This window comes from Lepidochelys olivacea (assembly GCF_965140295.1).
Source record: "Lepidochelys olivacea isolate rLepOli2 genome assembly, chromosome: 2".
Lineage (NCBI taxonomy): Eukaryota > Metazoa > Chordata > Testudines > Cheloniidae > Lepidochelys > Lepidochelys olivacea.
The window spans coordinates 190114434-190245423 of NC_140412.1; the positions used below are offsets into that span (position 1 = coordinate 190114434).

General features: G+C 39.7%; 1 protein-coding gene across 2 annotated transcripts; it reads left to right on the forward strand.

Moving 5' to 3' along the window:
• Positions 1 to 12846: 12846 nt before the first annotated feature.
• On the forward strand, positions 12847 to 120704 carry LARS2 (leucyl-tRNA synthetase 2, mitochondrial). 2 transcript variants are annotated; one of them, XM_084621300.1, is made up of 22 exons: positions 12847 to 12943; positions 14855 to 14982; positions 15655 to 15901; positions 19972 to 20100; positions 33896 to 33987; positions 37901 to 37961; positions 53938 to 54027; positions 56917 to 57060; positions 67245 to 67352; positions 71015 to 71174; positions 80460 to 80564; positions 84491 to 84606; positions 85543 to 85826; positions 89305 to 89403; positions 92534 to 92671; positions 94714 to 94817; positions 95880 to 96062; positions 101653 to 101822; positions 102402 to 102479; positions 104542 to 104653; positions 114868 to 114995; positions 119071 to 120704. In XM_084621300.1, exons 3-22 carry the CDS (start codon positions 15677 to 15679, stop codon positions 119248 to 119250), a joined length of 2706 nt encoding a protein of 901 aa, XP_084477426.1. In that variant the 5' UTR covers positions 12847 to 12943; positions 14855 to 14982; positions 15655 to 15676; the 3' UTR covers positions 119251 to 120704. The 2 variants fall into 2 exon arrangements, with proteins under 2 accessions (XP_084477426.1, XP_084477425.1); XM_084621299.1 differs by lacking the exon at positions 14855 to 14982.
• Positions 120705 to 130990: the final 10286 nt, after the last annotated feature.

Consider the following 130990-nt stretch of genomic DNA (forward strand, 5'->3'; position numbering starts at 1 on the left):
CCAGGAGAGCACACTGACAGTGTGATGCATCAGAGAAAGCACTGGGTGTAGCTCTTTTGCAGGAGTAGCCAGTTGCTTATGCCATAAGAATCCTCTCAGAAACTGACTGCAGTATGTCCAAACAGGAAAAGAGCTTCTGGCTGTAGTATTTGGAGTGGACCGATTCCATCAGTACACCTATGGCCACCCAGTAAGAGTGCAATCAGACCCCTAGAGACAATCATGGCAAAGCCCCTTCTTAGTGCTCCAAAGAGATTGCAGCGCATGTTGATGCATCTCAATGCTACCAGGTGGAGATCAGATCCAGCCCAGGATGATTACTGTTGTTAGCTGACACTGTGAGCAAGGCATATGTACCCAGTATCAGCGAGTTGGGGGAAGGGAATCAGGACATTGAATCCATTCACATGCTGCACTATCTCCCGGTTTCAAGAGCAAAGCTGGTAGAACTCAAAGAGGCCACAGAAAAGGGCATCCCATAACAGGCAGTTGAGATCTATACTAGCTATGTGGCCAGAAGACAAGAGCCAACTACCAGTAGGAGCAAAGTCATATTTTTCAAATCAAAGATAAGCTGAGTGTGCAGGATGGAATCATATTTTGAGGACAGAGAGATGTTGTCCCCACCTCATTACATAAGGATGTCATGCAAAAATATGTACTGCAGACTTGGGCATTGACAGCTGACTTAGACGGGCTCCAGAGCGTGTTTACTGAGCGGGAATGAACACACAGCTCTGCTCCTTGATAGAAGGGTGTGACACCAGCCAGTCGTGTGATTACCACCAGCAGAAAGACTCTGTTACCACATGAGCTGTCCACCTGAACATGGGAAAAGGTGAGAGCGGACTTTACCTTCAAGGAAAAGCAGTACTTGATTACAGTGGATGACTAATCAAATTTCTGGGAGGTTGGTGCCCTGTGTGATACACGAAGCAAGTCAGTGATTGGCAAATTGAAGGAACATTTTGTGAGATATGACATTCCGGACACTGTATTCACCAACAACGGACTCCAGTTTGCCCCAGAAAAATTAAAGTAATTTGCATGCAAATGGGAGTTTGACAACCACATCACCTCCCCAGCATACCCACAGAGTAATGGTAAGGTGGAAGCAGGTGTGTAAATAGCTAAGAGACTGTTACACAAGGCTGTTTCTTCTGGTTCAGATTCTTTGTTAACATTTTGGCACCTAGGAACACCCCATTACTGGGGTTCCAAAACAGGCTGGTGCAGGCACTGCTGGGACAAAGGACCAACCCTGCTATCAATGAGGGGAGACCTGTTGTAGCCAGATGGATGGGGACACTGAGGAGAGGAGATGGCCAACAATCAGAGAAAGCAGGTATCGTTAGTGCTGCGGAGTGTTGCTGATGCTACAGCATCGTTACTGCCGCACAGCCTTTGGTTCACACTGTTAGTTATACCGAGGGCTCCAGCAAGGCCTGCAGTACGTACTAGAATACAACAGGTCAACCCTGGAGTCAGGCACTCCTGTGAGGATTCAGCCTTTAGAGAGACGCCAGAGAGAGCGGACTAAAGGAGTGGTGAGGGGTGCAGTGGCACCCAGGTCATTCGAGGTGACTGCAAGAGGGATAAGTGATCCAAAGGAGCAGAAGACACTTATGAGCCAGCGGACACAACACCGAGAGAGAACCTACAGAGAGACAGAGAACCATCCAGAAGCCAACCCCACAGGGATGGAGAAGACTCCACAGAGAGATAGTTTGCTGGCCTCTGAGTCAGGTGACAGGAAGACACACATAGGCCACTTCTGGTGTGGTCATGGTTGAGGAGACCAAACTATCTCAAAGATTATGTAACCAAACCAGCTGAGTCTGTGGTAAAGATGAGACTCCAACTCAGCTGTGTGCTAGCAACCTCTGGCTGAAGGGACATGGGGTGGGGGTCTGAGCATCAATTATTTGTTCCTAATGTTTATATTTAAGATGTTTGTAAAAACAGTAAGATGTATCATGATCAGTGAAACTGGAGTGAGGTGATTTTTATCTAATTTCTCTGTTTGCATGCCATGAAACATAGCCCATCACAGTACTTCTGAGGATCTGGGCCTTAGTGTCTTCCATATTAATCAATAGCAATAGCAAAGTCCTGAGTAGTTATCATGGCACTTCTATTTTACAGGGTCAAAACTCTAGTTGGGGGTAGGGTTTGTGGTTTTTTACATTTATTTTATTAATTCAGTTCCTTTTTTTAAAATAGGAAAAAAGGAAAATACACACACACACACACTTAAATAGTAAAGAGCCTGGGATATTATTGAAAATTATGGAAAATGTTCAGGAAACATGCTACTGGTACATTCCTTCATTTTTGTGAAACTGAGTAGAAGAAATATGTTAGAGTTCCTAGCCAGCAGCTGTGTAGCTCAAAAAGAGAAGTGCATTTTTACGATTTTTCTCAGGTTATGCAAGGCTGCAAAGCTCTGTTTGCTTGACCCCCTTTTCTCTATATGGAAGCAGTGATATAATTCAGTTTCTCTCTGAGTCAGAAGTTTGGTAGTAAATTATTTCACAGGGCCTAATTTTAGGCTTTTTTCTTCAGGATTACACAGAATTTACACTAATTTGTTCATTAACATTTTAATGAACAAATTAGTGTGTGTGTGTATTTTCCTTTTTTCCTGTTTTATGTGCTTTTGTTATATTATGCAGGAAATGAGGTAGCTTCATTTGTTTCTCGGCTAACTTTCCTTTCCATCAGAATCTGCAGGTAGTATGCAGGAGAAGGAGAAATCTTGCTCTAGATACTGTTCTTCTTGGATGGGGAAATTGTGTCAGAGAGGTTAAGTGATTAGCTGAAGCCCCCAAAGGAAGCTTGTATCACAGATGGGATTAGAACTCAGGAATGCCTAGGCCCCTGTTCTTAGACTCCCACAGTGGTAACTGCTGCAGTGGTTATTCATGGGGTTCATTGCTGACAATGGATCTCACTGGAAGAAATTTTAGTTTTGATGCAAAAGAATTAAAATGTTAAGTGGCTGTGGAATAAGTCCTGTAGCATTAAGTGGTGTTGTGCATACCCAGCATTAAATAACAGTTAATATCTTGGATTTTCATGAATTAACATGCACTCAGTAATGTAATTGTCCCTAAGGTTAAAACAGGCTTTCATGAGACGACTGTATTTCCTGTTATCTCTTGAAGTGTTTGTCTCTGAGTTGTCCTCAGTTCACCCATAGATTTAATTTGGGTTTTCAGATGATCTTGGTTAACTTCATTTGACCTTGGCTGCCCTTCCTTTTGTTACAATTTGCAGATAGTTAAATGGGCTAAGATAAGAATTGAACTAATGGATAATAAAGAGGTTTATGCTGTGCGTAGGGACTGAGCTCCCTTTTAAGTCTCTATTGTTGATGTAAGATGTCCTCTATATTCTTGTATATGATACAATAGCTATGTCATTGTATGCCTATACTGAATGTTATTGGCTTGTTCTCAGCTGTACTTAGTTAGAATCACACTGTGTGCAACGCCCAAAGATCGATGGTAGGGGGAAACAGTCCTTGTTCCTTATTTTTACTGTTTTCTTCAAGGTATAGAATAGTGGTTGCCAACTGAAAGTACATGGGCAAGACTTTGCAGCCTTGTATGATTCTAAGAACATCCACCCTGTTCCTCAGCATCTTCCTTCCCACCACAGAGAAGAACTTGGGATTCCAGCTGTGTCTGTGTCAGACACTGAAAGAAGTTTCTCCAGATGGCATTGTTGCATAGTTTGGTGAGAAGTGGAATCTTGGATGCTCCAAATGGAGTCCATTCCTCCAAACACTTTGGGCTGGATTCACAAAGAAATTTAGGCATGGTGACATTCAGCATCACCATGCCTAACTCTTAGGTGCCTAGAACATCACTGGGATTCACAAAGCCTGAATTCATTGCCTAGGCTCCCTGTACAACAAATGGAGAGAAATAGGCTCCTTCAGCCATTTCTACATCACAGATGCACAGCTACAGTTCTGCAGCTGTGCCGCTGTAGTGTAGATGATTCCCACATCTACAGAAAGTTTTTCTTCCATCACTGTAGTTAATCTACCTCTCCAAGAGGTGGTAGTTAATTTGATAGAAGAATCCTTTTATCTACCTACCTAGTCTACCTTGGGAGTTAAGTTGACTTAAATATGTTGCCCAGGGCATGAAATTTTGCACAGCCGTGAGCAATATAGCTAGGTTGATCTAACTTTTAGGTGTAGACCAGGTCATAGAATGGATTCTCAAAAATCAGCGTTGTAGGAAGCACTTCACCTAAGGTAGCCAATGAGAGATGCCAAGCTGAGTGGTTTGTGCTAAGCACCGCCCTTCTCTCAGATACAGATGCTAAGTCACGGCTGCAGGAAGGTGCCTCCCTCTGATTGGGATTCTCAGCTGGAAACCCTCTCTTGGCAGTGGAGGAGGCAAAGGCGCTCCCTCAGATCTCTTAGCCGAGTCTAGTGGTTATCACATTTTTTTTGGTGGCCTTAGAGAGCAACCACCAACTCTTGCTGGTGGCTGCTCTGACAATTTTTCTACCACTTTGGGGGCCACGCCATCCCTGGGAAGGTGGGTTGGGAATTCACCAACTGCCTGTGGAGTCCCAGGTTCCTCTGGCGCTGTGCATACCCGCTCCATGTGTGTCCCGAGGCGTGGCCTGGAGCCTCCGAGGAGGCTCTGTTGTGCAGGGCATGGATCCCTGGCAGCAGGGCATGGATCCCTGGCAGCAGCGCCAGCAAACACCAAGGTGGCGCATCCAGGATTAACAGCTGGGTGAGGCCGGGAGGGGCCAATGATTTGACCCCCCCACAATCTCCATCCAGGACGCTGTCGTGGGTGCGAAATAATCCGCTGGTGGCCGCATTTGAGAAACACTACTCACTTGGGATGTGGGAAACCCCTGGTTTAAGTCCCCCTTCTGCCTGATGAGGCAGAAGGATTTGAACAGGGATCTACTACCTCTCAGAAGAGTGCGCTAACCACAGGGCTATGGGATAGTCAGATGTGGGGTGGGGACTCAGTCTTTTCCATTGAAGGTGTTTCACAGTGAACAAATAATGAAAGAATCATTGGGCAAAACAGGGAAAGAGTTTGTAGCCTGGTAATTAGAGCACTCACGAGGGAGGTAGAAGACTCAGGATCCAGTCACCCTGCTCCAAAGACTTTTTAAATTATATATTCAGCGTGGGAACAGCTTCCACAGGAGAGACTGAGGGAGCCCCACATCAGAACATTCCATAACTGATGGTTAGGGCACTCCCCTGAGAGTGGCAGATCCCAGTTCAAATCCCTTCTCATTGCGGTGAGGGGTGACTTGACCCAGGGGTCTCCCACATCCCAAGTAAGTACCCTAAACACTTGCCTAAAAGTTATGAGCGAGCTTCTCCTCCACCCAACGCCATTTAGTGTAAGCTCAGCTATAGGGGCCCAGCCTGAAAGGCAAACTCTGAGCATGCTTACCAGATTGGGCCCACAAGCGAGTTAGGCAGGTGAATGCCCATCTTTCCCCGTTCATGATCTCTCCAGGGCTTAGGCATCTGGATGCCTGGTGTGGGGCCACAGCAGGAAGGCCCAGTGGCAGAAACAAAGGTGCCTGGGCTCTATGAATCCCAGCGGGGCCTAATTCTGGGATTTAGATGCCTAAAGTGGCAGTTAGGTGCCTAAATCTTTTTGTGAATCTAACCCTTACTACAAAGCAAAGTTCTCATTGTAGTAAGCACCACTCAACGCAGTAAATGTTTGCAGGACTGGGCAATTGTATGTGCAGAATGTTTATCAGGCTATCATCTGAAATTTAGATGATAAAGCAACAAATAATAATACTGCTGTGTTTTGTTTTCATATCTTCCCCTAATAAATTAACAGAAGAGTTGTAATTGTATCTAACGTAAAAGCATATTTGTAGAACCCTGCAAATATCAATTTTTTTGGATCAGATGTGGACACAAATTTTGTATCTGCACATGGCTCTACATATTTGTTTAGCACATAGCTCTTCCATAAGCATTTTAAAGGGCGATTCGATTAGTTCAGTGTTATTCCAGATTATCTCTTGCTATAAGCAAATGAAATATATAAGTAGATTTTCAGAAAGAGAAAAATGATTTTTCCTGCAATGAATGGATTAAAAAGATAAGACAAAAGTCTGTCTAAGTGATTGGCTGTAATCTTGATGACAAGCTTGGAAAAAATATAGGTCAGTATATTTCAGGAAAAATACTTCTAAAAACAGTTTTAAGACATTCATGTGTTTAAAAAACACACCAAAAATTCTGTATAAAAACTGGTTGTGGTTTGACATTTGTAAAATGTTTCTTACAGCTTAGTAGCACACACAACACCCTCTGAGTTAGAGCCAGATTTTCCCACTCTTACTCATTCTGAATAGTACCTTCTCTGTGGGTAATCCTCTTAAAATGAATGGAACTACTCACAGAGTAAGGTTGTACTCAGTGTGAGTGAGGGAGGCAAAATCTGTCTCTCAGTTGCTGCCAATATATTAAGTTGAAAACCAGATAAAGAACCAGAGTCTAATAACTTTACACTGAATAGCACTTTACCTCACAAGTAGTCTCGTTGACTTTGGTGGAGTAAGGTCAATTAAGAGTGTTGGAATCTGGACACAACTAAAGTTACTTTCATTCAGTTTACCTTCCTATTTAATCTAGCCCCTCTTTAAACTAATACATTTGTCCTGCTCTACTCAAAGAGATTATTTCTATGTATTTTTGCCCTTCTATAAGAGCCATTGTCTTCTGATCATTCCCGCATTGGAGGGCTGCTTTTACAAATGATGGGTCCAGTACTGTATATCTTGTTTGCTACTCCTAGTGACTTTGGGCCTCACACTGATAACAATTACTGAGCTTCAATCTAGACAGCTACGTAGAAGATTGTTAACATGAAAGTTCCTTGAAAGTTACACTTTCAAAGCAACTTAAGCAGCGGTGGCCCCTAATGCTGGTTATTTTTCACAAAAAAACCCTAATGTACATCATTTTAAGGTTTGCCTTGATGCTGGTTCCCAATAGTGGAATGTGCCAACTGTTCTCAGACAGCTGATTGATACCTGACAATCTGCAGCTGATTTGAAAATTCACATAGCGACACTGTAACTTATTCATGCAAAGATTTGGGATGGAAAAAGCTGTTGAGAAACTCCAGTTACCATCACTTAAGAAGAGCCAGGCAGAGGCAATGGACTCAGTTTGCTTCTCCTTACACTGTGATAAATCAGGCATAATTCCAATGGACCTTAATGGAATTACATTCATGTAAGAAAGGGTAGAATCAGACCCGTGCTTATTTCATTTTCTGTGGCACAGAGGTTATAATTGAAGTATATTTGATAGATGTACACAGCAAAGCTGAAGGCTTATATCTGGTAAAAATTATTTTTAATGATGTAAGACACCCAGATGTACAAAGAAATAACAGATCACCCAGCTCTAAGCACTGTATTACATAACCAGAAGTTCATTTTACTCCACTTGAACACAAGGGTAAAAAATACAGTCAATGGTTGCCAGCAGCTAAAGGGTGCAATCAACAGAAAAAAGTATTTCTTGTTCCCTGTGCACACCCGTAGTAATTACAAACAATTATTAACTGATTTTTTAGACAACTGGGTAAGATTTTATTTTCCAGCCAGAGATAGAATTAATTATGCTGCTTTTAGATTGTCTTTATGGACTTTTGTGTTTTCCTCATTAGTTCAGTTTTTTAATAAAACAATTACTAGCCCTATTTCTGGGCTATTGCCAGGCAAACACAAAGGAGATGTAGAAACTTTATAAAAATCCAGCTGTGTATTGCATAGTTAGATATATTTTACATATGCTGTGATAGGGCCCATTTGGATTCCTAATAAATATGATGGTAGCTTAGTTGCAGCAGTGCTTGAACTGTCCAGGCCCTGATCCTGCAAATGATTATGCATGTGCATATCTTTATTCAGGTAAGTAACTTACTTCCATGACACTATTCAAGTGTGTAAAGTTAAACACTTGCAGAAATGTTTGTAAGAGTGGGACCTAAAGATTTAGCATGGTTTGGGGACATGGTTAGGGTCCCATTTCCACTGCTAAAAGGAACTATAGTATAACTACCCAGACAAGGTGGTAGTTTAGCTGGGCTCTTAATGCCAGCATGTGTGATGGATTGTGTACATAATGTGTGATTTGTTTTTAAACTGTATTTAAAGCCACTAGTTACTATGGTGATTGGTACTAAGCAAGAAAACATATTTTTCAGTAATTTTCTGAAGACACTTTTTTGCCCCTCCCCTTCTGTCACTGGTGTCACAGTTCAGGGCATATACCCCTATATTCCCGCTCCATGGTCCAGCAAGGTCATCCACTCTAGGCTCCTCACCCATCACCTCTCTTGAGAGGAGACCCTGTCTCTCTCCCTCCTGACCTGGGTTTTTCCAGGTTCCCTGCTGTGAAGCCCTCGGGATAGCCAGGGCTATAAGTCATTTTGTTGTCAACTGCCTTCAGCATGAGGGAGTCTTGCCTGTTCCAGCTAGCTGTTAGCTCACTAACACAACCAGCCTGCCAGCCATTCAACCACTCTCTTCTGAATGACAACAGATACTGGTGGACAATAGATATACCTGAGTCCCTTTAAAATGTCCCCTCTTTGTATCACTGGATACCCGCAGAAATCCCAGATCCTCTGTTCCCAAAGGAACAGTGTAACCCAGTTTACCAGTTTTTCCTTACACCACCGCTCTTCTGTCTCACACACGGCACCTGAGTTTGATTGTAGTAAAAACAAGGGCATTTAAGAAAGTATAAGGTTCAAGAAAGATTCAAATAGATCAAATGAGAGCAATGGAAATAAATGGTTACATACAAAACAAAATAATAAAATGGAAACTTGAGTCTACACTTATTACTAGGTACCTTTCCTATTTCATAAAGTAGATTCTCACCACAAAGTTCAGTCTTTTGCAGCGTTTGGTAGTGCCAGAAGCCAGGACCAAATTTTTCATGAAGCACCTCCTTCTCATCAAGGTACCTACCCCTCTAGTGAATGGATTACGTTTGGGGGAATTCTGCACCAAAAAAAAAAAATTCTGTGCCAAAAAATTAAAAATTCTGCACACAATATTCTAAAATTCTGCATATTTTGTTTGTTACAATAACAGAATATAATCACACCAGTTTCAATTATTTTGGTAATTTATTTCAAAATACCTTTCAGCAAATATGTCTGTAACAATACAGACATTCAGGAAAAGTCTGTAACATACAGATTCAGGAAATGTGTTTTGACAAATAGATTCCGTACTAGGCATATTCATACAGAACTTTGAGTAATAATTCATTTAAACTACAATACAGAAACGTATTTCCCACATCTCTCAGGAGCAGTGCAAAGGTTTGGGGGAATTGGGGTAATGGAGGAGCTGAAGTAGAGGGAAGTAATTGCTGGGAAGAAGCCTGGGTGTGAACTTGAGTGTGTAGGTGGGAGAAGTATGGAACAGAGTTTTTTTGTGGGGAGGGATTGTTAGGGAGCATCCCCCATGCAGATCCTGCCTGACCCCTAACCTCTCTCATTCAGTCTGGCACATCTGCCCCTGTCCCATGTGTTCTTGCACCCCCCCACCCCAGCCACCCGCTCATCTCCATCTGGCCCTGCACCCCCACTCAGCCACCCATCCTCCCTACCCCTGCAGCCCCCACTCAGCCCCTGCCCCAGTGTGTCCCCCCACTAAGCCTTCTGAACCCCAGTCTGTGACCCCCCCTAGCAGCTCCATGCAGACAGTCCCCCCATATTCTGTGCCTCCTGATCTGGCCCCACGGGCAGGGCACTGTGAAGAACACAGCCTTTTCTCTTCCCTATCCACCTCTAGGAGCAGCTGCTCTGTTATGGTACCACAGCAGACCCTGATGGGTGAAAGATGTAATTGCAGCACCTCTCCAGCAGAATATATTTTCTGCAGAGAAAAAAAATTCTGTGCGAGAGATTAATTCTGCATGTGTGCAGTGATGCAGAATTCCCCCAGTGTCTTTCTCCATCCTGTGATATAGTGAATCAGTCTTTTGTCTTTATTCATATACAGGGTGATCCCTTTTTACGTCCAAGTAGTTTCAGTGCTTATGCTTTGTTTTTGATGGTTTTCCATTGACTTTTCTGGGTTTATGAAACAATGGACAGTTGAGTAATATATTATGTAATCAGCTAGCCAGGGCAGGGTGATAATTCCCTCCTGTTTGAATACGCCATCACCAAGACATATGATTCCCTGGTGATTCTCTTTCACTCCAGGACCATAAGGGCATAATTTTCTGTATAGTTACATTATTCCTTAAATATTACTTGTACACACATCTCACAATAAATTACGAGCTTTCAGTAGAGATCTCACATGCTATCCTTTATGGATAAATACCATGAAAGTGGTGTATTGGGTGTAGGAGTTTCTTGTAAGAACAGCAAACCCTTTGCCAGTTGGCACCAATGGGCCTCTATGTCACATCTTCCTACACAATGAGTTCCCCAGCAAGCCAACCTAAGTCGGCCAGCATCTGTACCTTGCTTACAATTTGAAGTAACAATATAATTGTCCACAGCCGTAAGTTACCACACAACCCTTTCTAAGCAAGCACAAAGAAAAGGAGTACTTGTGGCACCTTAGAGACTAACCAATTTATTTGAGCATAAGCTTTCGTGAGCTACAGCTCACTTCATCGGCTGTAGCTCACGAAAGCTTATGCTCAAATAAATTGGTTAGTCTCTAAGGTGCCACAAGTACTCCTTTTCTTTTTGCGAATACAGACTAACACGGCTGTTACTCTGAAACCTAAGCAAGCACATTTATTCCTAAGGTAAAAAGTATTATGGCACTGTTGCCGGCACCCAGTGCTGAGAGGCAAAACAACAGCGGGGTTTGTTACCCGGTGTGCGTCACCCAATAATCACAACAGGGTGGAGAAGCAGAAAAGTTTATTTGCAGCTGCAAACAAGGTACAGGGAGAATAGAATCTCAAATCCTGCACACAGAGCAGGAAGTTACACAGGCTTTTATACATCCTTTCTTCAGCATACTGATCCAATAGCAAGCTGCCCTAAGTATCCATATAGCCAGCCAATACAGTTACCAGCTAGTTCCCTTGTTTTCTGTATCATTTGTTAAACTATACATAAAGCTGCTTTATTCAGCATTGTTCCTAAGGTAAAAAGTATTATGGCACCAACATATTAAAAACAATAAAAGAATATACACCACATACTAATAAGCTTACTAGAGATCAGCCCAGCTCCAATCTTGGGCTCTGGTAGGATTCAGTCCTTCAAACCCTACCAAGGGGTTTTTCTGTGGTCATAAGTTCATAGCAGCTTTTGCTCAGAACAAGGAGTTCTATGTGTATGTTAGCCTTTCCATTATACAGCTGGGGTTTTTGATATCCAGAGACTGAATAATCAGCCAGACAATGGTTCTCTCCTTCAGAAGCTGGGTCAAGAAGTGGAAATTTGCATTTACCTCATCCCAGCTATTTCATAGGAAACCTGCTTCTCTTTGTCTCAAAAATTCATTCTTGTCTGGCACAGTCTTTCAAATAGTCCTTTGATGCTCATAACACTTCCCAGGATTTACTTTGGCCACATAGCTCCTTGAGAGAAGCTGTGTACAATTCCACATTAATACATGAACTTTGCATTTATCCGACAACGGACTCCACAGCTATTTAAACTTAATTCAGTAAGAGCGCCCAAAGCTACTGCAGGAAAGTGCCCTCTCTCTCACAACTAGATTTTGGATTAAAAACATCTAGCCAACTTTGAAAGGGGAAGGCCAATTGATTGCTTTCTACGCTGCTACGTGTTTACACTGCCAGTACAGCGCTGGAGCCTCTGCGCTTCAAGGCTGACGACTCTCGTCAAGGTGGGTTCTTTTTGCAATGCTGCAACTGAGGAGTTTCTTCACTGTAAGTGGCTTGGCAGCGTGTACACCTTGGGAGTTACACCGCAGAAAGCTGCTTTACTGCGCAGTAACTTGCCAGTGTAGACAAGGCCTTTGTGGGTAAAGTTTTGGGTGAAGGCTGAGGCTGGATCTTATTTTATTTAAGCATTCTGCCCCTGCATGGGTAAAAGAGCGCTGGGAGCAGGGCTTTGCTTTCTCCACCGTCCACCTGGGCACTATGAGGCCCCAGCATTTATTTTTAGAAAATAAATACAAGTACAAAATAAGGAGCAGAGGGTTTTTTTAGTAGTTGGGTTTGACCATTAAACACCAAAGGCAGCTGGCTGAGGGCCTGTCTTGTGAGACATTTTTTGTTCCAGTCCCACACCCCAGTGGCCCGTGTGATGCGAGACGAGGGGGTTTCCCCCGGTGGGGAGAACAACAAACACCCCAGGCTCTAGTCGCACGGAGGCAAGCCTGGTTCTGCAGGGGCTCAGCGTCTCTAGAGTTACGCCCACGGAGCGACCTGCCGGCACGGAGCTTCCCGCCCGGGGCAGCCGGTGAGGCGGCTCAGGTGGCAGGTTCCTACGCGGCATTAGCTGGGGGTGGGGCGCGACTGCCCAGCGAGGGCAGCAGCGGGGGCCAGGCAGCAAAACGCACCCCCGGCGCGCCCAGGGGATCAGCGGCCGGCGCACAGCAGGGGGCTCCGAGTCCTGACTGCCGCGTGGCCTTCCCCACGGCTTGGCGCGAGCCTGCACCTGGCGGGGCCCTGCCGCTGGATGCGGTTGGCTGGAGAGGCCACATGGGCACCCAAGCCCCCAGCCCGTGCCGCCTCAGGGCCAGAGGGGACCCCAGAACCCCGCCCCTCCCTCATGGCCCCACCCTGCGGTCCGCCTCCTCTGGGGGGGGCGGGGCGAGCTGCGGGGGTGGGGGCGGTATCTGCGTTGGAGGCGGTAAAAACATGGCGGCGCCCAGTGTGAAAGCGGAAGCCAGCCGGAGCGCGTGAGGGGGGTGCACGCTGGCCGCCGGGGCTCGCGCGCAGGTAACACGATCCTCTCTCTCTCTCACCCGTGCGCACAGGCGTGGCTCGCGACGACCCCCTCTTTCGGCATCGGCATAACGGCCCCGAGTTCATACCGCCCCCACGCGACCTTCCCCGTAACGGCCCCAACCGTCCCTGAGCCCCCAGCTCTCCCCATAATGACTTCCTGGCGAAACCATCGCCCAGCCTGTAGCAACTCCCTGTCTAGCACTGTGCAGCGAGTACTCCTCCTGCACCAAGCAGCCTTTATCCCAACAACTCTTTGCCCAAAGCACCCTCACCCCTAACCTAGACCCCCCCATAAGTACTCCCTCCCCAAAGCAGCTCAGTAGTTTGAGCATTGGCCTGCTAAACCCAGGGTTGTGAGTTCAATCTTTGAGGGAGCCATTTAGGGATCTGGGGCAAAAATTGGGGATTGGTCCTGCTTTGAGCAGGGGGTTGGACTAGATGACCTCCTGAGGTCCCTTCCAACCCTGATATTCTATGATTCTAACCCCAGCACTGCCACCCCAACCTAAAACCTGCATAACTATTCCTTCCTTAACCTAGACCCCCCCCCGATAACTTCCCCCTTCCCCAAAGCATCCTCCAATGTCAGCACTGCCACCCCAACCTAGAACCTCTATAACTATTCCTTTATAAAGCATCTCCTAGCCTAGACCTCCCATAACTATCCTGCAAAGTGTCCTCCTCCCAGAACTCCTACCCCAACCTAGAATCCCCATAACTATACCTCCCCAAAGCATCCCCATCCCAGAACCCCCATCTGTAACCTAGAACCCCCAACCCTACCTTAGAACCCCCTTAACTACCACCCTAAGCATGTCCAAGCCACATCCTAACGCAGAACCTCCTATAACTACTTCCTCTCTAAAGCATACCACAACACTTCCATCACCACTCTGGTGACAAGCACTGCTGTGTAGCTAACTCCTCTCTCCCAAGCTGCTCACTCAGTACAATGTGCTCTCTCACATCAGCGCAGAACACGAAGAGTGGCTTCACAAGGTTTTATCCTTTTTTGTTCAGAATTGAATAAAGAGAAAATGACTTTCAATGATTTATTAATCATTATTATTTGTATAACACTGCAATAAAGTTATTCAGTTGGAGGGAACTTATGTTTTTAGTCCAATGAACGACTTAGAGACCCCACTGTAAGTTAAATCTTTCAGGGTCTTGATTCCATTCCCCACAAATGGTTTGTCTCTTTTGATTGAAGGATTCAACTACACTAGGTTCAGTAAGAGGAAGAAATTTGTGAAGCAGTAATGCTAAAGAAGACCACCCATGGGGATGAGAGGAGAAAATAGTTTGCAATGCAACAGATCAGCAAAATGGCCTATATAGTTTTGAGCTGCATAGTTAGAGACCTCACATCATGGAATGAGGTGGTGGTAATATACCACCTGGCTCTTATATATAGTGCTTTACAAAGGAAGTCAGTATCATTCTATCCATTTTATAGATGGGGAAACTGAGGCATGGGAAGGTGAAATGACATGCCCAAAGTCATCCAGAAGGTCAGGAGAACCCAGATCTCTTGAGTCCAGTGCTCCCTAGCCATTTTCTATATAAAAAAATTAAACTTCTAACTGAAATGTTATACCACTACAACTTTCAAAGGAAGACTTGGTCTAAGGATGGAGAAGAATTGGCATGCTGCAGGGGATATTAGCAGGAGCAATGGGATGAGATTAAAAAGGGAAATTTAGGATAATCTCAGGAAGATCTTCCTGCCAGTGAGGTGCTTTTTTTAAATGTATTTTTTTAAGGCTGTGTAATATTCTCCTAATAGAAGTAGGAAAAGCTGCTAGCACTAGCAACAGTGCTATTGGGAACAATCCTGCATTGTTAGAGAGATGGACTAATAGGTCTTTACCATCTCTGACTTCTTTTTGTGATAACCAGATTGAGACCCCCGAAAGTGTGTGAAGAGAAGTTTCCATAACTTGCCCATTGTTTGAGAGAATTGGGGCTCATCATTATCATCTTTGTCTTGACTTGTTGAACCACATCCGAAACTGAAGAGTTTAATAGTGAGTTTTGCATCTAATCCTGTTCAGGGGAGTAACTAGAGAATGTCAATCTGAAATCTAGTGACCATAGTCCACCCCCTGATTTTTCAGCAGTTACAAACTAATTGACTATATTTGAGATAACTCCCACCTTCCCTCACTCCAAATAGCTATTAAAAAATTTTAATAACCTTTTTCAAATTTCAGAGTAACAGCCGTGTTAGTCTGTATTCGCAAAAAGAAAAGGAGTACTTGTGGCACCTTAGAGACTAACCAATTTAGTGAGCTGTAGCTCACGAAAGCTCATGCTCAAATAAATTGGTTAGTCTCTAAGGTGCCACAAGTACTCCTTTTCTTTTTCAAATTGTGTCAGTTCAAATGTCTGTAATGTCAGGGGGGTTGATATTCATTTTCTGGGAGATTGTAGAATGATTTCATCCCTTTAAGAAATAATCTAATACTGCCAAACTAGTTTCATGTTGGTGCCCCTCCTAGGGCCAGAACCAGTTCTTTAAAGTTAAGTGCTTTAACAACCCACACTAGAAATAGAATGCAAGTACAATCCGAAATAAACAAATATTGTTTAAACTGTGCTTAAAGTATGTTTCATTACAACAGAATTGTCATACACATTTCCACTGTAGTACTCATTGCTTGACCTTAGATTAAAAGTTATGTTTTTGTATTTTTCAGAACAGCCATTGTATCCTAAAAAATGCAGTCTGCTTGGCAGAGATTTGGAGTTTGTTCTTCATGTCTGAAAAGGCAGCTAAATGACTTAATTAAATGGCAAAGGAGATTGATTCCAGGATGGATCAGATCTATTTACAGTGAGACGGGGAAGTGGGAAAGAGACTATGGATTGGAAACAAGAAAGAAAGTTGAGAAGTGGTGGCTTCCAAGAATGAAGGAACAGTTTTGCAAAACTTCAGAAACAGATGTAAGCATTTTGAAAAACTTGAAAAATTAATATTTGATTTTTTTTTCTCAAGGTGAAATATTTTTGAGAGCATCAGTCTGGAGTACTTAATATAGATGTTTTAAACAGTGTTATCCCCTACTTAGCAAAAATATATCCTGTAATGTACTATTTGAAAAAGTTATAATAAGAAAAGTGAATCAGGACACAATATGGTTAACAACAGACAAAATAATTTTTAAACGTATGGCTCCATTTTAATAGTTTTCTTCTAAATAAAATAGTCACTGGCAGTAAAACGAAAATATTTGTTTGGTTTTTTTTTAAATATTACTTTCATGCTAGTAGCAATAAAAACTTTCTGTGGTGCGGTATAGTGGAAGCAATAGCATACCAACAGATAAATACCAATAGACCACTCTCAAAAGAAAACCGGATGTCTTAAAATGACCATTGAGAACACAGCTTTCCTGGTTATGGACAAGGAAATGCAATAAATTTGGTGATTCGTACAACAAATCTCTTTCCCCAACTTCTAAAAAAAATAGTTACTCATTCTATAAGTCTAAATATGTGTATTCAGACTATTCATGTTCAGATTTATTTCAATCATTCTAGGCTTTATGAAGTTAGTTTTTCATCACTTCTAGGATTAGTTTTACAGAGGAGCGGTGAGTGATATCTGTAAAGTAGTAAAGCTAATGAGAATAAGAGGTGATTGTGAACAGAGAGTCGTGTAGCTTGTAATTCACACAATGATCAAAAAAGCCCCTTTAGATTTTTTTTTTTTTGGGGGGTGGGGGGAACTTCTCAGTATCATAAAGATGCCAATAAAGTGGAGGAAAATCTGAGAAAAGCAACAAAAGTAATTACAGGTTTTGGAGAATTTGTATAAGGAAAGATTAAAAACTAAGGCTCGATGCTATAATCCGAGAACATAAGTGTAGGAGTCCTCCCACACAAATGGGACTTTCATTGACTTTAGAGGGACTCTACTGAGGTACAGGAGGTTCATCCATGGTGATCGGATTTCTAGGTTAGGACTTAAATATCTACACACTGGTAAAATGATGACTAAGGCCTTGATTCTTGTAATTCCTACAACGTGCTTAATTTTATATACACAAGTAGTTCTGTTAATTTCACTGGGACTACTCACATACATAAAGGTGTGGGCATGTGCATGTATAAGTGTTGCTGGATTGGGGCTGAAAGGTGACTATGGTAACTGAATGCAACAGTTAGAAGATCGCAAACACTAAGCATATGTCTATGCTTAAAACGCCACAGTAGTGCTTCAGTGTAGACACTTGCTACAGTGAAGGGAGCAATTCTGTTGTCACTGTAGTTAATCCACCTCCCTGAGAGGCAGTAGCTAGGTTGACAGAAGAATTGTCGATCTAGTGCTGTCTACGCCAGGGGTTAGGTCTGCATAGTTGTGTCACTCGGGTGTGGAATTTTCACACCGAGAGATGTAGCTATGTCAATGTAAGTTTTCAGTGTAGAACAGCGCTAAACAGAGAGAGCAATTGCTTAGGGTGGTACTAATACAAGGTAAAATCAAATGAGTTATATTTTAGGCTGACTGTGAGAGAGGTTTTCTTACAAGTAGTATCTATTCTGCCGTGAAATAGTCTCCCAAAGGAAAGGGCGGAAACTTCCATTGTTTGAGATTTTTTTTTTAAACTGGTTTGGACAAAGCATGAAAAAAACTACTGGTAAGAACCAATCCTAGATTTCAGAGTAACAGCCGTGTTAGTCTGTATTCTCAAAAAGAAAAGGAGTACTTGTGGCACCTTAGAGACTAACCAATTTATTTGAGCATGAGCTTTCGTGAGCTACGGTACGCTACCATGGTATGCATCCGATGAAGTGAGCTGTAGCTCACGAAAGCTCATGCTCAGATAAATTGGTTAGTCTCTAAGGTGCCACAAGTACTCCTTTTCTTTTTGCGAATCCTAGATTGTGAGCAGAATGGTTTCGGTGATGTAAAGCTAAGATCCTATTTTCCATAGCTCTGTGATTGGGAAGTACCTGCGGGTCTCACCGATGAGGGAGCCATTTTTAAAGTAAATAATTTTCTTCTGAATTCTTAAAAAAAAATTAACAAAAAATGAAAAAAGCCCTTTGAGGTTGTAAACTTTGTAAGGAATCAGTTTTCAAACGGCAGTTTGGCTTCACTGACCAACTGCTAAATCTGTTGTCCCACTAATGTGGCATGATACATTTATATTTAGGGAAGCTTGTTTTTCTAAAATTGAAAGCATTCCAGAAACAATGAATGTCTTAAAAAAAAAAAATATCCTCCCCACACTGTGAAGATCTTTGAAAAACAGTTTTAGTATATACTCTGTCTCTAATACAATTCCATGTTTCTTTTTCACTCTTATCTATGTTCAGTCACATACCTATAAAATCTCATTCTTCCTTCTCATTTGCTTCTCTTTTTCCCCGTACCTGTCCTTCCTCGGGCAGAAAATAGAAGTCATTATATTGTCACAAAGATAGAGAGGTGACCTGACTTGCATGGAGAAGGAAAATAAGATGAGAATTGCATGTGCGTGCCAGGGAAAGAATTGGTTTAAATGCATACCTTTTTAGTATGAGACCACAATCTAGAAAGCATACATAAATATGCAAAACTCATAGGATTATTTTTTAATATTTTTGTTCCATTCCTGGTGTTAATGTGACATTTAATAAAATCCAGTGTTAAGGTGCTAGTTCTCTACTACCCCAGTAAACCATTTTGATTCTCTTTAGTTTTGCTGTTTACTGGAGAAACAAAAAGGAAAATCTGTAGGGGAAAATATTTTTAGAAGAAAGTGTTTATTAAGTAGGAATACAAAGTAATATTCATAGTACAATAGAACCTCAGAGTTGTGAACATCAGAGTTACAAACTGACCGGTCCACCATACACCTCATTTGGAACTGGAAGTATGCAATTAGGCAGCAGCAGAGACACCCCTACCCCCCCCACCCCAAAGGCAAATGTAGTACAGTACTATGTTAAACATAAACTACTATAAAAAAGGGAAAACAGCGTTTTTCTTCTGCATAGTAAAGTTTCAAAGCTGTATTAAGTCACTGTTAAGTTAAAAACTTTTGAAAGAACAACCATAACATTTTGTTCAGAGTGACAAATATTTCAGACTTATGAACAACCTCATTCCCGAGGTGTTTGTAACTCCGAGATTCTACTCTATTTTTTAAAAGCTATCATAGTATTTTTGTAACACCAGCATGTAAAGAATAATGGACCAGCATGCAAATTGTTGAGCAGTGGATATAATCATCTGTATAGTGACCAAAATAAGATTGTGAACAATTTATAGGGAAGATTAAAGTTACAAATAAAAAATCATAATGATACAAATATTACTTTATTAAAAATTTTAGAATTTAAGTATTTTCACCCACTGTTCACTATTTAGGCTGCCTTTTTGTATTTTTAGCTTTTGCAGAAGGAATATAGCAATCAATTTCACTTTAGTTTGTAGTCAGTTTTTAGTCACCTTATCTTTTCACTTTCTCATGCAGTAGCTCAGTGCTTTAGTAATTGGGTTGTAGACACTCTAGAGGAATGTTCATTTGCTTTTAAAAACTGTTTAAAAAAAAATTAAAACACTTCTGTTACTATAGGTTTGGATTTTTATGAAACCTAAAATCCGGGGCAGTTTTGACTTGACCATTTTAAAATATAGCACAAATTACAATTTTAAATGAACAGCCATATATTCCCCCCCCTTTTGTTATCTTGTAAAATAATCTTTTGTAAAAACAGGTATACACAAAATCCCCGTGAATGTTTGCAGTTAACTTCTGAGATGAAACAGTAGGTTCCAAATTCTCTGTTAATATAAATTGATACAACCCAATTGAAGTTTGGAGACCTGCCAGTTTATAACACCAGCAAACTTAACTTGGATATTTTTGATTCAAACCCTATTTTTGCCCTGCTGTAACATGACTTTGTTTTGCTTAATAGGAGTTTTAGAGACTGTAGCTTATAAAGTGCATATTGATATTTTTTTTTTTCAAAATTAAATGCTAACCTACTTGGGTTTAACTTTTTTTTATTCTTCCTAGAAATCAAGACAAAAGTTCTACGTACTTTCAATGTTCCCATACCCTTCTGGAAAGCTGCACATGGGCCATGTTCGTGTCTATACCATCAGTGACACAATAGCACGGTTCCAGAAAATGAGAGGGATGCAGGTAAGGAAAGATTTGCAATACAGTACAATCCCCGAGTTACGAGCAGCTTGGGAATGAAGGTTGTCCGTAAATCTGAAATGTTCATAACTGAACAAAACATTATGGTTGTTCTTTCAAGAGTTTACAACTGAACAGTGACTTAATACAGCTTTGAAGCTTTACTATGCAGAAGAAAAATGCTGTTTTTTTACCTCTTAATTTAAATGAAACCAGCATAGAAACAGTTTCCTTACCTTGTCAAAATCTTTGTTAAACTTTCCCTGTATTTTTTTTTAGTAATTGATGTTTAACACAGTACTGTACTGTATTTGCTTTTTTGTTGTTGTCTTTGCTGCTGCCTGATTGCGTACTTATGGTTCCAAATGAGGTGTATAGTTGACCGATAAGTTTGTAACTCTAGTCTTCATAACTCTGGGGTTCTACTGTAATTCATAGGCTCAGGAGCACACCCAGTCATATTTATAAATGTATGGCAAGTGCTGTTCAGTTCTTAGCTGCACCCAAAATTTCAGGCCCAGAGAACACACCAATAGAGAACACTACTGTTGCTGACTGTTAAAGTGCTCTTTCAAAGCCTCTGGCAACTACATAGCTCCACACTGGGCTCTATTAATGGCCTTCGTGCCTGGCTGTTCAAACTCAGGAGACAGCTTTCCACCTTCGCCCTTCATCCTTGTGACAGCTTGTACTCCTTTGTCTCTCAGATATTGTGCAGGACACAACAGGGAGCTATAACCATAACAATATTTTTCTCACTGAGATCCAGTCTAGTGAGTAAACACCACCACCATCTCTTCAATCTACCAAAAGTCATTCTGCACTTGCTGAGCTGGTAGTTGAATTTCGGAGCTATCTAGTGGCTGGTGTATGGCTTCATTAGCCAGGGGAGCAAGGGGCAGGCTCGGTCAATATTGGCATTTCAGTATCACCAGTGGTAATTCACCAACTGGGAAAGACTGTTCCCTGCTTGTAGCTCTCTGAACAGTCCTGAGTTCTTAAAAATGTGAGTGTCACATGCATCTTCTCTGATCAGTCCATGTTGATAACACTGAAGTGTGCTAATTGATCCACCAGTGCTTGCATAACCTTAGAAAAATAGTCTTTTTCTGTACTCTGTGTCAGGGTGGGCTGGTGTCAAAATAGGAATATGCATGCTGTCTATTGCCTCACCACAGTTTGGGAACCCCATTGCTGCAAATCCATGCACTATGTCCTGCACGTTGCCAAGTGTCACAGTCTTCAGTAGCAGGAAATGATTCATGGCTCTATTTCCTTGGCAATGGTCCCCACTGTAGATTTTCCAACTCCAAAACGATTTCCCACTGACCAGTAGCAATCTGGAATTGCAAGTTTCCTTAGTGTGATCACGAGTCGCTTCTCCACTGTCAATGCAACTCTCATTCTGGTGTCCTTGTTCTGGAGAGCTGGGGCAAACTCATCACTCAGATCCAGGAATGTGGCCTTTCGCATCTGAAAGTTCTGCAGCCACTGATCATCCCAAACCTGCGTTATGATATGATCCCAGCAGTCAGTGCTCATTTCTCGGGCCCAGAAGCAGTGCTCCATCACCTGCAGCTGCTCCATGAACATCAATAACTTTGAATTGTTTTTTGCTACATCCCTTAACAAACTGTCCTAAAAGAAACCATCAAGTCCCCCATTGTTGTGGTACTTCCTGTGGGTCTGTCCGTACAGAATAATTATGTGTCCTGTATGTGCAGTGTTCATGAGAATAGTGCAGAGCTCTGCAGGCTCCATGCGTCTGTCAGAGATGGTGGACAGCAACAAGTGCCACACGAGTTTGTGGGATTTTTTTTTAAAAACGCATGAAAATTATGGGATACGGATGGCGTTTTGGGATGGAGAAAGTTGTGTGCTGTGCACTTCACCTCCTAGGTCTCAGAAATCCTTGGATGAGTCATTTCTACTCCACAACAGGTGAAAATTTCCCAAAAGGCATTGCACTGGATGGTGGCATGTGGCACTTGAAATATTTACTTATGGTATACTGCACTTTGTATTGACACGAGCACCCCATGTGATTGTACACAGCTCTGATGCAAGCAGCCACAAGTATTCATATGCTTGAGCAATATACAAACTTTGGTGGTAGAAGATGAAGTAACTTGCATCAACCAAAGTTTGTAGTGTAGGCATGGTCTGAGGTTACCTCATTTACATTACAAAAGCTGGTCTTTATTTCTGAGGTTGCCTCACTTCATTGTCTGAGGAGTTCTGAAAGGCTTTCCTCCCAACCAGTTTTCATATGCGATAAAAGTTTCAGGCCTTGCCTTTCAACTTCTTTTTACCTTTAACGTGAGAAAAGACTTTGTGAACTGTATTAGAAGCAGGAGTTGCAGAACACTCTGAATTTCCTGTGGATCTATAAATAGGCATATCTTTTCCTTTGTGTTAACCTGCTTGAACACCTATTTATGACTAATGATGGGCAGCCAAAGAATTCAGCCTTCACATGCCATAACAGACATAAACAGTCTCTCAAATGATTTTCATTGTGTGTCAAATTCAGAGCTGTTGTGTTATGATGAACGTTTACATGAAAAGATAAGTTCTGAAGTCTTTCTGAAGCTACTAGCCTTGCTAATTCCTACAGTGTAGGAATCAATACCTTTACTCTTGAATTTCTCTTTCAGATTAATTTCTGAATCCTTGTCTGTTTTTTCAAGAGGGTGTCTCAGCTTCTAAACTTCTACAGATTTGCTCTGTATGATGATTACAACAGACAAGGGGTTGGGGGTTTTATTACATGTGGAATTTGGAAACCGCAAGAAAAATAGCTTCATTTCCTTACCTGACTGGATTTTACTGAATATGCAGTAAATGAATGACCATTTTTTTAAAATAACAAACCAAAATATATCTTTGAATGTATGAATTGGAAAGATTTTTTTTGTACTTTATACAGTGAGAAAGTAAGTTTGGGTTTTGCAGGACTATACATTCTTAAATTTCTTATTTTCCAGATAGAAATTCATAATTTTGATATTCAAAGCATGTATTATTTTGAAATGTTTTTCTTGGTGCAAATTTTAAAGTTAGAGAGTAATGCCATTTATACTTGGTTGCTTTCCTTAAGAAATGGATAATCTTTGAAACAATGTCACATTTAAGGATTCTGCATAAAGATGTAAAACTATTCTCTTCTGTCTGATCCTGTCAGACAAGTCAGATAGGTCCCACTTGCTCTAACCCAGAATATAAATCAGATGAGTCTCTTTCTTAGGTAATAGGGGACTTGGCGGAGTGCCAGTGTGGTTTACAGTGAGAAATCCTACACCTGGCCATGCTTGGGGAGAAGCTGAGACTGAGATTTATGTTGTTGTTTAACTTCTCAATAAAGGAAAACTCGAAAAAAGGCACTTAGTTTGGACATTATATTGAGTTAAGAGCAGGGTGGGAATGCTGCTTGCTTATATAGGCATTATCTACAGGAGAAAATTTTACTAATTTAGATAAATTGGTTTTATATTGATTTAGCTTAAGTGGACTTAAGTTAGCTCAATATGATGCTTAAATAAGAACGAGTGTCTACACAAGGGAATTACATGTATTTAACTAAATTAGTTACTAAACCAATTTATGTAAATAAATCTGTATAATTTGCTCAGGTAGGTGGTAGGCTGGTATCTCTATGGGGACAGAGTTAAGCAGTTTGGGTACTATTTTGGATAAGTGCGACTTCAGTGTTTCATCTTTCCAGATTTCCAAAGTTTGATTTTTTTTTAATTTAAACGCTAATGTAAACCAGTAATATTTGCCTGAAACCTTAATTTCATCTTAACAAAAATTTGGGGGCGGGGCTTGGTGGGGGAATGTGTATTTGCTGCTCTCTTTCTTTCTCTGTTGCTTTGGGATTTCACTTTATCATAGAGCACCAGGTGGTGCAAATGACGTGTCGCACTTAATATGAACAAGCAAGCAGGAGGGCTTCACTAGCAACAGTCTTGTCCAATTGCAGTATAGTAACACTAGCAACACTAAAAACTAACTTCCATATGTTTTTTCCAAGTATAATGTCATATGAATATATAGTCACATTTGAATATATGGAAGAATGATGTAATAACAAGGCTTTGCTATATTACTTATCAAAAAGTATTTTTGTAATGTATGGAGAGTCATTTGTGAGACCTGCAGAGACAAATCCTCAGCTTGTGTAAACTGGCATAAGCCTATTGAAGTCCATTTTATGTCTCCTGAGCATCTGGCCCACGATCCATCGAGAATGGCTCCACTTATCCACAGTTCTCTCACTGGACTGAATGTAAACCTAAAGCCCTGTCATGCACCTGGAATAGGTTGTTGAATAAATGACTTCTAGTGTAACATATCTGTTTAAAGGACAAGTTGTTTATGTTTTAATTATTGAAGACAAAATTTGAAGACAAAAATCTTAGCGCAAACACCACAAACTATACTGTTTCCAAAAACGTGTACTTAAGTAATAATACTGATGTTTCCCAGGTACAAGTACAGTTAAAACAGATCTTCAGATATGTAGTGTTAATTACAAATCTTGTTACAAAACTTAATTTAAAAATATGCTATGGAAAATCAGTTTGTAGATTTAACTTACAAGAAAAGCACTCCCTAAAAAAACTAACTTCAAACCAAAATAAATCTTAAGTTACTGCTTTATCTTCATGTCTCCCTGAATTTACACATACTCTTATGTAAGTTCAAAGAGAAAAGCTTTGTGGCAACCTATGACATTTTCTTTTCTGTATTTTTTAAAATATTTTTTTCTTTATTTTGAGGGTGATGAGTCCTTTACAAACCCTAGAAATATGCCTGACATTTTTTTCAAAGTCATCCAACCTGCCTCCATTTGAGGAAAAAAATTCTGTTGCACCATGCTATAGTTATTAATGCGATTTAAATCATGGAATAAGCATATCTGCATTTGTCACCATGACAATTTATACTGGTGCACTTCAGTTCTGATCATCATTAGCTTTTACTTCTACTAGCTTCTCCTGAGGGAATGTTGCCCATTTTGTTAAATTGTTAGATGGTTCATGTGTTTCAGATTAAGTTTATAGCACCGTGTATATCTCATGTGAACTGAGTCAAATTTGAATCCAGTTTTCCAAAGGCAGATAACTAAGATGTTAATTAGCTGGCTGACTCGCAAGAAATCGTTGGAGATGCAATTAAACATAAGAACATAAAAGATTAAGGATGTGAGACCTCATTGTGTTGTCTAAGCAGTTTTGGTTGTGTGTGGACATAGCATAAGGCACAGAATAATTTTGCATTTTTTATTTCTTTTGAGAACAAGAATAGAAATAAATTAGAGCATTACATAAGCAGAGTTGTTATGATGATAGAAGTCTGTGGGTTGATTTTTTTTTTAATTGGGCAGTAGATTAGCAGAATGTTAATAGGAAGCACTCTGTTGCAGAGAATTATTGAAATAGTGCTGCTTGCTAGATTGTATATAGTAGTCAAATATTCACAATTTTAATGTTTCCAGTTGTTCCTTGCCTGCCTGACTTTTAGCTGTTACATATCAGTTTCTATTACCTGGTAAATTTAAAAGGCACTTTGGGAACATGCTCAGAAGGCAAGCTTGTTTTTAAAATTTCATTCTCTCCCTAATGTGGAGGTAAACAGAGGAATATAGGATTTGTCGTAACCTACCAGACCACTGGTCCTTCAAATTCTTTATCGCTTAAACAAGACCCTTTGTTTTTGCTTGATGATGTCTTCTCCTTCCAGCTTTAAAATAAATAAAACCAATATATAAAGTTTATTAAATGGGTGTATTTTTTGGCACTCATTGTAGAGTCTGAGCACTTTAAGAAATTTCAGTCTTCATAATGGAATGCAGCACACCATGAAAGAGATATTACAGTTCTGTGACACACTATTCCTTATATAACAAAGACTCCAAAAATGCAAACAAGCTCTTTGTTTCCTTTTAGCAATTAAGCAAAGGTCTTTCAATTGCTTTTCATGCCTTCTCTAGTCAGATTGATAGAGACATAGAGTTGAATATTATCAGAATGTTGTTAATCTTGTATCATGTAGCACTACTTGATCTCACCCAGCAGTCTCGCACATACATGGAATAAGGTGTCTGACAAGGCAGAACATAAAGAGATTGCACAGTTGAAAACCTTCTGAGAGAAGGGGTTTGAGATCTCTCTCAGAGGAATGGAGGGAACTATCTTAAATCTTCCTCTTCCAGTTCTGTAGTCATGTTAACAGGGCCTCTTGGCTAACAATGACAAGTCACTGAGCATCTGACTTCTGTCCATTGTCGTGACAACATGGACCACATCAAGAGACTAGCACAGTTGCTCTGCCATGACCTAATGTTAAGCTTGATTCTTTGGAATCTAAAATCTTTCAAGATATCACTTTCTCTTGGAGTTGGCCCAACTGCACCCTTTTCAGGGATCTTTTCTAGAAAGAAGAGGCTAGAGACTGCGTGGGGTAATAGTCAAGAACACAGTATGAAGTAACCATTTTATTGTTGTAACTTCATGGGCCTCATATAAAATATCAAATGCACATTGCAAAATACAAGTCTCTAAATAGCTGTTGCTTCCTAATAATATGAGTAGTTTTTGGCCACAAGCTTGTTGTGCTTGCCCTTCTCTATATGATCTCACCCGCTGTTTGTTAGGTTAAAACCTCTGCTGAGGGAATGTGGAACAAAAGGAGCAAAGGGGTGTATTTATTTGGTTAAGAGCTTTATTCCGTTCCTGATGATGCTCCCTCAGAACTAACTTATTTCTGTCTCTAAATGTCCTTTCTGCTGACTCTCTCACCATCAGATAAATAAGTGTTAGGCATCCTGAGACTTACAGAGAAGAGCGTGAGCTAGGAGAGGGGTCCGTTATTTGTTTTGTCTTTACCTTGTGGGTAAGGGAACAACTATCATCTGTGCTGAGAAGCCTTGTTAGGATGTCCAAGTGAGCAGAGTTGGTCTGTTGGTTGTATAACCACAAGAAGTAGTGACCTTTGTCTTAAGTCAATGTCAAGTCAAAATATAAGAAAGTGATTGACTTTCTTGCATTTCATTCGTTCATCTGTAATGCTGGGGGAAATAGTGTGTTTTCTGATGGTGCCTGAATCACTGCCTGTACCTAAGGAACTGATTTGCATACACATACGTCTTTTAAACTGTTTTCTTCCTGTCCTTGTTTCTTTGTTTTCCTTGTATTCTTTTCAGTATTATTTGAATTTGGTGTATCTTCTAATATAAAGTAATGTGTGTATTTCATGCATTCTTCCCTGATTTCTACCCTGTATTTCAGTACTATAGAAATCATACTCAGATGAATAGGCATCTTTCTATTGTGCTTTGTCCATGTTAACTTAGTAGACCGTAAGTATAGTATTGAGAGCTGTGTGGGGACTACTGCATTTTGTCTGTAGATTCATATTCCTAAATCTGGTCAGAAGAAACAGACATATTACCCTTTAGACAATTGCATTTCACAAACCTTTCAAATCCATTCTCACTATAGAGGTAGAAGAGACAGTGAACTTGAAATTATTTTCTCTAATATATTGTGTGCGCTACATTAGTCTCTATGGCAACTACATAGATACATCTATTCTGGAGTTAGACTTGTGGATATTTTTAATGTCTATTTAAACTAATGTTCCATTAGGAAATCTCAAATGTAAATATTTCTTCAGTCCTTTAATTTTAGGATCACCTTAGATAGCTGTTAGAGTAAAATATCTTTTGTTGGTGAAATTCTTAAATTGATTTCCTAATTAATAGACATTCCAGATGTTGATTAAAAAAATCTATGTGAGGAGATATCAGTACTGTACCATCTTCAGAAAGGTAAATATTAAATTCCCCCCAAAGTTGATAGACTTATGTAGGAAGACACAGAGTACAGTGATTGCATGTTTGTTATTGTAATGAGAGAGACAAGGTGAGCGAGGTAATATCTATCATTGGACCAACTTCTGTTGGTGAAAAAGACAAGCTTTCAAACTACACAGAGTTCTTCAGTCCGAAAAAGGTAATTGGAATGTCATAGCTAAATACCAGGTGGAGCAGATGGTTAAGTATTAGGAGTAAATACATGTTGAAAGAGACCATTTAAGATGACGTGGGCAATTAGGACAAGCACAGGACAAGGAAGGGTTAGTGGGTTACAGATTGTTGTAATGAGTCATAACACCAGTATATCTGAGTCCATGATTTTTAGAGTCTAGCTGAGTTGTGAATTCAAGTTCCGTGTCTCATCTTTTGAGGGTGTTGTGCAGATTTCCTTTGAGGATGAGGACTGATAGGTCAGATATAGAGTGATTGCTTTATGAATTTCCACTGAATGTATCCGATGAAGTGAGCTGTAGCTCACGAAAGCTTATGCTCAAATAAATTTGTTAGTCTCTAAGGTGCCACAAGTACTCCTTTTCTTTTTGCGAATACAGACTAACACGGCTGCTACTCTGAAACCTGCTTTGTGAAAAGAGTTCGCCCATGGGTAATAGCATGTTTTTGTCTTTTATCATGTTTGTGTGAGTTCATTCGAGAATGTAATGGTTGTCTAGTTTCACGCACATAGTTGTCATTGAGGCATTTGATGAGGCTTATCACATGTTGTGTTAGGTATGTATAGGACCCATGGATCTTGAAAGGTGTGTTGTTGTGAGGGGTATTGATCACTGTAGCAGTAGAGATATATCTGGTGGTTTTGCATCTGTTGTTGTTGCAAGGTCTGCTGCTGCTTTGAGTTGGTCTTCTGTTGGGAGCTTACTTCTGATGATGAGAGTTTGTTTAAAGGCCAAAAAATGGGGTTCAGGAAAGATTTCTTTCAGGATGTGATTCCCATCAAGTACGGCTTGTAATTGTTCAGTGATACCCTGTATGGGTTCCGGTGTGGGGTGGTAGGTGAGGACTAGGTGTGTGTGGTCAGTGGTTTTGTTTTGTTTTCTGTATTAAAGCCTATTCTTCCAGGTGGCTCATTGCATGATGCAATCTACTTTTCTGTTGGAATGTCCTTGTTCAGTGAAGGCAGTTTTAAGTGTGCTGAATTATATATACTGGACTTTCTCCTTGGAGCATATTCTGTGGGATCTGAGTGCTGGGCTTTAGATAACAGGTTTCTTGGTATGTCTAGGATGGTTACTTGATCTGTGGAGATGAATGTGGGGATCTGTAAGTTTCTTGTATATAGTTGTATGTAGGGTTCCATTATTGGAAGCTGATCATGCTGTCCAGGAAGTTGATGCTGGTGTATGGGTACTCTAGAGAAAGTTCGATGAATGGGCGGTGAATGTTGAAGTGGTCAAATCTATGAGGGAGTTTAAATTGTCTGTCCGGAGGATGAAAATGTCATTAATATATCTCAGGTATATCATAGGTTTCCTGGCACATTTTTCCAGAAATTCTTCCCTTAAGGAGGCACATGAACAGGTTAGCATATTTGGGAGCCATCCTACTGCTCATGGCTGTTCTCATGGTTTGGACAAAGTGTTTGTTGTGAAATGTAAAGTTGTTATGGGTGAGGATGAAATGGATGAGTTTAGCGATGTTTGGGGTGGATATCTGAGTGTTCTCCGTTGTCTTGTTGATATATGAGACAGACAGCGATGCAGTCATGGTGAGGTATATTTATTGTAATGGAAATGTAGGGTTATGCTGTGGCTGTTAAGCAGATGTATAAGGAGGGGGTCCATGCTAGCTAGCTCGGCCAAACTGTTTCTGGGGCCACTGAGAAAAACACATGAAAGAACAATGGCTGTGACCCCCTTTTAATAGAATGTTGCACATGCTCCCTCTTCCTGCACTGGTCAGGAACATCACACAGCCGCTCTGAGGAGTCTAGCCAACAGAGGAGCTACATTTTCCTGGTCCTTGCACTTGGGGATCATAAGCAAAGAGTGAAAGAGTCATTGTTCCTGCTCAGCTGCCCTTCCACATCCTTACAGAGCCAGATATAGATTGGCCCTTGAACCCAGAGCAATTATTCAGAAGTGTACTGTAGGCGCATTTCTAGTTGTACAGAAAGATGGAGATTATAATGGGAGGTGGGAGAGAATGGTAGAATAAAATGCTATTTCACCAAATGTAACAGCTCTTTCCATTCCAAATCCCTCAACATTTAAACAACAGTCAGGAAGAACTGATGAGAGGATGCTTACCTTCAGTGTCCCATTTAAAAAAGAAACCCCATTAAAAACCATTTAACAGAATTTTTAGTTAAGCAAAATTTTAATTTAATCTATTTTATATCAGCCATTTTGATTTTTTGAATGGCCCCAGCATGCTTAAAGGGCTGTTGTTATGTGGTGTCGGCCCAAAATGTGTCTCAACATCAAATGATTGTAATCTCAGGGAAGTGGAGAATGTATTTTTGTTTCTGGATATGTTTAAAATAGGGCAGTCAAGCAACTTAAAAAAATTAATCATGCTGATAACAATAGAATACCATTTATTTTAAATGTTTTTGGGTGTTTACTACATTTTCAAATATATTAATTTCAATTACAACACAGAATACAAAGTGTACAATGCTCATTTTATATTTATTTTTGATTACAACTATTTGCACTGTGAAAAACAGAACAAAAAATGTTTCAGTTAACCTCATACAAGTACTGTAGTGCAATCTCTTGATCATGAAAGTTGAACTTACAAATGTAGAATTATGTACAAAAAAGCTGCATTCAAAAATAAAACAATGTAAAACGTTAGAGCCTACAAGTCCACTCAGTCCTACTTCTTGGTGAGCCAATCACTCAGACAAAAAAGGTTGGTTACAATTTTCAGGAGATAACGCCGCCTGCTTCTTGTTTACAGTGTCACTTAAAAGTGAGAACAGGCGTTCGCATGGCACTGTTGTAGATGGCATTGCAAGATATTTACGTGCCAGATGCGCTAAAGATTCATATGTCCCTTCATGCTTCAACCGCCATTTCAGAGTACATGCTTCCATGCTGATGATGGGTTCTGATTGATAATGATCCAAAGCAGTGTGGACTGATGCATGTTCATTTTCATCATCTGAGTCAATGCCACCAGCAGAAGGTTAATTTTCTTTTTTTGGTGGTTTGGGTTCCATAGTTTCCGCATCAGAGTGTTGCTCTTTTCAGATTTCTAAAAGCATGCTCCACACCTCGTCCCTCTCAGATTTTGGACAGCATTTTCAGATTCTTAAACCTTGGGTCGAGTGCTATAGCTATTTTTAGAAATCTCACATCGGTACCTTCTTTGCGTTTTATGAAATCTGCAGTGTGTGTATTCTTAAAATGAGCAACATGTGCTGGGTCATCATCCGAGACTGCAAAAACAATGAAATATTTGCAGAATGCGGGTAAAACAGAGCAGGAGACATACTATTCTCCCCAAAGGAGTACAGTCACAAATTTAATTGATGGATTATTTTTTTAACAAGCATCATCAGCATGGAAGCATGTCTTCTGGAATGGTGGCCAAATCATGAAGGGGCATATGAATGTTTAGCATATCTGGCATGTAAATACCTTGCAACACCAGCTACAAAAGTGCCATGCAAACGCCTGTTCTCACTTTCAGGTGACATTAAAAATAAGAAATAAGCAGCAGTATCTCCCGTAAATGTAAACAAACTTGTTTGTCTTAGCAATTGGCAGAATAAGAATAAGGACTGAGTGGACTTGTAGGCTCTAAAGTTTTACACTGTTTTGTTTTTTGAGTGGAGTTATGTAACCAAAAAAAATCTGCATTTGTAAGTTTACTTTCACGATAAAGAAATTGCACTTCAGTATTTGTATGAGATGAATTGAAAAATACTATTTCTTTTGTTTATCATTTTTACAGTACATATATTATTAATAAAAATAATAATATAAAGTAAGCACTGTGCATTTTGTATTCTGTTTTGTAATTGAAATAAATATTGAAAATGTAGAAAAAAATCCACAAATATTTAATAAATTTCAATTGGTATTCTATTGTTATAAGTGCAATTAATCGTGATTAATTTTTTAATCACAGTTAATTTTTTTTGAGTTAATCGTGTGAGTTAACTGTGATTAATTGACAGCCCTAGTTTAAAAATCTGCTTGGTAACTGGAAAAGCTACAACAAAAAATACACTACCTATTGCTTTGTTAGTGCATTGTTTTTTGTGTAAATCTATACTCTGGAACTCCCTGTGCTAGCTTGAGTCACAGTTAATGAACAAATATTCTTTCCAGAACTGAGCACTTTGCTTCTAATGTCTTTGATGGAGCTGGTGCACCAACAGAGGAATAAAATAGTGCAATATTAGTTTTTAATCAGTGTTTAAAACGCAGAATGTTGGGGAGACAATATCCGTTAAATGTTGATGCTTATATAGAGAGGTGGTACTGCAGGCACTATATAAATATCTAAGGGAGGTGCTTTTTGTTTTTGTTTGTTTTGTATGTTTCAAATGGGAAAGAACCACAGTTGAAGTCAGGAGATCATTTTTTGTTCACGTGTTTGGTGGATTACGTCAAATTAAGCGTAAAAATAACTCAAAATAATAAGAAAAGGAGTGCTTGCACCTCAGAAATTAGTTATTTTTTCCGGGTAAAGGTATTAGCATTTGTCTTCATATTCAGCTTCTGATATTATCATTGCTAGGTTCCTGAGTCACTTCACTAGGCATTTACACTACTGGCTTGTTTGTTTAACTGTTCCTCCTTTTTTTTACAGACTTCTAAAAATAACACAGGGAGATTTTTACATAATGATTATTTTACATAATGATTATTACAGGGAGGTCAAATTTTATGTCTTGTAAACCTTTTAAATACTATTCTTATCATCTGCCGCTGCTAATCTTTTATATGTAATAGGTCATAATTACTGAATTTGGTAACATTTAAAATGGTAAGAAACTCTGTCTCTTTTACAAAGCACCTATCACTGTACTATCTAGACACATTTAACGGCAACATTACTGAGGTGTTAAGTTAAACCATTTTTACACTATTACCATATATTCAGGAAAAGAAAAATGCTGCTTGAATATACTGTGCTGCTGGCTTACTAATCAGTTAGTTATCAGTAGGAAAGCTATGTACAGGTTGCACCACTTTAAATCAATATTTTTGTTTCTGTAGTAAACCTTGGGTTTTGTTTTTTTTTCAGTTGTCATTTAATTGTCATCTTTCTAAAATAATGTGTATAAAAATCTTCAGCCAAAATTCCCAAGATTGTTTTCACAAAATTTACTGAAAACTTTTTAGGGTCTCTGTGTTTTGTTTTGCCTGTATTATTTGGGGCTATTTGAAACTTTTCCCTTCCCCATTTCTCACTTTATCCAATTTTTTTATTTTGGTTTAACAGGCATGTTCCAGTTTGGATCTGACCTAGAGCTATGCAATAGGTTCTCAGATATGGGAATTTGTGTCCAAATGCACTTGTTCTTCATCTTTTCACCCTTTTCTAGCATAAAGATTTGTATTACAACAGCTTCTTCTGACTCGTAATGTCAGTTGCTTTGTGTTTTGGTATAGTTAGAACATTAGACAAATTACAGAGGGTTGATATTATCATTGTTAACCCATTATTGAAATAGTGACCGTGATGCACTATGTGAGTGATCTATAGATTAACTACTCCTACTGCATTCATGCTTCCTATGTCACCAAACAACAGCAGGCAAACATATTTCATATTTCCATTAAAGCTGAACTAGTCCCAGTGGCCCTTTTTGGAGTGACTCAAATCAGGGAAAGCAAATGCTGAAGTGTGAAACAGTTCATTATTTTGAGCCCTGAAGATGTTACTAACTCCATTCCAGAGAGTGACAAAGGATAACATTTTTCATTTTTGTTACAGGTGATAAATCCGATGGGATGGGATGCATTTGGGTTACCTGCAGAAAATGCTGCAATTGAACATGGGCTGCACCCAGCAAACTGGACACACAGGTATTTTTTATTTACTTTATTTATACTGTGATTTTGATAAGTACCTAATGAACTGTAAGTTGGTTAAATTTTAAAAGCGAAAGTATATCACTGTGATTTTATAAATTCAAGATGTGATCTACTCCAGATCGCAAGTTGTAGAAGACATAGTAGTTGCATATTATAAATAGGACCCTACCAAATTCACCATCCATTTTGGTCAATTTCACGGTCATAGGATTTTAAAAATCATAAATTTCATGATTTCACTTATTTAATTCTGAAATTTCACGGTCTTTTAATTGTAGGGGGTCCTGACTCAAAAAAGGAGTTATATGGGGGAGTTGCAAGGTTCCTGTAGGGGGGATTGCAGTACTGCTACCCTTACTTCTTCAGTGCTGCTGGCAGCGGTGCTGCCTTCAGAGGTGGGCAGCTGGAGAGCTGGCCAGGAGCCCAGCTCTAAAGGCAGAGTCACTGCCAGCAGCAGTGCAGAAGCAAGGATGGCATGGTATGGTATTGCCACCCTTGCCTTCTGCACTGCTGTCTACAGAACTTGGTCTTTAGTAAGTAGCTGCCTCTCTCCAGCCACCCAGCTCTGAAGGCAGCGTAGAAGTAAGGGTGACAATACCACAACCCCCCTGCAATCCCTTTTGGGTCAGGACCCCCAATTTGAGAAACGCTAGTCTCCCCCCTGAAATCTGTATAATATGGGGTAAAAGCACACACAAGACCAAATTTCATGGGGAGAGACTATATTTCACGGTCTGTGATGCGTTTTTCATGGCTGTGAATTTGGTAGGGCCCTAATTATAAATGTGACATTTCCCAAACTCTGAAATCAGAGAGAGATAAGAATAAATCCAAACCTGTTTATACTGGAGAAAAGTGTTGGTGTAGAGTACATAACTGAGGGAAGATGAGTTCTCTGGCTGGATTTGCTGACATTTTCACTATCAAATTGGGGTTGGAAGATGATTGGCCCTTTGTTTGGGCCTGACCTTGTGAAGTGACAAGCATCTATATTTCCTACTAAGTTCAGTGGGAGTTATGAATGTTCAGAACCTCTCAAAATTGGGTTCTCCTTCTCCCATTACTTATTGACTGTTAGTTTTAATAATACTGAGCGGAACTTTCTCTGACTAAATCAACATTAATTTTTGTAGATGATATGTCTACAGATCTCCTATCTGCAATTAATTTGTTTACCACCTAGAGGGTATGGTGGACTTGGCCATGTATTCATTTTCTACTTTGACCTATTCCCTTCTCTGAAAACCTCCTCTGCCCTGTACCTTTTCACTTGGACAGATACTGAAATTGTTTAATTCCTTACCCACTAAAATATTAGAGGAGGCAAGGAAGTCAAATTGATTTTGTTAGAAATAACTAATACTATGCATTGGTAATTTATGCTATTTGCCTTATATTTATTGCTTGCATTTTCTTTCTACATTGTCTGGAGGAGAATATAGAAGAAAACAAATTACCATCTAGCAAAACACTAGGAATTGGCTTTTGTTCTTTTTATTCTCCAGAGATGGAACAAACGAAGGCCTTATATGTAATGCATGGCAGACAGTCAATTATGTACTACATAAAGGTAGTTCAGAGGAAATTGTAGACTGCTGAACTCATAGAACCATTGCACATACACTTGGCTTTACTATATCTGTCCAGTGTGTCCCCTCTGGGAAAATGCATATCTATTATTACCGTAGATTACTTATTGTGTTATCTCTGAGGAAGCTGGGCAGTACATTGGTGATCACCATCTTCTTCCCATCCCCTGCGCTAAACCTACTGTAGCCTGAATTCAAAGCAAGGCTGTCTAAGGTACTTACATGGCCCCCATCATGGTAGTATCTGAGTACCCACAATCTTTAATGTACAACACCCCTGTCGAGGTAGGGAAGTTATTATTATCCTCATTTTACAGATGGAGGACAGAGGCACAAAGAGGCTAAGTAATTTGCCCAACATCACTCAGGAAGTTTGTAGTGGATCAGAGAATTGAATCTGGGTCTCTTCTATTTTTGCTGCCCTCTTATTTTTAGATTTGCCTCTTCCCTAATAACCTAGCCTGGGCAGTTTTTTGTTTCTCTTTTCCTTTAAGAGTAAACTGCTAATGAAGCTTTTTGTATTTATGTAGCTGAGTCCATAAATCTCAGAAAAAAATACAGTTAAGCCTCTTGTAATAACATTAATTTGCCCACATTGTGTATACTATCTGTAAGCTATCTATACATTTAAAATAACTGCACATATTTGCATTTATTAGCTCAATGTGAGAGTCCTAGTATTGTTATGGAAGCCTTATCTTTAGCATTTCCTAGTTTATTTCCCCTTTCCCCTTGGGATATCAGGACTAAATAGGCAACTTTAACATTGCACTATCTAGTCTCTTTTTTATTGGTTCAAAAATAGATTTATTGCTTTTTTGACTTCCCTCGCATCATATGCTAATAGTTTCTGTTGACAAAGTAGTCAATCCCATAAATCTCTTTTATACTGAAACATGTGTGCTATTAACTAATATTTAAACACTCTAGGACTGTTATAACAGAACTGTTTTAAAGCAAATTAACAATTCATTGTTGAAACTGCTTACAGTAATACACTGAAACTAAAACCACATTTGTATTTCCTATTGTTTTTATTTGTACTACGTCATAAAACTACTAAATGTAGATAATTAAAAATGAACCTCAGTTAAGTTGTTTACTGTGTGTGTCTCTTTTCCTCTTTTAATAAACACAACAAACTAAGGCCAGGTCTATACTTTTGTATATAGGTCGGTTGTGGTGTAATTTTTTAATGACACTTTTATACTAGCAAATGCCCTGGTGTGACTGTCTCCCAATCCTAGGTGTACCCTAGCCACTGTCCGATCCTTTCTCTTTAACTAAACCAGAGTATTTCCTAACTAAAATAAAAAGTTAAAAATTTCCAAAATGTTAATTCTTACCTTTAATTTCCATAGAAATATAAACATTTATGAACATCCAATTATGTTCCACATTGTTATGCCATGTAGGAGGCGCATATTTGGGAATCCTCCTTCACTTCCCTCTGCCAGGACTGGTGGAGAGCAGTTGTGTTCTGATACTGGTGTGCAGGCCTGTATGCACTGGGGGGAGTGTACTGACCACCATCAAAGGGAGGATATTGTGGTAATTCTCTTCAGTGAAAAGACTTGAGAGCAAATAATGCCAATATTAGTTAAAATTTTAAAGGAATTCCTTTGCAGTTTCTCGCATGCTACCCCTAGTAAATGGGAGGAGCTGCCTGTAAATATCCACAATGCCACTACGTTATCTACCTTCAAATCTCTCCTTAAAATGTGACTGCCATGATGCCTACAAATCACTCAGCAGTGGTAAGGCAGTTGTTAAGAAGATGTCACAACACATTACACTTATCACTGTCGTCTCATTGTTACCTGGTGCTCCCTCTGTCTGTTTCTTGTATTCTCCTGATAGGTCTTGTCTTATATTTTGATTAAGCAATTGGGGGTAGGGACTGTCTTATTGTTAGGTATGTGTACAGTCTGTAGCACTGTGACGCTGGAGGTTCTACTGCAATACATATACTAAATAATAATGGGAAAACATTTTCTCCAAAACTAAAAGTTGTCCTCTTCTCTTCAATTACACTCAAGGTAATGGCAAAAATCAGTGTGTAATATAGGTGGTCATTGAAGGTTGAACCAAAATGCACAGGAAGCCTTTAAAGTGGCCACATAAGAAGGATTTGCCTATTAGACAACTACTTCAGTTGGACTGCATATATAGGATAATGATATTTAGCAGTTCTGTAGTGCCTATCTGGGTCAAAGAGCTTTACAGGCATCTGACAACAAATGTATTACATAATCAAAAATAGTTAGGAATATTTTTAATACTCTTAATTGTTTCATATTTTTCTTCTTTTGCAGTAATATTAAACACATGAGGGAGCAGCTTGATGCACTAGGTCTGTCTTTTAGCTGGGAACGGGTAAGCTTTTTTTCTCCTTAAGTGTATGCTTGTTTTGTTTATGTATGAAAACTATTCAAAATGGAATCGGTGTAATTTTAGGTAAAACAGAAACTGGGTAATACGTGAATCTGGATGGTCACTGCTTCAGACTGTTACACACCATAATTATACTTGAAACAAATTTGGAAAACTTAGTTGCCAAGCTTTTTCCCTTTTGAGATACTCACTGACACCACTCTTTTCTGCATAATGTGGGGGATGAAGGAAACACTCCTTTTCATCATAGAATCATAGAATATCAGGGTTGGAAGGGACCCCAGAAGGTCATCTAGTCCAACCCCCTGCTCAAAGCAGGACCAATTCCCAGTTAAATCATCCCAGCCAGGGCTTTGTCAAGCCTGACCTTAAAAACCTCTAAGGAAGGAGATTCTACCACCTCCCTAGGTAACGCATTCCAGTGTTTCACCACCCTCTTAGTGAAAAAGTTTTTCCTAATATCCAATCTAAACCTCCCCCACTGCAACTTGAGACCATTACTCCTCGTTCTGTCATCTGCTACCATTGAGAACAGTCTAGAGCCATCCTCTTTGGAACCCCCTTTCAGGTAGTTGAAAGCAGCTATCAAATCCCCCCTCATTCTTCTCTTCTGCAGGCTAAACAATCCCAGCTCCCTCAGCCTCTCCTCATAACTCATGTGTTCCAGTCCCCTAATCATTTTTGTTGCCCTTTGCTGGACTCTCTCCAATTTATCCACATCCTTCCTGAAGTGTGGGGCCCAAAACTGGACACAGTACTCCAGATGAGGCCTCACCAATGTCGAATAGAAGGGAACGATCACGTCCCTCGATCTGCTCGCTATGCCCCTACTTATACATCCCAAAATGCCATTGGCCTTCTTGGCAACAAGGGCACACTGCTGACTCATATCCAGCTTCTCGTCCACTGTCACCCCTATGTCCTTTTCCGCAGAACTGCTGCCTAGCCATTCGGTCCCTAGTCTGTAGCTGTGCATTGGGTTCTTCCGTCCTAAGTGCAGGACGCTGCACTTATCCTTATTGAACCTCATCAGATTCCTTTTGGCCCAATCTTCCAATTGGTCTAGGTCCTTCTGTATCCTATCCCTCCCCTCCAGCGTATCTACCACTCCTCCCAGTTTAGTATCATCCGCAAATTTGCTGAGAGTGCAATCCACACCATCCTCCAGATCATTTATGAAGATATTGAATAAAACCGGCCCCAGGACCGACCCTTGGGGCACTCCACTTGATACCGGCTGCCAACTAGACATGGAGCCATTGATCACTAAATCACTTCTAATCACTTCTAATCACATTAATCACTTTTCTTTTAGCATTCATCTCAGTTTTGCATTAGAATAATTTTTCCCTTTGCTTTTTTGCCCATCTACAGTAGAACTTCACAATGCCATAGTTAAGGCATTGTATCAATAGTTCTTTTATAAACCCTATGTTTGTGTGCCCTAAAATATTACCTGTAAGCAGAAATTTGCCATATTTGCACTCCCTCTGTTTTTTTCCCCCTTTTCTGTGGTTGTGGTTATCAGAAAGTAAACAAAAAGTTACTTTTTGAAAAGACACTGCTATCTACATTTTTTAAATGATGTCTTTGGTTTATAACGTAAAGAGTGCTAAGTGAAGTTCCTCCTATGATATGGCACTGTGGAAGAGAAGGATAAAATAGCTAATACATAAATTGGCTCTAAGTCCATGTATGTAAAAAATTGTTAAAGGACTTGTACTACATATTTCAGTAAATGTGTTAAAATTAATCTAAATAATAAACCTAAGTGCTCTTAGGAACCTTTTCTGTTTGTTGGATAAATGGCTTTCCATTTAAATATTTTTCAGATACTAGTTTGTGGTATGAAATTCCTTATAGGAATTAATGTGTGTTTAATTTTTAAAAGTATGTAAAGATATGATAGATCAGAGATGGAAAGGAAAAGTTAGAAAGACATTTTTGCTTATTAACCCTGCCTCTTCTCTCTTGTCTTAGGTGTGTGCATTGGAAATGTACACTATATGATGTATGTATGGCCTTGCACAATATATAAAATGTATGTCCCAATGCACACTTCATAAAGTGTGCATTGAATCAGGCGGGGCTCCTGTGCATTATAAGATATATATTTTCAGATGTGCTTTCTTAATATGCACATATTTATCATGTGCAGGGAGTGAAGAAACTGTTCAAAAATAGTCTCTTTAAATGCTGGATTATTCTGTTGTTTAAGAGACTGTAAAGCACTAGTCTGTATTATCATAGTTGTCTATATCATCATGGGAGAGCGAGTAGGAGGGAAGTGTATTGGAAGCTGGAAGATCTATTTAAAACAGAAGTGCTTGAGAAGCAGCTGTTACCAAGGCTTTTAAGGTAAAGAAAATCAATCAAAAGACTGTGCAATTATGGAGATAAGAATGAAAATTTATTTATTTCTGAAGCACCGTACATAGCAGGGTTATTGCATTTACCAATAGATTGAAGTTATTCACTACCTTTGTATTCTCAGTGGTAAACTTTTGATTATTACTTCAGTATGATTCTGCATAGAAAGGCAGAGGTGTTAACCTTGGGTTTTTACGGCAGGACTATAGCTCTGAAAAGAAAGAGGATTTGTTTTCTGCATGCCAGTATAAGACCTGCCTTCTGTTTTCATTAGCCTTAGAGATAAGGATGCTTGGTTATATGGCTAAAGTCTCAGAATCGTGCCACCGCATGTGGCAATGAGATCACTGTTGCTGTTTTAGTGAGATTACAGTTCCCCTGCATAGCCAAGAAGTTGCTTTGGGAAGAACAGTCTAGGAGAGGAAAGTTCACCCAACACATGATTCATATCTAAATGTTTCCATGCATTTGTAAGCTTTCTCATGTCCGAGAGAGATTTTCTATATATGTAATGAGGAAACTTTTCAAATCATTAAACCTTTGTGGGCCTACTGTAGTGTATCCTAAAGAGTTATTGCAGATGTTCTTACCTCTCCTGAAAGACTGTTCATCTACTATTTAGATCTTTTACATAACTTTAAGACATTGGCTAATAGATAAAACTGGCTATTTCTGGGATGTTGGAAACTGAAATGGGAAGGGTATACGATTGTTGTGAGATAGGGTTGTCAGACTGAGTGAAGTGAGTCCCATCGAATTTTCCTGGTGTGGTCAGTTCGTGAGCTTTGCGCTCACCTTCCTAGGACAGCTTATTTAAATATGTGCCCCCTTGGAAATTGCTGATGCTTCAGAGGTCTCTAAATATTTGTGGCAGGGTCAGTGACACTGGCATAGAGTCTATTTTAAACTTTGCATTGATGGGGTGATTTAAAATGTTTTAGGGACATTTTCTGAAACAGGCTAAAAAGAGTTAATTGAAATTCATAGAGAAGTTGTTACATAGAAGAAAGCAAGCTGGTGAGTTCAGTATTTTGTTTTTACTTAATTTCAGATGGCTCGTCCTTTGCAAATATTTAACTAGGATGTTAATGGCCTGAACAGCTGCTTAGAAATGAAGATACTTACTTATTTAATGGAAAAATCAGCTGACATTGCCAGAGACTCATCTCCTGAAAATGATGGGGAAAGTGTCTTTATCATGGGTTGATCAAGCTATCCATGGCTCTTTGACAAAACAGGAGTTTCCATTTTTTTAGTGGAAATTTATTGATTTTGCTTAAATTTCAATAGAGCATGACACATAACAAATATACACTAGAAGAGCATGGTAAAAAAGAAGTTAATAAAAATGGAATTTTAATACTTAATATGCATGGCTGTGCTTAAGAAGCTGACTAAATATAAAATTATCTTTGGCTTTGCTACAGACTCCTGTCAAAGACTAGTGGAACCCAGATGTGGTTTTATTATTGAACTGAGCTATGAAGTAGATACGGAGCTTTCCTATGTGACTAGCCGCCAGAGGTCAACCTCTTGTATTCTTGTTTTTATTAGTTTCTGTCACAACCTGAAAGATACCTTTTAATGTTTTGGTTTGCATGTTGTAGTCAGCAAAATTGTACAGATAGAATACAGAAGGATCTCATGGTAAGCATTATAACATCAAAATTTAGCAACATTATTTCAGAGAGCCAATAACTCAGATCTCTTAGTATATTACCTGTATTTTAAACAAAATAATTAATGGAATTAGTGGAATACTAGTAATGGTCTAAACTTTTCAAAAGTTTCTAGTGATTTTTAAATGCCTCAATTATTAGGTGTCCAATTTCAGACATGTAGAGCCCTGATTTTCAAAGATGTTGAGCACCTGCCCTCTGAAAATTGAGCTCCTTTAAGATGGTGCAAGCAGGGCACCCAAAATCACTAGTCATTTTGGAAATATAGGTCATTATATAAAGTTGATGGTACTTTAAAGCTCAAAATTTTAGAAGATATTTGGATATTAGAATTTTAGATATAGAGTGCCTCAAATGCGTTTTTAGGATAATATCCTTTTCATAATAATTCTGGTGAACCTGTGTTCTTCATTCTAGCATTGCTCTAATGAATTTAATGGGCATGAAACAATAGTTGTTAGTTGCATTTTCATAGGTAGGGACCTACCAAATTCAGGGTCCATATTGGTCAATTTCATGGCCAGGGTTTTTTTAAATTAGTCAATTTCATGTTTTCAGATGTTTACATCTGAAATTTCACCCTGTTGTAACCATGTAGGTCCAAACCCAAAAGGCGGTCAGTGTGGGAGGATCTCAAGACTGTTGCAGGGGGGTTACTTCTGTCCTGCTGCTGGTAAGGGCACCGTCTTCAAAGCTTGGCAACGATGAGAGAGAATACCCTGGAAACCTATGCGGAGCATAACATTTCTCAATCTGTCAGAGTACCAAGAGTTCAAAAGCTGCATGTTTGAAAAACACTCTCTACAAGACTTTAAAGAGATTTAAAGAGTCAAAAGCATTGTAGTCTTGCTTTACTTGTTGTTGTCAAAGTAACTAAAGTTTTGGGACTCCTGGCAATAGGATTCTTCCAAAATACCATTATACTAGACAACTACCTCTCACTGTACAGACAACTTCCTGCCACTGTATGAACTGACTTTTTAAAAATTTTCTTTTTAAAAAACCAGTCAATAAAATTTTCACAGAGAAACACATCACCAACAGCAAAAGATACAGACTTTATGACAGAACTCCCTCTGTTTCCATCTGGGGTTCCATCAAATGAATGCACATTCTCATCAAGCCACCAATTCACAACTAGATAAATTATCAAATTGTAACTCTCTTTATCCTAGAATACACTCTCCATGCAAACTTATTCGTGAACCATTTCAACCTGTTCATGCTGAATTTTCATATAATTTTCATGTAAAAATAATATTTCTTTCCTCCTCATAGTAAATTTTAAAAGACAGTAATTCTTTGACTGATATTTTTCTGTAGTTGGGTCATTTTAAAATGACCTTGTTTACTGCCTGAAGAACAGTTAAAAGTTTAACAGTATATACAGTACCTGCTAATTTTCTTCTCCATCATGGTCATTACTTGTGTCTTTATATCCATGTAAAGATTTAGAGTCACATCTTCAGCTAAGTCAGCACAGTTCCTTTGATTTCAGCTGAGGATCTGGCCTTTATTACTCAAGCTGGGCTACTTACAGATATTGCGTTTGTAATGTAAATATAATTTTATGAGGTTGTAAATCATTTTGGAAAGTGGATGAAATGCTTCTGTAGAAATCTTGGTTTGATAACAATCATGCTATATATGGTTGAATAGAAAAGGAAACTCTTGACATGCCGCAGCTTTTAGTATGGGAGTAAAATAGCTCAGAGTCGCATTCTGCATGATCTTTGCATACGATGTAAACAACACATGAAAAAATAGGTTGCAAGTCCCTCAGTAACAAATATTTAATGGCTAGGTAGGAAATGTAGTTTGGTCAATCACCTAAAGATCTGTGAAAACCAGGAAATTATTTTACTTCCAGCAATCTGTTTTCTACTTGGGTATCAGAAAAGCCATATGATGCCCAAATGGACAGGTAATGTATTAAAAACTGTTGTTGTTTTTTTAATGTTTTGGAGAAATGCATCCAGATTTTTTTTGTTTGTTTCCCCTTGATAAGAGGAAGTGCAAGTGCAGTGCAACTGTCTTGATATTTGGATGTGCTAGAAAAGAGTCCTTACTAATAAATGAAGAACTGGGTTCCCTCTAGTCAAGTTATGTATTATTCACAAAACCTAGCTCTCTCTCCCAGGCTCCATATATTGCTGATATTAAAAAATAATACCCATGGAAATAGCTTAAAGGTAAACTTCAAAAATGTTCTTTCTTTTTTTTTAAATGCAAACTGGTTAAGTTTGTGGTTGAGTAATAGAAAATGGTATGTGTATAGAAGACTTTACAGATTATTACATTATAAAATAAGGCACGTGAAAATCAGTTTGTCCTTTACTTATAAACTGAATCTTGCATCAGAATTCTTTAGATCCTTGCATATGCAGCAATCTTAAATGTGGATTTCCTCTTCTTCCCGCGACACCTGGAAGCAGGCCAGAATTTTGACCTGGGCTGGACTTAAAGGTATGTCTCCACAAGGATAAAAGACCCCCAGCAGGCCTAGGTCAGCTGGCTAAGCCTGTGGGGATAAAAATTGCTGTGTAGATGTTTGGGCTTCAGGATCCCTTGTCGGATCCCAAGAGCTTGGGCTCCAGCCCAAGTTCAAATGTCTACACAACAATTTTGAAATCCGCCAGACTGAGTAGGCTGACCTGAGCCAGCTGTGACGGTGCCACGGGTCTTTTATTCCTGTGTAGACGAACCCTAAGTCTCCTCTTGGAAACCCTAACCAGAGTCAATAGCTTCCAAAGCTGCACCGCACTCAACTTTAAATTAGCAATGCTTTTATCTGTTTAAATTGAGAATTTGTTTGCAACAGAACCTTTAACTGAACTTCAGACAGTAGTGGTAAGCTGCCAATTAACTGATTATACTAACTCCTCCAGCATAATTCTCCCTGGGTGGGCATGAAGGGCCTAAGAAAGGAAATTACTGGATAAGAATACATTTTTCCTTCTATGTCCAGCAGTCTTAACAGTGGTATGTTTGTAGCATTGAGTGTCATCCCTGAGTTAGCAAAGTAACACTAACTATAAACAATGATAAAGATACTTTTGGGTGAAAGTAACAGATATATTTGTGACTAGCCAGTGGACAAAAGGAGGAATGGAAAACTGAGAGGGAGGAAAAAAGAAGAGGAGGGAATCCCTCCCCTCAAAAAAACTTGTCAAACAACCTGGTGGCTATTTGTCTCTAAATCTGTCACAGACACTGAGGAACACATGCAATAGGCAAATGAAAAGATTATTTCATTTTTGTAAATATGGTGGTGTTTTAACATGTATTCTATCTCAGAAGCAAAAATGCTCGTCTTCTAATAGGTCAAAACACATTCACCTGAACTGCTTTGTGTTATGGAATTTTTTTTTGCTCTACCCCACCGCCAAACAGGTGATTGTATGTCTTATATACTGCAGGACTGTGCTCACAAGCAAAGGAGCTAAATTTGATAGACTGCAGGAAGAATCCCATCTTCTAGTTTTGCAGACTCATTTTTTGAAAGCTTTTCTGGCTTTTTGTATCAGAACAGGTCAAGACCTTCAAATCTGTGTTGGGATCATTTGAGGCAGCACAGATAAAACCTTTAATACACATTTGTCTTTAATTAAAAATGTTAACAAGCTAACAAAAGGATATTTCCAAAGATAATTGTAGAGTTTTATAACTGGGAAATATGAGAAATTTTTTCCTCTGTAAGTCTTAATGTGCTAAACTAAAGGCAGAAGGATCATATTTTCACAATGACTTTGGGGGTGGTTCTTGGCTTGTCATCATTTGCAGTGACACATATTCTTGCTGATCTCAAACCTTGTTCATTTTTAGAAAGTCTCTTAATGATTGACTCTGTAATGATGTTGTTGCTGTACCTTTTTCGTGACATGTAACTTCAGTCCTTCATAGTTATAATGTTAAATTATGGGTTTGACTGATCTCTTTGCTGTTTGGTGATTTGAGAGCACATCCTTTTCAGTGATCTATTCTCCTTCATCTCCTTGTGAATGGCAAGCCAGATCACCACCTACAGGAGAGAGAACAAATGAGATTCTGTTTGCACCAGTTGAATTTGTATTGTGTAGTTCTAAGTATGCGAACTATACCATTTTAAATTGAGAATGTCATCTCCTGTAGTTTCAAATGATAACCTGCCCATCAGGATCAGAGATGAGCCTCTGTCCATTTTATTACTTTTATCTTGACCTTTTCTGATAGCTTGTTTCAATTGGTTTATGGGTGTGAGGCTTCTATCCTATCCTGATATACAAAAAAAAGTTCAATTGGGACTGATCTCCTCTCTCTTACATCACTGATATTTACATGGACATAGCTCCAGTGAAGCCAGTGTAGTTTTGCCAGTATAAAACTGGCATCGCAGAGTGGAGAACCAGGCTAAATTAATTGAATATGCAAATAATACCAAATGTGTACTGTATTGTCTGAGACACGGAAGTCAGGGTTTTTATCAAGTGGTCCATTTTCAGCACAGAGTATGGAGTTAATGGGTTGTTAAATCTTCACACACTGCTGAAAACTTACCATTAAATGTCTCTCTTTGGTCTTTAAAGACTTATTTTCGGTGCTGAGACATATTTGCACAAAATGTATTGTTCATAGCTGCATGTCAATACTGTAATGTTAAAATTGTAGAAAATAAACAAAATTATTAAGCAGAGGTATTTCAAAGGCCTTTGAATGTCAGGTGATGTTACACGTTATGCCGCAACAACTATAACATGGAGAAAAAAGGCATTGTGGTCCAAACATTTTTAGGAGTTTCTTGATCACATTTGCTCAGCTTAGAAGTGAAAAGTTGCTAGTGTTTTTCTAATTGCCAACCTTGGAATCTGATAAATCAAAAATATGTTTTTTGGCTTAGTGACCACTACGGGAACCTGAACAGAATCCAGCTCACACTTCCATTGTTGTGCTGTTTTTGCAAGGCTAACAGAAGGAAAAGTAGTAAAAATGTATTTGTGTCCCTTAAGCAAGCACACATGAATCTAAAAGCACCCAGGCAATGGATCTGTTGTGCAAGAAGGTGCCATTTGTATAAAGTTACAGAGTTTGACAGAGTTCTTTTGCTATTTTCATTTTGGGCCAAACTTGAAAAACTGGCCATGCCAATAAAAACATGCTTGTATCCATTACATCTATAATTTATTTCACAAAAAACTAGGATTTGCATGCACAGCTTTAGAAAATATAACCCTTCAGCCCTTTAATCTTTTTCCAGCAACAATTTAGGCCTTTAGTCCATGTTCCTGAAACATTTTTTTGTCTTTGAAGTTTTTTTAGAACTAGTGTTTTACAAAATATTGGACATTATAAAACGTTTGGCTCTACTGACTATAGAGTTCTTGCATAAATATTTTTAAGTTTACATTTTAAACTTTTATTTTCCAACACCATATTCCATCAGGAGAATGATTTATAGCTCTATTAGTCTTGCTCCGTAGCACAAACATTGGGGTCTGAGTTGCACACATCTCGTGGTGTGTGTTTGTATAACATATATTAAAAGTGCAGTGTGCTTTTCCTAACATTTCTGTTAATTCCAAACCATATCTCTTCCAATGTTTCAAAGGCACTAATCCTGAATGAGGCAAAGCTGTGACTATTTAAAAGTAGATTGTTTTTATTCAGTGAAGTGCAAAAAGTTTCTGAAAATTGTCTTAAGTGAAAAAAAATGCTGTCCATGATATTGTCATCTGCTCTCCTCTTAACTTCTGCCCCTCCTCTATCTTCTTATAACATGTGGCTCTTGATCTCACTTTCCTCACAATCCCCCAGCTCTGTGATTTCCTATCTGATCCCTTAGTCTCACTTCTCCTTGCTGTCACTTCTTATACAAATTTCAATCTTAGATCACTTTGCTCACTAACCTTTGACCTTATCTTCACAAAGCATTGCTCCCTCTTTGATTTCTCAATATGAGATCTCCTCAGCAACTATCTTATCTCCTTCAACGAACATTGCATGCTCATCCCCTTTTACCACCTCTCCGCCATATTCTTCCAGTCTGTCAACATGTACAACTTCTCAGCCCTTTCCTTTTTTCTTTCCCTCACTTCCATGGTTCCCTTCAGTCCACTTTCTCCTCTACCCTCAACTTTTACCCTTCTCTTCAAAAGTAAAGTCCACCTGTCACCTTCCAGGATACAATCCAGACCAATGAATGGTTGTCATCACCTGCCATGCAACCTTGGGTGTCTCACATTGCTTTGTTGTTGTAGCTCCCAACTTGGGCTACTCACAAACAGCCAAATAGCATGCAGGTCACCCCCTGAGTGTCTGGGTATAGTTGCAGTCCTGGCTCTAGCAGCATGTTAGCAAACACAAGCCATGCTCTGGCTTGGTTAATACTTTCAAGGTGACCTCAACACGCTCCCCATCCTGAATTTCCCCAAAAATATGTATTCTGCACTGTCCAGCCCTCTCCTGGACAGTTCAAATATTATAGGTCCGTTGCCCCTGTCAGGGGTCAATATGCAACAGTTTGCTACTCTAACTGGAGTAACCAAACAGTTCAGTTTAACTACAACACTAGTTGTATTAGTTTAGATTTATAAAACAAGTTTATTTAACTATAAAGTCAGAGTTTAAGTGCTGTCTGATAGAGCTGATGGAAGAGAAGATCCTAGGATTGGAGGTGCAGGTGGAAAGTCTGGTTGAGTTTAGAAGGGAGTTTGAGTGGATGATGGAGCAAAGATATGAGGCAGCTAAAGGGAAAAGCTCAGACTTGCAGATGGAAGCAGGACTGAAGAATTCTGAGGGGAGACTGCTGGGTGAAGAAAATGGACAGTGGAAGGATGTGCCTAAGAGAATGAGGCAGAGGAAAAGACGGGCTAGTGAAGGAGAAATAGAGCTCAAGAACAGGTTTGCAAAGTTGGAAAATGAAGAAGGGGCTCAGCAGGTGGTCACTGAAGGTGGAAGGGCAAGGAAGAAGAGAAGAGCAGCTAGTCCTATAGGAAAAGGGGAAGAGTCAATGGAGACTACACCAAATATGAGCCCCAGGAGGATACAGGATGGGTTGAGGAGGATTACAAGGGAGAATAGGAATGGAAAGAACTTGCAGCCAGAGGGAACAGGGGTTAGACCGGACAATCGCACCGTCACCAGGAAAAGGCAGATCTATGTGATCAGGGACTCCTTACTGAGAAGAATAGACAGGCCTGTAATGAGAGCTGATCCAGAGAATAGAAGGGTGAGCTATCTTCCAGGTGCTAAGATACGGGATGTGGACCTGAGGTTGAGAAGGATCCTAAAGGGAGCGGGAAAGAATCCACTGATTGTCCTTCATGTGGGAACCAATGATACCGGTAGATTCTTGCTGGAACGTATCAAGGGAGACTATGCCAGGCTGGGGAAGACACTTAAGGAAATCGAGGCTCAGGTGATCTTCAGTGGGATTCTGCCTGTTCCTAGAGAAGGACAGCAAAGGTGTGACAAGATTATGACTATCAACAGATGGCTCAGGCAGTGGTGCTATAAGGAGGGCTTTGGGATGTATGGCCACTGGGAGGCATTCATAGACAGAGGACAGTTCTCTCGGGATGGACTCCATCTGAGTAGGGAAGGAAATAGACTTCTAGGATGGAGGCTGGCACAACTGATTAAGAGAGCTTTAAACTAAGAATTTGGGGGAGATGGTTGGGAGATGTCCAGGTTATCTCCACGCCGGATTTTAGCATTGGGAGGGAAGAAAACAAAGTAAGAAAGGATACAGCCGTGTGTAGGAGAATGGACATAAGGAGGAAGGGCAGTGTGGATACCAGTCTAATAGGTCATACTTGTTGTAGAATGTCCGTGCCTAATTGGGCAAAGAATGTGAGCGAGGCCAAACAGCAAAAATTAAGATGTTTGTACACCAATGCGAGGAGCCTAGGTAACAAAATGGAGGAACTAGAGCTACTGGTGCAGGAAGTGAAACCAGATATTATAGGGATAACAGAAACTATGGTGGAATAGTAGTCATGACTGGACTACATTTATTGCAGGGTATGTGCTGTTTAGGAAAAACAGAAATAAAGGTAAAGGTGGTGGAGTAGCATTGTATATCAATGATGAGGTAGAATGTAAAGAAATAAGCGATGGAATGGATAAGACAGAGTCTGTCTGGGCAAAAATCACATTTGGGAAGAAAACTACTAGAGCCTCCCCTGGGATAGTGCTTGGGGATGTGCTATAGACCTCTGGGATCTAATTTGTATATGGATAGAGCCCTCTTTAATGTTTTTAATGAAGTAAATACTAATGGAAACTGCGTGATCATGGAAGACTTTAACTTCCCAGATATAGACTGGAGGACAAGTGCTAGTAATAATAATAGGGCTCAGATTTTCCTAGATGCGATAGCTGATGATTCCTTCATCAAATAGTTGCTGAACTGACTAGAGGGGATGCCATTTTAGATTTGGTTTTGGTGAGTAGTGAGGACCTCATAGAAGAAATGGTTATAGGGGACAACCGTGGTTCAAGTGATCATGAGCTAATTCAGTTCAAACTGAACGGAAGGATAAACAAAAATAAATCTGCAACTAGGGCTTTTGATTTCAAAAGGAGTGACTTTCAAAAATTAAGGAAATTAGTTAGGGAAGTGGATTGGACTGAAGAATTTATGGATCTAAAGGCAGAGGAGGCCTGGGATTACTTTAAGTCAAAGCTGCAGAAGCTATCGGAAGCCTGCATCCCAAGAAAGGGGAAAAAATTCATAGGCAGAAGCTGTAGACCAAACTGGATGAGCAAGCATCTCAGAGAGGTGATTAAGAAAAAGCAGAAAGCATACAGGGAGTGGAAGATGGGAGGGATCAGCAAGGAAAGCTACCTTATTGAGGTCAGAACATGTAGGGATAAAGTGAGACAGGCTAAAAGTCAAGTAGAGTTGGAACTTGCAAAGGGAATTAAAACCAATAGTAAAAGGTTCTATAGCCATATAAATAAGAAGAAAACAAAGAAAGAAGAAGTGGGACCGCTAAACACTGAAGATGGAGTGGAGGTTAAGGATAATCTAGGCATGGCCCAATATCTAAACAAATACTTTGCCTCAGTCTTTAATGAGGCTAATGAGGATCTTAGGGATAATGGTAGCATGACAAATGGGAATGAGGATATGGAGGTAGATATTACCATATCTGAGGTAGAAGAAGCGAAACTCAAACAGCTTAATGGGACTAAATCGGGGGGCCCAGACAATCTTCATCCAAGAATATTAAAGGAATTGGCACATGAAATTGCAAGCCCATTAGCAAGAATTTTTAATGAATCTGTAAACTCAGGGGTTGTAGTGTATGACTGGAGAATTGCTAACATAGTTCCTATTTTTAAGAAAGGGGGGGGGGAGTGATCCAGGTAATTACAGGCCTGTTAGTTTGAAATCTGTAGTATGCAAGATCTTGGAAAAAATTTTGAAGGAGAAAGTAGTTAAGGACATTGAGGTCAATGGTAAATGGGACAAAATACAACATGGTTTTACAAAAGGTAGATCGTGCCAAACCAACCTGATCTCCTTCTTTGAGAAAGTAACAGATTTTTTAGACAAAGGAAATGCAGTGGATCTAATTTACCTAAATTTCAGTAAGGTGTTTGATACTGTGCCACATGGGGAATTATTAGTTAAATTGGAAAAGATGGGGATCAATATGAAAATTGAAAGGTGGATAAGGAATTGGTTAAAAGGGAGACTACAGCAGGTCATACTGAAAGGTGAACTGTCAGACTAGAGAGAGGTTACCAGTGGAGTTCCTCAGGGATCAGTTTTGGGACCAATCTTATTTAATCTTTTTATTACTGACCTCGGCGCAAAAAGTGGGAGTGTGCTAATAAAGTCTGTGGATGATACAAAGCTGGGAGGTATTGCCAGTTTAGAGAAGGACTGGGATATCCTACAGGAGGATCTGGATGACCTTGTAAACTGGAGTAATAGTAATAGGATGAAATTTAATAGTGAGAAGTGTAAGGTCATGCATTTAGGGATTAATAACAAGAATTTTAGTTATAAGCTGGGGACGCATCAATTAGAAGTAACAGAGGAGGAGAAGGACCTTGGCGTATTGGTTGATCATAGGATGACTATGAGCTGCCAATGTGATATGGCTGTGAAAAAAGCTAATGCTTTTTTAATGCGGACTTGGGATGCATCAGGCGAGGTATTTCCAGTAGAGATAAGGAGTGGTGAGACACTCTATACAAAACAGTGGTGAGACCTCATCTGGAATACCGTGTGCAGTTCTGGTCTCCCATGTTTAAGAAGGATGAATTCAAACTGGAACAGGTACAGAGAACGGCTACTCGGATGATCCGAGGAACGGAAAATCTGTCTTATGAAAGGAGACTCAAGGAGCTTGGCTCGTTTAGCCTAACCAAAAGAAGGTTGAGGGGAAATATGATTGCTCTCTCTAAATATATCAGAGGGAGAAGAATTATTTAAGCTCAGTACCAATGTGGACACAGGAAAAAATGGATATAAACTGGTCATTGGGAAGTTTAGACTTGAAATTAGACAAAGGTTTCTAACCATCAGAGGAGTGAAGTTTTGGAATATCCTTCCAAGGGAAGCAGTGGGGGCAAAAGACCTTTCTGGCTTCAAGATTAAACTCGATAAGTTTATGGAGGAGATGGTATGATGGGATAACATGATTTTGGCAATTAATTGATTTATTATTCATGGTAAATAGGCCCAATGGCCTGTGATGGGATGTTAGATGGGGTGGGATCTGAGTTACTACAGAGAATTCTTTCCTGGGTATATGACTGGTGAATCTTGCTCACATGCTCAGGGTTCAGCTGATTTCCATATTTGGGGTCGGGAAGGAATTTTCCTCCAGGGCAGATTGGAAGAGGCCCTGGGGGTTTTTCGCCTTCCTCTGTAGCATGGGGCACGGGTCACTTGCTGGAGGACTCTCTTCACCTTGAAGTCTTTAAACTGTGATTTGAGGACTTCAATAGCTCAGACATAGGTGAGAGGTTTATTGTAGATGAGATTCTACAATAGGGTGAGATTCTGTGGCCTGCATTGTGCAGGAGGTTGGACTAGATGATCATAATGGTCCCTTCTGACCTTAATATCTATGAGTCTATGAGTATAATGTATTAAAGACAGAAATGGTTACAATAGAAATAAATATAAAACATTTTATAGTAGCTAAAACTTAAACTAGACTTGGTTCAAGGTAAAATCCGTACCACAGGTTCCCAGCACCATTGCTGACCAAATTCTCAGAACAGGAACTCCGCCAAGGTCAGTGGGCTGGTTCCTGTGTCATCTTAAGAGAAAGAGAGAGAGATACCCTGGGGTGGTTTTGCTCCTTACTTTTAGAGTCCAGTCACCCTTTGAAATGCATTTTCCTGCATTTTACCTGTAGATAAATTTCCTTCTTGCTGTGAGGATGGAGATGTGGAGTCTCATGGTGAAAGAGGTTCCATGTTATTGTTTGCTAAAATGCAGATTGATCTGTTCCTGCCCCACTTCGTTGCCAAAGAATGGCCACTTGATGGGTGATTGCCAATGCACATTGATGACGCCTGGCTGAGGTGGTAGCTTGTCCTTTGTCTTTGAGAAACTGGTTTACCCCCTCTTGCTGCCAACTTCCTCAAGAAAAATCAACCAGATCCACCATGAAATCCCTCCCATCCCACCCCCTGGGCTGGAATAGCAGCATTGTATAAACAGTGTTGCAGCTCCCTGGGTTGGCTGTGGTTTGGGGGTATTGAAGGACATTTTCCCACAAACCATGATTTCTCTACATATGCATATGTACACTTTTCAGTCATAGTGCACATTTTCTAAATTAATTTAATACAGTACATATTTTCCCTACAGGTTGCAATTGTTCATACGGTCTATTAAGTAAATCCCTTGAGTTATGATGTAGCAGGAAGATAATAGAATGTTTTTTCCTTTCTCTTTACAGGAAATAACCACTTGTTTACCAGAGTACTATAAATGGACACAGTACCTCTTTATTAACTTATTTGAAGCTGGGTTAGTCTATCAAAAGGAGGTAAGTGCAAACATTGACCTATAAAATTATGCATATACCTTAAACTTAATGTCCTAAGTCACTCATACTATAAATAATGTCTTTCAGGCTCTTCAGTTCACATTCATTAAGGGGACAGATATTTGCATTACTGTGTTTGTGCTTTTGTATATCACTGTAAAAGATAACAAAATGTTAATGGGTAACTATCTTCCACTGCTAGGTATAATGGCAAGGCAAATCAATTATCTTTATTATCAAAGTGGTATATAGTGGCCCTATGTGCAATATTGGTATGCCAAATGATTGATGTAGATTGGATTTGTTTATTTCATGGCTCCCCTAATGTCATAGAACGACTCCTGCTTACTTAGGGTGCTGTCCTCCTCCTAGCAAAGTTATTGGAAGATTTACCATTGACTTAAATGGGATCAGGATTGACCTCATCAGCAATAAGACCCTTCAATCGGTGCTGACACCAGTTAATGCACATCTTCAGCTCTGCCTCCAGCACACTTGAGATATGCCTTAAAAAGTCTGAAGTATCATTTATTGCAGTTATAAATGGAGTACTAGAGGACCAACTGTGGCTTTGCTAAGGCTATAAGGGTAGCCTTGAGCGAAGATGGATGTAGAGCTCCATTCCATGATTGGGAATGCCAGGCTAGTAATTACCAGTTTACACATGGTTTAATTAGTCTGGGAGCTGGAGTCAGTGAAAATTAACAGAGTCTGTCTCTGTCTTTCAGCCTCACTAAAGAACCCAGTTTATATTCATCATGGCAGAATCTTGTCTCTTCTCTAAAGTGAGAGACTGCATGAGTTCTGAACACAAGTGGAGAGGATGCAGTAGTGAGACAGAAGGGACAAAACACAGCTTTAAATCCCTGATTATGACTTTCAACTATTGACTTACATGTGTTGTTGCTCTATCTTTTTCTTCATTGATTGTGATGGAGTTTCCTATTTGAAAAGTTCTAGATTGTGTAGTAGTGCTAATTAACACCACTGTCTCATGGCTAGTTTAATCATAATCCAAGATTTCAACATATATGCTTCTCTTCAATATCAGCAAACCAAAATCATCCCATTTCTTCCCAGCTTTGGGTCATAGTTATTTAACAAAAGAAAACTAGTTCATACTGATACTGCTTCATTTTGGCTTTTTAGCATTTTATTATTTTTTTAATATTGTCTGTTTTATGTTCATCAGTGTTTTATTTTAACTTTGCAGTGGTCTAATCATCTTGTTAGGGAGTTCTTTATAAATAAAATGGTCACTATTTTTAGAGTCACATTTACAATGTGATATACCATTATTGAAGATATGTATTTTGATTGGCTTTGAAAATGGATTGTAATAAATTAATCTTGCATGGTCTGATATTAAATATCTTCTTAATTTAAAAAAAGTTTGACCTTATTTGTAGGTTAAAGATAAAAGGTAGCTGAATCACATTAAGCATGAATTCCCATGAAATTCTTGTATTCATGTGAGCGTGATTTGAAGATAGGAATTTAAATTTTTTATCAAAAATATCTATATTTAATTCATTCTGTCATCATTTATATTGTATAAATCAATGCAGGCAATCAGATGATGCATAAAAAGTCACTGTTACTAACAATAGTATTCCTAAGGGGAAGGGAATCAAGCAACGATATGCTACAGTATTTCCCTTCACACAATTTGTGAAGTGGTTTTTGCTGCTTCCCAAGCACAGGCATTGTGTTTAAGAAGAAAAAAAAGTTTTGAAATTGGGATATTTTGAAAGGAGAATGATGATAAATATTCAAAATGCAGTAACATGAGAGAGAAAATAGTTATTTATTTAAATTCTGAGATTTTGAGTCTTCCCCCTACATAATAGGTTTATTTAATTTATTTCAAATAATGTGTTAATGTATAAAACATTGTGGAGCAGAGCTGTAAGTCAATTTGCCTGTAAGTCACTTTGTATAGCTCAGCTGAAGTTACTAAATGATGCTTTATATGGTGGATTGATTTTCACAGTTGCTATTATTCTTTTCTTGTTTAAATTTCCGTTCATGTTTTTTTTTTTTAATAAATGCCTGTTAGCATATCTCTTTCATTTACCATGCCATGAGATTCCTTCAATCTCTTATTATAAACAGTAGAGGTTCCAATCTTTCAAAATTATGCATGTCTTTTTCTGCTGTGTATAACATGCAGTATTTGTGATTTAGGCCGAAACACAAATTGCATACATGTGATTAAGGCTGGACTTGAACACAGATATTTTCTCCACTGTACCATTTTGTATTTTCTAGCTTACTTGGATTGATATAAATAGGAGAGCGTGATATCTAAAATAACCTACATTGAGTAGTCAAATTCAGTGCAGGAAATGTTAACTCTGTTTAACTTACTTATATTTACAGCTGACCAGTATTACTTATTGAACATTTTTATATGTGATTCTTCATCCTCTCAGGTTAGAGCTCCTTAGCTATAAATTTTCCTCATACTTACCCCCAGAGCTTTTGGATCAGTACCAGCCTATTTAACTTCAGACTATATTCTTGCTCTGTAAAGTCAATGAGAATGATGTTCAGTAGTGTTTTAACTTCATTATTGAAGATAACAAATGCCCTTGGGTTAGTTAGTACAATTTGTTAGTACAATCAATCCAACTGTATGTGTCTTAACTCTGTAGAAAGGTAGCAGGCTTCACTGTTGGCCTTTGAGTTCTGAAGAGCACAGTGTCCAACAGATCCTCAGTTGAGTCTCAATTCATGGAGATGACTCTAATGGACATTTTTATGCAGAGATCATGGGAGCCTTGGAAACTATCTTTGTACTGAGTACTGTCAATATCTGAGAAGTTAGATCCACTTTTTGTGACACATATACTAAAACTAGTACTTTGTTTCCTGAAACGTTTTTAGGCCATGGTTAATTGGGACCCAGTGGATCAGACTGTTCTAGCAAATGAACAGGTGGATGAAAATGGCTGTTCGTGGCGTTCAGGAGCAAAAGTGGAACAGAAGTACCTCAGACAGTGGTTTATCAAAACTACAGTTTATGCAAAGGTGAGAGTATGAGGTTTTTGGACCTCACCCCATAAAATCTTTCTTCAGGTCTTCATCAAGCTAGCAGGATAATGTTATGCATGCATGCACGCAGACACTATTATTCCTATTTGTTTTCTCCTCCTCCTCTAAAGTAAGAGATCTAAATAACTGGTTTAGGATTCAGCAGTGGAAAAGTCAAAAATGGGAATGGTTTGTTTTCACCATTAGGTGCTATTTGTTTATATCCAGTTTTTATTTTTTTCTCATATATGGCCAATCAGGAAGATTAGGTTTGCCTTTCACACGTGCTTCTTATAGGTAAGGATCAGTGTTTTAAAATATATTTGAGTTGAGTAACCCTGTCAGAGTCTCTTCTCCCTTCACTTGTCATGTGAATCTTCAGCTAACAACAGGGACTGAATAATCATTAATTATATTTTTTAAATTCTTTTTCCTCCTTGAAGCTTCTACAAAATATTTGATCATTACCCATTTAATATAAACAATCAAGGCACATACTATCGGTAGATCATCTTTCTGTTTATCTACACTCCTCTTTTGAATCCACTTGCTTTCTCTGTGATACTGTTTCTCCCTTTTTTCTCCTGGCTACTACTTTTGCTTAACCTCCAAGTATGTGCTTAAGTAACCCACCGCATAGCAATCATGCACAAAGGGTCAATGATGTGTTATGCAGTCACCTTGGATGTTGCATTAATCAAGTGTACCTTGTTTCTGCACAACGTTCTTTAGGCTTCCAGTATGTCAGGAGAGTTTTTTGGTTTGTTTTTAGAATTGGTTATTGTTACTGCACCTATATTCATTCATTTCTTAAAATAAAGAAAAAAAAATTGAACAAAAATGCTGTTTGCTCATATGGCACTTCACCAGTGATGACACATTTTCAAGCATAGAAAGAGTGACAATGCTTTAAATTTGTAGCAGGACCCCTTATTTGTTGACTATGCCGATACTATTTTAAGTAATCATGCCCATGTTCTCTCATTTTTCAAAACTATCGGTAAACTTTAGATACTGTCAAGTAACATTTATAGATTCCTTTTTTTAAAAAAAGTAAATTTTAATTAGCTTTTTTGTTTTGACAAATTTCTTTGGTAAAAGTATAATGGGCTTAACTGATGGCATTATTATTCAAACTGTTATCTGTGCATTTTAGAATCTTACACCAAAATATTTAGTTACTATGGTTACTCAGCTAGGACTGTATGCAGATTCATTGAAAAAGCTATCTGTTAGTTATTTCTGTATACAACTGTAAAATGGTATAGTTATTTTTTATGCACAGCCAGCTAAGTCTTCAAATCATGATATGTAAGGTTGGCCTTTGTTAGCCCTGCCCTCTCCTGAAGGGGTGCTATGAAAATTTCAATAACGTTTTGATATTTGGTTTTAAAAACTCATCACCAAAGAACAGAAAATAGATACATTTCAAATGTTGCAAAACAGAAATAACTTCAAAATTATTTTTTTTTCATGAATTCATATCCCTGTTTTTTGTCCAACTCTAGGGTAATATATTTATACTTATTTTAAAAGTGTGGAAATTGGCAGGAACCACAAAATCCTGCCACAGTTAAGTTTATAGCTAATGCTGAGAATTGATCTCTCTGAGTGCATGTTTTTTAAACAGATATTTAGAGGCACATCCTTCCTGTGGTATATAGGTTGAGTAGCTGGATAGTACATTATGAAGTTTTAGGCATAGCTTCCTACCCAACCCATGGATGGAGAAATGGTCAGTGAAGGGACCTACCAGCTCAGTTTCAGCTTTTCCCTTGGCTTGCCCTTACACCTAACAGTCCCTTTCTCAGCATTGTGTACGGAAACCCCTCAAAGAAGGATTCCAGCACACAGGAGTTTGTACCTTCTGGCCAGGGGTTAGGCATTCAGCTCTACCAACATCCACACTCTGTGGAATCATGGGAGTTCCACTGCTGTCCCTCCGTTTGCCTCTTTTTGAGGTAGAGAGCTAAGTGGGTGTCACTGTGAGTGTATTCATGGATGCATATGGTTTGTTAAAGTGCATAAATTACATCTCAGATATGAAGAAAAAGGCAACTGAGGAACTGTCTAATTTGAGTGAGGCAACAGAAGGAAATATTTCAGTGTTGTTAAATCCCATATTGATTTGCCTTTAGAATTAGAATTCTGTGCTCCATGGAAAACCTTTGATTGTGCTGTTAGTATCAAGGACAAAGGAAATCTTGAAAAATATCACAGATTTAAAAAGAAAATAATGCTTATTTCCTACTGTATGATTTTATTTGCCAGTATTTAGAACAGCATTTCATGCTGAAAAAAGTGAAATTTGTGAGTGATGAGCACAGGTGGGATTAATAATTAACACAAAATCCTTACAAGGAGAGAATGCTCAGATTAAAAGCAAATTCTGATTAACTTGTATTAATGGTTTGTTCTGCCATAGAAAAGTATTGCAGTATATAACTAGTCTTGTGTGTCCTGATTTCTTGTTTCTTGAATATTTTTCTTGTTTTATTTCTGTGGTACTGTGCAGAATGGCTGCCCCCTTACTCCACAATAAAATAAAACCAAATACTTGCCTTTTAGTGGAGAAGGGATCTTGACAGTATCTCAGCTAAAGTGCATAATGTAAGATAAAGGCTCAGTCGTGAGGAGAATAAAAAAGTTGCCTTTTAATCTTTAATTTTTCAGACTCTGGAATTTTCTGCTTCCCGCACTTAAGGTTCTGTCAGATTTACCATCCCTCTGGCTGAATGGGGTGGATACAAATCCCTTTGGAGCCCTTACTCTTGAGTCATGTAAAGCACTGTCTCCCGTACAGGGGCCCACAGCACTGTCTCCACAGCTCTCTTGGCACTTGTTAACGCAAGGAGTGAACCCATATCCCCCACACAGCAACACAGGAATTACTTGTAGGCATCCAGGCCAGGCAGTTCTTTCAGGCTTAATATAAATAAAGTATAGCATTAAATGCTACAACACTATAGATCTAAATTCCTACTATAATAGTAACTAAAGCAATGGACTTTCAGGATTAATTTTTTTAAATAGAAACAACTAATCTATTGCAGTGCTTGAAGTCGGATTTGTAGAATGAATATGACTGTTTTTTCCAGTTTTCTCCAAGTGGTACATTTGTGACTAAAGAATATGGGAAAAAATTCTCTTCAGTGACATAAAGAGAGAGAGAGCTGACTATTTTAGGAACTTAATTATCTTGTCTTTTATTTATCTCAGTTGTATCTGGTCAGGCAGCAGTGTTTATTGACAACCAGTTACAGAATATAGAAAGAGGCAAAAACTGCTGAGAATTGAGGCCCTTGCTAGTGAGATTTTGAAGCAGGTACAGTACCAATGTTATTTCTCCTTGTGTGTATATATATATTTTTTCAGAATACTTCACACTTGGGAAATAAGATTTAAGTGTGACCTATAGTAGTGTAGAAAGAAGCAATTGAAGGTAGAGGAATAAAATAATAAGAGATTGGGAAAAATAATTAAAAATCCAGTTCTGTAAGAAAAAAAAAGACGAGTTGGAAATACTTCAGTAGAGTATTAAATAGATGAAATATATGTAATGTTATCTTTATTTGCCACCATATTGTTGTGTGTTAAATTATAGCAAATGACTTTCTGTTGCACCATAATACTTGAATTATATTCAGTTACTGTATTGGGAGTATGGGTAAATATAGGTAAGAACTTAAATTTTGCCAGTTTAAATTTAACAGATCTTGAGTATACCCATGGCTTCCTACTAATGTGATTTCAAACCCAGCACTTTTCCCCACTATTTTGTGTTTAAGTGTAAGACATTTTTGTTTGTTAATAAATTGAATACTTTTGAAGTAAAATCATTTGCCCACTTCTTTGTGTTATCCTCTCTTATATTTGTGGAGCAGTTCAATCATCCAATTTCATAAGTGTCATCTGTAAGTAGAATAAAAAGTTTTGGTTTTACATCTTACATGTTAAGTTTTGATTTCCTCATAGGGTAGGAAATGTCTGTTTACTTCATTTACTGTCATTGAAGTATTGAAACTCTTTGTATCAGTAAGGATATGATATCAGGCATCCATCTGTCATAAAATTCATATTTCCCTAAAGTCAGATAGAGATTCAGTTTTCTTTATTTTAAAATCTGTCACCCCACTCCAGCCCATCCCTTTTAGTGCAACAGAGGAGGGATCTCTTCTTTGTTCGGAAACTATTGGGAAAATGTTTGTTTTAAGTCTCTGTACCCTGAATTTATTTGAATAGATTGCTATGTATAGGCTCTATTACCATATAATTCTTGGCTAGACTACCAAAATTTGACCTGGGTTTACTTTGACTTTGTTTCTATTGAAGATTGTTATTCATGCCTTGCATTTCCCATGTCAATTATTACAATTCCTTCTTTTAGATCTGCTTAAAATTGGTACCTTTTAACCTTCAGAAAGTAACAGAGTGGTGCTACTCTCTTACTTGAAAGTGGGACCATCTCAAAGGATGATATTCTCACTGACCTTTAAATCTGCCCTTCTGACTTCCATAACCTTCCTTGGACTTGCACTATTCTAACGTTTTGATCTCATTTACTGTACTCCTCCTTCCTGGTGTTAGAGAGTTATTTTTCTTGTGGTGCTGTATCTGTATTGTAAATTTCCTTCCTTCTAGGCCAACCAAAGGGAGGGAGAGTTCCATCTAGAAAGAGAATCTGCTACTTATTTTCTTCAAGTTTCTCTTTTAAAAGCTTCTTCTTAAATGTGAAGATGGAGTTTATGTCCCTGACAGTTTTATCCTTCTCCATTTGGCAGATAGTATTTTCTGTTTTTCATTTGTTGCAGAAGTCAGTATGATAGCTGTTATGTTTATTTCTCTGTGTGCTAGACCTACTACTGTTGGTTGTTTCTCTAGTGTTAGCTAGTAGCTAGTTAACAAATTCTACGAAGCTGTTGGCTCTAGTGGGAACTGTACACTTATTTCTGAGGGCAGAAAATGGCTCCATGTTATTTAAGGAATCCCAACAAAATGGGAAGTGATTTTTTTTAAGTATCAGCAGTAAGAATAACAGAGTTAATGATATTTAAAGTTTAAAGAGATATTTTACAATCTACAGGAAATTCCACACTGGATTATATCAACCATAATATCAGGAAAGTTTCAGGTCTAAACAAGTTAGACAATTGCCTCTTTAAATTAAATTGTATAGCTTTAAATATATATTTAAAACACACAAATATATGTAATATATACATATTTGTGATTTTGTGTGTGTGTGTGTGTGTGTGTTGTGGTGGGGGGTGGGAAGATTACAAATGTATGAAACATGTTAATAAATTGATAGCATTTTAAGTGTTTCTGCATTCTGTCTCTGACTAGAGTTTCCAGGATCTTCTCTGCAGCTGGTTAGAGAGTCAAGTGTGTAGTTTATTTGATCTCTTAGCTTTCTTATATATGTGTTAAATTAGCTTATTTACAAATCACAAGTATTTCTGAGAAAGATTTTAAAAATGTCTGCCAAATCATTCCCCTACCTTTCTAACCACTTTCCTCAAAAATATTCAGATCATGTCCACCCCTGGAAGATGCTCTCATATCTCAGTCACTTTTTCTGATCTGGTACTGATATTCTTTACTATTTCCTTTTTCTTCCCCAGCAAATGTAGATTTATTTCTGTCATTTTCTTGGTTATGAATGTGATCATTCTTTAATCTTTCCAGTTCTTTGGTACCTTACTTATGTTTGGGCTGGTCTGTATTACAAAGTAAGTCAATTTATCTACATTGCTCAGGGCTCTGAAAAATTTCACACCTGGTATGACGTAATTAAGCTGACCTGAGCCCCTGTGTAGACATTGCTAGATCAGTGGAAGTATTCTTCCGTCAACCTAGTTACTGCCTCTTGGAGAGGTGGATTTACTATAGCGATGGAAGAACCCCTTCTGTTGTTGTAATCAGTGTCTATTCAACAGCACTGCAGCAGCGCAACAGCAGCGTTTCTAGTGTAGACATACCCTGACTCCTGATTTGTATTTCTTTGTTCATTTTGTTAGTGTGTGTATTGCCAGAGTTCAGTTTAAACTTTTGTTACACCCTTATTTGTCTTAGGTCACTTAACCTTTCTCCTTGCGTCCATTCTGTTTGTCACTTTATCGCATTTGATTTTATTCAATTTTTTGTTTCAGACTTTGCTCTGCCAGTGGATGCCTTTATTTTCCCTGCTGTTTTTGGTGTCTAATCTAATTACAGAACTAGCTTTTGGCCACATTTATTTATATTTTCTCTATGGTTCCAAAATGTGTCTTCCCTGTTTGAAAACAAAGTGAGGGACCAGAATTTTCAAACTTGGATACCTGAAGTTCGACTCCTAAATCCATATTTCAGGCACCCAAATAAGTGTCTTGATTTTCAGTGGTGCGGAGCACCGTGCAGGCACACACTTATGTGAAGAATTTTCTGTGCTCACAAAGTGTATAAGGCTGTGTATTCACTGCAGAGTTAACTCTAGTTATTTACACTCAAGTTAGTCTAGATTGAGTGAGAAGGTATGTCTCCACTGCAGTACAAGCCAGAGCTCAGACTTATGCTCAAGCTCTAACCCCCCTTTCGTCTACACACAAATATCTCAGACTCTGGCTTAGACTCAGGGTCCTAGGACTCTGCAAGAGTGGAGGGTCCAAGCCCAAGTCAATGTGGGACCCAGGGTTTGAGCCCTAATGCTTTGCAGTGTAGTGTTCTATGTCAGGGGGCATCAGTGGTTATACTGAGTGTCATAGAATCATAGAATATCAGAGTTGGAAGGGACCTCAGGAGGTCATCTAGTCCAACCCCCTGCTCAAAGCAGGACCAGTCCCCAGTTTTTGCCCCAGATCCCTAAATGGCCCCCTCAAGGATTGAACTCACAACCCTGGGTTTAGCAGGTCAATGCTCAAACCACTAAGCTATCCCTCCCCCCGAAATGAGCAGCATCACTCACTTCAAGTCTACCATTTCTGTCGTCGTTCTCCTCCTCCTCTTCCTGCTGCTGCTGCATCATTAGTTCTGTCAAGTGCCTTTGGTGGGTCAGAAAATGCTGCCAAACGGACCAGCAGCATCACTTGGAAGCGCTGCCCACATCCTGAAACAGGAGCAAAAGCCCGAGCAAGAGAAATTTCTGAAATAGCGATACCTCCATATTGCTGGCTCCAGTAGCTGGGAGTACACAGACCAAAATGACAACTTATCAGGCTGTGTTGGCGGGCTGTCCAAATTTCCTGTAACATGCGGTGTGGACAGTCAAATTTTCCCACACTGCACCATGAACAAGGGGCTAAAGCAGCCACATTTCAGGAGGACATTGGGATGTCTGGGATACAGTAGTTTGGACTCAGATCTGTGTACTGCAGTGCGAACATTGGAGCCCCAGATTTGGGCTTGGGTTAAAAAACTCTTAACCTTTCGTTGGCAATCAGTGTAGATGCTCAAGCACAGGGTTCTCAAACCCAGGGTCTGCTGAGTTGAGTCCCACTAACCCGGAACTTACGTTGCAGTGTAGACATACCACAGAGTATGTTTATGCTGCAATAAAAACCCCACAGCACTGAGTCTCAGAGCTAGGTTAGATGACTTGGGCTCGCAGGCTGCAGGGCTATAAAACTGCAGTGTAGATGTTCGGGCTTGGGCTGAATCCCAGACTCTAAGACCCTGTGAGAGAGGAGGGTCTCAGAGCCCAGGCTTCAGCCTGAAACCTCTACACTGCAGTTGTATAGCCTGCAGCACGAGTCCTGCAAGCCCAAGTCAGCTGTGTTCATGCCGTGGGTCTTTTATTGCATTGTAGATGTACACACAGAGGCCATCCACACTGCAAAATAACACTCAGGCTGCACAGTGTGATTGGATTAGCTGCACAAAGTGATTATCATCTGAGGAATCGTGCTAACCTGATCTGTAGTTTATATTTTCTAATGGGCCAGCCAACACAAGTTAAATCTCTACCACACTCGGGTTGACTGTTTGTGTGCGTGGAATGGACATGAATTAGGGGCTATGTTAAAATTATAAAGAAAATCCTAATAGTCATGCAGTGGATTTTGAAGAGAACAGTATCTGTCTAGCCAGTCCTGTGTCTGTTGACCTACTTGTACACTCTTAAAATGTATTTATATATAATTATTTTAAAAGAAATTATCCACTCATTGGTTTGTACGCTGCATTCCTTGCATTGGGTTATTATATGTAAGCACTCAGTATTCACTGTAGATAGAGCCCAGTATTCTTTGGAACAGGACACTAAGCAAGGTAAATAGTCTTAACATGAACATTTAGAACAGTACATGGAACAGTAAAAGGAATTGCTGGTTTTATATTTCACTAAAGTTATTACATAACTTTTTTTAAAAGCAGCAGCAGCAGCTTAGCATTCTTATAGCTATAAATCAGCAGAAAAGGAAGTGGTTAGTTGAGGATGTAAAAGAAGGTTAATCTAATAAGGAATAATAATCCAAAACAGTATTTAGCTATGGAGTGTGGATGACGAAAATGTATTATATTGTGAATCATAGAGTGAATCATAGTAAAAACATCAGTAGCCAGCAGCTAGCATTTGTAGCATGTTTTAAGTATATAATTTTTGACATTTTTAATATAATTAAAATATAATAATTGAAAAGAGCAAATTGTGTGTTCAGTAATTATATTCTGTGAAGTGGAGCCTAATTAGTGACATATAGTATGAATGATCCATGTTCCCTGGTAATTGTAAATTAACAAAATAATGAAAGGCTTTCATGTTTCATGTTGGAGCTGTGCAATTTAAGGATAAGTGATACAGCATATTGACTTCCTCTACTTAGAAATTAACTACTGAACATTGTATCAACTGTCTTTCTGTCTGACTCATGCCTCCAGCTGTATTTCTGCCAAGGTAAAAGATTTGGACAGTGCTGGAATACTCTTAGCAAAAATGTCAAATCTTATGAAGTATAGATTGAGATGGGGTTTCCATTATACCCCCCTTTGTTTAAATTCTTTGTGTTTCTTTAATTAAAAAAACCTTTGCAAATTCTGTCGACAAAATGAGCAGATTTAACACAAAAAAGAAAAGGAGTACTTGTGGCACCTGAGAGACTAACCAATTTATTTGAGCATAAGCTTTCGTGAGCTACAGCTCACTTCATCGGATGCATCCGATGAAGTGAGCTGTAGCTCACGAAAGCTTATGCTCAAATAAATTGGTTAGTCTCTCAGGTGCCACAAGTACTCCTTTTCTTTTTGCGAATACAGACTAACACGGCTGCTACTCTGAGATTTAACACAATGCTTCCAACAGCAATCAGAATGTTGCCATGCTGTTTGTGTGCCTGAGCGCACACACTAAGAAAGCAATATGTCTATAACTGACTATATAAATGTACACAAACTGCATACGAGTTACATTAATGCAAACTGCTACATTATGGATGGGAAGAAAATAATGGATAATGTGGGAACCATCGCTGTGAATTTCTTCTTTGTTATGTGGGTAGAATCTTATCTGTAATATTGTATTAACATAACATTTTACATTTAATATTCACCATTATTGTCGGTTAATATTATTTGTATTGCAATAGCAACCAGAGGTCCGTCCCATTCAGAATTGGGCCTGTTGTGTTAGGTAAAATATAAATAAAATTACAAAAATCTCATAAGGTGTGTAAAACTGAAGGACAGCGTCAATCTCATTGTTATAGTATGACAACTAGTTGAGTTTGAAAAATTTAGGATAAATAAATGTGACCTATCTGAATACAATTTCTAGGCTATTGACTAGAGAACTAGTCCAAATATAGCATTCAGTCCTGCAAACACATATGCATATGAACAGTCCCGTTGTGCTCAACAGGACCAATCACATGCATGTTTTCAGGATCAGGACTACAATTAACACAGATTTAAAGTGGTATCTTTCCTTGTTTACTTTTTCTTCCTAGTGTTCCTGTGTTCGCTGTTTAAGACTGCCATAAGGAAGCTATGTCTCAAACAATTGATTTCACCACTTTTATGGCCTTTGCCATGTTTCACTAGTTCGTGAAAGATATGAAATTGAGGGGAGCTATAGTGCAAGAACACCTTGTTCATGTTTTTACTCCTGCAGCTCTACTGCTGTGCCTCTTTATAGAACTAAATTTAAAAGTGTTAATGTATGTGTTTTAATATAAGCTATAGTTCTTAACACCTCCTTTATATTGTGCCAGGCCATGCTTGATTCTTTGTCTGATCTCCCTGAGTGGTATGGTATAAAGGAAATGCAAGCAAACTGGATAGGTGATTGTGTTGGATGTTATCTTGACTTCATTTTAAAGGTGAGTCAGAAATTTGACCATCCCTTTCTTTGTGTGGATTATGCAAAATGACTGAAATGCATAATGGGATTTCTCTTAATATCTAGAAGACTTTTGAAAGTTAAGGATACTATTACATATTGTTTATGTGTGTGTTTATATAGATGTGTTTATTGAATGTAACACTTTGCATCATTTTTATTCTTACTGCACTATAACATTCAAAGTTCATTGAAGATTTCCTGCAGAAAGATTGTGGCAGACCTTAGTATTTTTGTAAGTGAACTTTTACTTAATAACCCAAATCTATGGCTGATCAGAATTCACAATTCTAACCCAAAGCAAATTAAGATGTGAGATTACTTAAATATAACAGGTTTAATGGAAAGCTAATGTCATGAGACTACATTTAACCACTGGATGGAGTAAAAAAACAGATATGTAGGGTTAAGATAAAATAAAGAGGACAGGTATGTTGAGTTGTGTTTCTGAGGGTTCTGGTAATGATCATATCCGATTCATGAGTCACATTTTAAAAGCTCCTGTTGTTCATTGTACTGGAATTTATTCATGGGAGAAAGGTAGTATGCATCCGATGAAATGAGCTGTAGCTCACGAAAGCTTATGCTCAAATAAATTTGTTAGTCTCTAAGGTGCCACAAGTCCTCCTTTTTTTTTTTTTTTAGTAACATTTTAGTAGCTTCTCATTAGTATAAAAAGCAAGAAACTGAAATCCTTCACCAAAATTTGTTGTTTGAGTTCAGCAGTTTGGAACCCTGTAGCTGTTCAGTTCTGTCTGTGTGTCCTAGGGTCCACAAAGTCCACTGAAGAGTGCTGAGAAGTTATACATATCTAACTTTCATCTCCAGCCATTCCCAAGAAAAGCCAGCTGCATCAAGTATAAGTGTTTTTGCTAATGTGGTTGTTAGCTCTTGGGACAAAAACCATACGAAACTATTTTAATTCTTAGTAGGACTAAAGAAAAGCCAGTAGTATTTTGCAGCTGAGTCTTTAAAACTATTTTTGGTTAAATGCTTTAGGTACAGAAGCTTTCTTTGCTTAATATTTGTTTTTCTTGCTAACATTGAGTCCTGCCAACCCGCATGACCAGCGAAACTTTTTAAAGCAACAGGGGTTGTTGAGGGTGCACATATATACCCCTCAAACCTGTAGATATCAGTAGAGCAACAGGGGTAAGAGATTTGTTTGTTTTTTCTTTTCTTCCACTGGCAATGGAAGAACTCCACTCTTCGGAAATCTGTGCTAAATTGAGCCTCTTTATATTGAAAGTACTATTTATTGTAAGTACTACGTTTAATGCAAACTAGATACTGAGGAACCTAAAGAAAAGTGCCGGATAAAATAGGTAGGTAGGTAAGGAGAACTTAAGAAAAGTACAGGTACACTTTGCCCTGTGCTCTGTTCACAGAAAAAAGAGAATATTTGACATCCTTTTGGAAAGATGCAAAAGTGAAATGACTCGATGATGATCAAGTGAGAGATTTTCAAAGGTACAAATGGTGTTAGGTACCTACCTCCCAATCACTTCGGTAAGAGTTAGGTGCCTAATTGCTATGACCTAACATTTCATAAATGACTAATGACTTTAGGTGTTTGTTTTAATTTCTGGGAGCCCAAATTGAAATACCTTAAAGGGGCTCTGCACTTCTGAAAAACAGGCTACCTTAGTTAGAGGCTTCTGTAAATGTATGCCTCGATGTGCATATGAAAATCTCCTCTGAGGGCTCCATGTGCTAGAGCATTTACTTGGACCAAAATTCTGTAGCAATTCTGCAGTAGCTTCATTTAAATTTTAAAAAGGAGGTTTTTAATTAATAAAATATGAAAATAAATATCAGTACAGTGTCCCCAGTGTTAGTCACATATTACACTTAATTTATTTTGTATTTTGCCATCTTTTCCAGTTTTCATTATGTGTTGTAAGTACAAAAATCTGCATCATTTAACTTCATTGTAGAAATGTCAGTGGGGAGGCTGGAGATGGAAACAGTTTAAAATTCTGTTTAGATTTCAGATTCAGCACCTCATTTAGATGAATAATGGGGCAATTTCTGTCAGAACTATTGTCACAGGATGCCTGCAGACTCAGAAGAACAAGATTATCTTCATTACCACTAGGGGCATAGCCATAATTTTTCTTTGTTTTTTAAATGAAAGTTTAGCTTCTGGAGCACAAGGCTGTGGCAAGGAATAGATTTTCATGGTAAATTCTGTAGCCACGGAATACACCAGTCCCTAAATAATGCTTACTGTGCATAAAGTCGTTAGTCATTTCCTTATAATACATCAAAGTGATTTGCAAACATTAACTATGATGATCTCAGAATGGGTCTGATACAGTGCTAATTGAAGTGAATGGAAAGGCTTCCATTGACTTGTGTAGGCACTGGATAAGGCTAAATACCCAAAGAGGTTCTTAAGTATGATTATCCCTATTTTACAGATGGGGAAACAGAGGCACGAAGATTCTCTTTTCCAAGGCCACAGAGAGAGATGGTGTCTGAGTCAGGATTAGAGCTCTGGAGAGTTAGCCTCTAAGGCTGCCCTCAAATACACAGCTGGCTGTGATGTTGGGAGTTATCCTTGTGTATCTGATAGATTAACTGGGCCTTTAATGTGAATAGAAAGGAAGGCGTGGTATTGTATTAAGTTAGATAGACTCTATAGGCCAAAGGTGTTAACATAACCCCAGTCCCTGTCCAACAATAAACCGTGTTAAACAAGGTCATGGGTTTGATACACAGAGACCTCGGCCAGCTTAGTACCACAGCAACCATTAAAAATCCTTATAACCTTTTATTAAAGATACAGAAAAGAAGGAAAAATAGCTAACACATTTGAAATCTAAAGTATTATGTATTAACAGTATGCCTTATTCCGGTTCCATTTAGCTAGAGAGTTTTTAGAAGGAAACACACCCTTGTTTGACAGTCTCTTAGATGGTATTAATAACTATCCTTTTGGGTAAAAGAGAAGTTAGTTGTGATATGCTAGAGTTGTTGCTTCTTCTGCTGCTACTGTTGAAGTCCAATCCCTTTCTTCCCAAGTGGTGTTTGGGACCCAGCTGGAGCCAGTAGAGGTCGCGATGTTGTCTGGGTCCCTTTCTCTTGCCCAGTCTGGTCAGGACATCTCAGGATTAGGGTAATGAAGGCCCGAGGTCCCAGGAGATCATGGGGATGGAAGCCATGAAGGTGAAGCTTGCTTCAGTAACCACCATTTCTGTTATTTCACGTTGTCGGTTCTTTCTATATTTTCTTTCCCCCTAAAGTCTGCTCCTTTTAGTAAGGAGTGATTGATGGAATAGCCCAGACCCACATTATTTTGCACACCATTAGGCCTAATATCAGATACAGCAGTTTTGGTGCACTAACTTCCAGCTCCACATCATATGTTTTTAACAAACATAATTTGAACAGTCTTTGGATTATATCAATATGTGTGTGACTTTCTGTTTGGACTAATTTTGTCTGTCTATCTGTTTCTCTTGCACTTGTTTATAACATTCTTTATTGAAAATAATTTGATCTACTTTCCATGGTTTATTCCTAATCAGGCAAAAGTTATAGACCAATTGTCACAGCAGAAGGAAAAGTAAAAAATGACCTTTTAATGGAGAAAATTAGCAATAAAACTGCTCTGAAATACTTTCTGCTCTTTATCAGGTTAATGGCCAAGAAACAGGAGAGAAGCTAGCTGCCTATACCTATACACCTGAAGCCATTTATGGAGCTTCCCACTTATATGTTCTACCTAATCATAGACTACTGCATGGAAATAGTAGTCTGAGGGAAGTGTTGCAGAGTGAATTTATCCCAGGCAAAGGTGAGTTTTTGTGCAGATTTTATTTTATTCTGAAACTGTGATAGTTTTAGAGATTAATCTTAAAAAAAAAAAAGAAAAAGAAAAAAGTGAGCATGAAAATTCCTGTTGAGGAGGAACAATTCCTTTTGATTCTTTGCACATGTCACCCTGACTTCAAGGACAGTGTGATGACAATAGCTGGAATATCAGTCTTAGTATTATAATGGTTGTAAAACCTTTAAAGAAGTCAATTGGTTGCATGAAAATAGTGGAACATATTCCTGTTTCTGTTCTCGGCCTTTTCTCCCATAAAATGGTAGAAAGCTCCAGACTGTGGTTGTAGTTGCCCAGTGGAAAATTCTCCTGGTGGAGCGTTGCCTCTTCATTGGCATAAAGCTGGCAGAGTCAGCCACAGATACCTCCCCATTCTGCTCTACCCAATCTCTGGAATGTAGGGGGCATGTGGGAAAAGTTGGGAGTCTGGAGGGAGCATGGCTAAGATATGCTTTGTCACGCTGATCCTCAGCTGGCATAACATCCCAATGGAGTAAGTTAGAGCAGCCCCAAGGCTGGCCTTGACTTATTCTGGAGCTGGCACAGACTCTCCTCCGGGCTAAGAGAGTTGTAACTGACTTCCTAACAGACACTGAACTCACCTGGGCTAAGTAGAGGTATGGCCCATTATTTTGTTACTCATATCATTGTGAGTTTCCAAATGTAACAGGATGCCTTAAAGCAGATTAAGTAGAAAATATACATATTTTATTTCCACTTCATTCTGCTAATACTTAATATTTTTTCAACTTAATAAAAACACAACTACCTTGTGTACATGTGTTTATAATATAAGGTCAAATCCTCTGCTTTGCTCCTTTTATGCTGAGTGGAGCAGATAAGGGAGACCATCAGAGAACCAGTTGTATCTCCTTGCCTCTCTTCCTGATGTCTGGCTTGGGTATAGATTTAGGGCTACTCTAAATTGCCACAGCTCACAATAGTCCCTAAGGGGCCATCTGCCTGCTGTGGGTAGTTGGAGCACAGTGCATTTCAGCTACTCTTCCACACCTTAGAGACTAACAAATTTATTTGAGCATAAGCTTTTGTGAGCTACAGTTCACTTCATCGGATGCATTCAATGGAAAATACAGTGGGGAGATTTATATACACAGAGAACATGAAACAATGGGTGTTACCATACACACTGTAACGAGAGTGATCAGGTAAGGTGAGCTATTACCAGCAGGAGAGCGGCGGGAGGAAAACCTTTTGTACTGATGATCAAGGTGGGCCATTTCCAGCAGTTGACAAGAACGTCTGAGGAACAGCGTGGGGAGGCGGAATAAACATGGGGAAATAGTTTTACTTTGTGTAATGACCCATCCACTCCCAGTCTTTATTCAAGCCTAAGTTAATTTTATCCAGTTTGGAAATTAATTCCAATTCAGCAGTCTCTCGTTGGAGTCTGTTTTAGAAGGTTGTTTTTTTGTTTTTTTTTTGAAGAATTGCCATTTTTAGGTCTGTAATCGAGTGACCAGAGAGCTTGAAGTGTTCTCCAACTGGTTTTTGGACTTCCTTCCTGGACACTACGGTGCTAATAAGCGATGGTCACATAAACACTACCCTATACCGGAAACCTACTGACCGCTATGCCTACCTACATGCCTCCAGCATTCATCCAGACCACACCACACAATCCATTGTCTACAGCCAAGCTCTACGATACAACCGCATTTGCTCCAACCCCTCAGACAGAGACAAACACCTACAAGATCTCTATCAAGCGTTCTTACAACTACAATACCCACCTGCTGAAGTGAAGAAACAGATTGACAGAGCCAGAAGAGTACCCAGAAGTTACCTACTACAAGACAGGCCCAACAAAGAAAATAACAGAACACCACTAGCCATCACCTTCAGCCCCCAACAAAAACCTCTCCAACGCGTCATCAAAGATCTACAACCTATCCTGAAGGACGACCCATCACTCTCACAGATCTTGGGAGACAAGCCAATCCTTGTTTACAGACAGCCCCCAACCTGAAGCAAATACTCACCAGCAACTACACAACAAAAACACTAATCCAGGAACCTATCCTTGCAACAAAGCCCATTGCCAACTGTGTCCACATATCTATTCAGGGGACACCATCATAGGGCCTAATCACATCAGCCACACTATCAGAGGCTTGTTCACCTGCATATCTACCAATGTGATATATGCCATCATGTGTCAGCAATGCCCCTCTGCCACGTACATTGGCCAAACTGGACAGTCTCTACGTAAAAGAATAAATGGACACAAATCAGATGTCAAGAATTATAACATTCAAAAACCAGTGGGAGAACACTTCAGTCTCTTTGGTCACTCGATTACAGACCTAAAAGTGGCAATTCTTCAACAAAAAAAACTTTGAAAACAGACTCCAATGAGAGATGGCTGAATTGGAATTAATTTGCAAACTGGATACAATTAACTTAGGCTTAAATAAAGACTGGGAGTGGATGGGTCATTACACAAAGTAAAACTATTTCCCCATGTTTATTCCACCCCTCCTCCCCCCCCCCCCCCGCTGTTCCTCAGACGTTCTTGTCAACTGCTGGAAATGGTCCACCTTGATTATCACAACAAAAGTCCCCCCCCCGACCCCACTCTCCTGCTGGTAATAGTTGTATGGTAACACCCATTGTTTCATGTTCTCTGTCTATATAAATCTCCCCACTGTATTTTCCACTGAATGCATCCGATGAAGTGAGCTGTAGCTCATGAAAGCTTATGCTCAAATAAATTTGTTAGTCTCCAAGGTGCCACAAGTCCTCTTTTTCTTTTTGCGGATACAGACTAACATGACTGCTCCACTGAAATCTTCCCCACCTGTGACCTGCTCGCTGAACTAAATGCTGTAGGGACAGTGATATAGGGATTGGCTATGCCAGGTTTATAGCTATTGGAGACTTGCCCACATGGGGGATATCCCCAACAGAAAAGATGAGCCTGATTCCATCCCTTTTGCACCACTGTGCACAAGGACAGAGCTGACCATAGAATCTTGCTCAATGTCTTTAACATAACTGCATACTGCTTTTTCCACCTCTTTCAATGACAGAATACATGGCTTAGAGAATGAAGCAGCTGTTCAAGAATTATTTTTATCTTCATTGCTCTGCCTCATTAACTTCATACCCTCCAACTTCTGCAGGGAATGAGGAAGGAATCCTACAGAAAAAAAAAAAGTGACATGTAATTAAAGAGAGTGCCATAATGTAAATGCACAGGGAGCAGATTTAAGGTACTTCCTGACTTGAATGGTTCATTTTTACAACCTTGATATTTTTCATATGGAATCAGAAGAAACTGGGGCCGGAAGGTATTGGTTATCTAGAGCCTTTTCCATGGGAGCCAGGAGAAACTGGAGCTGGGATATCAGAGGGATTCTGTTGTATTATTAAAAACTACTGTGCCTGTGAGACATGCATGTTAAGCTCTTATAACTCAGCTAAATCAAAACAGATTTTCATTGGCCCAGGGAAAGGCACAGCTGCATTCTAGGGATTATATCCTTGCCAATTTTTATATTCCTATGCCAGACGACTGGAGCACAAAAGCTGTGCAGTAAAGATCATGTGTTACTTTTTATAATGGCAAAAGTGTATTTTTTACACATTTCCTACACACAAATAGTTGAATCATTGTTGCTTCAAGTTGCCCAAAGGAATTCACCCTCCCACGAGACCAGATCTAGAAAATTTCAGCCAGAATGAAGTTTGAGAAAGTTATAAGCAATTGAAAAGAATCTTTAAAATGGAAACAGTTACACACCTTGTGACACACCCTCTGGGTACAATCTGGACTGTGGGACCACTGTGTCCCATTAATTCTCCTCCCTGGGCTGTCTCTCACAATGTGCTAATGACAAGCAGCAAAACCCCTCCAGGTGCTGTGATCACTCAGTCAACAACATGCAGGGACACACCCAGCTAAGGTGCATGAATGCTCTGTATGCCACTCATGAATTATACAGTGAGAGGCCCCAGCCAATTTCCCCAGACTTGCACCCGAGAAATGTACTGTTTTACCCAGCCCAAGACCTCCCCTTGAACCGTGCAAGCTCATCAATTAGTTTGCCACTTCGTTAAAGGAAAGTGGACATGCACCAGCCTTTGCGACTTGGGGGCTAGGTAACCCCCATTGGGTACATGCCCTCTCTGAGGAGTCTCTGGGAGAGTGGATTCTTATTGATGGGCAATCAACACATGTCTGGCTGGTCCTGATGTAAATCTGTCATGTCAGTTGTTCTTTGTTGCCACTGAAAAGCTATTTGTGGGCATTTTCCACTTACCCCATATTTCAGTAACAAACACATAGCAATACTTCATCGTTTCACATACAATGATAGTACATACAATCCAACAGGATAGTAATGTTCAACAGATTGAGACTTTTAAAATGATACCTCACAAGGCATACTGTGTACGAAACATATCATAATTATATCACAGTGGTCAATATGGGGGTTCCAGGGTGCTACCTTGAGGTAGAGTGCCACACGCCTCTACTATACTATAGCTATGCACTCGTGCCATTTACTTATGTATTTGGGTATATCTATACATAGAGGAACTGGAGTAACGTCCTGGTCCTAGTGAAGTCAAAGGGATGTCACGGTGCTTCAAGCCACATGCCGATCCCTGGGCCTATTGGTAAACGACAAAAAGTCAATGCTAGTGCCGGCGCAGAGGATAGAGTTCATCGGAGCGGTTCTCGACCTGCTCCAGAACATTCCTGCTGCTGGAAAGGTTCCACGCGTTGGCAAACCTCATTGCAGAAGTCTCCGCCTTCCCTCTGACTACAACCAGGGTGTGTCTGTATCTGCTGGGTCACACGGCAGCGTGCACTTGCGTGGTCTGCCATGCCACGCTTAGGATGCGGCCCTTGCAACAATGGCTGGGTATGATCTATTCCCAGTTCCGAGACCCCCTGGAAAAGATCATTTCCATTCCCCAGGTGTTACTTACCTCACTGTGATGGTGGACCGACCTCAGGACAGTCCTGGAGGGGGTTCCATTCAACAACCCCCTTCACTCCATTGAGTTGGAGTTGGACACCTCGGACCTGGGCTGGGGTGTGCATCTCAGCGACCTCCAGACACAGGGGGATGTGATCCCCGGAGGAGGCGAAGTTGCACATAAACATCAAAGAGCTCCAAGCAGTCCAGCTGATGTGCAGTCTTCTTGCCCCACCTGTTGGGCAAGATGGTACGAGTCCTGATGGACAACACAGCCTCGATGTTCTACATCAACAGGCAAGGGGGAGCGCGCTTGTCAGCCCCCTGTCAGGAGGCACTCCGTCTATGGGACTTCTGCATCAGCCACGAAATCCACCTGGAAGCTTGTCTCCTTCCCGGTGTCAAGAATACACTGGCGGACCAGCTCAGCAAGGACTTCTCCTCTCACAAGTGGTTGCTCCACCCGGAGGTAGCCTGCATGATCTTCCAGAGGTGGGGAACTCCCCAAGTGGAAACAGGAAGTGCCATCTGTTCTGTTCTTGGCGAGGTCTGAGCAGGGGATCCCTCTCCGACTCCTTCCTCCTGTCATGGTCAAGGAGCCTGATGTACACATTTCCTCTGATTCCACTCATAATCAGGGTCCTGGCAAAGAACAAGAGAGACAAAGCGCCGGTTTTCGTGATCGCCCCGGCATGGCCTCACCAGCATTGGTTCGGCACGCTCATGAACTTGTCAGCGGCCCCTCCCTGGCCAACTGACCAGACCTGCTGTCAAAGGACCACGGTCAGCTCCTACACCCCAACCTCGAGTCCCTCCACCTCTTGGCATGGATGCTGTGTGGCTGAACCCAGAGGAGCGGGCCTGTTCGGAAGTCATCCAACAGGTCCTCCTGGGGAGTAGAAAACCCTCAACTAGACTGACTTAGCTGGCCAAGTGGATGAGGTTTTCCTCTGGGGGTCCGAACGTGGCATCTCTCCCTCGCGTTCTTCCATACAGGCTGTCCTGGACTACCTGCTCCATTTGAGGAACCAGGGGCTGGCGCACTCTTCAGTTGGAGCAGTGGTTCTCAAACTTTTGTATTGGAGACCCCTTTCACACAGCAAACCTGAGTGTGACCCCCCCTTATAAATTAAAAACACTGTAAAAAATATTTAACGCTGTTATAAATGCTGGAGGTGAAGCAGGGTTTGGGGTGGAGGCTGACCACTCGCAACCCCCCATGTAATAACCTCGTGAACCCCTGAGGGGTCATGACTCCCAGTTTGAGAACCCTTGTATCAGAGTGCATCTAGCGTCCATCTCCGCTTTTCACCCACCAATCCAAGGACAGACAGTGTTTTCCCATGACATAACGGTCAAGATTCTTGAGGGGGCTCAAGAGACTCTTCTTGTGGATATGGGTTCCTGTCCCACAGTGGGATCTTAACTTGTTCCTCTCTAGGTTCACTGGCCCGCCCTTTGAGCCGCTCAGTCCCTGCTCCTTTTCCCACCTGTTATGGAAGGTCATGTTCCTGGTGGCGGTGATGTTGATGTCAGAGAGATGGGTCTCTGAGATAAAAGCCTTGACCTCAGAACCACCGTACATGGTCTTCTACAAAGACAAAGTTCAGCTGCAGCCCCACCCAGCCTTCCTGCCGAAGTTGATATCCACCTTCCATTTAAACCAGGACATCTTCCGGTATTCTGGCCCAAACAGCACGAGACCAGTGAAGAGAGGGTCTTCACTCTCTGGATGTCCGAAGGGCCTTGGCTTTTTACTTAAAACGTACCATAAATCAACATAGAACATACCATAAATCAATGTTCCGTAAATCAACTCAGCTCTTCATCGCTATAGCAGACAGGATGAAGGGCCTTCTGGTGTCCTTGCAGAGGATTTCCAGTTGATTCACCTCATGTATAAGGACCTGTTGCCACCTGGCAGGGGTTCCGCCACCACCAATTGTCAGAGCCCACTCTATGAAAGCTCAGGCATCTTCAGCGACCTTCCTGGCACATATCCCTATCCAGGATATCTGTAAAGCCTTAACGTGGTCCTCAGTGCACACATTCACTGCTCGTTATGCCATTACTCAACAGGCCAGAGATGACGCTGGGTTTGGCAGAGCTGTTTTGCGATCTACACGTCCGTAAACTCCTACCCACCTCTATTGGCACTGCTTGGGAGTCACCTAATATGGAATAGACCTGAACAAACCCTCAAAGAAGAAAACAGTTACCTTTTCAGTTAACTGGTGTTCTTCGAGATGTGTTGCTCATGTCCATTCCATATTAGGTGTGTGTGCTTGCGACATGCACCGGTGCCGGAAGTTTTTCCCTCATCAGTATCCGTAGGGGACTGGCTCTGGCACCCTCTGGAGTGGCGCCCGCATGGTGCGGTGTAAGGGGCAGTGCCCCCCATCCCCCCGACAGTGGGGAAGGAGGGTGGGTTGTGGAATGGACATGAGCAACACATCTCGAAGAACACCAGTTACGGAAAAGGTAACAGCTGTCTTTTCTCTTGTTTCTGGCCCCAACCTAAGGCTAGTTCATATGAGTTCGTGATAATCCCTTATTCTGCTTGAGAAATTTTTCTTAGATACCAAATTTCTGGTTTCTACAAGGCCTTTTGTGTGTTGCTTATTCTGCTGCCTGGGAGGGAAAGTGAGCAACTTCCTGTGACATCTCTCATTGTGAGGGATAGATGGTAGGAGTTACTCTGGTAAAACCCTTGACCTCTGAAGGATAACTTAGTTCAACTATCTGAGCAAAAAGATATGAGAGAGCTCCCAAATCTATTTCTGTCAGATCCCTCCATGCTGCAATACCTATTTCTTCTGCAAGATATCAGATTGACTGGAATTTATTAGGGCCGTCAAGTGATTAAAAAAATTAATTGTGATTTAGTTGTGCGATTAATCATGCTGTTAAACAACAATAGAATACCATTTATTTTGAATATTTTTGGATCTTTGCTACATTTTCAAATATATTCATTTCAGTTACAACACAGAATACAAAGTATACAGTGCTCACTTTATATTTATTTTTGATTGCAAATATTTGCACTGTAAAAAAACAAAAAAATTGTATTTTTCAATTCATCTCATACAAGTACTGTAGTGCAATCTCTTTACCATGAAAGTTGAACTTACAAATGTAGAATTATGTACAAAAAAAACTGCATTCAAAAATAAAACAGTGTAAAACATTAGCTCCTACAAGTCCACTCAGTCCTACTTCTTGGTCAGCCAATCACTCAAACAAACAAGGTTGTTTACAATTTGCAGGAGATAATGCTGCCTGCCTCTTGTTTACAATGTTACTTTCAGGTGACGTAAATAAGAAGCAGGCAGCTGTATCTCCCGTCAGTGTAAACACACTTGTTTGTCTTAGCGATTGGCAGAATAACAAGTAGGACTGAGTGGACTTGTAGGCGTTAAAGTTTTACACTATTTTGTTTTTGAGTGCAGTTATATAACCAAAAAAAATCTGCATTTGTAAGTTACACTTTCACGATAAAGAGATTGCACTTCAGTATTTGTATGAGGTGAATTGAAAAATATTTTTTGTTTATCATTTTTATAGTGCATATATTTGTAATAAAAAATAATAATATAAAGTGAGCACTGTGCACTTTGTATTCTGTGTTGTAATTGAAATCAATATTTAAAATGTAGAAAAACATCCACAAAGATTTAATACATTTCAATTGGTATTCTATTGTTATAAGTGTGATTAATCATGATTAATTTTGTAAATCATGATTAATTTTTTTGAGTTAATCGCATGGGTTAACTGTGATTAATTGACAGCCCTAGAATTTATTATTTTAAAGGGACACTGTCAGCCAAAATAATGCTTTGGTCTGAAATTGTTGTACCTACTGTTGTTTCGAGAAATGTCTAAAATGAGTGACCCTGAAAGAAATTGCAGGAAAATAATGTATTTCACTTGGTTCACTTTGTACATTATCAGTTCTTTGCACATTCTCTGTTCCTCTGGTTCTACTGTATTTTGAGTTAATTTCTCTTATTTGTGGGGATCTTTCACATGCCATCAGGAAGCAGAAAAACAGTTTTTTAAATCACAAAATGTGGCAGCAGGACCTATAGAAGCTTTTAACAGCTTTAAATTCATATTTTGAAATTGACTAGATTCTAACTTGAGCCTCTCCCTTTAAATAAAGAAAGTACTTTGATTCAGTGAGTTACTTCATAAAAAATTAGGATGCAAAGCACAGAAATTTTCATGTTAATAAGTGAGATTCTTAGTACTGTTGGTGTCATATTTTAATTATTGTAATCTTTACGTGTATTTGCAGACTGTCTTACATCAGTGACAGCAGTGAATTTACTTACCAGACAGGAGGTTCCTGTAGTAATCTCTGCAAAATCAGATTTTGAGAACTATATTGATACTAAAATAGGTAAGTGACATTTAAAATACAAGAGCAACATTCAGGTTTTTCAGTTACTATTTTGGAATACCAGAACTGCTGCTGTAAACCTTTGAAGATAATGGCTGTCTTAGGGCCTTTAGAGGCCATATTCTTCTTAATTAAGGGAAAGAAAAGGTAGCTACGGAGAATTTGTTACAGGTCTGAATACAAAGAGACAGGGTAATATTTTTCTCTTTCATTACAATATATTATAAAAAATTAATAAAATTAAAAGCTGACTGTAGTGAGACCCCCAAGCTTGAAGACCTCCACATTTTCTCTTAAGAATTATAATACAAGACATGTGAATCTGAGTGTCTGTTTCTCACACATACCAAAACAGAACCACATCAATGTTTAATGTAAAAAATATTTGCCAAAGACCCAAACTCATAACAGTATAGTTTTGCTGTGCCTACATACAATAGAACCCCCCAAACAAGATAACTTAAAAATTGCCTTACTTCAATAATGTATCAAACCATCAATCCAAATTTGGCTTTATCTAGTTGTATTTGTTTTGATATCAATAAAATACAGAATGTACAGTAATTGTGTTTGATCATGGTCAGTACCATGAATGTACCATGAATGTACCATCCCCAGGGCTCTCAGCTCTGTCTTGCCTTGCTACTTCTCCTAGACTCTCTTCTGCTTTTTTCTTTGCACCTTGCTGCTTTTACGTCCTGGGAAGGATTAGCCTATGTATGCTACCCTACCGGGCAGGACCAGGCTGGGTGGCACATGTGGAATATTAGCCCAAATGTGCAGCTTTCTGGAAAACAAGGGCCACTTCAGAGGTCTGATTGAACAAAAAATCCATAATAAAATACAGTGTTCCTTTTGGTGGGTTCTTTTTAAATCAGTTTTTAAGTTCATTATGTTCTCATAAACTGCTGAATTTTCTTAGAAATTCTTTAACAGAACAGTTATTAGAAAAAATGGATTGAATAAATCAAGTGATATAACTAGCCTACAAGCTGTGATAGTATGAGTTTCACAGCATGGGTTGGAACTCGTTAGCCCAATCATATAATAGACTGTATTATTATGCCCAGTTTAGAATCAGTAAAATGTAGGTGACTGATGTGAACTGTTAAAGTGAGAAAATTTTTTAGGTTGTTTTTACCTTCGTCTTATTTTCCTTCACAAAAAAATGTTTTAGATAGTCTTACAGAGCTGTAAAAGCTTAATACATGTTTGGAAGATGTATATGAACAAGTGTGGGGGAGGACATTGAGGAGGGAAGACAGAAGGGAACAAAACAAAGTGTGTCTTGGATCTTTTCAATTTCCTTGAGATTAAAAAAAACAAACAAAACCTAGCTCAATTTGTCCTAAAAGTGTTTTTTAAAACCTTAAAGATTCCATTTATTGTCTTTCTCCTGTGTTTTCCGTCTTTCTCACTCAGTCAGTCAATGCCTTCCTTTTCGGTGTCCCCCTCTCAGCCTTTGCAAAGCCAGCCATGGTTACAAAGTCTTGTAACTTTTTAAAAAGAAAAGGAGTACTTGTGGCACCTTAGAGACTAACCAATTTATTTGAGCATAAACTTTCGTGAGCTACAGCTCACTTCATCGGATGCATAATAAATTGGTTAGTCTCTAAGGTGCCACAAGTACTCCTTTTCTTTTTGCGAATACAGACTAACACGGCTGTTACTCTGAAACCTAACTTTTTAAAGGTATTCATCCTCTTCAAGATGTTTAGCAAACTTGGCTGTTTTATTTAGAGTCCAGATTTTCAAGAGTCTCCAAATTTGCACATTCAGAATTTTAGCACATACTTGTTTGTGTATGTATTGAGTTGCTTTGTACACACAAATTGCTTCAAACATAAAGTTTGAATGAATAAGTTATCTAAAGAAAATTTCAAGATAAAGAAAGTCAATCTCCAGGCTGTTAATCTGGAGCTTTTTGTAAGAACTAAATTCAATAAAAAATTAGTTTAATAATATTGTCTGAGTATTGATCGGATATTTTGCTGCATCTTTATTAGTTTGGGTGTGGTATACCATCAGTATTAATATGACTTCCATATGTCATCTTCTTTATTGACTCCTAGTGATGATTTGGTATAATACAGTTCCTTTCAACATTTTTGTCAAGTAGTTCCACTTTAATCTCCAAGGAGTACGTAACTAATACGCCATTATATTTTTGGGAGCCAAAGTATATCAGAACTATTTCTGGAATAGGAGAAGCCAAATAATTGAGATTTCCTAATATTACTTTTGATGACAAGCCTTTATTTTGTTCACTGGCGTGTACTTTGGTCTTACGTATGCTGGATACCTCCCAGCTCTTCCCAGGAAATGCTGGATGCCAACTGTTGAGTTTTGATAAAGGACAGTGGCATTGTCCTCTTCTCTAAAGAAAAATAGACTAAAATGTGGGAGCTGCTTTCCTCTATTTGTGCAGCATATGGTAAAACCACCTGTGGTGGATTGAAGGGGGTTCTTAGTAAGATACCGATATACCATACTTTATTGAGGTTTAAGAATGGCAATAGGGAGCTTCTGCTGTGGAGTTTCATATTGATTCCACATTTTGGTTTCCTTTTTGTTTGTTTGTTTTTTGTTTTGCATTAGTTATCTGCTTCTGTATTTCCATATATCGACACAGCTGAAATATTTAACACAATGGGCAGTTTTGTGGCTGAGTAAGGGTGTATGTTAAACAGTCTTTTGAATTCAAGTTTGTATTGTGATAATTCTAAGGTGGTTGGGGGGGGTGTGTGTTTGTTTTTTGCTTGTTTTGTTTTGAGAGCCTCTAGATCTGTAATGTCAAAAGTTGTTTCCAAGAATAGGAAGGAAAAAAGATAACCTGACATTTGGGTTGGTCAATAAATCTGCTGTTCTGGCTGATGGAGGCCAACCTAGTAATGCAAGCTTCTTTAAAAAATAGAACAAATGACCCCCCAAAATGAAAACAAACTAATGTAGAAAGATATACATCATCATGTTATATAGTATGTCAAACAACATATAATTAATATTTGAATATAAATATGTATGATAAAAATGGGGATTTCTTAGCTAACCCCCAGAATGCAATCCTTGTAGGTGAAACACAGCAGTTGCTGGACAGATTGCAGTCAGGCGGTAACATTGTGAACAAGGATTATTTTAAAATAATAAATCACTTTTTGATATTGGTAAGTTGCAGCAATAAAAAGAATTCTGTGGGGGTTAAAAAAGACTTGTATTCAAAATGTGTGACTGTCCCAGGTAATAAGGCACAGTGGGAAAAGGTGTCATCGATGGCCTTAAATATTCTGACGGAATGGCTTATTCTGGCAGCAGTAAGAACTACTTTCTCTAGCTTTATTCTGAATGGAAGGTTGACATTACTCTGAATTGGAATTACTGGAGATGACTTTCTGATAGTAAATGACGAGATTTTAAAAAGAGGGGGCAGCAATGTTGAAGGACTTTGTCAAGTTAAGTCATTTTCTTTTTTAAAAAACGTTACCTTTATTTTTAGTAACACCTTCAGTTATTAAAATTGAAATTTTTTAAAACAACTAACTTAGTATGTATTTATGCTATTTGCTTAGCTTTTGCATTTCTCTCAATTTGGTAAATGAAAACAGATTAGTCAATTTCAGCTTTATTTTTAGTCAATTTCAGACCCAATCACTTTCAGGTTCTTCTGAGCTAGCACAGTGATAATGATTTTTGGGTTGTAAACACTATAAGATAATGTTTTGTTATAACTGTTGTCACTCAAATTTCACAAGCGTGTTTTTATAAATTTTGTGAAATGTTGGCAAAATTTAACTTGCCAATGTCTTTTTAAAGCCATTGGAAAGAAGTAAATAAGTGCCAATAGATGAAAATATTTTCCTCAAAAAAATGACAAGGAGCAGCCAAGTTAGCCAGTTATGGAACTGATTTTTTCCCCCTTCCATGGATAGGAATTCCTAATACTAATCCAGAAGATGCTGCTGTCGCCCAGAATCTAGGTCTCTCTTTCTCTGAAGTCATTGAAACACTACCAGATGGTTTGGAGACCATAGTCAACTCCGGAGAGGTTGGTGCACTTGTACTGCATTTCTTTCTAAAGTACAGTGATAGTGCATACGAAAACCCACTACCTGGAAAATACCAAATATTTTGTTTTCAAGGCTTAGTCTTCAAAACTTTACATACATGAAAGAAGAAAAATGCTATAATAGTCTAAATTTTACAATAGAGAAGGAATAATAAATTCCGTCATGAAAATGTCTTGATGTTTTTTTCTGTTTTTCATTTACACATTTGTTCTTTTTTCAGGTTAAATGTTAATATATTAGTCCCCTTGGTTGTATTCACTGGAAATTATATTACAGGCTATTTGACAGCTTCATGGCTGTGTAAGGATGTAACTCTAAACTAACACTGAAGAGTTCTTGAGAGTCTGCAAGTATTAATCTGAGGAAGGGTGGATTGTTGTTCAGTAGGAGACAAGTTTTGTGTCTATCTAACTTGGGAGGGATATTGAGTGTTTAAAATATATGAAGAAGTGAAGTATAAAATCACCCAGAATGAATATGTGAGGGAAGGTCTGATTTACCACCTATACTCTTGCAATGTCTGCCTTGGAGTACTAATATACTGGATGCCTTGCAGTAAGGAGAATCCACCTTAACTGCAGATAACTGGCCAACAGAGGCCAGGAGTGCCGAACAAGCCCTTCCTCAGCAATGACCCATTCAGCCCATCAAGGGAGTGACCTTGATAGGCTTTCAAGGGAGACTTATCTAATCCTCATGACTAGAAGGTTGGTGACTGACATATGGGAAGCCTGGAAGATGAATGGGTGTGAAGCAGAAGACAAATGGGGAACCTTAAAAACGCTTGGAACCTCCGTCCCATCAGAGTTTGAGTGTTAGGTCTGTGTACAATGCATATGAAAAATAATATAATGGTGCCACTACAGCATTGTCAATAGTAGCATATATCAAATGTCTGTCTTTCTTTTTATCAGTTCACAGGCATGACTAGGCAGGAAGCTTTAAAAGCCCTAACCCAGCTGGCCAAAAATAAAGGAGTAGGTGGAGACCTAACAAGTGACAAGTTAAGAGATTGGTTAATATCGCGACAGCGGTACTGGGGAACACCTATTCCCATAATCCACTGCCAGACCTGTGGCACAGTCCCTGTGCCTTATGAGGATTTACCTGTGGAGTTGCCCAATATAACCTCCTTTACAGGAAAGGGAGCCTCCCCTCTAGAAACTGTCACAGAGTGGATGAACTGTTCATGTCCAAGGTGAGCAAATATTATATACTGTCCACTTGCTATAATTCTTCTTGTCGTAATATGGCCTGTTACTGTTTCTTAATATAAGCTCTTTTTCTGGATAAATACCTAGTGGAGGAAAAGTTGAGTGTTTTTAAGTTAGAGGAAAGAAAATGAGAAAAATAAAATAGTTTTTTCACCTTCTTCCTCTAGTTATTTATAGTACCGTTTACTTCATCGATTGCAAGATTTTTTTCTCTTTCAACAACAAAGTTAAAGCAAAGATTGTAGGGTATATTGAGTTTTCATTTGCTTTTGTTAAGGAAACTAACATATTGATCAATTAATTAACAAGTCCAACAACAGAGATAAGATGGTGCTATTGCAGTAGAATCTTATAAAGATTTACATGCCTGGTGCATTTTACATGTCAGCAAATAATTCAGGTTGAAGTAGTTAATAGGTGTATGCACTCATGGTTCAGATTTTGATCATACAGTTTGTTTCCCAGCTCTTTAAGAAGAAGCATGTAGTTCAGATTTAGAAAGATACAGATTCATTAGAGAAAGCAAGATGTCTCCAGAGCTGGTTGAGTATTGGGTACATTGGAGTTTGTGCTCAGCTTCTGCAGGGGGAGGGAAGAGAACCCGAGGAATCCCTGAGAGAAACCCTTTCCTTTCCAGGCATATAGTGAAACCCTGCTGTCAGCAGAGCTGGTCCAGCAAGCAGGGCATTGTCAGGCTATCGAGCAGGGCATTGTCAGGCTGTCATGCAGGAGAACCAGGGACATAAAGTGACGTTAAGGCTCTCTTCATAGCACAGAAACTGTAAATCTCTTACTTTGGAAGGTTAGAACATTAGCGTGATTCTCATTTGTAATTAGGTGGCTTACACAGGGCAGTTCTGTGGCTCACTGGAAACATGTTTGACTTGTTAATGATATACATTTTAAGTAAAAGAAAGACATACATCTACATATTTCTGCAAAGAAAATGTCATTTCAGGTAGGCTTTTTTAAACACTGCACAGTAACTTCTTAAGGAGTATGGATATTTCAAGGCAGTCTGACTAGATGAATTGTAATATTGAAGTAATGCTCTCAGCAATGTCTTCTAGTCTGAAATCCTTGACTCCTACTGAAATCTTTGTTGCTTGCACTCCAGGCTTTCCACTGATATAAATGTTGAAATGCATTTGTTGTGAAGAGGGAACACTAGTTCTGATCTCCTCTAGACTGTATACTCCATCTACATGCAGAATTTAATAGCTGGGATTAGGTGGATTAACAGGATGAATAGAGATGGGAAGCCGAGGTGGCTGTGGTTGTGGGCATACAGATGTGGAGTTCTGAAACTGTAACCAATCATGAGTGGAAGGCTGTGCATAATGACTTCACAGTAGTTAAGAATTATTCAGTGAATATGCAAATACCTGCTGTCTGCATCGCTAGCTGTAGGCTATCAGTAGCCAGAGTATAGTGGCTTGCATGCTGTCACTATGTTAAGAACATAAGAAGGCCAAACTGGGTCAGACCAATGGTCCATCTAGCCCAGTATCCTGTCGTCCGATAGCCAAATGCTTCAGAGGAATGAATAGAACAGGGAAACTTACCTAGTGATCCATCTTCTGTCATCCATTCCCAGCTTCTGGCCATCAGAGGTTTAGGGACACCCAGAGCTTGGGGTTGTGTCCCTGACCATCTTGGCTAATAACCATTGGGTGACCGGTCCTCCATAAACTTATTTAGTTAATGAGCTGTAGCCAACTAGGGTGCAGGGAATTGCATAACTGTTATGTAAAGTATCCCAGAAGTTGATAGGCTGAGACAATTCTGTTATAGTATAATACAATATTTATTTATTTTGTGATAAATATATTATCCTAGTCTCTGGGCACACGTGCAGTATTTAATATAATTGACTCTTTAAACTAAAAAGTCAACTAGAAACAAGATGCCTCCACTGCGGTTATCCCCTACAAGTAAAAGCTTGTTAAAAGAGATGGGCCTTGCACAGAGATCAGACTGGAGAGAAAATAAGTGGTGGTACTTCCCTAAGCTGTGCCTGCCACCCAAGCTCACTTACTCATGTTGCCAGAATGAGGCACCACTCAGGGTGAATTATACAGATATTCGTGTAATTGCCTCTCTGCTGTCTTATTTGTTTTGCTCAGTTAAAAATGAGTTGACAATGAATTATCATTGGTTTCAGAATTAGCATCCTGTTGAGATGAATGTTTGACTGTTTGCAAACTCAGGCAGATGTGATTGTATCAACTCACATTTGGTTCACATTTTGAAAGTTAACTCCACAGTTGTAAAGGCTAGAGACTTCTTTAATGGAAGTTTAGATTCTGGAGCATGAGATAGCAGTAACCAAGTGAAAATTCTGCGCTGCTAACCTGACACCACCACAGCAATCCAACCCCTTGCCTTGCACTGTGCATTTCAGGGTAGCAAACTTGGTTTAAGTCATCTGAGAAAGGAGAGGAAAGGTTTTCTATTAATCTCACTCAAACATAAGTCCTCTGATACTTACCTGTAAATACATGCAGCTCACATGCCTCAGGTGACCAGAAATACTGTAGCAAATACGCAGCGAGAGAGGTGGTGTCTTAGGTAGTCAGGACCCAAGTCACATAAAGGCTTTATAGACCAAAGACTCACCACACAGAGCAGTGACTAGGAAGCCAATGTTGCTGTTGAAGAGCTTGTTTAATATGCTGTCTATGGTTTACACTATCAAGCAGGCAGGCAGACTTGTGCTGTGCTAGCTAAAGCTTCCAAGCACAGTAACAGATTAAAGTTACAATTTTGTACGTGTTAAACAGACAGTTGACATTCTTTGTGTTATATGTAGTGCACACAGGTTTGCAGCAGGTTGCAAAATTTCATTTGTATTATAAATTTATAATCATTTTTAGCAGATACATTCTTAAATACTGAGTAGTTGCAATAAATGCAAACACAGTTTTAAAAAAGTTTCCTCTTGCTGTTCATTTCCATAAGTAAATTATTTCTATTCATGGCGGAAGGAAAAATTGTTCCAGCTTTTAACTTCTCATTTTAAATCTGTTTTAGTCTGTACCTTCAATATACTACCTAGCTAATATTGATTTGTTCTAGCAGTAATCATGAATTAAAATATTACAATGACTGAGAAAGGCTTGATCCTTCTCAATGAAAACTGGAATTAAACTAAATTTGTTTTTCCTGGGAATAAGTGGAAATAATCAGGAAAAACAGACCATTTTATAAAACCAGAACCAGTGAAATGCAGTCTACCATACTCTTTTTCTACTGGAAGTGGTCATAAATGATTTATCTGATAGTACCAGACGAATGTGCTAGTTTTTGAGTATCTTTCTACCCTTCTATTTAATGGCAAAATACTTTTTCCTTTCTCTTGGACTTTCATAGGATTTGTTTTATTTCTTCAAGATGTGAAAAAAATCAGCATGTGATTTTTTTTTTCATCTAGGAGTGCTGAGAAATTTTTCTATTCCCCAGGTGCAAAGGACCTGCAAAGAGGGAAACAGACACCATGGATACATTTGTTGATTCATCTTGGTATTACTTGAGATACACTGATCCTCATAACTCTGATAGGTAAGGCATCCAAGCAGGTTGCAAGCAGGCCCATGGTCATATGGGTGTTCATGTAACCTGGACCTTTTTTACATAGCAGAAGAAGAAAGAAAAGAAAAAACAAACAGCCAGATACTCTAGTAGTTCTACCGTCTGCTGGGTGCAGCAGGATGGGAGACTGTCTGGGAACCTCTTTATGAGTTCCTGATTCTCTGCATGCTGACTGGCCCTATTCAGGTTAGAGTAGCCTTGGGAGCTGTTCTGAACTATGGAATAAGGCTATCAGCCCCTAACGGGACATGAAAGGGCTGAGACTGCAAACTCAGCTGGTGATCCACAGCTTTTACTCCTTATGCTGATTGCGTCCTCTCCAGCAGTAGACAAGTCTCTTATGTGTATGGACATAAGGTGCTTTTCCGTCAACTAAGGCAGAAACAGCCAGTGTAACTTCTGTACTGTGGACAAAGCCTTTAATTTTCTCTTTGTTGTCACTGGTGTGCTTACATTCTGCCACTATCTTAAGAATATAGCTAACTGGCTTCTTCTGGGATTTATAGCAACGCATTCAGCTGGCAAGAGCTGATGGAGAAGGAAAGAAGTGAGGAATCAAGCAATTTCCCCCAGAGACCAAAATTAAGAAAACCACCAATCTGTGCTAGCCAGAGTCGTGCTAATTTAGGTCCAGAGCTTAAATAAAGTATCATCATAGTGGCCTATTGCCATGTTACTACTTCAGTTAAATACAGTATTACAAAAGGAAACACTAGATATGCTATGCATTAATGACTATAAAATAGGGCAGCGTGAGAGATAGACAGAGTTATTTATCTGTTTACTTACTCCATCTTCTATAATGCTAGCAAAGCTGATTGTGCCCTGGAGGTTCTGTCACACCCAGCATTATAGCAGGCTGCACAAAGGCTGACTCAACAGTCCAAAATGTATTTTCTATACACTGTTCAGATTAGATTGCTGTCTGCAGTTGCTGGACAGCCAGCCTATGATTACTGTCTCTCGAATATTTTATGAGCCGTTCTGTAGGCAAAAGGCTAGCCATAAATTAGATAAGAAGTATCACTGTTTGGGTTACTAAATCTTCACACAGATATATACGGAAAGCATCTGATAGAATGGCTTCAGTGTGTCCAGCGAATTGTAGTACAGTATGTGATGATCCTGTGATAGGCAAACCCGGCTGTTGGGATCTGTCTCGTTTTACATGCCAAGGTTTCTGATTTAGACTCTGACCTCCATGGGGTACGGGAGAGACACATTTTGTTAAAAATTGTTGTCTACTTTAAATAATAATAATAATAAAAAAAAGACCTGGTCAGTGGGTCTTTTTCTAAGACAAACTCAATCATTAAAACCATTTACATGTTTGTTTTGGTTAGGTGATTTTTATCTGACATGAGATACAAAGACATCCACTTGCTTCTCGTGGTGGGGGAGGAAAAGGAGTTGTTGAAGAGTTTTGGTTATAAAGACTTGGGGATATGAAGAGGGTTCCATTTATTGGTCTTAGTTGTCTTTCTCTGACAGGTGGTGCTTGTGCCCTGAGCTCAGTCTGGGTGTATATTGATATACCATTAATTAACATCTTTGGAATAAATTAATTAAATTATAGAAATAATATATTTTAAATAGAACTGGACCCAAAACAACATTCTGAACAGGATTAATAGCTCAAACTAAGGCCTTGACTACACATGAACTTTAACTGGTTTAGTTAAACCGGTGCAACCCCCTTCGTGGACACTCTCATTTCTCTTCAGCTTAACCGTGTTCTCAGTGGACATGAATTAAATTGAAATAAGCCTGATTTATACTGAAATAAGAGTGCACACTTAGCATTTTGCACAGGTTTAACTAAATCAGTTAAAATCATATCTTTAGGCCAGGTCTATGCTATACAAAGTTTTATCAGCATAGCTGTGTCAGTCAGAGGTGTGAAAAAACTGTACCACCCTAGCCAATGTAGCTATGATGTGACAAAAACCCCAGTGTAGATGCAGCTGTGCCAACAGTAGAGTGTTTCTGTCAGCAGAGCTAATATCATTCCGGGAGGTGGTGTTACTATGCCAATGGAAAACTTCCTCTGTTGGCATCTGCTGCGTCTACACCAGGGGGCTATGCAGATATAACTGTACACCCAACACATTTGTAGTTTAGATAAGGCCTGAGTTAAACAACATGTAGGCAAGCCCTTATTTTTATTCGTAAAACTCCAAACATCAAATCTGGACACAATGAACTTAAGAAAAGCTCAGATCTGCCTTTTGAAACTTTATGTACTACGGTGTTGAGATTTGGGTTTGTGACTAGTTACATTATAGACATGTGAAGTCTGATCCAGGGTTTTATTCCAGTCTCATCTCTAACTAAGGAAGCATAACTAATGTATAACACAATAAAATCACAGTTTTGATACAAGTTGGTACATTTGCTAAAGAGTGGGACTATAAAACGTGCCCTGAAGAGACATCGTTATTTGAAGTGATGTAAACCAAAACAGTATCTTTGAGATTTCAGTTTACGATGCCCTAAATGAATATTCTGAATATGCTTTTTAAACACTTTAATAAATGTCATGCTGCCCTCTAATGGTGGCAACACAAACCTTCAATTTTAAATAAATAAATGAAATCATTCCGATATATTTTAAATTGGTTTATTGTTATATATTTTGGAGAGTAATATATAGCCATGTATATAAATTTTTATATATTTTCCCCCACAAAATATCAATTTGTAACTACAAAAGACTAGAACAGATAACCACAACCGAGTTATGAAAGTTCCACAGAAATCAGGCAAATATTTCCATAGCATTTTTTTAGTTTTAGGTGATACATGTGAAGTCATAGTCATACATCTAAGATATTATATGTAAATCATATTCTAGTGGATCTTTCTCTATAGCTTTTAAAAATTCTCACACAGATTTCTGCAATTTAATCAAGTCAAACATTGCTTTTTAAAAATAAGGAATTAAGCCAAAAGCAAAATTAATAGAATGTAGTTTAAGATGCACATGCAGCTCACAGTGAACACCTATTTCCAGTCAAGTCTTATTGGAGCTGTTCCAGTAAAGCTGTTTTTTCCTTTTGCTTTATACTTAATGTATACTTTCTGTTACTTTGTGTTTTAGGCCCTTTAATAAAGCCTTGGCCGACTACTGGATGCCTGTGGATTTGTACATTGGGGGAAAGGAGCATGCAGTTATGCATTTATACTATGCTAGATTCTTGAGCCATTTTTGCTATGATCAAAAGATGACCAAACACAAGTAAGCATTATTAGATTTCTATGAAAAATAATTCAAGCATCAGTCGCAGACTGCATCTGGCACCCACAGGCATCAATGAAATTTTATAGAGCTAGAAGAAGCTGAGGTACCAATATTATTTTCAATGGTATATTTTACATTTCATTCTCTGAGCCTGAATTTTCTTCCTTCTCAAGTTTAGCTAAATGATCAGTTTCTTACAGTCTGTATTGCATTTGTTGTTTGTGTACATATATGTCTCGTGAATATTCACTGGCTCAGGGCACTAGTAGTAAAAGTTTGCCTTAGGCCCTCATCCTGCAGAGAATTACACACGTTTAACTTTATGCACTGTGAGTAGAGCCATTAATTTGATCATGCTTAACTTTATGCACTGTGACTAGTCTCATTAATTTAAATGTAACTATTTATTAGTATTCATTGTGGAGAGTTAAGCACTTGCATAAGTCTTTGCAGGATTGGGGATAAAAGTATAAAATAGTTCCGGATAATGTAGTATTCTGCCTAAATCCTTTGGAAATGTTTTTGTTTTTTAAATCAAAGGAACTATTTTTACCTGATAGCAATTTTAAATTGTATTTCCTTTAACCAGCAGATGGAGTCATCCCAACATTGTTCCTAGAGTGAAACCCTTTTGAGCAACAGGAGAAATTCAGGTTTCAGAGTAGCAGCCGTGTTAGTCTGTATCAGCAGAAAGAACGAGGAGTACTTGTGGCACCTTAGAGACTAACAAATTTATTTGAGCATAAGCTTTCATGAGCTACAACTCACTTCATCGAAATTCAGTACTGATTTGCATTTGTTTATAAGCACTGCCTTCTCCCCCAGATCCTTTCACAAGGATGAGCATTTCTGATTTTGGGCATTTCTCCGTCCTCCTGAAGTCTCCCACTACACTCAAATATGTTTCCTTTTTTCTTTTTCCCCGTATATGGTAAAGTATTTTGTACTACATCTTTGAACCTCTCGCCCTGTAAACAAACTGCAAATGCACATTCCTACATTTAACTTTTATCAACATGGCCTGAACTAACACTGTGTCATGAAAAGACAAGCGTTCCCTGAAATATTACTTCCAGTTGGGACAGTTACCCAGGGTTTGATGCTCTGATTATTTAGTTAATGTTCCCATATTTGGTAAAATATGGTAGTTATTTAAATGTCTGTTTTAAATTAAAAAGAAAGGCATACATATTGGGGGAGAAAATTAATTATTTCATTTTTCACCTTTTTGTAATTTTTTTTAACTGTTTTAATTGATGGTCTGGGAGGACTTGCTCTCCTGAAATAAAGAGCAAAGATTCTTGAACTCTCATCTTATGATTAGCTTGGAAAACAATTATTTTAGGATTAGATCACATCTTTTTTTAAGATGTTCTCTTGTTCTTATGATGGCAGAATCTGGTTGCAGCTTTTGCACTTTAAGTGCCTTTAATTTATTGAAGGCAATTGAGTTTGTCAGGTGGGCTATGAAATACAACTTGGAAAGTGCTCATAAAGACACTCAAAGTGTTATTCTGTTAAATTAGGTAGTTGTCAAAACCAAGGTTAATAGTAGGGGTTATGTAACTAACATGTAGAGGTTTCTAAGTTTACCCTTACCCTTATCTACTGTGGGATTCTTGTACCTTCCTCTGAGCTGACTGGTGCTGGCGACTGCCAGAAATACAACACTGGACTCTCTCTGATCCACTATGGTAAATCCTATGTTCCTGTGCTGTGGGAACACTCAGAAAGAGGACCTAGGTTTGTAAAAGAGAAGGCATTTGTTCAAACATGAATATTTGAGTGACAGAAAAATGGATGCAGAAAGTGACTGGTCAGATCGCTTTATTCATAAATATCCTCCCCACCCCCCCAATTAAAGTTTCTCTTTAAAATATCCTTTGACTTTTGCAGGTGACAACTGTTTCAGTTGTCAGTGTGACATTCTTCTTTCATTAAATAATTGTCTAACTAAGTTCAGCCTCTAAAGCTTACTGTAAAATGTGCTTTTGACAGCTATTTTCAACAGACAGGTTTCCTTTTCCTTTCATCCTCAGGGAGCCTTTTTATAAACTCTTGGTTCAAGGTCTTATCAAGAGTCAGACATACAAACTAACAACAACAAGCCAATATCTGAAGAGAGAGGAAATTGATCTCACTGGTAAGAGACCGTATGGGATGACCAGCACAGGTGCATCCAGAAAAGTCAAGGGCTAGTTCAGTGAAAAAGGATGTACAAGTCATAGTGTATGGAAAATTCATCAGTGAGGAGTGAATTCTTGTAATCATTAAACCGGAGATTGACTTTTGTGTGTGTTCTGGACTCACATGCTTAATGCTGAATACACATACAGAGAAAATACTACTCCATTGCCTGTAACCATTATCAAACACAGTATTTCTGCTATATTTGTTTTTACTTAAGTCTGGTCTATGTCCAAAAATGACTAAAAGTGAGTATCTTATGGAGGCCATTCACTAGCCCATGTGAAAGGAGTCCATTCATAGTACACTGATGACTGCATTACAAAACCATTAGCAGAGTCGACACCATTGTTGGCAATCTGAACAGATAAGATCTAGACAGAATGGGCATAGAATGAACTTCTCTCCAATGCTTACATACGATCCTTGCAAAGCAGTTTAAGAACACATACATTTGCTACTGCCTGTGCTATACTTGTACTTTGTATAAAAGACAGAATTTGTGTGCATTAGGGAAATCTGCATTGGTGTAGATGTACACCAGTGCAAACTCCCCATGTAGATTGATAAAGTGGTGCTTGCAGCGATGTGATTTATCCTAGCTGAAACCTGCAAACTTGCTGTCTATAAACATCCAAAGATGGAATCAAGGTAAATTTGCTCCAGTGCAAGTGGCATATTACACCAGTACAACACATCTGCGGAGGAGGTTAGCATTGAGATAGCTACACTAATGCAAAAATCCTGATGCATTAGATTTAGCTTCCATTAATACTGGATTTAGCTTTATAAAACGGAAGAAATTTTCTCCTGTGTGATGGAAACTTTATAATGTTACTTCAGTAAAGAGATGAAAGTAAAAAAGTTTTTTGTCTTACTCTCATAATTTGTTTTTTTTTTCTTTCAGTTATATGAGGCTATCAGAGAAGGGATTAGAAATAACCTAGTATTAAGTTCTGCTGCTTCAGATGTTTGTAGAACCAAATTAGTTATTATTGTATATGTTCTATATATTTAGGGACTGAACCAGTTCACATAAAAACCAAAGAGAAGCTGCAGGTTACATGGGAAAAAATGAGTAAATCCAAGCATAATGGGATAGATCCTGAGGAATTAGTAGAGCAGTATGGCATTGACACTATGCGACTGTATATTCTGTTTGCCGCCCCTCCAGAACAAGACATCTTGTGGGATGCAAAAAGTAAGTCAAGTTGTTTGGATTCTTTCCTCCTCTTGGTTTATTTCTGTTTGAAATACAGTTTGCTGTTTGGGATTTGGAGAATTGAATGTGAACAGCTGATGTAATAAGAAGATTACATTGGCTGTCTTTCTAAAACGGGACCTTTGTTGGGATAAAAGATACTTTTGTTAGTTATGTATGTATTTAACATTAATAATAGGAACATAGGTGGACCTCTGGTCTCATATGCTGGGTCGCATTCCTCTCTCTCAGAGTGACGAGTACCAGATGCTTCAGAGGACATTGCAGTCTTCCCTTGGTTAGTGGCTGGTTTAAGTCCTAAAGCATGAGGGTTTATATTACTTCTCAGTAATATTATCCTACCTCATATAATTATAGATGTTCTCAATATCTATAGAAATGTCTAATCCTTTTCTGAATCCTGGTAAACTATTGGCTTCAATATTTGGTAGCAGTGAATTCCACAAGTTATTCATGCCATGTTTTGAAAAAGTATTCCTTTTAATCATCCTTACATATTTTGCCTTCAGTTTCACTAATTGTTCCCTGTTCTTCTCTTATGGGAGCAGGTAAATAGGACCATCTGATTGACCTCTCTAGGAGTCATTAATTTCTGATAATGGGTTCTTCAGACTTTCACATATAATCAACAATTAGATTAGGTCATTCTGTTCCAGGCTTCATATTGAAAAGACTGTTTTACATTGGGAAGGTTTCTACAGAACTGAAGAATCTTTTCTATAAAGGGTGTTCCAACATGAGGCTACTGCATAGGATCTGAGGCAATATTAAGGATGATGTTCCTATGTTAAAAGAATTTTGATGTGGTTCTATAATTTCTTCAGTAGTAATGATAGCCTCTGCCTCAGGCTTTTTATCAGAGGCTAGAAATGATAAGTGTTTAGATGTATGCACTTGCTGTAGTGCCATCTGAGGAAAATCTTAAGTTTTTGCTCCTTGATAGTCTACCCAGGAAGAAATAGGAAGTAATGCAGCAAAACTAGATAGGAAACTTTACATACATCTCTCTGAGACCTTGAATGGTCCCTTAGAATATGTGTTAACAGCTTATGCTAAACTATCTGTTTGACCTTGTATTTAGCTGTGACACTCTGAGTACCTTTCCTAGACCTGAGGAAGAGTTCTGTGTAGCTCAAAAGCTTGTGTCTCACCAGCAGAAGTTGGTCTAATAAAAAATATTACCTCACCAATTTTGTGTCTCTAATATCCTGGGATAAGACACGGCTACACCACTGCATGCATACATCTCGGTAAGGATGTTGAAAGCAAGGATCTACAACAATATAGCCTCTTCGCTGCACACTAGAATATTAGTCTTAAGTAGAAAAAAGCCTGCAGAAATGTTCTATTATTATGAGGATATTCTGTACACTGTGGGAAATGGAAGCAGAGAGAAAAAACCAGGCAACCTTTTATCAGTCTTTTCCTTCTGTTTTAGCTTATTTGAACTATGATCTTTGGAGCTTATGAAAATAGTGATGCCACAGAGCTAGGCTACATGTCCACTTCGTAAATTGAGAACTATTTTTAAGAAGCTAATTTTGCAAGACAGTGTTAATTAGGCTACAGACTTGTTTAGGAAGCACCTCTCTCCTTTCTTCCCTTACAAACCTCTTAAAAGCTAAGATCAGGTGTGTGTAAAAAAATACCTCATGTTGTATTAATTTCTTTATAAACAGTAAGAGGGTGCACAGCCCCAGTCTCTGAATCTCTCTTCTTACCAGTGACTTAAAAAGCAGCTATTTTAAGATTAGGTCACTTCCTCCTTTTTAATATAGTCTCTCTTGTTTTCATGACGGGAGAATCCATTTGGAGCTTTAAGCTGCTTTCATTTATTGTAGACATTTATGCAACACAGCTTGTCAAACGGGTTCTGAATACCATTTGAAACATGCTGATAAAGACACTTAGATTGTATACTGTTGAGTTGCATAACTGATGAAACTAGGATAAATAATGGGTCCTACAAGCATACAAAACATATACAAGTGTCTGTCTAGTTTCACCCCTTAAATATGACTTGCTTATGGGGCTCTGCCTTTTCTAAATGAACATGCAGCCCCAATGCAGTCTTAATTTTAATTTCTGTTTTCTGTCTGCATTGCTTCATAATATTTGGTGTACACAGGAAAATGCATGCATTTTAAAGCAACTTTCTCATCACGCAGGACTTCAATAAAACATCTAAGTACATTGTTTTAAAAAATCAATGTTTTTAAATGATTTGTTCTACCTCTTCGTTCTTTGTTTGATCAGCATCTTATAGTGCAGCCTATACCAACTACTGTTCAGGCTAGTCTGTATCCTTACCTTTTTTATTCACTCTGTACCAAACTGTGATACAGGTGGTGGGGAGGAGTAGCTCCCTTTGATGGACATCCAGCCAGTTAGCTGTCAAATCGCGCTTGGTGTAAAGGGTTAACAAGCCCACAGGTAAAAGAAAAGAAGTAGACACCTGACCAAAAGAGCCAATGGGAAGGTAGAACTTTTTAAAATTGGGAAAGAAACTTTCCTTTTGTCTGTTGTTCTCTGGGCGGCAGGGACGGAGCAGCAATGCTATAAGCAGGAATGCTGTGTAAGGCTTGAACAGGTACGAAAAAGTATTTTCCATACCTAGAAGAAATAATTTGGATAGGGAATGTTTAGCTCGACGCTATCAGGTTCATTTCTTATTTTGGCTTGTGGATCTCCTCTGTGCTAACCTAAGATGCTTTTATTTGCTTGTAAGCTTTAAGCTGAACCCCCAAGAAAGCTTTTTTGGAATTGCTCTTTTAAAATCAAGCAAAAGCCTAAATTCCAGATGTATTTTCTTTTTGTTTGTTTGTTTTTAAAATTTTTTACCTTTTTTAAGAACAGGATTGGATTTTTGGTGTCCTGAGAGGTTTGTGCATGTTGTTTGATTGGTAGCCACAGCTAATTTCCTTTGTTTTGTTTTTTTTCTCAACTCTTCCCCGGAAGAGGGGGGGGTGTAAAAGGGCTTGAGGGTACTCCACAAGGAGGAATTTCCAAGTGCTCCTTCCTGGGTTCAAAGGGTTTGGGTTTTTTTGCATTTCGGTGGTGGCAGTGATTACCAAGCCAAGGTCAGAGAAAAGCTGTAACCTTGGGAGTGTAATACAAGCCTGGAGTGGCAAGTATTAATTTTTAAAATCCTTGCGGGCCCCCACTTCTGCACTCGGAGTGACAGAGTGGGTATTCACCCTTGACATGGTGGTTCCATCCCTGAAGCCAAAGAACAACAGACAAAGGGAAAGTTTCTTTCCCAATTTTAAGAAGTTCTACCTTCTCATTCGCTCTTTTGGTCAGGTGCCCACTCCTTTTCTTTTACCTATGGGCTTGTTAACGCTTTACAGGTAAAGCAAGCAGAGAACAGACCAAGAGGGATTTCACAGCTAATTGGCTGGCTGGGTGTCCATCAAAGGGAGCTACTTCCCCTCCCCATCCCCCCACCCCCCCATATATCACACAAACTAGCACATTTCTAACAAACTTTTGGGGGTGGGATTGATAACATTTTTATGTTAGATTCCTATCACGATCCTTTCCTGAAAGCACAAGACTGAGAGTCAAAGGGTTCTATTCTCACCTCTCATGGATTCTCTTGCCCTTGCTAACATTTAGTAGTTCCTTACTCTGTGAGTAATCTTATTGAAATCAGGCTCTAAGTGAGTCATCCAGTGTTACATGGCCTTTGTGCTGTTTCCCCCTTCTTGAAAATGAGAATAATGAAACTTTATCCCCCTTTTGTAAGTGCTATGCAATCCTTGGATAAAAGGTGTTATTTTGCAAAGTACTGTGTCCAGTTTTGGGCCCCACACTACAAGAAGGATGTGGAAAAATTGGAAAACATCCAGCGGAGGGCAACAAAAATGATTAGGGGACTGGAACACATGACTTATGAGGAGAGGCTGAGGGAACTGGGATTGTTTAGTCTGAGGAAGAGAAGAATGAGGGGGGATTTGATAGTTGCTTTCAACTACCTGAAAGGGGGTTCCAAAGAGGATGGATCTAGACTGTTCTCAGTGGTAGCTGATGACAGAACAAGGAGTAATGGTCTCAAGTTGCAGTGGGGGAGGTTTAGGTTGGGTATTAGGAAAAACTTTTTCACTAGGAGGGTGGTGAAACACTGGAATGCGTTACCTAGGGAGGTGGTGGAATCTCCTTCCTTAGATATTTTTAAGGTCAGGCTTGACAAAGCCCTGGCTGGGTTGATTTAGTTGGGGATTGGTCCTGCTTTGAGCAGGGGATTGGACTAGATGACCTCCTGAGGTCCCTTCCAATCCTGATATTCTATGATTCTATGAAAGTATTATTATAGTTTGGTGGTGGTATTATACACACATTCTTTCATAAGTACTAGCACAGACATCTTATACAATGCTAGGAAAAAAGCATTTTGCCATTCAGACAAGTCTCTTATCAAATGCAGAGAAGTATAAAGAAAGATATTTTTTGAGAGTCACCTCTTGTTGAGGGAATATTGGAGAAACAGTTAAAAAAAATTTCTAAAAGAAAATGGGAAGGAAAGATAATGAAAACAGTTTAATAAGCCTTCTGTAAACACTGGCGAAAGCCTGTCTTCTCCTTACAGTAACAAAATAATGTACATTCGTCCTGAAGGAGCCACACTGGTAAACACAGCATTGGCTTATTTTTGGCAAGAAACTGCACAATATTATGTAATAACACTGGGTCAGATACTTGTCCTCATTAAAGCTGCTTTACACTTTTCCAGTGATGTAAAGCAGCCTTAAATCTATTGTAACCAGCCATTTGGGGATCACCTCAGGATGGGCAATCCCTAGGTGGTGTAGCAGCTCTTGTGCCACCCACTCATCCCCCGCCACTTTCCTCCTCCTTCCCTCCCCTCCACTGCTCTCAAGTATAGACGTGTGGCCTGAGCACTGTTGTACTCAAACAGTCCCCAGCTGGAGGAGAAGCCTCGGAGGCTGAGACAATTTAAGAGCCTGGACTGGTGACCCCAAGGATTAGGGAGGACATAAAGGTGGCTGATAGCCGCCCTTTGCAGTCCCTGCTCCCTAAACTGAGCTGGGTGCTAAATAGATGATCCCAAGTAATCTGGCCCTTTGTCTTTCATTACCATGACCGTCACTATATATTGATATGACAGTATCTATATGTAATTTCTGTCATCACTATAAAACAAAGTTTAAAAGGAACGTCTCCATTCAGGAGTTTGTCCCATCTTTCTTGCAAATGAAAGCATATAAAAAAAGACTGTTTTCCTGAGTAATTGACAGGTCAGCTGAGGTTATTCTTACATTTGCTTGATAGTGGATTGTATTATACAGTTAGGATAATACATTGAAATGGTACTTAGAAAATATTCTTGATTTCCAGTAGGGTTCATTTGTCTTCATTAAAGCAACCTAACAATTTTTTAAATCTATTTTCAATTACACTGAGGTTTTTCTTGCAACATGTAATTTCCACTTCAATGGTCAATGGTATGGAACTCTGTGGTACAATTTTCTTTGTTTCTTTTTGATGTGTTGTCTTCATTCATTATAACTCAAGTCTCCCTCTTTCTGAAATCTGTCATTAAACTCAGCTGATGCTGTCCCTGGTGTACGAAGATGGCAGTCACGTCTCTGGTCCCTAGCAACCAAACTTATAGAAGCCAGGACTTCCAGCATTGTGCCCAATCCTCAGCTGTTGAACGAGAAGGAGAAGGCTGAAGCCAAAAAGATCTGGGAGCAGAAGAACCTTGTGGTCTCTGAGGTTAAAAGGAAATCTTAACTATTTTGAAAATGACTAGATAGATTACTAGTGTTGTTATATGATGCACCAGCAGTGTGCCTGACTTCTTGTGTTATCAGATCAAAAAGTTTGTCTTCAGTTATTCCATCATAAACTATTTTAGTTGGGAAATTTTCTCTGTGTAAGCCTGAGGAGAATGGGAGTCCATAATCACAAGTGACTTCACTTACCTAAAACCACATGGGGCATGACTCTTCTGTAGATAAGTGAGGTCTGGATAAGCAAGGTTCTTCATAATTTAATTTATCACAGGAATATCACCTCCACATATTGCATATAGTGTGTGTGTGTGTATAATAATATATATATATTATATATATAGTGATATTGTTTTGAGAGAAAGGTAATACTTAGTCATGTCACAAGTGCAGGGGACTGGACTAGATGACCTCTTGAGGCCCCTTCCAGTTCTATGATTCTATGTGTATGCATGTTGCAATTTGCGGCTGATAATTAATGTTTTTTTTTTCGAAAAAGCAAAATGCTCAGCATATGGAAATTGTAAGTAACTAATGAAAGTGAACATTTTTGTATAACTAGGTAACAAGTTACTTCACAAAAGATTACTTGTTTAATGCTGCAATCTCTCGACTGATGGGCCTCACTAACGTACTCTCAGTAAGTATGACCTCATCTAAAAGAGCTTATGCAATAACCTTTTTTTCAATCTCTGGACATACAACTGTACATCCAAAATAGGAGCATCTCGGGGCCTTTGTGTATCTTATACTATATTATAAATATTTACTACCATTATTACAACTATTGCTTTTATGGCCCCATAAACTTGCATCGTACATCAATTAAAATGAAGTGCACAGGTATACTATATATTGCCATGAATAGCTTAAAGAGGAATCTGACTAACATTAAAACTTTTTAACTAAGTGGGTTATTTAATTTTAATATCTTCCATTCCATTTGTGGACCTATGCAGAGATACATACACACATACGTAGGAAGGATCCAAACCACCTGATTGTTTCATCATTTACATCTGTGTCCAGTAATTTCAAAGGACGCCCCTTTGAGTTCTACATTCAGTTTTGTTTTAAATTAGAAGTTAGTCTTTTTAAAGAAATTAGTTACTATAATCATTCCAATAAACAAAAAAAAAAGAAATATTGTTACTACTGGCAGGCAAAATCACAAATCCCTTTTATTCCTCTGAGATTACTTTCACCACTAGAGTTTTTGATGTTAAGAGAGCCTGGAAATTCTCTTATTTTATAAAATAACTTTAATTTGGCACTCCTAATTTGGACCATCATACTGCCGATCAGCCAAGTGGTGATAGGTCAGATATAATAACTGTTGCCTTTATTATTGTGCTATACTTGATTGAGGAATTAATTCTGTTTAATTTTACAGTGACCTACATTAGAAGTCAAATTAAACATTGATATTTTTCATCTTTGATTGCAATTATTTGTAATTAGATTTTAACTTGTGATTCTAAACCAGTTGTTGGTTAAATTACAACTCAACAAGTCCCCCTATGACATATGCAAATACTATATTGAAATAGGAAAAATCCTAGAGACTACATAGTTCATGGGATTGAAAATGTGAGGTTTTTTCTCCATATCTGAGATTCATATCACTTCAGACAAACATCCAAATACTTGAACACTACTCTAAATTCTGTGGTCAAGAAATAAGGGTGGGTATCTTTCAAGCACAAGTCTTCTTGTAACATTTCAGTACTTCCTCTTTCAATTCCAGCTGAAACCAGGAAGTGTGGATATGTGTGAAAATTAAAATTTGAGGAAAAAACCAAGTACTAAATTTAGGCAAGCCTCAGACAAAGATGAAGAATTGAGTATACATAGAAACTGAACTATCCTCATCATTGGAGATGGTTCCTCCAGCTCAGAGTGGAAGCATGCTGGCGGGGCAGAATAGGGGAAAGCTTGCACAGCTTCCACCTATGTTCTACCTTTTCTAGAGATAAATGAAAAACAGGGGAATTCAGTTTCATATGCTGTGGTCTGGCACCTTTCACAAGAACTTTATAAAGAACTATTACAAAAACAACAAAACTTGAACCACAAAAGATTTTCCTATGTTTTTCACTCCCACATTTTTTTTTAGATCTCTTTAACTCTATACCAGCTTTATCTAGACCAGGCCAGGATCCTATACTGATGAGCCCTATCTCAGTTACATTGGTTACATGCCATGCTTACATTCCTGGTCTGGCTTAATAGTGTGACAGGTTTTTTTGAGATGAATTGTGAACTTATTGGACACTGCACTTCGGGAGGTGGGTGGGAAAACACATTCCAGTACCCAGAATGCTCTTCTAGGCCCCCATCCTGCAAAGGCTTCCATATGGGCAGACCCCCTACACCCACAGGGTCCAGTCACACTGATCCTTTTCCGGGTGCAAGTTTGTAGCCATTTCATAGGAGTGCTGGTGCCTGAGCTCTGTGTAAGGGTCCTCTGTGTGTGCGCGTCTCTTCCCAGTGGTGCACTCTGGGAGCAAGAATTTGGAATGGTTTCCATTTTCAACCTCCATACCTTTTTTAAGCTTCTGATTCATTGTAAAATGGGACTTTTTCTGGACTTAGGCATTGATTTATGTTTTTATTATTTCATTCTCTCCATTACAAACTGCCTTTTTATTGGAACATTTATACTTACAATTCCTGTTTCTTTCTCTTCCCCTTTTCCATAGCAAGCCTCTCAACCTCTCATTCTCCACAGTGCAGAATTTGAAGATGCTTTGGCTACTCTTTGTATTATGGTTGCACCTATGGCCCCGCACATAGCCTCAGAGCTATGGAAAGGTATTTGCGTAAAATGCTTTTTATTACCCTGCAGAAAAGATAAGGTTGGGGAAATAATTTCCAAGGACGTTACGTAATAATAACTGTAGATAAGTTTGCAAGAAGCAGCTTAAAAACAATGCACCTCCTAGGCACTTAATAGCCTGCAGATCAAGACCTCAGTCAATCACCATAACTGCCAAACACGCAACTTTCCCACCCCAGGGCGTCAGGTTAAGTAATGTCCTCATGCCTGTCATTCCCCCTCATCCATATAATTCCTACACTAACCTGAGTCTTACAGATAGATCACTCTGCACCTTTCTGCTTTCATGATTTATATCTGTGGTCACATTGTAGTTTTTCTGTGGGGGTGATGTGATGGGTGAGGAAAAGGTTACGTTTCTTTGGGTGAGAGGAAAAAGGACCTGCCACACTCAGAGGGCTTGTACAGGCTGTCATGGAGGAAAAAGCTGATAGCTGGGCCTGGGGAAGGAAACAGATCTTTTAAAAGAAGGGTTTGTACTATAGGAGTAGTCCCTACTCCCTGCGATGAGTTTGGGCTAAGAGGGCCCCTGTCTACGGGGCTGTGCGCCAAGCAGCATGGAGGGTTGTGGATTCATAGTACTACTATTGTAGCATACCCTGGACAACTAGGGACACGTTGATGTGAGTTAATTCCTTTAGGGGCTTGAGATAAAACCTTGCTTAAGACTTACATTGGCTGAACCCCTACGTTGGCCAAACCTTTACAACCCTGCTAGGGTTGCCATCAGTAGGGTGAGGGATGTACATACCAAAATTCAGAAGTCAGCAGCAATCGTGTCAATGATTTGTTGATAGAAATGCCAAGATATATGTGAGAAAATGGGAATATATTCCCTTTCGAAGTTGGCCATGATGGACTGTGTTACTTTAGGCATAGCATTTTATGAAGCAACATTCAGAAGCAAAGATGTTCATGCTGTAGTTGTTTGACTCAGCAGAGCTACTACAGTAGAGCCTCAAGAGTTAAGAACAGCTCGGGAATGGAGGTTGTTCATAACTCAGAAATGTTCGTAACTCTGAACAAAATGTTATGGTGGTTCTTTCAAAAGTTTACAACTGAACATTGACTTAATACAGTTTTGAAACTTCGCTATGCAGAAGAAAAATGCTGCTTTTAACCATCTTAATTTAAATGAAACAAACACAGAAATAATTTCCTTACGTTGTCAAATCTTTTTTTAAAACTTTGTCTTTATATTTTTAGTAGTGTACATTTAACACAGTACTGTACTGTATTTGCTTTTTTCTTTTTCTTTTTTTTTTTTTTTTTTGGTCTCTGCTGCTGCCTGATTATGTACTTCCGGTTCCAAATGAGGTGTGTGATTGGTCAATCTGTAACTCTGGTGTTCATAACTCTGACGTGCTACTGTAAATAGCTTATTTTTCAGAGCCACGTATAGCATTGTAATACTAACTGCCAGAGAAAAGGATTCTTGAGGAGAAATATTAATTTTAGTTGATGATTTACAGGCAATAGATACTGAACTATTTGTTTATGTGGAAGTTTTCCCTTGCCTGTAAACCATCAACCAAAATTCATTTTTCTCTTTGTTTGCACAGAAATTACTATAATTGCCAAAATCTGATCTTCCAACTGTTTGGAGTTTTTATTATCTCTGCATACAGTGCCTAGCATAATGAGGGCAGGAACACTAACTGAGGCCTCTAGGCACTGCTGAAATACAAATAATATTAATGAATAGAGAATTATGAAATACGTTTGGTAAAATGACAAAAACTGCCAACATGTCTTGGCTCAGATCTCTCTCTGATCGAACATAGGACCTGAGCCTGCAAAATACGGAGTGCCCTCAGTTCTCATTTAAAATCATTAGGAGTTGTGGATGCTCAGCATTTTTCAGGATCTGGCCTATATATGATAGGAGAATACAGAGCAAGAACACTAATTAATGGACTTGTGGTCTCTTCTCTTGCTACATATATTTGAGGTTGCAGTTGTGTTGTCCAGAGACTCCACCTCATGCACAAATGAAGTTAGCCTACAACTACACAGACAGTTTGTTTAGATTGCTAAACTCAGAAGCGTATGGACTGAACATGAGAAGCTTTCTGTATCATCCTGATCATCATTACACTCTATAGTTAAGCTATTTTATCACAAGAGAGATCAAGTGTGTGTTACTATTGTCTGCTTTATATAGTATATAAATTGTGTTACTTGGAGAGGATCCAACATTTGTCGTTACTCAATCAAGACATCTATGAAAAGTATCCATCTAGAGCCAAGTTATTCAACAACAGGGAAGCAGGTTAATGTTCTCAAACATATGAGTCTGCATTCCTGATCTTCTAAACCTTAGTCATCAGCAATTTAGGCATGTTCTTCAATCCCATTGTATACGAGGTAGGGGAGTTAAATTCTTCGATTATTTCAAGAACTGTAGCTTTAAGATTTTAAAGATAATCACACTGTGTCACTTGTATATCAGCATAATTTGTAAAGTTATAAGTTATTTGTTTTGACTGTACCTTTTACCTAATATCTATACACCTTATCATTACAGTTATAATCATACCTACTGGAAAAGAAGTGTTTAATAAGATTTTGGATTTGACAGTTAAACCAATCTTTTCACTGTTTTTAAAAAGATAGAAAACATTAATATTAAGATTTTTAAATTCTCCACTTAATCTCTGCCTGTGCTTCAGTTCTCCATCTGCAAAATAGGGGTAATTCTCTCTGTGCCTTGGTTTCACATCTATAAAATAGGGATGATAGTATTTCCTTTCTCCACTCTTCATCTCCTGTATTTTGCTTGTATTCTCTTCAAGGCATGGTCTGTGTCTCTTACTTTGTGTTTGTACAGTTCCTACCATAGTTGAGCCCCAACCTTAGTTGGAGGTGCTATCGTAATACAAATAGTAATAAAGCTATATATTTGCTATCTAAATTTTGGCCCTAAAATATCTGATACAGTCCCTTTAATTTACTTTTTGTTCCTTTCAGTAATGAATTTAAGAAAAATTTTCTTTCTAAAGATAGACAAGTCTTAATAATTAAATAGATATTTTTCCTGTTGGCTAAGAACAACATTGAACAGGAAAACAGATTCTTCTGTTTACACTGCATCATGTTACATTCCTTTATTTGAACTATCCTTGAGAAGAAAGGATTTTGTTAATAGTATATTGTAACTGGGGAGTGTTTATTGGGTAATATACCTAGCATTTAATGCATTACAGCCTTTAAAAAAGGGAGAGAGCACAGTTGGGGTGTTTTGCATAGTACTTTGCAGTGTAAATAAGCCACCTTCTAGGCTGTATTACATTTTAGTAGTATAATCTCATTAATCTTTTCAGCTGCTTCTCATCACTGACTGTGGGTAAGCTTGGCAAAATCCTTTTTTAATATATAATTTCAACAGATATTGATTATTTTTAAGCTTTTTTTTCTATTTTTATGTATTTAAATGTTCACAGTTGCAGGAAGTTATGGGGGTCAGACAATAATTATTTAATGACAGTTGACATTGAGATTCAAAACATTAAAGCCTTATAAAGTTATAACTTTATTGTCAATATCAGACTTCAAAATATACAAAGAAAATATCCCTATATCAATAATCCTCTAATAATTTCTCTAGCAGCATTTTTCTCTCTTTAGTATTTCAGTAGCACCAAGACTCCCCAGTCAGGGCCCCATTGTGCTTGGCACTGTATACACACATCATGAAAAGACAGTCCGTGCCCCCAAATCTCTTACAATCTAAGTACATGACAAAAGACAACAGGAAAAAACAACAAACCGGCAGGGAGAGCACAAGCTAACATGGAAGCAGTTGTGAATAGTGTGATGAGACATCAACTAGCTATTATCAAGGGTTTTTTAGGCATCACCTCAAAGATGATTAATAATTTAGCTTTTAGTCCACCACCTTCCGGTTCTTATGGTCCAATGACAAAGCACTCAAAATCAGCACTCTGGGTTTGATGCCACAGGATCCTTCTGGTGTAATATTTAACCTTGTATTGTAACCCTTCTTTTTTATAGATTATAATGCACAAGAAAGGAACATTTTTTGTAAAATAGAATCAAAACCCAATAATTTCTGCACTTCAGTGACTGAAAACTGCTTCATTGTTGGTTTATATGTGACCATTTTGTTTATATATTTCAAGCAGAACTTTGGATAAGCAGAGAAATCTACTTAGGCCTGAGCAGTACATTTTTCCAGTCTGAGTATAGGGAAAGGCTGTTTGAATGCTGTCTGATAAATGTATTACCTTTCAGCAGTTGAACAATAATAACTGAGTAGTTACGGTACTTCGATATTTTTGTATCTTACTTTTTTGGGAAGTGGCCCTTTCTCCAGCTTAGGGCAGGAACTGTTTCCAGTGTCTTTGTGTCAGCTTAATTCTGTTACACAGTATACACTATGCTATAGTTTAACCAAAAAAAACCCCAAACCAACAACAATTAATGTAGCCCCTCAGTGTGGGAAGAGTTCATCAGGCTGACATACATTTTGGCAGCCTGTGAACACTAACAGGATGAGGAAATCTATTTCCTTCCTGAAACCTTGTATCTGAGGAGTATACGTGCACCACTGCTAAATTTGAGACTCTTTTTGTGTGTTTGTGCTTACCCAGTATTTTCTCATCCAGGCAAGGATGTGGAGCTGCTTGTTTTTAGAAGTTTCATTTGTGCTAGACCTACTTCTGTCATGAAATGGTGAAAGTGCCATGTGATATGTGTTAAACAAGCATGGTCACTTCATCAGTTTTTCATGATTTATTGAAATTGAGCATAATTACTGGTATGTATGATGTGATAATTGTCTTGGCAACAAATTGAGTCATTACAATCGTCTCATTCCTGAAATCCTGATTCAGTTTTCACTCAGTCCTTGCTCAGGGAACACCTCCACTGGCTGATGACAGAGTTTTACCTGAAGAATAAGGGCTAAGTAAAAGTTACATTAAAGTTTCTAAAAGGACTGGTAATTTTGCTTTGTCCTTGCACAAACCACATACTTACCATTGATATATTTGGTCTTCATCATCTGACCTATGCTCCTTTTAGAGCTTTCTCACCAGATTTTGACCCTTTATAAATGCCCTAGAAGAGTCTCACAGAAGTACAGGACACAGTTCCATCCTACGCAGAGAGAATGGAGTGGAGTTGTCGTGCTACAGCAGAGGATTCCTGAGTCATTTATCCTGTGCAGGAAAGAATGACTCAGGATGGCCTAGGACAATGCACCTTACAAGCTAGGTCAATAATAGTAACTGCGCAAAACTAGTTTAGGTGCAGTGTGTGAAATGTTTTTTGTTTAGCAGTGCACTTGTATTTTCATGGCTCACAAAACCCGAAGGCCTTTGAGTGCATTTTCAAAGTCCCCACAAAAATCGAAAAGCAGAAATCCCAATAAGCAACATGGCCAAATATCAAAAGAATCCTGATCCAGTATAAAAATCCCTTGCCAGCAGTTTCTTGTCAGACCAAGAGTAATAAATCTGTATGAATTGAGAAGGAAAAAACATGGTCAGTCTTGTTCAGAAGGATGCAGTTGGAGTAAGCTAAATGGGAGAACATTCCAAAACTCTGGCTCTAGTTTCTAGGCCTACATCCCATAAAGTTGTTTGGTGTTCATGGGTTCCTGCTGTGAGACATACAAAATGATCCCCGATGGGATTGTATTCAGCTAAGTGTAAGTTTAGCCTTGGAATACTCACTTGTGTGGTACTAGTAACATTGCACAGCTTTGCTCCTAGCTGTTTGGAAACAACTATGGTAGTATTGACTTAATTGCTCTGCTGTTGCAAAGCATAGCACATGTGTTCTGCAGACATGTACCTCCTGTACTGCCAAGTGTGCATCCTGAGATTCCTCTGGTTTGATTTTATTTAATGGGAATATACCAAGAGCAAAGTAGAGTGATGACAATACACTTGGAATTGATTGCAGAGGCAAATAGGATAATAATAAAACATGAAAATCTGCTAAATATTGTAAATGGCTGTACAGAGCTGCTTGAGAATGCTTCATTTGTCTGTGTGAGGGTACTTTTACTCAATGCAGATTCTCATTGTTTTGTCTCTGCCAAACCCAGAGATTGCTAAAATAACCCTTGAATAATAAATACTTGCATCACATTTATATCTGATCACTCTGCGCTGCCCCTTTCTAATATTTCCATATCTCTGCCTAAAACCCCTTGCCTTAAACTCTGGTCACATCCACTTCAAATCCCTCTAGTGGCTTCCTCTCACCTCCCTTGTCACATTCAGTCACCCCTCTTCCTTGCCTTCACAGCGCTACCATCTGCCTACCGGTCTGTGCAAACTTCTTTTGACTCCTCCCTCTCCCCCATCCCACACTCCATGCCTCCTTGCCCTCTTTGCCCTTATGTGTACTAGAAACATTTGTACTCATATTCCAGCACAAGGGCAGCTGTAGCACTGCTGGAAAAGTACAGGTACCATTTTTTCTAGCGTAGTTGCATCCATTGTTTCATTCTACCATGCTTGTCTCTATGCCTTCTTTCATGTGTCCTTTAAGCTTGGGTCCACCATGCTAATGTGATCTGTGAGCTGCCTTGCTTCCCCCTCCCTTTTTAGCCCTTCCTCAAAACAAATTTTCCATGTGGGCAATAATCTTTATTTTTCTACACCAAAACCAGTATTTTATGGGAAGTGATATTCTTATTACATTCTCATGACTCTTACACTACTAATCAAAGCATTCACATGATCTTGCTGCTTTAAACCATGTCCTCCCCTCCCCATAAACCACTCTTTCACACTCACCAGTGTTTATTTCTGCCTTTTACAATGTTGTGTTTTAACTTGAACCCTGTTCCTGTAATTAGAGCTGCAGGGCTGGACCCTTGTGCCTCCATGGCTCTGTATGAGGTAAGAGTGCATACCACCCAGGCGGATCCAGAGGCAGGATCAGGGCGTTGGGCATCCCTTAGGCAGGGATGTTGCCCTTTACCAGCCTATAAAGATCTATGCACATTTATGGCCCTACGTAAATAATTATGAAATAGAAGGACATTTGGGATTTAGGAACTTCTCCTGCAGTAGACTGCATAGCCAACAGAACAAGACAGGCTGTGAAAATATAAGCAAAATACATGTTTCTTTGTAATGTGTATTTCATCAGGTAACTTCTCCACCTATGAGAACCCAACATAAGCAAGACCAAAGATAAGTGTTAAAATTAATAATTTCAAAAGATAAGTCTGCTAGAAATGCCAAATGATTGGTTCAAATCATATTTTTTAATATAGTACAGCAGAATGAGTTATTTCAAAAGGAGGCTGGATAGCTGTCTGTCTTGGGTGGTTTAGACACAACAAATCCTGCATCATGGCAGGGGGTTACACTAGATGACCCTTGCAGTCCCTCTTAACCCTATGATTTTGCATTTCTATTTTTGATGGCTAGTTTTTAAAAATGTACAAGCAATTCCAGATTGTGACGATGAAAGCTCCATTCTTATTTGTTTTGTTCTGAAATTATATAACAAATTATGATTCTTGCATTTTCTGTGTTCTGGAGCTTACAGAATGTGAGTTAAGACAGGAAACCAACCAGGCAAGGTAAGTGAAACCTTCATTTTAGTTTCCTGTCTAACTGCATTTTCTGAAACCAGCCCTATTGATTTTTTTCACATTTTTTTAAAATATAGACGAGCTCGATCTTTCTAACTGGTAACATATCTTGTAGTGAAAGGATCTATTTAAAAAGTGACACTTTTTTTGCGGTGTTAATATTCTGTATCTGCTGAAGAATCTTTTCCTTTTTGCTTATTTTATGAGGACTGACAGCCTCCACAGGGTTTATGGGTGACCCAGTTTCTGCCTCTTTAGGTCTTGTCTCAGATCTTTAGAAGGTGTTTTTTGCAATAGTATGAAGAAGCCATTTAAACAGGAAAATAAGGAGTGGCCTGGCCTGTATGCATGTTTTTCTGCAAAGCATGTGATCATTTGGAAAGAAGTGAACTCATCTCTACATGCAAAAGCCAAAAAGAGATGAATCTGTAGCAGCTATTTTCTTTAAAGTCAATGAGAAAATGAATCATCACCATGAAGATTTCTACTGTTTGATTTCTTTAGTTTTGCTTTCTTGGTTTTAGTACTCCTGTTACATAAAAATCCATTCTTATTTTGCCCCCAATAAAGTATTTACTTAACAAGATTGGAGCCTCCATTGTCACACTTAGGAAATGCTTGCATGTTCTTGCTTGCAATCAGAAATAACTCCCACCAATCCAAGCACCTTCTGAGTCATTAAGGAAATAGCTAGAGTATTTGTGTCACTTAGAGAAATGGTTTGTCTGCAACATTTTTCTGATAGACTTTAATTTGGGGAGAGTTAAACTCCCACTCTCCCTTCATTTGCTCTTATTCAGTACATTTGCCCTTACCTAATCACTATGATAAATGTATTCATTATGCATGGAATACCGTGGATTCTATCTTTGTCTCTGTGAAGTTTTTTTTTAATTGCTTCATAAAGCTGATTCTGAACAAATCTCATGGGGCAATGCATCTTAAGACTATTGTTTTTCCTTACTCTATTGTTTGAGTCACTGAAGAGACATACATGTCTTTGACCTCTTTTTCACCTTGAGTTTGTAACTGTATGTTGACAAGATATGCGCATTTTCAACTACACATCTGATCAGTTGCTATGGATTTGCAATTCTGACTGGAATTTTAGTTTAAGAAAACATTTAGAATTTTGTTATCTCATTGAAATACATGATGTATTTTTAATCTGAAAATTCCTTGATTTTATAAGAAACATAAATAATTACAATGGCAACTGGAAGCATCAGTTTCATGTTCAAATATTTTTGTAGATGTTCAAGTTCACTGAAATCGGTGTTTTTATGTCATCCTGCAACAGGAGTAAACTAAATCATTGTATTTCCATATTAAAGTGTTCATTCCATGCAAGAGTGATTTCAGTACTGTTTCCTTCTATCTATTGATGACTTACACTGAAGAGCTGGAATTGGTTGCCTTGTATTTTGTGAGAGAGTGAAGTCTATCTGATAAAAAGGGAAGCATTTGTAGAAAGTTAACCTGTAGCAGTAGACAAAATAAAAATGTAACACATTTCAGAGAGTGTGAAAGAGTGCTATAATGTTTATACTTAAATTCTGTAGAGCCTTTCATTTGAGAGTCTCAAAACACTTTACAGAAATCTGTACATAGCCTTGCAAATAATGGTATACAACATTTTACAGATTGGGAAACAGAGCCACAGTGAGGGTTAGTGATTTAAATGTGAAAGTATCGTATTGAATATGGTGTGAGATTGAGATTAAGCAATGATTTAAACAAAAGCTAGTTGCAGTTGTGAAGAGTGCAGAGAATTGACTGACTATAAATAGGGCTCTACCAAATTCAGGGTCCATTATGGTCAATTTCACGGCCACAGGATTTGAAAATTTATAGATTTCACGTTTTCAGATGTTTAAATCTGAAATTTTACGTTGTTGTAACCCTGGGGATCCTGACCCAAAAGGGGATAGTGCAGGGATCACAAACCTGTTGTGGGAGGCTCACGGGATTGCCAGCCTCACTTCTGTGCTGCCTGCAGAGCTGGACTCTGAAAGCAGCAACCACAGAGCTTCCTGAAAGTGCAGGAGGTTCCCAGAGGTGGAGCTGGGTCTAATCTTCCCCCGAGCGGCTGTGCAAGGGATGGCCAGAGCTAGGAGCCCCCTGGCCCAGGCACTCTTAGCAGCAGGGAGAGATCGGATTTCACGTGGAAGGGCTTATTTCATGGTCTTTGATGCATTTTTCATGGCCGTGAAATTGGTAGGGCCCTAGCTATAAGATTAAAGATTAAAGTTTATTGTATGTAATAATGTAGCATCACTTTAAATTAAAACAGAGTAAGTTTTGGCCATCTATATCTGTGCCTTATGACAAAGTAGCAAAAGTTTTGGAGCTCTAACCATAATCTGAAAAGCATTCACATTTGAATCCCTGTATATTATATAAGAAAATCCCCTTCAAAGCTCTGAATGCTATGTATCTTTCTGTTTATAATATGCTGTATGCTAAACTAAACCATATTATTTCCTCCAAGTTGATTTGCTTTGGACAAGATTTAAACTAAGCAGTCTTTTGACATATTTATGAGACTCAAAAGATTTAATGTTCGAGTTAAAGTACGATCAGCAATTTATCAATTTTATGTTGTAGGTTTGGCACATGTGCAGAATAAACTTTGTACGTATCATAAGTGGGATGATGATGTACTGCATCAATCCTGGCCCAAAGTGGACCCAGAATACCTCCAGCAACCAGATATCATAGAGATGTCTGTTCTGGTAAGAGTTTACAAGCTGAGTTTCAGCAGTGGTCAATGAATGCATTATTAGCTGCTAGTTTTGTTCTTGAGGACTACAGTTGAGGTTTTACATTGCTGATTGACTCAATGCTAGGTTAGAAAGATTGAAAGCTAAAGTTAGAATTGTGCTGGTTAATTTGGAAGACTGCTCAGATGAATAAATGAAGTGGTCTTGCAAGAGAAACCAAGAATAAAAAAGTATACCTGTATGATACCTGTATGATTGTGGATACTACTACTCTAAGAGGTTTGGCTTATGCACAGTTGAGGACAGGGACGTCAGAGCAAAGCTGAGTGAGTCTCAAGCAAAAACTATGAACATATCAGCTAAGGGGCCCCTACATATTTTTAATCTATTAATCTATTGATGATGATGTATCTATATAAAAAGTGTATATTTATAGGCAAAACTGGCTACTCTGCCTATTGTTAAGGTTACCTAACATTTACCATTGTAAGACCCTGTTCTGAGTTGCTTGTAACGTAGCCAAACTTTGTCTGGGCTAAATTTTCCATGTTTGGTCTCTACCTCAGGCTGACATTCTTTGCAGATCTCAGCAAAACATGATTAACTGTTTCCAGGAATGAGGAAATAAAGTAGTTCTCCCAGTGTTAAATTTTTTTCTAGTTGTGTTTTGCAGACTTATAGCACCTTCATGTTTTGCAGCAAGAACTTGGAATTTGGTAAGGAAGTAGTCCTAGGCTCAGAGAGAGAAATGCCTTTTGCTGTCCCCAGGAAAATCCATCCAGAGTTGTCCAAGTTACGAGCCTCTGGAAATTCCCATTTGCACACGATCAATATAGCTTGCTACTAAAATCTCTGGAACCTCCTGACTGCACTCAGCATGCTCCCAGACCCAACAAAGCTTTAACTCCAGATTGGGGGACAGCAGCAGCAACTGTCTCTTTAGCCTTTAGGGGAACAGTTGCAGAGCTTGGACCTTGGAGGGAGGGGGATGCCATGAGTCCCAGGCTTAGCTCTTCTGGTGCCTGTGTAACTATAATTAGAGCCATTTGTCCACATGCATTACGATAACTGTTAATTATATAAGTCACAGACTATTTGATCTACAGGACCCCTGCCTCACTCAGTGCACGAAAGAGAGCATCCTTTTACATGATATACACACACACACACACACACACACATTCTATATGTAAAGATGTTCTCTTGTGTTTCTGTCCATCATGTGCACTGAAGGAGCCAGGATCTTTAAAATAAATAGTATGTGATCAGGTAATTAAAGATTTTATTTAGGTGTGTGTATGTAAAATAGAAAAACATTATGAAAGTGACATTAAGGTTCTACAACTGTTTTCACAAAAAAGTCAGGAAATGCACAGGTGAAAATTCTAACAAGGTCACATGGCACATTGTTCATATTTTATGATATACATTTTGCAACATGAACAATAATTTGTTCCACTACACATTTAACCTGAACAACAGAATGAGAAAGTACTAGCTATATTTACAGTGCAGCTGAGTTAATGTTACTGTTGGAATCTTTAACTTCTGTAAAATGCCTGTCTGTTGTTAACTGTACAGCCTTACACTGGTATTAATTTTGGGGATGGATTAAAAATCCTTGTTTATTTTCAAAAAAGAAGGAGGAGGAAAATTGCCAGAGTAGTGGTAGCATGTGAGTGATCATAAATATGCTTAAGTCCTCACCTCATTTGGGTGAACAGGGTGCAGGATGCATGAGTTTCCCAGTTTTTGCCATTATAGTTTAGATGTGGACAGTTTTATTATCATTTTGCATTGTGACAACTGTATCTTCACATTGAAAAAGACAATGAAGACTTTGGTTATAGTCTTCCTCATGCAAATTGTTCTGTTAACAGACTGAGACCAAAATCTCTTATCCTTGCCTGAGTCCCTGGTTGATCCAGATGGGCAGAATGTGATATATGGTGCCTTTGGTTCTGCTAAAATCCTTAGCAAATGCTTAGAAGAATCTTTTCAGTTGCTTATGGTTTCTCATTTTGTCCTCCAAGCAAAGGAAAGTCCCTCATGCCAAGTGAGCAAAAACTTCAGACTACAGTTTTTGCTGTAGTCCTATTTTTTAAAAAAAAGTCATTAAAATTGTTTACAATGGCAAAAGTATGGCTTTTTCATTCATCCGTAACTCAAAAACAATCAAAAGGACTTTGCTGAAAATTACAAAAAATATAAACAAATACACACCTCACCTTCAAGATCAGTGCAAAGTACTGGATTTAGGATGTAAAAATCCAATGCACAACTATAAAATGGGGAATAACTGGCTAGGTGATGGTACTGCTGAAAAGGATCTGGGGGTGATAGTGGATCACAAATTGAATATGAGTCAACAATGATGATGCAGTTGTGAAAAAGGCTAATATCATTCTGGATGTATTAAGAGGAGTGACGTATCTAAGACACAGCAGGTAACTGTCCTGCTGTACTTGGCACTGGTGAGACCCTTGGCTGGAGTACTGCGTCCAATTCTGGGCACCATACTTTAAGAAAGATGTGGATAAATTGGAGAGAGTCCAAAGGAGAGCATCAAAGATGCTAAACGGTTTAGAAAATCTGACCTATGAGGAAAAGTTTCAAAAAAAAAAAACTGGCCATGTTTGGTTTAGAAAAGAAGCCTAAGTAGGGGGAACCTGGGGGACCATTACAACTTTTGTTTCCCTTTCTCATTCTGTTGTTTATGCTAGCCAGCAAAATGCCAGGCTGTTATTTGTTTTCGAGCACGTTGCATGGTGAGTCTTTTTGTCAATGGTCAGCATTATTGAATCCTCTATATTCCATTTAAAAACGAATGGTGGTGTAAAAAATTCCCAGAGTGGGCCCAGTAACATGTGCCCTCAGCCTAACCTGAATTCCCGTCTTTTAGAGAGATGGAATAGTCTGTGTGCCTGAAGCAGCACACGTTGATTTAATATCTCTTATGTTAAAGCCATCTCTGAGCTAAGGGAAGTAGGTGAATTAGAAAACAGAGAGCAGTTCCTTTTAAGAGCCGGGCAAAAAGAAATAGTAGCTTCTGTCCAAACTCCATGGAAAATGTTACTTTTTGATCCAAAGGGCAAAGATCTGCATCACCTACAGTGACCTTCCACATTCCTACTGGGAAGTAATTTGGTTAAACTGAATAAAAATATCTAATAACCTTACTTGATATAATTTAGGATTGAGGTTGATTTCATTAATTATATTAAGATGTTACATACAAATCTGACAGCTTTTGTGGTCATGAATCTCTTGGTTTTAAATTGGGAGGAGGAGTTCAGGAGGGATGTCCGCTCTCCTTCCTTTCATCTGTTTTATTGGCTGAAATGATCTGCAGTGTTGAAAGGGTGAAAGGCATCTCCAGAGGTGCCTTTTATAATTTTAAATAAATCTCTAGGTAGATGTTATTCTGCAGTAGTGTGCGATTTTTCTCTGCTGCTAGGGAGCCAGTATGCAAGTTGTTTTGTAAAGCAACCAAACAAATGAAAGCATTACCTTCTTAGGGGATGTGTTCCTAGCAGTTGCTGTTAGCTTTATGGATAATCGTCTTGTTAATAAACGGATGTCATTTTTTAAAAATAGTTTGTGAATAATCTCTTTCGGAGATATCTCCTCTGTCACAAGTTTTATTTTAAAATAATGTGGTTTAATCTCTGTGGTTTATCATTCAAGTACTTAAAAAGACAAAGCAAAAGTCTAAAGCAAACTGTCAAAAATTTCCATCTGCCAAACAGTTAGATTTGCTGTCTCCTTGTTCGGCTTATGCAAGTCTAAACATTTAATATATCAGAGTTGTATATTCTGCTGATGCTAGAAGCCTTCGAAAAGGAGAACTTCACATTGCCATTCTTTCAAGTTTCCTTGAGCATAAACTGTGAATCAGAGTCACTCTCTTTCTATATGGTACCTAGGGGTTGTTTGTTTTTTCTTTCTAGTCAATAAAGAAAGAGAGAAGGTTTGATATCATTGTTTCCTACAAGTGTAACTGGGTGGATTGGAGTGTAGATATGAAGTCCTTTGGATCAATTTAGTAACTTCAGTCCTTTCTTGCTGTCATGTCTCTGTTTTCCAGATCAATAACAAAGCTTGTGGCAAAGTTAGTATGCCTCGCCAAGTAGCCCGGAACGCTGAGGAAGTCCATGAACTAATTCTTCAAAGTGAGCTGGGAATCAAACACCTCCAGGGACGTCCTATCAAAAAGGCCTTTCTGTCTCCAAGAACTGCCCTCATTAACTTCCTAGTGCAAGAATAGTGGGAATATGTGTCGTCTAAGGCTGCTAGCCTGTGAGTGGCTGATGGAATGTCAAAATGAAGCCCATTGAAAATACCAATTATGCTTATTTAAATCTATTTCACAATGGAGAAAAAGGAAAAATATTTATTGGCTAAAACTGTATTGCTGCTGATCCTTGTCAAGTCAATCTTCATTTAAACATAGAGAAAAGCCAAGGTATTGGGGTTTCCTATTTGGTCAATGAAGGAAGCTACTTCACCATATGGTCAGGCTGAGCTAGGATGCTACAGGAGGCAGCAGTGTAAGGAAAAGTGGGCAAAAGAAAAAGATATTTGGGAGAAATATCTGAAACTACAGTTAAGAGGGCATTAGAGATGGGCCCAACCTACAATGTCTGCATCAGTATTCAAGTGTCCTAAAGTTCATGGGTATCTGGGCCAATCTCTAGAATGTATCTTACTAGGAAATTGACTTTGTTTCTATCAGTGTTTTTGGTAAATGTGATTGAAGAGCCAAACTACTGTAGTGAGTACTTGCTCCACAACACGTTCAAAAAACCATAATATGTAACCAGTCACCTCTGCTTCCTAGATAGAGATCACATTTGGGTTCACTAATATGAAATCAATTAGCACTGGATTGTGGTTAGGGTAGTGTAGGCCAGTGGTTCTCAACCAGGGGTTTGAGGCCCCCCAGAGGGCTCCGGACAGGTTTCAGGGGGTTCGCCAAGCAGGGCCAGTGTTAGACTCACTGGGCCCAGGGCAGAAAGCGGAAGTCCCACCTCATGGGGCTGAAGCTCGGGGCCCTGAGCCCTGCCACCGGGAGCTGAAGCCAAAGCCTGAGCAACTTAGCTTTGGGGGGGCCCCTGTGGCATGGGGCCCCAAGCAATTGCACTGCTTGCTAACACCTAATGCTGGCCCTTGCTTTGATAAGCAGAAAACCAGTGGCATTTTTATAGCGTGTTTTGGGGGGCCTCAAAAATAAAAAGGTTGAGAACCCCTAGTGAAGGCCATCAGGGTGGATGTTTCTTTATGCAGCTCTGACAGTGCACTTCAGACATGTTTGACAGACAAATTAAGAATATAAAAAAATATTTTTCATGGTTCTGGTTTAATCTGTGTCCTTTTTGCTTGCTATATTGTTTCCATCACCTTACATTTATCTTATTCAGATTTTACAAACTACAGAAAGTTTCTTCTGAATAGAATAGAATAGAATTTGTTTTCTACAGATAGCACATCTCCGAGCACGTCAGATGCATTGTACAAAATAATTACTTAGATACTAGTAATGCAGGGCTGGTGAAGGCAAACATAGCATCCTTTCTTGGTTCAAGGTGAGCTCTCAGATGAGAACCCAAATGGCAACTCTTGTTTTACTGTGGATTTCATTATGTGCAAATAAACAATTGTGTTCCTAAGGGAATCTGAAGTCAATGAGATTGTTTAATAAAATACAGAGTAATTCTCATACACCAGTGCAGCCATTTTTTTGGTACATCACTGTTATATGCACAAGGAAATATTTACACTGTTTAACAAAAGGAAGAGAGGGAATTTGAATCCTCAAGTCTGTACTGCAGTCATTTGGAATGGTTTTCTTAAAAAAGAAAATTACAGGGTTTACTGTGTGATGACCTTTGTTCTTTACAGGCAGTGAATCAAGTGGCCTTTTAAACCAGCCACGCAGGGGGCATCTTTGCAGCCAAAAAAATCAGCTAGCCATCTAAAAAGGTCTGTTAACCCTGGAGCCAACTCATCAACCAGACAGTCTGTCTCCTAAATTGAAAAGAAACCAGAAAAATCATCCTGTTTAATAGTCATAAACAAGTTCATTATCTAGTCAGTCACGCAAGTGGCTAGAACCAGATAGATCCAGTTAGAATCCCACACTAGTTCCAATCTTAACCAATCTCAACCTTAGCAAATAGGATTTGGGTCTCTGATTTTTAATTCCAGAAACTAACTCTTCTAGTTCCCAGCTGCTTGCCCTGTTCACTGGACCATACTGATGAATGCTTTCTCTTTCAACAGTGAAACACCAAGGGAATAGGGCACAGTTGGCATATTTACAATGAAGATCTGCTCTTTTGTAATGTAATTCTTTAAACATCCTCGCCATAAAGAAATGTATCGAGCCAGACAGTCAAACATAGGCATCAGCTGAAAATTAAAACCAGTTTAATTCCAGTGTCTGTCTGATACACACATCGTTATAAATTCTTAAAACTCTGTTCAGATGCCCCTATAAGGGCCAATACAGAAGCCTTTTAAACTGTCATTTGGAACTCACGGCACAGTCTTGCTTTTTCTGTGTAAACATTTACAAAATCCTTGGGCAACAGTTTTGAAGAGTTTTTCATGGATGTGGGAGGTGTTATGATTCTGTAAATAGAAACCCTCCTCATTTACTAGGAGGAAGAAAAATGAAATATGATCAACAGATCTGGGTGCCTGTTAACGAGGGCTGCAGTAACTGCCAGTTTCAGCAGCAGACAACAGTATTTATTGCTGTTAGCACAGGAGTGTATTTGCTCTTCCAGGATGAAGAAGTGAATTGTATATTTCACATTGCAATGGATACACGTATAATAAGGAACAAATTTTTCCTCTCTCTTAAAAAAAAATCATTATTGCCAATTGTACAAGAAATACGTCAAGTCACGGCTGCATGTTTACAGTGAGTCACAACTTGGTTTCGAGTTTGGTCTCGATGATAGAATAAAGTTCTGAAAAAATAAGCGGGGGAGAGATGAAGATGTGGAAAGCTTGACATAGCCTAATCCCATTTGAGTGTGTATTTGAAAGATGGTACGGCTGTCAACTGACGTGTTTTGGGTTTGGCCTAGGACAGCTGTTGAAATTTTTCATAAAGTTAACATGCTTCTAACCAGCGCCATTTTATTTGTCTAATGACAATTGTGAATCACAAGTTTGTTTCTATATTAATATGCCTAGACCGACTGATATTGACAACACAGACTGCCAAGTGGTATCTTACTTGTCTAAAGTAACTGTGTGGTATTTATTTATTAGCCTTTCCTAATCCAGATCTTCTACATTTCTTTAGAAATGATTTGTTTTACAATAGCAAATAGATACCCCAACTGAGCCCCATTGGTCTAGGCCCTGTACAAAACAGACAGTCCCTGCCCCAAAGCTTAAAATCTTACATAGTATGAGATTTTGAAATCTATTCTTCTCGGTGGTGGATCATGTGAATGGCATTATGTTAGTCATACATACTTAAATGGATATGGTACCCCTATCATCATTCCATGCGAGTGATGAACAAGAGAAAGCATGGTCCTTGGGAGACTAGCTGTACCCAGTGAGAGATACACACAGTACAGTCCATAACAACCAAAGAGAAAAGTGACACTGCAAGGAAAAAATTCAGAATCCTACTGCTTAATGAGAAACCCATACAAGAACAAGTGGACATTCAGTGATGTTAGAAGACAGAAAATTTTAAAACTGTTTTATGCAATGTTTTTATCAACGTAAAATTAGACAGTGGAACTCATTGCCCCAAAGTATCACTGAGGTCAAGAATTCAGTGGGATTAAAAAATCCTGGACATTGATATGGATAAAGAGTTACTTTACTAAGGATTGAAAACAAAAGTTTGAAAGTGATACAATCATAGAACTGTAGGGCTGGAAGGGTCCTCAAGAAGTCATCTAGTCCAGACGTGGCCAAACTTTTTGGCCTGAGGGCCACATCGGGGTTCCGAAACTTTATGGAGGGCCAGGTAGGGAAGGCTGTGCCTCCCCAAACAGCCTGGACCCTGCCCCCTATCCACCCCCTCCCACTTCCCACCCTCTAACTGCCCCCCTCAGAACTCCCAACCCTTCCAACCCCCCAGCTCCTAGTCCCTTAACCGCCCCATGTCAGGACCCCTGCCCCTAACCGGCCCCCAGGACCCCGCATCCTCTCCAACGCTACCTCTCCCCTGACTGCCCCCACCCCTATCCACGCCCCTGCCCCTAACCACCCCCTGAGATCCAACCCCCCTGCTCCCAGTCCCCTGACTGCCCCCACCCAGAACCTCTGCCCCATCCAACCACCCACTGCTCCCTCTCCCCTGACTGCCCCCCAGGACCTCCTGCCCCTTCAACCCCCTTATCCCTGTCCCCTGACTGCTCCCTGCCCCCTTACCATGCCACTCAGAGTGGCAGGAGCTCGCAGCCGCCCGGCCAGAGCCATCTACACTGCCACGCTGCCCAGCAGGAGCAACGGCCAGAGCGCTGGCGGAGCAGCAAGCTGAGGCTGCAGGGGAGGGGCTGGGGATGAGCCTTCCCAGCTGGGAGCTCAAGGGCCGGCCAGGACGGTCCCATGGGCCGTAGTTTGCCCACCTCTGATCTAGTCCATTCACCTGCACTGAGGCAGGATTAAGTATACCTACGCCTAATCCCTGATGATTAAAGGTATAAGACAACTTCCAACTGAGGGGGTAGGAAGAAATTTCCCCTATGGGTAAATTATCTGTAACAACGTTTCTTGCACCTTCCTCTGAAGTATCTGCAGCTGGTCACTGTCAGCCGATAACAGGTCTAGATGGACCATGGTCTGATCCCATCGAGCCATTCCTATGTTTCTAAAGTTAACTTTTGAGTTTCAAAAAAGTTAAACATTGACAGCTCCTTACACCTAAAATCCCCAACCCCACCCCCCCACCCTTACCCCAAGTTGAGTTTTAACCCCAGAAAGGAAGACTTGTCAGAGTTCCATGAAGTCCACTAGGGCCTTTGCTGTTGATTTCACGTGGAAGGTGCTCAGATACTGCAGTAATGGACGGCTGTATAAAACCATAGATAGACTAAGGGTATGTCTACACTTCGAAATTAGATGGATTTTATAGAAGTTGATTTTATACAGTCGATTGCGTATGTCCCCACTAAACGCATTAAGTCGGTGGAGTGCGTCCTCACTACTGTGGCTAGCATCGACTTACGGAGCGGTGCACTGTGAGAAGCTATCCCACAGTTCCCACAGTCTCCACTGCCTATTTGAATTCTGGGTTAAGCTCCCAATGCCTGATGGGGCAAAAACATCGTTGCGGGTGGTTTTGGGTACATGTTGTCAGTCTCCCCTCCCTCCATGAAAGCAACTGCAGATGATCATTTCACGCCTTTTTTCCTGGGTTAAACATGCAGATGCCATAGCACGGCAAGCATGGAGCCCGCTCAGCTCACCACTGCTGTTGCTAGCATTGTAAACACCTCACGCATTATACTGCAGTATGTACAGAACCTGGCTAAGAGGCGGCAGTACGAGGACAATTGTGAGGACGACGTGGACACAGACATTCCTGGAAGCCCGGGATGTGGCAATTGGGACATCATGGTGGCAGTGGAGTTGGTTGATACAGTGGAATGCCGATTCTGGGCTCAGCAAACAAGCACAGACTGCTTGGACCGCATAGTCTTCCACATATGGGATGATTCCCAGTGGCTGTGAAACTTTCGCATGCGTAAGGCCAATTTCCTGGAACTCTGTGAGTTGCTTTCCCCCACCCTGAAGCGCAGGAATACCAAGATGAGAGCTGCCCTGACAGTTGAGAAGTGAGTGGCGATAGCCCTGTGGAAGCTTGCAATGCCTGACTAATACCAGTCAGTTGGGAATCAATTGGAGTGGGCAAATCTACTGTGGGGACTGCTGTGATTAAAGTAGCCAATACAATCACTGACGTTCTGCTATCAAGGGTAGTGACTTTGGGAAATGTGCAGGTCACAGTGGATGGCTTTGCTGCAATGGATTTCCCGAACTGTGGTGGGGTGATAGATGGTACGCATATCCCTATCTTGGCACTGGACCACCTTGCCAACCAGTACATAAACCACAAGGGGTACTTCTCAGTGGTGCTGCAAGCACTGGTGGATCACAAGGGACATTTCACCGACATCAACGTGGGATGGCCGGGAAAGGTGCATGACGCTCGCATCTTTAGGAACTCCAGGCTGTTTGAACAGCTGTAAGAACGGACTTACTTTCCAGACAGAAAATTACTGTTGGGGATGTTGAAATGCCAATAGTTATCCTTGGAGACCCAGCCTACCCCTTGCTCCCATGGCTCATGAAGCCATACACAGGCAGCCTGGACAGTAGTAAGGGGCAGTTCAACTATAGGCTAAGCAAGTGCAGAATGATGGTAGAATGTGCCTTTGGATGTTGAAAAGCTCGCTGACGCTGTTTGCTGACTAGGTTAGACCTGAGCACAACCAATATTCGCATTGTTATTACCACTTGCTCTGTGCTCCATAATATCTGTGAGAATAAGGGGGAGATGTTTATGGTGGGGTGGGAGGTTGAGGCAAATCACCTGGCTGCCACTTTTGAACAGCCAGACACCAGGGTGATTAGAAGAGCACAGGTAGGCGCACTGCACATCAGAGAAGCTTTGAAAACCAGTTTCATGACTGGCCAGGCTACAGTGTGACAGTTGTGTGTGTTTCTCCTTGATGCAGACCCACCCCTTTGTTGATTTTAATTCCCTGTAAGCCTCCCCCCTTCGATCACAGTTGGCAAAGGAAATAAAGTCACTATTGTTTTGAAATCATGCATTCTTTCTTTATTAATTAAAAAAAGGGGAGGGGGGAGATAACTGATAAGGTAGCCCAGGTGGGGTGGGGGAGGAGGGAAGGACAAGGGCACATTGCTTATTGTAGCCACACAAATCAAATCAAAATCAAATCAAAACTGTTTGAATGACAGCCTTCTGTTGCTTGGGCCATCCTCTGGAGTGGAGTGGCTGGGTGCCCGGAGCCTCCCTGCATTCTTGGGCGTCTGGGTGAGGAGGATATGGAACTTGGGGAGGAGGGCAGGTGGTTGTACAGTGGATGCAGCGGCAGTCTGTACTCTTGTTGGCTTTCCTGCAGCTCAACCAGACGCCTGAGCATGTCCGTTTGCTCCCCAATTAGCCTCAGCATTGCATCCTGCCTCTTTTCATCGTACTCACTTAATGCTTTCCTGGCCTCTGCCACTGAATGCCTCCATGCATTCAGCTGTGCCCAATCAGTGTGGGAGGACTGCATGAGCTCGGAAAATATGTCATCGCGAGTGCGGTTTTTTTTTTGCCTTCTAATCTGCAGTAACCTCAGGGATGGAGATGATAGGGGGAGCATAGAAATATTTGCACCTGCAGGGGGATAAAAAGGGAGACTAAACTTTAGGATGATACATTTCTGAGAACAAAAGGGAGACTCTTTCATAGTGAATCAAGCAATTCACAGCAGACAGCACATGTGCTTTAGGTACAAGGTCGCATTTTGCCTTTTGTATTGAGCGCCTGCCGGTATGGTGACACATCACACACGGCTGAGCAACAGAATTTGGTTTCCAGGTAGCCATGGAAAGCCAAAGGGTACGCGGGTTTGGCTTCTAACACCTTCATAACATGTGGGAATGTTTTCAAACCGCAGTGCCCACCTTTCCCATAGCAAGCAATGCCAGTTGGGTTTTCCATTTAAAAGGAAGGGCTGCGGTTTTCAGGTGGATGTGCAGCACACACCTCCCCCCACCTCTCTGCATGGCTATTTGGGATGATTCCTTCACCCTCCCCCCGCCGCATGGCTATGGGATGATCCCTTTTAGCCAAGTGCAAACAACCCAGCATGAATGGGGTCCTTTTACTGTTCCCTTACAAAAATTCCCCTATTTCAACCAGGTGACTGTGAATGATATCACTCTCCTGAGGGTAACACAGGAAGATAAAGACCGAATGTTGCTTGAATGCCACCAAAAACCATTTGCTGCCATGCTTTGATTCCAGACTACTTGCTACTGGCTTGGCGTGGTAAAGTGTCCTACTGTGGAGGACGAAATAAGGCAGCCCTCCCCAGAAACCTTCTGCAAAGGCTTTCAGAGTACCTCCAGGAGAGCTTCATGGACATGTCCCTGGAGGATTCCCGCTCCATCCCCAGACACGTTAACAGACTTTTCCAGTAGCTGTGCTGGCCGTGAATGCATCCCAATTCTTCAGGGAAAATCAAACATTAAACACCATTGCTTTTAAACCTTGCACTGTAGTTACAAATGTGCACTCACCAGAGGTGCCTTCTCCGCCTTCAGGGTCAGGGATCCTGCCTTGGGAGGGTATTGGCTCCAGGGTGATGAAAAGGTCCTGGCTCTCAGGGAGAACGGATTCTCCTCTTGCCTACTGCACATTCTCTTCCTCCTCCTCCTCCTCCTCCCTGTTGCGTGAGACTCCCCCCTTGCAAGTGTCCATGGACAGTGGTGGGGTAGTGGTAGGGTCCCCCCTAGAATGCCATGCAGCTGATCATAGAAGTGGCATGTGTGGGGCTCTCATCCAGAGTGACTGTTTGCCTCCTTTGTCTTTTGATAGGCTTGCCTGAGCTTCTTGACTTTCACACGGCACTGCTGTGTGTCCCTGTTGTAGCCTCTGTCCATCATGCCCTGTGTGATTTTGACATATATATTAGCATTTCTTATTTTTGATTGGAGTTCTGCCTGCACAGATTTTTCTCCCCATACAGCGATCAGATCCAGTGGCTCCCTTTTGGTCCATGCTGGAGCTTGTTTGCAATTCTGGGGGACTGCATGGTCACCTGTGCTGCTGAGCTCGCCACGCTGACCAAACAGGAAATGAAATTCAAAAGTTCCCGGGGCTTTTCCTGTCTACCTGGCTAGTGCATCGGAGTTGAGAGTGCTGTCCAGAGTGGTCACATTGGAGCACTCTGGGCCCTGGTCTACACTAGGACTTTAGGTCGAATTTAGCAACGTTAAATCGATTTAAACCTGCACCCATCCACACAGTGAAGCCCTTTATTTCGACTTAAAGGGCTCTTAAAATTGATTTCCTTACTCCACCCCTGACAAGTGGATTAGCGCTTAAATCGACGTTCCCAGCTCGAATTTGGGGTACTGTGGACACAATTCAATGGTATTGGCCTCCGGAAGCTATCCCAGAGTGCTCCATTCTGACCGCTCTGGACAGCACTCTCAACTCAGATGCACTGGCCAGGTAGACAGGAAAAGAACCGCGAACTTTTGAATCTCATTTCCTGTTTGGCCAGCGTGGCAAGCTGCAGGTGACCATGCAGAGCTCATCAGCACAGGTGACCATGATGGAGTCCCAGAATCGCAAAAGAGCTCCAGCATGGACCGAACGGGAGGTACGGGATCTGATCGCTGTTTGGGGAGAGGAATCCGTGCTATCAGAACTCCGTTCCAGTTTTCGAAATGCCAAAACCTTTGTGAAAATCTCCCAGGGCATGAAGGACAGAGGCCATAACAGGGACCCGAAGCAGTGCCGCGTGAAACTGAAGGAGCTGAGGCAAGCCTACCAGAAAACCAGAGAGGCGAACAGCCGCTCTGGGTCAGAGCCCCAAACATGCCGCTTCTATGATGAGCTGCATGCCATTTTAGGGGGTTCAGCCACCACTACCCCAGCCGTGTTGTTTGACTCCTTCAATGGAGATGGAGGCAATACGGAAGCAGGTTTTGGGGACGAAGAAGATGATGAGGAGGAGGAGGTTGTAGATAGCTCACAGCAAGCAAGCGGAGAAACCGGTTTTCCCGACAGCCAGGAACTGTTTCTCACCCTAGACCTGGAGCCAGTACCCCCCGAACCCACCCAAGGCTGCCTCCTGGACCCAGCAGGTGGAGAAGGGACCTCTGGTGAGTGTACCTTTTAAAATGCTATACATGGTTTAAAAGCAAGCATGTGAAAGGATTACTTTGCCCTGGCATTTGCGGTTCTCCTAGATGTAGTCCTAAAGCCTTTGCAAAAGGTTTCTGGGGAGGGCAGCCTTATTTCGTCCTTCATGGTAGGACACTTTACCACTCCAGGCCAGTAACACATACTCGGGAATCACTGTAGAACAAAGCATTGCAGTGTATGTTTGCTGGCATTCAACCAAAATCCGTTCTTTCTCTCTCTGTGTTATCCTCAGGAGAGTGAGATATAATTCATGGTCACCTGGTTGAAATAGGGTGCTTTTCTTCAGGGACACTCAGTATAGCCCATTCCTGCTGGGTTGTTTGCCTGTGGCTGAACAGAAATGTTCCCCGCTGTTAGCCACAGGGAGGGGGGAAGGTTGAGGGGGTAGTCACGCGGTGGGAGGAGGCAAAATGCGACCTTGTAACGAAAGCACATGTGCTATGTATGTAATGTTAACAGCAAGGTTTACCCTGAAAGAGTGTAGCGACTGTTTTATAAAATGTGTCTTTTTAAATACCGCTGTCCCTTTTTTTTTCTCCACCAGCTGCATGTGTTTCAATGATCACAGGATCTTCTCCTTCCCAGAGGCTAGTGAAGCTTAGAAAGAAAAAAAAACGCACTCGCGATGAAATGTTCTCCAAGCTCATGCTGTCCTCCCACACTGACAGAGCACAGACGAATGCGTGGAGGCAAATAATGTCAGAGTGCAGGAAAGCACAAAATGACCGGGAGGAGAGGTGGAGGGCTGAAGAGAGTAAGTGGCGGGCTGAAGAGAGTAAGTGGCGGGCTGAAGACAGGGCTGAAGCTCAAATGTGGCGGCAGCGTGATGAGAGGAGGCAGGATTCAATGCTGAGGCTGCTGCAGGACCAAACCAGAATGCTCCAGTGTATGGTTGAGCTGCAGCAAAGGCAGCTGGAGCACAGACTGCCACTGCTGCCCCTCTGTAACCAACCGCCCTCCTCCCCAAGTTCTATAGCCTCCACACCCAGACGCCCAAGAACGCGGTGCGGGGGCCTCCGGCCAACCAGCCACTCCACAACAGAGGATTGCCCAAAAAAAAGAAGGCTGTCATTCAATAAATTTTAAAGTTGTAAACTTTTAAAGTGCTGTGCTTAAAGTGCTGTGTGGCATTTTCCTTCCCTCCTCCACCACCCCTCCTGGGATACCTTGGTAGTCATCTCCCTATTTGTGTGATGAATGAATAACGAATGCATGACTGTGAAGCAGCAATGACTTTATTGCCTCTGCAAGCGGTGATTAAAGGGAGGAGGGGAGGGTGGTTAGCTTACAGGGAAGTAGAGTGAACCAAGGGGCGGGGGGTTTCATCAAGGAGAAACAAACAGAACTTTCACACTGTAGCCTGGCCAGTCATGAAACTGGTTTTCAAAGCTTCTCTGATGCGTACCGCGCCCTCCTGAGCTCTTCTAACCGCCCTGGTGTCTGGCTGCGCGTAACCAGCAGCCAGGCGATTTGCCTCAATCTCCCACCCCGCCATAAACGTCTCCCCCTTACTCTCACAGATATTGTGGAGCACACAGCAAGCAGTAATAACAGTGGGAATATTGGTTTCGCTGAGGTCTAAGCGAGTCAGTAAACTGCGCCAGCGCGCCTTTAAACGTCCAAATGCACATTCTACCACCATTCTGCACTTGCTCAGCCTGTAGTTGAACAGCTCCTGACCACTGTCCAGGCTGCCTGTGTACGGCTTCATGAGCCATGGCATTAAGGGGTAGGCTGGGTCCCCAAGGATACATATAGGCATTTCAACATCCCCAACAGTTATTTTCTGGTCTGGGAAGAAAGTCCCTTCCTGCAGCTTTTGAAACAGACCAGAGTTCCTGAAGATGCGAGCATCATGCACCTTTCCCGGCCATCCCACGTTGATGTTGGTGAAACGTCCCTTGTGATCCACCAGAGCTTGCAGCACTATCGAAAAGTACCCCTTGCGGTTTATGTACTCGCCGGCTTGGTGCTCCGGTGCCAAGATAGGGATATGGGTTCCGTCTATAGCCCCACCACAGTTAGGGAATCCCATTGCAGCAAAGCCATCCACTATGACCTGCACATTTCCCAG

Excerpts from the sequence above, each read along its gene's own strand:
- LARS2 (XM_084621300.1), top strand. The coding sequence starts at position 15,677 with ATGCAGTCTGCTTGGCAGAGATTTGGAGTTTGTTCTTCATGTCTGAAA. Across the intron at positions 85,827-89,304 it reads ATGAACTGTTCATGTCCAAG|GTGCAAAGGACCTGCAAAGA; the intron begins GTGAGCAAATAT and ends TCTATTCCCCAG. Across the intron at positions 92,672-94,713 it reads CAAAAGATGACCAAACACAA|GGAGCCTTTTTATAAACTCT; the intron begins GTAAGCATTATT and ends TTTCATCCTCAG.